Genomic DNA, 133867 nt, shown 5'->3' with positions numbered 1-133867 from the left:
AGGGGGACCCTTGGAGTGGGTGTGCACGTGACCCTGTGCCGGCTGGTCTGCCTGCTGCCTGTTGCGCCCCCGCACAGGGTGGATGGAGAACAGGTTTGGATGGGCCAGAGCTCCCCCCTGCCCCATGTCTGTGTTTTTCATGCATTTGCCAGGGCCCGGCCATGCCCAGGGCTGCCTGCGAAAGGTGGCGGGTTCACAGGCCCCCCCACCCAGGTGGGCTCAGGCCCTCTGGTCCAGAGAAGGGCATCTGGAAACTCTGCTGGGCCCGGGAGCAGAGCCTGGGAGAGAAGTCCCATTGACACCCTCTGCGGGCATCAGGGTGGGCAGACAAAGGGGCCCTGTGAGCTCAGTGTGGGAACTCTCGGCCGCCACTGCGGGCCATGAAATTGGCAGCCTAGGCACCCCCCCCCCCCGGCAGGGACCATGTGGCTGGAATTGCCCGGGGAGTCTAGCCTGAGGTTGCTGGACACCCAACCCAGCGTTCATTGGGAGTTCAGGTCCCATGGGTGTATCTGGGCCTGCCACAGCTCTGTGGCCATGGTCCCAGCCCCCCCTTGCCCGGCTGCTCCTCTGTGGGCTCAGGTGACAGCCACACTGTCCAAGGGGAGCCGAGGGACCACTGAAGCTCGTGCCCCTTCATGGTGGCCCGGAGGAAAAATTCACTCCAAGTTTCACTGGTCCACACCCCACGTCCCCGAGCTGACCTTGTGCAGCCTGGACGTCCTAAATGTTTGCTGAAGGACACATCCAAAAAGAGGTCATTTGTCTAAATGCCTTGGTGGGAGGGGGAGCTGGCTCCCTGGAGCTCTGAGAAGCCTCTTCGTGTGTGTGTGTGTGTGTGGGGGGGGGGTTCATGCTCTGAAGGAGAAGCCAGTACCTGGGGTCCAGGTTGGACCTTGTCCTCCTGGGGGATGGCCCAAGGAGGAGGCCAGAGTTGAAGAGAGACCCCTTCTCCCTCTGGGGACCTGTTTTCTTTGGAGGCTCAGAGCAGAGGGGGTGGGGGGCAGGTTGGGGAACGTGCTGGCCCCCGGCTGGGAAGGCCTGGGCAGGGAGGACAGTGCTGATGGGGCGGCTGGCCAGAGCTGGGCCCAGGCTTGTGGCCACCTTAAAGGCACTGGGCAGGGGAAGGAGGGCGAGGAGGCCCTGGGGCAGGCGGGCAGTGGGGGCGGGGCTTGCAGCTAATTCATTAAAATGTGTCGGGGAGCGTGGGAAAGAGGAGAGGATTTCTTCCCAGCAGCCCAGACACCTGGTAGAAGGGCCGCGCGGAGGACACAGATCAAATAACAAACACTCGGCCGGGCCAGCGCGGCCGGCGCAGGAAGGACGCCCGGGGCAGGAACTGCCGCAGACAATCGCGGCTCCTGCCCGCCGACTGGCCGCTTAGGCACCGCCTGGCACGGGGGCCACAGCCCGCCCTGTGGGCCTGGTGTCTAACCCCAGCTCCGGAAGGGGCCTGAGGTCGTCCCCAGGCGGAGGCCGGCTCAGGACCCCAGCGGGGGTGCTTCAGAGCCAGGGCCGGCTGGCAGCGCGAGTGAGCCCAGGGGTCCCGCACGGACACAGCCAGCCTGGGCGGCAGAGGGCTGGGGAGGCGGGAGGCGGGCTGGACGGGCAGGTGTGCCCCCGTCAGTTGCCCTCTCCTCTTTCTGGAGGTTGCACAGAGTGGAAGGGCAGAGCGAGGCTAGGGCCAGACTTGCTGGGGGACAGGAAGGACACACAGCCTCCTGTCCCCGAGACTGTGGTCATGGCCTCTCCCCGGTTCCTCCGGTTTCTGTCTGTCCGGGGCTGGCTGCAGCGCCAGGGCCTCAGGTCAGAGCAGAGTCTCCAGGAAGCAGCTGTGCTGGGAAGCGGGCCGGGCACCCCTGCGGCTTCCTCTTAACCCTCCCGGGAAGGGGCGCGCTCGGTCTGCCTCCCCAGGACAGGACGCGGGGCCGAAGGTCCTGCTCCTGGAAGCTGCACCTCAGCTGTGGAGGGTCCCCGTTCCTGGTGGGGTCCAGCTTGCCTGCTCACCTTGGCACCCCTGCCTGACCCTTGGGCTCAGTAGTGACCACGGGGAGCAGGAAGGCCAGGGGTGCCCGCTCGGCTTGGGTCTCCTGTCGCCAGCTGTGGAGTGGCACCCTGGCCCAGCTGGCCCCAGGGTTGCTGGGGGGCTAAGTGGGCCAGTGCCTGGCACAGGGTGGGTGCTGCAAAGGAAAGGACAGGAAGGGTCGTGGAGTGTGGCAGGAGACCTGTGTGCCCTGTGCACAAGCCCCCACCGTCCACATTCCTCAGTCCGACCCCCACTTGGGCTGCACCCCTGGGGGCTCAGGGGGCAATGGCCAGCCCTGGGGCAGGGTCTGGCCTGGCACTGCTGGTGCCCACCCTGCACTTGAAGCCATCACACCTGGATCTGCAGGTGCACCCTGCCCAGGGTGAAGGCAGTGGCCCTGCACAGGCCCTGGGACTCTGACACCCGGAGGCTTCCGCCTGGGGCTCCTGGGCCAAATCTGAGCTGGTTTCCGCTTCAGGCAGGAAGACAGGAAAGGGATGTGATCGAGGGAGGGGTGCATTCCTGGGGGGGGTGAGCAGGAGGAGGTGGGCGGGGGTGAAATGCAGCCTGGGACCAGGCCAGCCACTGGCAGGAGCCTCTACCTGTGAGCCCCATCCCCGGGCACACCCCTCCACACCACACCTGGCACTGGTGCCCTCAGGCCTTCTGTGGGGTCAGCCATGAGCCTGAGCCTCAGTTTCCCCCAGAGTGGGCTTAGCAGATGTGAGGACGAAGGCATGAACACACTTGGGTGCAGGGCCCTGTCATGCAACGTGATTGCTGGTTTTCCTCCCAAGAGGAGGCCACCCAGGCCTGACTAGGGGTGAGGGAAGGAGAGCGAGGGCCCAGGGCAGCAGGGCATGGGTGCCTCCTCGAGGGCGGCTGCCCTGCCTCGTTCACCGGGCTGGGCTGGGGCCCCTTCCCTAGAAAGTCCTCCTACCTGGCCTAAGGGTTCCTGCTCCCCAGGATCCCACCATCCATGCTCCTTGGAGTTGGAGGCCTCCTGGCTGGGGCCCCAGGATCTGCTGGGAGGAAGGCAAAGAAGGCCCTGTCCTGCCTGGCCAGAGGGCTGGCTCTTGGCCTGAGAAGGCAGCCAGGGCGGGGTGGAGAGGGTGGCATTTACTGCCACAGCAAAGTGGGTGGGCCACCCAGCGCACCCCTCTAGCCTCACTGAGCTCCAGCTGACTTGGGGAGCCACCTTGGTCCAGCCCTTGGGCCTCTGCCGAGACCATTTCCTCCACCAGGCATGCCTTTCCCGCCTCCTGGCTGCCTCATTCCTGAGCACAGGGCAGGTTTCGGCTCAGGGGCCGAGCATCCTGACCACGTGGGAGCCTTCACTTTCGCCCCCCAGGCGCGCAATGAGCGATACACACGAATGATACACAGCCCCAGCCCATGCAGGTGGGGCCTTTCCCACTTTTATTGTCACAGTGCAGGCCAGTAGGGCCTAGGGCACCCTCAGGAGGGGGTGGGGGCTGGGCTGGGCTCGTGGGAGCCGGGGGCACCGTCCAGGACCTCGTGGAATTGCGAGGTGACGCGGCCCAGATGGGAGCCCTCCCAGAAGACCTTGCCACAGCCCTCGCAGCAGAAGAAGTGTTTCAGCCCTGGCCGTCGTAGCACGCCCGCCGGGACCCCCGCCAGCTGCAGCCGGGTGCCATTGCCCAGCGTGGCCGGGACACTGGCCTGCAGGTCTGCCATCTCCAGCCAGCGGCAAGGGGGGTCATAGGTGTAGCCCCCAGGCATCACCTCTGGGGCTGAGCCTGGATGGGTGCAAACAGCCATCCTGAGGCCCCAGGCTCCTCCCTAGTTCCCTATCCACCCAACCCTCTGCCTCATCCCACCCAGGGACCCCTTGCTCCCTGCCACTGACCCCACCCTCAACCTAGGGTACAGGGACTGTCCCCTCAGCAGTCTCTCTACTGGGCCAGCACCCAAACCCCTCCTTAGGGTGGGTCCAGGTGCTGGGGCCCCGTGTGTCCTCCGTGGGCAGTCCCAGTGCTCACCTGGCTCCTGTGGATCCTCGCTCTGGGTCTCGTCACCTGTCAATCAAGGACGTTAGGAGTTCCTGAGAACAGAGCCTGGCAGCCCCAGCCTCTCCCCCACCCCCAGTGGAGGGCAAAGAGCAGGGGGCTGAGCAGCTTTGGTGCCGGCCTGGTCTCCTCCCATGGGAACTCACACCTTGGAACGTTCTTGAGGCTCAAAGGTCCTTGGAAAACATGTTCTGGACGCAAGATCAACCGATTAGGGCACTTGGGGGCCTGAGAACGGGCGGGTGGGGGAGGGGGCAGCCCATCTGTGGTGATGAGCTGATAAGCCCACTGCCAAGCAGCCGGTTGCACAACCAGCCAGCACCGGGGCAGGCGGGTGGGGATCCAGGGGACCTGCTGGAGCTCAGGGCGCTGGGAGAGATTCTGGGGGAAAGACCCCGAGGGGGCCCCCCACCCCCACTGAGGGCACAGGGAGCCAGCCAGGCTGCCTGTGGCTGAGGGGCCAGTGCCCCAGTGCCGGGCGGTGGCAGACGGCTGAGGAGCCCTGTCCGGCAGGTGGGAGAGGCAGCCTCCCCCGTCCTGTTGACCCTCGTAATTTGCTTGGCAAACATTTCTCTATAGATGGCTCCAGATGAACTGCAGCCAGTGTCTGAATGGTGGACACCCCCCCCGCCCCACTGCCTCCTTGAAGCCCAGTAAGGCCACGACCTCCGTCTGGCCTCCCTGCCTGGACCCAGCCTGTCTGACCCCAGCTCTTCCCCGGTGGCTCCCGAGACACTAGACAGCCCACAGGGGTGCTGGCCCCCCAGAACCAGCAAGAGTCTCTGGATGGTGTGACAAGGGCCAGACAGCCACAGCCCCATGGTCACTGCAGAGGGCACTGCCCGGAGCTTCTCTCCTCCCGGGCCACAGCTGAGAGCTGCCCGGGGCTGGACACAGGCCGTCAGGGACGCTCACCACTGTGCAGGTGGTCCCTGCACTGACCTCAAACTTCAGAGGGAGGCGGGAAAGACAGGAGCAGCTGGGTGGGAACATCAGCTTCCTGGAGAGCCACCCTGGCCTCAGGATGACCCCACAAGAGGGCCCTAAGATGCCCTTTGCCCTCCCCTGAGAAGGGGCCAGAGGGTCCCTGCATGGCCCTCAGCTGGGGTCCCCTCTCTCGGGGGGCCGGAGACACAGTGGCTCCAGCGGCAGGGCTCGCTCACCGTCCCAGTCAGCAGCATCACAGTCTCTGGGTGCCCAACACCACCCTTCCTAGTTTTACATAAAGGGAAACTGAGGCTGGGTCCCTCCCTGGGTAGAGCCCCTCCCAGGGCTGCTGGAGAGAGCTGGTGTCCACCACCCCAGAGGGGCCCCGCGTGCCTCCGCCTCCTGGTCCCCTGCAGAGGCGGCCTGGTACCGCAGACAGGAGCCCAGGTGCGCCCGAAGCTGCCATCACCCCCGCCTGCAGGGGAGCCCAGGAGCAGCCAGCAGCTGGGCTGCCGTCCAGACCCCGCCAAGCCCACGCCTGGCCCCGTGGGGTGCACCCACCTGTGCTGCTGGGGTCTTCCTGGCGGCTGCTGAGCCGCACAAGCTGCCTCATCAGGTCCTTGGAAACCTTCAGGTACTGGTCACAGTTGCAGGCCTGGGGGCAGAGAGATTGCTGAGGATGGGGGAGTCTCCGTCCATTCTCTCGCCCTCAGCTCTGTGTTCCTTGCAGCTCTGGGTCTGGCCAGGGTGTTTCATGTAGACAAACAACACATCCCTTCCTCTCCCCACAGTACCACGGGTGCACCACTTCCTGGGAGTCCTCCCTGACTGCAGTGGCTCCTAGTGGACCCAGGGCACCTCTTCCAGCTCCTGAGACCCCGCAGGGCACTGCCATCACCCTGGCATCCTTCCCAACCCCAGAGCTGGTAGGGGAGGCAGAGCCCACACCTATGGCTGCCCCAACCCGATAGCCTGTCTCAGGAAGAGCCAGGGCCCTTTCAGTGTCCGTTTCTCTATGCTGCTTCCGGGGCCTGGCACCAAGTCTGTGAGGGGTCATTTTGCTTCTCTGTGGGGTCTCTGTTTAGGACACACAGTGGGCTCCTGTGATGGGGTGTGTGGGGCACAGGAGAGTGTGAGGGGTCTGCACCCATGGAGACCGGGCTCCCAGGCAGGTGTGTGCAGGTACCAGGGAGCTGGGCACATTGGTCACAGCCCTTCCCGACGTGGGACACCGGACCAGCTTTCAGGAAGAGGGTGAGCCAAGGGCAGGGCCTGGGGGTGGTGTTTCAGCCACAGGAGGGATGGGGCCACCCTCTGTGCTCCTGTGATCACTCCCGGCCCTTCCTGAATGAGCTGGGCAAGTGCCCTGGATGACAGGGCTCTGGGGGCAGGTGGGTAGGCGGTGGCCTCAGGCTCTGGGAGCTGCAGGGTGAGCCCACATCAGGGGCAGCACCCGCCCTGCCCCCACACACCCTTTTCCCACGGACCTTTCGACACCCTGAGCGTTACCTGTGGCCTCACTGCTCCATCTCCAGCACTGCAGGTGACCAGGGTGCCAGGCCTGGGGCTGCTGGGTGGGTGGGGCCGCCTCTGCTGGAACGACTTGGCTGATCCCAAGGTGTAACCCTCCCCCACCCCCCCTCCGAGGGCTTCCTGTCCTCGACACCCCACTCAGCCAGCCCCTGGCACAGGGAGGCCGCTGGGGGCCCTGCTTTGCTGGTCGGTCTAGGGGGCTCCCTGGGCCAGGAGTGCAGGCAAAGCCCTGGCTGAGGTCTGGCCTGTGGTCACACCAGGTCCAGCGGTGCTGCCACCCGGAGGTGCCTGCCTCAGGGGCCCATGCTCTCCCGTCCAGGCCACCTGTGGGGACAGCGCCAGCAGGTGTAGGAGGGACAGACCAGCAGCAGGAGGCTGGGGTGGGGTCCTCTGTAAAAGGTCCATCAGCCTTCCCAGGACCTGGGCCTGGTGTGCACGCCTGGGCGGGGCTGCCAGCTCATGCTGAGTCATGGCACACAGACAAACGCCCAGTGCCATCCACAGGGACCTGGCCACACCCTCGGGAACCACCAGTGCCGGTGTTCCCACGGCCGCTGCCCACTGTCGCCCCGATAGGGCCCTGAGAGGCCCTGCCCCCACCCCCATCCCCACCCTAGGGCTGGAAAAGCCGGTTCCTCGCCTGCTCTCCCGCCCTCTGCTCTGCGTTTCCCATCTGCAGGAGGGCCTGGCACCCAGGGCTTTCCCTCAGTCTCCCTCCTGCTCCAAGGTTCTGCAACCTTTGCCTGACCACCTGCTGTGGGGGGGCAGTGGCCACCCCTCGAGGGAGGCTGTGGCCCTGACCTGTGGGGCTCACAGCTATGTGCATCCCTGCCTATGTGCATCATGGGCTCTGTGCCTGTCCACTGGACGTCTGTCTCAGCGGAGCCTCTGGACTCCCATTTCAAAGAAGGGGAGCTTCCAAGGGGCCGAGTAACCTGCTCAGTCTCAGGGCTCTCGGCTGGCCAGGACCCCACACAGGGTCCTTAATCTTATGCTGCCCTGCCAGCTGAGGGTGTCTGCAGGTGGCATCTGAGCCATGCCCACTTCCTGGGTGGGTTGTGCAGACCCCGGCCTTGGGATGCCCATGGGTCTGGGCAGAGACCAGTGGGAGGCCTGGGGGACCCTGGACAGAGTCTCTGTGCCTGCCACCCCCCAATCCAGTCAGGGAGCCTGAGGGCAGGGCTGGGCTGGCCACCACCCCCAGATCCTGGCTGGGAGGGAGGGGCCAGGTGAGTCGGGGCAGGAGGGGCTGGGAAGGCTCCTGGCTCCCTGGTCCCAGGGGTCCGCCTGTGTGCCTGGTTCCCACGGCTTGGCTCCCGAGGCTGCTTGGAGCCAACGCCCATTGTGCCACCCGACTCAGGCAGACCAGGGACAGCCTTGGGCAGGGGCAGGAGCCCATGGGTGTGAGGCTGCCTCCCCGGGGCTGGGCCACCACAAGGGACTGGTCCTAGGTACTGATGGGGCCTTTGGACCCACAGCCAGGCGGGCCCAACCTGGTGCCCCCAGGCCCAAGGAGGGTGGGAAATGGCTGCTCCGGCCACTTCCCCAGGAGGTGGGTCTTGCTGGGGGCTTCGAGAGGGTTTGAGGAGGGGCCACAACAGGCCCCTGGAACACCTGACCTTCCTCTGAGATTGAGACTTGGGGGGCAGGCAGCTGGAGGGCCGAGAGGGGTCAGTTCCCAGGTGCTGAGGCCTACACCTAAGAGCCAGACTGCTCTCTGCTCCTGGCCCAGGAATCCCAGCCGCACCTGTCAGGGAAGTGACCCAGCCAACGAGCAAGGTCACTGTGTCTGTCCTGAACCGTGTCCCCAGGAATGTCTGCTCCCAGCTGCCCTGGGTGCCCCCTGCCCTGGGTGCGAGGGCCACCTGTGCACTGCCTTGGTTTGTGGGCCTGCAAGTGTCTGCTGTGCACACACCAAACAGTGGGGCTGGTGCACAGGTGGGGATGGGAGGCCCCAGGAGGGGCCAAAGAATGTGGTAGATAGGCCGAGGTGGCCTTGGAGGGGACCGTCCCTCCCACCACTGAGTACAGCCGACTGTGCCAAGGCCTATCGCCACCTCTGAACAACCTGGGGCCCCAATCAGCCCAGAGCCCTAGGCCTCAATGAGGGGGCTGAGGCAGAGGGGGGCTGTGATAACGTGATGCCCTGGGGCCCGCCAGGCAGGAGCATGAGATAACCATGCTCCCAAGGGTGCAGAGCAGCACAAGTGGCCTGTCCAGGCTGGGGGCCCACTCCTGAGGAGGACCTGGGCGAGGCTCTCTGCCCAGCCAGCAGCGAGCCCCACTCTCCCTGCCCCCTAGGCCCCTGGCACAGTTGGGAGGCTCAGGCCCCACCTTCCAGATGGGAGATGGTGCCAGGCCACTGTGGTGTGGTCTGAGGGGTCTCCACTCTGTGCTGTGCCCAAGCGTCAGCTCTCCCCAGTGGCCAGTGCTGCTGGGGCTCCAACAGGGCCCCGCCCCCAGTGGGAGCCAGACCCCATGCGGGGGAGGGGAGTGTTGTCAGTCTGGTGCCCTGGGAGCCCGGGTCTGGGATTTTGACCCCATAGCAGGGAGGAAGGGAGCCTGGGCTGAGGAGCTGTGACATGCTCTGGAGTAAGGGACCAATTCTGGCTCATTTACAGGAAACGGGGAGACGGGGAGACCAGCAAAGCACAAATGCAGATGAAAGTCAACATCACCCCCATCCCAGCGCAGCTTCAGGTGGTTTCCGGCACCCTCATGAGCAGTGTCTCAGGTACTCATGTCAGGGAAGTGGGAGACAAGGGCCGTCTCAGCTTCAGGATAAGTGTTCCTGTCTCCTGGGCGACTGTTGCTCATGTGGTCCCTGCTGAGCTCCCCCCACGCACACCTGCACTGTCCGGGATTGCTATCCTGAGACAGGTGGCTCGAGAGGCCTCTGCCAGCTGGCTTGTCCACCTTGACCCCCCTTCCCCCCCCGAGACATCCCAACAAACGGTGCTGGGTGTGGGGATGAAGGGCTGGGATGGAGACTCCAGCCTGGGGTGTTGGCCTGACACCTCGCTGGACAGGGTAGGACCGGCCGGAAGCAATTAGATGCCCCAGGCCTGGGTCTGCTCTACAGCTCACTCTCCCACGCTGTCCCAGGAGCGACTTGTGGAGCCCTGAGCCATCTGCTCCCAAAGGTGAAGGCCCAGGAGCCTCTTCCAAGAAAGTAGGTCACCCAACTTTGCCCACGGAGACCCTGCAGGCCCCCAGCACTGGGTGCTGCTCCTCCCAGCTCAGCCCTGATTTCCCCTGGAGATGGGCTGGGGTAGAGGCCAGGGGACTGCCGAGGTCTGCGGGGAGGCTCCTGGCTGGGGAGTGGGTGCTGGCCTGTCCCCAGGAAGCAGGCTTGGTGCCCCATCCCTCGCCCTCAGCGCCTGAGACCTGGGACGGTGGCCCTGCAGGGGCCTCGCTTCCTGCGCCCCACCCCCAGGCCCAGGAAGGTCTATTCCCACGAGCCCAGCCCCTCCCCCACCGGGCCACTGCCCATCCCCTTTGTGGGGCCAGGACAATGTCTGCTCAGACAGAGCGGGGGATGGGCTTCAGGCGTTGTCAGCACAGTGCAGGTCCCCTGGGGGGCTGGGCTACGGGTCCTGCGGCTCGCGGAGTCCCCAAGGGGGCCAGGTCTGGGAACACGTGTTTGAAAGTCAGCACTTGGCAGGTGTCTCTCATAAGTGCCCACGGCTGAGGGGTGCGAGAGCGCCCAGCATTGGAGCGGCTGAGCTTGCAACTGTGTGAGCACCAGTCAGGGACGTGCAAGGGCCTGAGACTTCCCATGGCCCCTGACCCCGTGTCTGTGTGAGCAGCCTGGGCAGGCACCTGTGTGCACCCCCCAGGGCAGTGAAGGAGGTATGTTCTGGGCCTCCGTTTTCAGGGTGTTAGTTCTAAATAACTGCTTCTCTCCGAGCAGAGCACGGCATTTGGGACTTTGTTGGCCAGGCTCGGCTCAGAGCTTATGCAGCCTCACAAGGCTGGCACCCCAAGTTTGGACCTTGGCCTCACAGGGAGGTGTGGGCCTGGCACCCCTGAACTGGACCTCCCCCTGCTGGGTCCACCTCCTGCCATGGGGACAGGAGGGCCACCTTGCCTGCCTTTCGGAAGTGCAGCCTTTGGCCTGAACCCAGAACACGGCTGCCAGGTGGCTGAGGGCGCCGACAGCCAGCAGCAGGGGGTTGGCATGGGGGGAAAGCCCTGTCTTAGCTGCCCTGGGTGTCCAGGACACAGCAAGGATGACAACTGCCTGCCCAAGGTCACCCCTGCCAGGGACAGAGGAGGGTCTGAGCCAGCCCTTCCTTCTGGGGCTTGCAGGCCTGAGCCCTGGGAAGTGGCTGCCAACAGGACAAGTAGGCAGGCCTGCTAGTCGGTGCCCATCCCCACCCCTGGGGAGCTTTGACATCTCCCCCCGCAGGCCTCACTCTCTCCAACTGTGCCACCCACACCCCAGGGTCCCCTTAAGACCTGCTGTGTGGGGTCAGCAGGGCTCAGGGCCCAGCCCAGGCTACAGAAGACCCATCAGGATGAGGCTTCACCATCCAGCCTGCTTGGGTGGGCTGGGCAACATCGACCCGGGCAGTCTGAGGGCTGTGAGCCACCCCCACAGGCGGGCAGGTGGCCGGGTCCTCCCACCCCAATTCCTAGACTCTGCCGTGGGACAGTCAAGGCCCCCTCCAGGGAGAACACGCCCGAGTGTGAACTGCAGGTCGAGTGTGGGACGTTCTCTGTGCCAGGCGCTCAGCGTGCCCAGGGCCGCATTCGGCACCGCCTGCACTTGGGTCTGCGGAGCCCACGCGGGCCTGCACCCTCTGTCCCAACAGAGCAGGACAGAGGCCAGTGCCAGCCCCTGAGGGTCCGGCTCACGGTGCCCAGGCACACGGCGGGCAGGTCTGGGATCCCCTAGGTTTCTCCACGACCTGGGGAGGGGGGTGACCACCTGCCCTGGCTGAACTCAAATAGAATCTGGGCCAGAAGAGGCCACCTGCTCCCAGGCCCGGGGGAAGGGGGTGGCCTGGCCCCTCAGTAGGCACCCCGGGCGGCGCATGCCCCTCCCCCTCGGCCCCGTTACCTCCCAGGCGGCACATGCCCGCCCCCAGGCGCGTCCCCCTCCCGCCCCGAGGAGCCGCGAGGCGCCCCCCAGCCGGCCGGGCACCCGGCGCGCGCCGTTCCCAGGCGGGGGAGGGGCGGCGGCCGTGAGAACCCGCCGGCGGCCGGGCCGCGTGGGAAAGCGGGGGGAGGGGCGCGAGGGCGGGGCCGCCGGGAACCGCTCCCGCCCCCGCCGGCCTTTGAAAGGGCCACTCAGGGCGCCGGCCCGATTCAAAAGCCAACGGCCGCCCGCCCGCCCGCGCGCGCCCCGCGGGGAGGGCCCGGGGCGCCGGGGGACCCCCGCATCCGGGGCCGTGGGGGAGGGGCCGGGGGTTCAGCCTGCGGGGCGCTGGGGAAGCTGGGGGGCGGCGGGGCTGTGCCCTCCCGTGGAGAGGGGCTCTGTGCTCAGAGGCAGGCGGCGGGCGCCGAGCCCAAGCCCTGCAGCCCGGGGCTGAACCTGCCTCGTGTCTCGGGGGCCTGCAGCCCACTCGCCCCAGGGCTGCGCTAGGGCGAGGGGACCACCCCTGTCCTCTGTGTTCTGGGTCCGGGGAGAGGGACGCACCAAAGTGGTCTTCCAAAGAGCCGGACCGTCCTGAGATTGGGACGGGGGTGCCTGGAGGACTTCCTGGAGGAAGCAGCGTCTACCCCGGGGCTTGGCAGTGCAGGTGGGGAGGGTGTGAGCGCACATGCTGGGGGAGCTGGGGTGCGGTGGAGGCCAGGGAGGTTGCAGAGGGCTGGTGTGAGTTGGGGGGCTGGCCGTGTGGAGGGGGCAGGGGTCTCCTGGCCCTTCCCCTTTCTACCCCCTCCCAGGGCCACTGAGTCAGGCCAAGCACCTGCGCCTCATCAGATCGGTTTTTGGAGATGGGGAGAAAGAAGCAGTTGCTGCCAGAGCCCAACTCTCCCCACTTCTCTGGGACCCCCACAGTGCACCTCCAGGGAGGTGCAGGGCTTGGCTGAGCAGGCCTCTCCGTCACAGGGCTCCTCCTGAGGCCCCTCCCCCGCCCTGGCTGGCAAGGTCTCACCCAGGCCCTGTCCTGCCCAGGGCATGGCCCCCAGAACCCGCCAGCCAGGCTGCTCCCACAGGGACTCTGACAGCCTCAGAAAGGTGGGTGGGCAGTGAGCAGAGAGGGTAACCCCGTCTTACTCTTTACAGCTGAAGAGGGAAAGGGGCCCAGGTGGCAGTGTGGGGGGGGGGGTGTCACACATCCACAGGTGCCCTGCTGCACTGGCTGTCTCTCCGCAGGTCCCTGCCCTGTCAGGCCGTGGATGGAGTAGTCACTGCCTGGCAGACCCTGCTTTGTCACCTTGAGACCCTCCCCAGACTCAAGCCACAGCTCCCCATGACCTCCTTCACCTGCAGCCCCTTAGACTTCACACCCCAGAGGCCACCAGGCCTGTCCTGCCTCCTACATTCCGGACCTAGTGGACAGCTGGTCTGCAGAGTCAGGCCCCATGGCCACAAGCCTAGCAGTTGACTGCCCCTGGCTCCTGGGCCCCACTTCCACTTTGGGGCTGCAATTGCTTCAAAGTAAGAAGGGTGCCCCCCCATCAGATGCCAGCCAGACCCCTGGGAACAGGTCAGTCCCTGCCACAGGCCTGGGCAGGGTCGGGTGTGGGGCTTTCCCAGAAGGGCTGCTCTGTCCCAGTGAAAGTGGCCATGGGCCTGAGCAAACGACGGCGGGGAATATGTGGTGCTGAGATTTCAATGTCATGTGATTTCACTCGAAGGCTGCGGTGTTCGGACATCAGGGCCAGGTGTGCCACTAACCCCAACCCTGAGCCTTGGGGTCCCACAGACCGATGGGGTGCCCTGCTCAGCAGTCCTGAGCCTCCCCCACCCCCGGAGCCCTGGCCAGTGGGGCAGCCTGTGCCCCCCACATGTGGTAGGCAGGCATGGGCCTCCTTTCCCAGCCCAGTTCTAGGCCATAGCCAGAGCCCTGGAACGGACAGGTTTAGGAGCTGGCCTTTGGCGTGTCTGGCCAGAGGTTCCAGGTGGCTCCATGGCCGGGAACTTCCAGGGACAGGGCTGTGACAGTGGCCAGCAGCAGTGAGGGGCAGAGGAACAGGAGGACCAGGTCCTCTGACATGTGGCGGGGGCTCTCTTAGCTTACCACAGGCCTGGGTGGATGGCATTGAGGTGGCCCGTGTGGCCAGTGCTTGCTCTACAAGCCTCTCTGCCACCCCTCCCCCCAGCTCCCAGCTGGCTGTGCTTGGCTGCACCAGCTGCCCCTCAGGCCCCATCACCCAGGCCTGGCTCAGGGCTGGTGTCATGGCTGTGGGTGGGTCTGTGCCATGGATAGGCTGAATCCCGACAATGGGTGGGCACGTGTGCCCGAGGCCCTGTCTGCCACAGTAGCCTGGGCAGTATGCTCAGCCTATGCTGGGTGTGTTCTCTGAATTTCAATTCTAAGCTTGTCATCCCATTTGGAAGTGGACAGGACCTGTGTTCACACTTTTGTGAACACCCAGGGGTGCAGCTGGAGAAACCTGTCCTGAGGGCCCTGGACAGCTGATGGAAACACCCAGTTGCAGCTCACTCTCAAGGTCCAGGGAGGAGTGGCGCTGACGGCCGGGTCCGGGACACCCTCCCCACAGGCTGGGTGTGAACCAGGCTGGGACTCACACACCTCCCTCCCCGGGCACCGGTGTGGGTCTCAGGGACGACACACGGAGCTGACAGCCAGGCGACCACATCTAGCAGCAGCAGCTGCGGTGTGAAGGGCGTGGGTCTCATGCTGGCTCAGCAGTGCCATGATCCTTTCTGAAGCCGCTAGGGTTGGGTCAGGGCCACCAGGAGCCAGGGGACCCCAGGGTGGTGAGGTCCAGGCCCTCAGTCCCTCAAGGGCCATCTGGTGGGAACCAAGGCTGGGCACTGGCTGAGACCCAGGGCTCCTCTGGAAGGGGGAGGGGCAGACAGGGAGGCCCCACAGGCTGTGGGGAGGGCCTGGGGGGCCGCAGGGGAGGCAGTGACCAGCCTGGGCCCACCCTGCTGTCACTCCTGGGGGTTGTGCTGACCTTGCCCATTCGGCCATCGTCTCAGCCAGCGTCCAGAGTCTGGGGCATGCTGGGCCCCCACCCTGCCGGAATCTGCCTGGTGGCTCCCACTGCCCTTGAGACTCGAGACAGCTCTGGAAGCTCCACACCGGCCGGTCGGCTGCTACTGACCCGTCCTCCTGAGAGCTCCCCGTGGTGGCCCCTCCCGAGCCTCAGGAGCAGGGCGGTGGTCACCCCTCCCACAGCCTTTGTGCCTGTGTGACCCCAGGGGCACTGAGTGTGGGAACTGGGCTGGGGGCCCCCGGAGCACAATGACCGGGGAGGGGTGGGGTCAGCGCCGCTGAGCCTCTTCCTGTCTGTCCTTTCGTCTGGGGTTGGTCATCAGGAGAGAAGCAGGGTCTCTAGGCCCTGGGACGAGGCCGGGCACGGGCATCTGGCTGCCCCTTGGGTCTGGGCTCTGGGTGTGGGCAATGGGGGTCCCCAACACATGCCACGTTCCAGGTGCCCACTTCCGGGACCAACATCACTGATATCCAGGACACTCCCTCTCCCACTCAGGCCATGGCCCGCTCCCACCGCGGCAGAGGGGACCAGAGGGGACCGGAGGGACAGTAAAAATAGATGCTTTGCCTGGCCATGTCAGGGGTTCGTGCGTAGGCTTTTTTTTAAACTCAAATTTCTTTGATAAAATATTTTCCCATGGTGGACGGCACTGGGAACGTCCTCTTGGCAGCTGCTCCTGACGGATACTCCCAGGCCCAGATCGCCAGCTCAGGGGTCACAACCTCACCCCCATGAGGGACCCACTGCCCCTGCCCTTACCCACCCTCCTGTGCCTGTGGCAGGCAGCCTGAAGGGCTCTCTGTCCCCACAGCCCACATCTCAGAAACCAAATGCCAGTGCCCAGGGCACCCACCACGTGCAGCGTCAGCACCCCTGGGGGTCAGGTGCTGGGCGCTGGGGGGTGCTCGGCTGCGGACCCCCGGCCCAGCCCCAAAGGCCTTCGCCCACCTTCACTCACTTCCTGAGTGCCCCCCGATGCACCAGCCCTGAGAGTGGCTGGGTTTGCTCTGGGAACGCTCGTGTGCTGAGTGGGTTTTCCCTCTGGGAACGGCACCAAAATAGCAGAAGGAAGGAAAAGAAATGGAAACTCAGCCTGGCGGCGGGAGCTCTCCAGGGAGGCGGCCAGCTCCGGCCAGGGCGGGGGGCAGCGGAGGCTCTGAGCCAGTGCCCAGGGTGCTCGGGCCGCTGGGGGTGCAGCACAGCTCAGGGGCCTCTCTGGGTCAGTCTCAGGGCACCGCTCTCTGCCACCAGCGCCCTCTGATGTCCAGACGGGCTCATGAGCCAACCCAGCCCCGCTGTGGCCTAAGGGGGCAGAGCCAGCCTGGTTACTGTGCTGAGTCTCAGGCCATCGCCGTGGGGCGTCTGTGTGGCGCGTTTCTGGGATCGTTGATGTCCACCTGTGGGAGGGCCTCTGGCCCACCTTGGCCGGCCCTGGGAACAGCATCTCCCCTGGCGCTGGGCTGGGAGTGGGGGCAGCTGTGTAGGGTGGGCGGTCAGCTGTTCCCAGCTGCTGCTCAGGCTGGCCCTGGGGCTCGCCGGGAGTGCCACACCAAGGGGCTTGGGGAGCGCGGTGGGAAGGAGACCTGGACCCGCCACGCAGATGACAGCCACTGGAAGGGAGCTGCCTCTGCTCCTGACCGGGACCCCGGCCTCTGGCCTAAGCACTAGCGCCACCCTTTGGCTGACATGGCACAAGCTCGGTCTTCCCACCAGGCCCAGGACGCCGCCGCGGTCACTAAGGCTCGGTTCAAATGTAGAAATCCTGGCTTCTCAGAGACCCCTTCTCTGCTCACTTGGCCTGTTCACACTGGCCTTTCAGGGGGGCCTTGTGCACACCTGTGAATCCCCCTGGGCGCACCCGCCTGCTTTCCTCTGGAGCTGAGCCCGGCGGGGGGCTGCTGGACAGCTGTGAGCTTTGGTGGCTCTCCAGGCACTGGGCTCCCCACTTCCTGACAAAGGCCCACTGGGTGCTGATATCTGGCCTCCCATCACACTCCCATCACCTTCTGCCCGAGCAGCGGCCAGCCGCTCACTGGGGCCACACACACAGGTCTCTGCCTGGGATCCCACCCATTCCTGCCAGCTGTGTGTCCTTTAGCACTGGCCAGAGCAGCTGCACGGCCGGGCTGTGCCCCCCCCCCATCTACCCTCCTCTCCAGCAGACTGCGTGCGGAAAGCATATTTACCACAAACAGGACGGGTGGGCAGGGCCCCCAGCTGGGCAGTCAGTTGGGGGCTGAGGCAGCCCAGGCCTCTTCCCCAAGTCCCACCCCGGGCTTGGTGCCCGACCACCTTCCACCAGACTCAGAGCCCAGACCCAGCATCCTCGCTGCCCCACCATGGGCTCGGCCAGGCTTCCCTCTGGCCTGCCTTCCTCACTCTGCTGGGCGCCGGCCCCGAGGAGCTAGTGCAGCCACGAGCCGGGTGGCAGGCGCTGTGGTCCCCTCCGCGTCATGGCCCAGGGAACCTGGCCACACACTTCAATCATACCCTGAATCCTCTGCTCCTCACCTGTCACAGCCGCCACTCAGGTGCAAGCCCCCCACTGCCTCTCGCCTGGGCAGGCGCAGCGCCTGCTCCCAGGCCTCCCACCTCCCCGCCCTGTGGTCAGGACACTCTGAATGTGTCCACTGCTGCCCCACTGAGCGCTGCCCTCTCCCACAGGTCACTTCCAGGTCCCCATCAGGGCGTAGCTCTGCCTCCTAGCCTTTGAATCTGCCCCATGCTGCCCCAGGCACAGCCCGCAGCCCACTTGGCAGGGCAGGGGCGCCCTTGGCCAGGGGCTGAGGGGCGGCAGAGCGTCATCCAGGCCGCCCTCCAGGCTGGCCCTTGTGGGTCTGATGGAAATCAGGCCGCTCCCCAGCACGCGGCTTCCCAGGGTGCCAGAGAGGACTTCCTCCCAGCTCCCCAACTTCCTGTTTTCTCAAGAAAATGCAGCAGCAGAGGCTCTGAAAAGCTCATTAAAATGCCTCCCTGCTTCCCGGACGTCCTGGGGTCTTTACAACATTCACCAGCCTGAGTACAAAGAGGCAGCAGACAGGTTCCTGTCCTTCCCGAGCTCGGCCAAAGGAAAGGCCTGCAGCACACTTCCCGCTGCCCAGGGCCACAGGGGTCCTGGTGGGCAGGGCCGGCCCTGAACACAGGGCTTCCCTCTGGCCTTCCTTCCTCACTCTGCTGGGCGCCGGCCCGGAGGTGCTGGTGCAGCAACGAGCCAGGTGGCAGGCGCTGTGGTCCCCTCCTCGTCACGGCACCAATTCCAGAATGTTCTGCACTGGCTCAGGCTGTGCCACCTCCCCCTCAGTTACACAGCCCGGGGGGTGCGGGGGTTGGGAGCTCGGACAGGCTCTGGCCAGCAGGGGAGGGCAAGTCAGCATATGGCCCCCAGACCCGTCTGGGGTCTTAACCCAGGACCCGGCCCCCACCGGGGATTTCCTCACCCAGACCTTTCTAGGTGTCAGGGTGCACCCAGTAGCCTCCTGTGGCTGTGGATGTCAACCTTGGAAAATGGGACCCTCCTCCCCACGGCCAGACGGGACATCCGAGGTTTCCTTCACTCCACCCAGAAGCCCTGCGGGGGGCCAGCCCTGAGCACAGGACATTCCCCAGATCCTAACCGAGCTGCTCCCTCGACTACAGCACATGCCTTGGCCCCCCCCACACACTCTCACCCCCTGGCGAGGGGTGTGGGGATGGTGTGGGAAGAAGAGGAGAAGACGCCACCAAATGAGGCAGTGGCTACTGCTCAGACGCCCAGAAATGCCCAGGCCTCTGGTGTCCAGCCACCCGCCAGGGGATGCCGGGTTGTCTGTCACCGAGGTGGCTGCCTGGCAGCCCTGGGGCTCACACGCTGGACCGAGGCAGGCCTGGGGCACAGGAGACCCACCTGGCAGCGGCTGAAGATGTCCGCGTGGGTGACACGCACATTGAAATGTCTGAGCACAGCCTTCGCCTGCTGCGGGGCCTTGAGGGAGCAGTCCACCCAGAGGCAGCGCCCAGCCCCGACCTGCGCCCGGAGCTGCGGAGAATGTGGCTGCTGAGCCCCGAACCACCCCGGCTGCCCCACCTCCCCCAGCCCCGGGCCAAGAACTTCCCTTGGGCCACCCAGGATGCCAGCGCTGGTGGGTGAGCCCCACAGCAGAGCCTGGGTCGGGGGTGGTGAGGGGCTGGGCGCAGGTGGGCCCTCACCTTGTGATACGGCAGCCCCGACGTCAGGATGATCCTTCCCTCCTGCCTGGCGACCTGTGCAGGAGGCAAGACTGCCGGTGAGGGGCACATACCTTCCAGGACCGGGGTTGCTTTAGTCCCCAGAGCCACCTCTGCCTGGAACGGGAGCAGCCATCAGCCCTGCAGCCTGAGTTCTGGGTCAGCCTCGTGCTATAGACTTGGTCTTAGAATCACTCAGAGATTTTACATGATTGCACACCCATTACACACAGCCACAGCGATAGTCACACTCATTACACACAGCCACAGCGACAGTCACACCCATTACACAGCCACAGCGACAGTCACACTCATTACACACAGCCACAGCGACAGTCACACCCATTACACGGCCACAGCGACAGTCACACCCATTACACGGCCACAGCGACAGTCACACCCATTACACGGCCACAGCAACAGTCACACCCATTACACGGCCACAGCGACAGTCACACCCATTACACACAGCCACAGCGACAGTCACACCCATTACACAGCCACAGCGACAGTCACACCCATTACACAGCCACAGCGACAGTCACACCCATTACACAGCCACAGTGACACAGTCACACCCATTACACAGCCACAGCGACAGTCACACCCATTACACAGCCACAGCGACAGTCACACCCATTACACAGCCACAGCGACAGTCACACCCATTACACAGCCACAGCGACAGTCACACCCATTACACAGCCACAGCGACAGTCACACCCATTACACAGCCACAGTGACACAGTCACACCCATTACACAGCCACAGTGACACAGTCACACCCATTACACAGCCACAGCGACAGTCACACCCATTACACAGCCACAGCGACAGTCACACCCATTACACGGCCACAGTGACACAGTCACACCCATTACACGGCCACAGTGACACAGTCACACCCATTACACGGCCACAGCGACAGTCACACCCATTACACACGGCCACAGCGACAGTCACACCCATTACACAGCCACAGCGACAGTCACACCCATTACACAGCCACAGCGACAGTCACACCCATTACACAGCCACAGTGACACAGTCACACCCATTACACAGCCACAGTGACACAGTCACACCCATTACACGGCCACAGTGACACAGTCACACCCATTACACGGCCACAGCGACAGTCACACCCATTACACGGCCACAGCGACAGTCACACCCATTACACGGCCACAGCGACAGTCACACCCATTACACAGCCACAGTGATAGTCACACCCATTACACACACACGCACGTGCACACACGGAATTTACGCTGTGTAGACGTAGGGGAATTCTGACACAGGCTACAACATGGGTGGGCTCTGAGGACATTCGCTCCGTGAAAAAAGCTAGACACAGAGGACAAACTCTAGGGGTCCACTCGCGTGAGGTGCTGCGAGGAGTCGAGTTCGCGGAGAGGACGGGAGGAGGGTGGTTCCTGAGACGGGGGATGAAGGAGTTTAATGGGGACACAGTCTGCGTCTGGGACGATGAAGAAATTCTGGAAATAGTGGCGACAGTTACACAACATTGGGAATGTACTTGATGTCTACGAACTGAACATTTAAACAGGGTTAAGATGACCAATTTTGTTACGTGTATTTCATCACGAAAAAGGAAGAGAAAAGCAATGGAGCGAGCGATTATTTCTAGTGATGGCAAATACACACCTATGTGATGAGTAAAAAATTGAAAATACAACCGAGGCAGCCCTGCCCTGGCCGGTGTTGCCCAGTGGTTGCAGCGCTGGCCCGCGCCCGGAAGGGCTGCAGGCACGATGCCCGCCCCGGGCAGGGCGCCTGCGGGAGGCAACCACCCCCCCTCCCCTCCTCCCTCCCTTCCACTCTCTTAAAAAAAAAGAATAAATGGAAAAAATATCCTCGGTGAAGATTAACAAAAATAAGTAAATAAAGTAAAGTCCACGTGGGACATTTATACAAAGGCTCACCCCGTGGCCACAGAGCAAGTCTCCACAGACGCCTAAACTGGCAGCAGACACACGACCAGTATACAGAAGAGGCTCCTTGACCACAACTCAGGTTAGAAATTGCTTTAAAAAGATAACTACAAAGCTCTTAAGTCAAATAAGTAATTATAACAGACGCTCAAAAATTATTTTACTAAAAAAAAATAAATAATGGAAATGCTACATATCAAAACCAAATGGGTGGAATGCAGTGAAAACAGGACTTCTAGAAAAATTTATGGCCTTGGATGTTTACATCATAAAATTTAAAAGGCTGAAAATTAAAGAGCTAAGCGCCCACTTGGAAATCACCCCCAGAGAGCAAAGGAAGGAAACTGTAAAGATAAGAAGAGAGCCCTGGCCGGTGTGGCTCAGTGGTCAGTCAGAGCGTTGGCCTCGGACTGAAGGGTCCAGGCTCGATTCTGGCCACGGGCAGGTACCTGGGTTGCAGGCCCCGGGGGGCAGGTGTGGGAGGCAGCCGATTGACGTGACTCTCACGTCCGAGTTGCTCTCTCTCTGTCTCCCTTCCGCTCTCTGAAAAGCAATGAAAAAAATATCCTCAGGTGGGGATTAAAAACAAACAAAACAAGGTAAGAATAGAAATTAATGAGATAGACATGAAAAATGCATCAGAAAGGATCCGCAAGGCCGGATCCCGGGACTGGAAGATCCCGTTAAGTGGGCAGGTCTGGGAGGCGGAGGCGCGGGCGGCTGAGCTCCACCGAGGCCGGCAGCCGTGCCCTCTGACACCGCCCGGAGAAAGGTGCAGACGCCAGCGTGACCAGGGAGACTAGGCAAGGGGCAAATGCAGGGAGCGGCGCCCGGAGCTCCTCCAGGGAGCGTGGGGCCCGGCCCCGAGGGAGGTCGGCCGGCACCCCGAGGGGAAGGTCCCTGCGCCACTCAAAGCCGCAGGAAACGGAAGAGAGGAGAACCCCCGGCTTGTGTATCAGGCTTGAGAGTAAGGGGATGGGAGAGAAAAGCCCCACTTTGGACGTGCTCCTGAGATGGGTCCGAGCCCCCAAACCCAAAGCAGTGACGCAGCGAAGGCAGCCCAGGGAAGGGGTCACGATCGCAGGTTGGAAGGAGAGACCCCGATTCTCTCGGTCGCTGCAGAGGGCGCGGTCGGGGGATCTGCTCTCTCACAGCGAGAACGAGCGGCCCCCGTGGGCCATGGGGCACCCCCGGCCTGCGGCAGGGACACCGGCCGGGCTTGGGCAGCGCAGACCCATGCTCACCTCGGCCGCTCGGCGGTGGTCCTCGCCGCTGCCCAGGACGATCACGTCGGCGCCCACACAGCGGAGGCTGCGAGCCAGCCCCTGGAGCATGTTGTCACACACCACCCGGAAGGCCCTGGCTGCGACCGCGGGGGCCGCGTCCCCGCCTGTGGCGACAGGCACCTGCAACACGGCCCTGCTCAGCAGCCGCGGCCCCTTGGACCCACCCTGGACTCGCGGGGAGCGGGGGCCCCAAGGCCGTGTGGTCCCTCTTTTTTTAAAAAAAAAAAACTTTATAGAGAATCATGAGCAATATTCGCTCAGTGCAGAAAACAGATAAAAAGATGGGTCCAGTCACCCACGCTGGACCCTGAGAGGAGCCTGCTCGGTTCCTGGGGGTCCCGTGTGCCCTGAAGTGGGGTTCAGGGTTCGGGGGCACAAAGACACAGCCAGGCTGCCCTGGGCCTCCGTGGGGGCCTGGTGTCGGGAGGGGCTGGGACCCCTCCTCCAGGAAGCTGCCCACTCGCCATCCCTCTCTCTGGGGGGAGGGTCTAGGTGGAGGAGCCCAAGCCTCCCCACCCCAGGCCTCGGCCCGTGCAAGGTCCCCATTTTAGGGACAGCAATTCTCCTTCCCAAGAATCCTATGAAGGGACACCCGGGGGACTCCAGTCACCTGCGGGGCCGGGGCCGAGGCCTCCTGTGGGCTGGGTGGCCCTGGAGCCCCCGATCTCTGGCTGTGTCCTGGCCTCGGGCTCCTGGCCAGGTCCTGCGACAGGCGGAAGCGGGCGGGCTCTCTGCACAGCGCCCAGTACACCTCCAGCAGGCAGTAGACATCGGCAGCTGGGTGGGCAGGAGCCGACCTTAGCCTCCTGCCCGGGGCGGGGCAGGCCTGTGGGCGGCACGGGGGCAGGGGGCGGGCAGGGGGCGGGCAGGGGGCGGGCAGGGGCACACACCTGCGTACAGCAGCTGCCCCTCAGCCAGGGGCCGCCGGTCCCAGTTGGAGAGCTGCTGGGTCTTGTCCAGGGGCTTGCCCAGCACCTGCTGCACCAGGAGGCTGAGGCCCCGTGGCTCCCGAGCCCCTTCCACGCCCGGGGCAGGCACGTTGGCCACCCGAATCTGCCACGACAGTGCCCTCAGGGTGAGGCCTGCCCTAGGGGAGGACGGCCACCGCCCACACCTTTGCTACCCCGCCTGTGGTCAGGGCAGGGACAGGAGGGCATGGACGGCCAAGGCTGGCTGTGCCAGGGTCTCAGGGCCATGGTCACCGCCCACGGGTCAGCCCTATGGCTGGCTGATGTCTTAACTCCCAGGGTTCGTGCTGAGAGCTCCCGAGAGGAGCCCAGAGCAGGGCCGGTTCTGGGAAAGTTGTGGGCACCTGCACTGCCATCCTCTGGGGGACTCTGCGGTCTAGCCCCTGGGCACCTGTGGTCAGGGAGCAGGGCTGGGGCCGGGAAGGCACTGAGAGGACAGACACTGAGCCTGTGTGGGCCCCGCCCTGCTGACCTGCCTGTGCACCTGCAGCAGGTCCAGGCCTCCCTGCAGTTGCTTCTGAACGTGGGCCAGGGCGGGGCAGGAGGCCCCCAGGCTCTTCAGGTCCCCTGCCATCCCATAACCTGTGGGCAGGGGCCACTGGGTGATGGGCACCCAGAGAAGGGGCCCCGACTCCCCCAGTACCCTCCCCGGGGCGGGCAGGGATGGGCAGGCGGGGCTGCGCTCACCCAGCTTGGTGATGGATGGGTCGGAGAGCAGCTGGGACGCCAGCCTTGAGAACGCCTGGGCCGCCTGCCCGTCTGCCGGCTGTGAGAGCGCGGGCAGGTCCAGCAGGAACACGCGGCCCTCCACGGCCACCTGCATGAGTGACGCTTGGGGTCGGTCCCCTGCGCTGAAGGAGGGCCTCCACTCCAGGTCCACGCCGACCACCTGGCCGGGCTGCAGAGAGGGGCTGGCCTGAGCGGGCGCGGCCGGGGCTGGAAGCACAGCCAGCCTACCCAGCCCCCGAGAGCTCAGGGCTCAGGGCCAGGCCTCTGCCGGGAGCCTGACCACCCTGTGAGCGCCCACCAAGCGGGGCTGCCCCTCACTCGGCACAGAAGGGGCCAAGCCCATAAACTGGCCCGCGAGCAGGAGTGCCCTGCCGTGTGGAGCGCCAGCGCACGAGGCAGGGTGGACGGCTGAGCACGGTGGATGCTGGCGTGGACAGAGGCCCGCGGCCTTGACCAGCAACCCGCAGCCGGTGACCCACCTGCAGGAGCTCCTCCTGGTGCCTGGCCAGGTCCGCCCACGAGGCCAGGAAGTGGACGTTCTCCCTGGCGATGGGCAGCTGGTAATAACGGTCCTTCGTGTCCTCGAGGGGCACCTCGTCCATCCTGGGAGGAGTGCAGCTGTGGCACCTGGTGTCCCCAGTGTCCCCCAGCACATCCTGGCCTGACCAGCGGGTCGCCCTCCGGCCCTCCTCCCTCACACCTCTGCCCCCCCCCGCCCTCCTGGACCACAGGCCTGGGGTTGTGCAGCGATGCTGCTGGGCCCGGGGAGGGACCCTCCTGACTCCTGTGCTCTGCGTATCTGCACCCTGGGGACTGGGTGCGCCCCGTTCCTGGTTTTCTGTTTCTAATTTCCAAACCACTGGCATATACGACTCATGGGACCACTTCCCAAGGGACAGGGGCCCCGGGGTGTGTTCCTGTCGTCGCCCCCCGAGCCTGGGGAGTGCTCACCTCTCCTGGAGCCTGAGTCGGCTGAGCTCTGCGGCCACCGTGGCCGGCAGCCGCTCCTCGGGCAGCGAGAGGTCCAGGGCACACCGGGCGAACGTGGCCACGTTGCTGTGAGAGGCCAGCAACCGCAGCAGCTGCTCCTGTAGCCACTCGCTAGGCCCCACCAGGCCCTGGGGACAGGGGAGGGTGTGGGCTGTATGGCCTGGGGGACGGGGTAGGGGGTGCAGACAGTCCCGAAGCCCCCAGGCCCAGGCTTCGCCCTTGAGACCCAGCTCAGCCCTCAGGAGGGGGCGGCTGTCTGTTCCCCGAAGGCCAGCGGCGGGCCCAGGACCGCGATGCCCGGCTGAAGGGCCACCGTTCTGAGCCATTGCTGCTGCTGCACCCACAGCTGGGTCCACTGTCCCCTGCCCGCCCTCAGCCGAGGCCCCTCTCCCCGTGTCCAAGCCCCCGCCCCGCACTGCGTGTTTGCTCAGGGGAGGGAGAGGTCATGGGACACCCCTGAACCCGCAGGCCAGAGAGTGGACAGAGGGGCAGCCCTCGGGCAGCAGTGACCATGAGGCCTGTCCGCTGGCTGCCCCACACCCGTCCAGCGTGGGAGCAGAGGGGCTGCCCCCCCCGCGGGTCCCAGCAGAGGGGTGGGTCCTGGCCCAGTCCTTGCGTCCATGAGGTCACAGGTGGGAGCCCCTCGCCCTCCCCGCCTCCAGCCTCTGAGGAGCTGCGGGCCTGTGGGCGGAGCCGCCTCCCCACTGGCTCTGCCCCCCCAGCAAACCTCAGGCCCCCGCTTCCCGCAGGCGCAGGTTCCCACGTGGACGACAATGTGGGGAAACCGCTCCACATTCTCAGGATGTCCGCTGCCCTTCCGGCAGGCGCGGCCTTGGCACCCAGGGGGGACCGCCTTCCGGGCCTTGCCCTGGGGTCCGCGTTCCTCTCCGGTGACTCACCACACTCCCCCACCGGCCACTCCAGGGGCAGCTCAGCACTGCCCCCCACTGGATGCCACTCAGGACAACAGATGGTGTGCGGCCAGTCCAGGAGGGAGGTGACCAACCCCACCGACCAGGCCCCGAGCCCGCTGCGCCCGGTCCCCACACACCCCACCTTTCTCCACAGCCACTTTAGCCCGGTACCCACGATGACCCCCAGGTCAGGGGACAGCCCTGCACCTGTGATGGACCCAGGGTCAGGGGACAGCCCTGCACCTGTGATGGACCCAGGGTCAGGGGACAGCCCTGGCCTAAAGGACAGAGGCTGCTAGAGGCGGCATCTCTGCTGGGAGGGGAGGGCCCTTTCTCTGCACCTTCCTTGCCAACCTGCTGGGGCCTCTGGACCACACGCCTGGTCTGCACACAGGCACATGTTCTTGGGGGCCCCCCGGGCCCCAAGTGAGTGCCCACAGCAGGCCGGCCCCCCCCAGACTCACCCGCACGTGGTCGGCCCAGCTCTCCTGAGACATGCTTCCCTGCAAAGGGACACCAAGGCACCTTTTCCAGCATCGACTCCGCAAGTGCGGACGCGGCCTCGCTGGGGCCCCCCTGCCGCAGCCCCGGGTCTGGGCCTCTCACCGGGGCACACGCACCTCCACCAGCCGCTTGTAGCACAGGTACCTCAGGGCGGCCAGGTGCTGCCGGCCGACCACATTGGGGCAGGATGCTGAAAGGGAGGGTGGGCTCAGCGCCAGGTCTGCCGGCCCGGGCCCACCCTCTCCCCGCGGCGGCCTCGGCCTCTGCCGGCTCCCACCCAACATCAGAGCCACCGTCCAAGCCCTGAGGGGGCCGGGGACACCCACCCACGGACGAAAAAGCCCGACAAGTCCCAAAGGTAAGTCAAAGGAGACCCGTAACCAGTCTCCTTCCCGCGAAGCTGCTGAGCACCAAGGCAGGCGAAGACCGAGCGAGGAGGGAAGGCCTCCGGAGGCGGGCGGGTGCTTAGACGTCTTCGCAGCAGCACGGCTCAGCCCCCCCAAGGACTCAGGTCCCGCAGAGCAGGGTCCCGGCCGCGGCGAGGGGACACACCAAGCCTAACCGGTACCTGAAACCACGGGCACACGGCCTGGAAACTCAGAAACGCATGTCTAGTTCCTCCACGGGCAGAAGGGAAAGTTATAACAGAAATCACCTTGAGTTAAACAATAACAAGAACAACATATGTTGAAACTTGGGGAATGTATTTAAGAAGAAAGAAGGCTTGACGCTCAGCTCCACGGGCTGGGTCGGGCTACGAGAGGCAGGGTCAGAAAAGCCAAAAGCGGGGCGACGCAGGTGGCCGTCCACTCAGGGGCCCCGTCGCAGGGACACCTGCTGCAGGCGGACGGACCAGCAAGAAGGCGGCCGGGCCGCCTGCCGACGGGGAGAGAACGTTCGCCAACCACCCACCGATGAGGGGCTCGCCTCCGACGCAGGTAAGGGGCCCGCAGGACTCAACAGCAAAAAGACAAAACACAAACAACAAAAACTCCCCAATTATCTGATTTAACAACGGGCAGAGGGACGGAAGAGGCACTTCTCCAAAGAAGACGGGCAACCGGGCAACGCGGGCGTGGAAAGGTGCGCCACGTCGCCGACGGAAACCACCGGGGGACACCTGTCACCTCGCGCCTGTTGGAAGGATGGTCACCGGGAGGCGAGCTCGCGGAGAACTGCTGCTGGGCATGTGAACTGGGGCGGCCACGGTGGCCCACAGTTCCGAAAAAAAATTAAAATAGGATGACCCACGGCCCAGCAAGCCCAGTTCCGGGCATTTACTTGATGGAATGAAATCAGGACCTCGGAGAGATTTCCACACCCGTGTTCACGGCAGCGTTAGGAACAGTGGGCAAGACACGGAAACAGCCCAAGCGTCGGCCGGCGCAAGGGGGGCGCAGACGGGGACAGATATGCCACGGGCGTCATTCAGCCGTGAGGGCAAACGGACTGCCCTCGAGGACACGGAGGGACCCCGAGGCCTGCACCTCGCAGAGGAGGGGCTGGAGGCTGCGGGGGGTGGAAACGGCCGCAGGTGGTCACAGGAGCGCGAACTTCTCCAGGTGAGAGAGAAGCGCCTCCCGGGATGTGACCCGCGGCACGGTAACCGAGTTAACGATCCCTGCACCTCCCAGGAGGGAACCCGGGTGACGGATGTTCGCCGAACTCGTCGCGATGACCACGTCACGACGTGTAGAAACATCGAATCGAATCGCCATGCTCCACGCCTGAAACCGGCGCGAGGCACCAACCGGCCCCCATCGCTCAGAAAACCTCGCGCCCGGAGCCCGGAGCCGGTTCTCGGGGGAAGTGAAAACGCCAAGAGACAGGGGAGGGACGCAGAGAAACAAAGGCCCGGCAGCCACTCCCCAGAGCGCGGCTGGACGACAGCGAGGGGGCCTGCGGCCGACGTGGTGACAGTCGGCGTGGAACTGGTCCCAAAGCGGACGAACCCCTCGGGAGACACCGCGGCCGAGACGGGCCAGCGGTCACGTTTCCGCGGGGAGAGGGGTCGGCTCGCAGCTGTTTCTACCCAGCCTCGGGGAAGAACCGACTCCAACCCCAGGCAGACGGCTCCGAGGAAAGGGGGCCGCCGCCCACCTCGTTTCAGAGGCCGCAACTCCGGACCCGGACGTGTCAGGAGAGCCCGTTGTGGACACAGGTGTGACCGCCCCTCAGGGAAGGAAACGCTGGCCGGCGGCCTGGCGATGGCGCGGCCCCACGGACAGGCTGCCAAGGGGCAGAAGGCGATGCCGGGCCAGCGGTCCCGGGTGTCTGCACCACAGGCGACACCAGCCCTGGCATCCCCGAGGGCGGGGTGGGCGCGGGGCTGGCTCACCTGGGTCCAGGCGGTAGCGCTCCCGCAGGCGCAGGACCTGCCGCGCCAGCACTCGGGGGCTCAGCTTCTCCAGCCTCAGGGAGGTCACCTGCGGGTACTGTCTGCGGGAGAGAGACACGGCTCCTGCCAGCCCTTTTTTTTTTCTTTTTTGGTTAATTCTCGCCTGAGTTACTTTTTTCCATTGAATTTTAGAGAGAATGGAAGGGAGGGGGAGAGAGAGAGAAACATCGATGAGAGAGGCATTGACGGGCGCCTCCTACACGCCCCCTGCTGGGGGTCGAGCCCACAGCCCAGGCCTGTGCCCGACCGGGTACTGAACCAGCAGCCTCCTGGTTCACGGGTCGACGCTCAACCAATGGAGCCACACTGGCCGGGCTCTCTCTTTCTTTCTTAACACATGGTAAGAGTGATGGCAACGAACACCACCCGCCCCGGCCTGGTGCCAGGTGTGCTCCATCAGCTTGTGATGTCACAACCACCCTCAGGGACGCGACAGGCAGAGGGAACCCCGCGTCAGGGAAGGGGAAACAAGCCCGGGAGTGGAAGTGGCCTGGCCACTGCTCCTGGGGATGGCGGGTCCAGGGTTCCTGCCGCCAGAGCCCAGGTCTGCTTCTCCAGGGAGATGCCTGGGGCTGTGTGGAGAGGCGGCCCAGGAGCCTTCCCAGACCTCTGCGGCACCCTTGGGCCTCCCCCAGGCCCATCCCTGTGCCCCACACTCTGGTGACACCCTCGTATCTCACACACACGCACACAGATGCACATGGCCCCGTCCGTGCGTCACCCTGTCTGTTCTGCTGGGACGAACACACACAGCAGGTGCCCCACAAAGACTGACTAGAGGAGAGCAGGGACGGAGACAAATGGACAGGCAAGTGCAGACCTCAGGGGCTGTATCGCCTCAGGGCAGTTAACTCTCCCATCGTTCCTGCCAGTCCCATGCTCTCGGCCCTGACGCAGGCCCCTCAGTGACCTGGCTGCCGATGGCACCTGGGCGAGAGCACGTGGGCCACGCGTGTGGCCCTCCCACGTGTCTGCTGCACATGCCCCCTCCCTGGGCCCCGTGGGACTCACCTGGCGACAACTCTGATGTCGAAGCCGGGCTGGCACCAGGAGTCCATGAGGGCCAGCAGCCGCCTCTGCAGGCCTGGGAAGCCATCCACGTAACGCTCCACGAGGTTCACCTTGTCCTGGAGGAGCAGCGGGGTGCTCATCTGCAGGGGGTGGCACACCCTCAGGCTGCGGCCCACAAGCACAGCCTCAGAGACACCCGACTCACCTCCATTCGGGTGTAGGAAGTGGCCAGAGCGTCCAGACCCAGAGGGCCAGAGGCCGGTCCATGTGGCCTGCCGCCCCCAGGGAGCATGGAGGCCCAGTGTGTCTGAGCCACTGTGAAACTTGCACACCCCAGCCCCCGAGGGGTGTACTCACCCAGCCCGCACAGTGCCCAAGCCCCTGCACACACGCTAACGCTCACAGTGCACACACGCACAGGCCCCCGCCGCTCCCTGGGCCCCATCCCTGCGGCCATTCCTTTCATGACGAAGGCCTGGAGGCCCCACGAGGTGTGGGGGTCCTGGGAGGCCAAGTTGTCTCCTTGTCTTTACTGGGCTGTGGGCACAGCATGGAGACCCACACCAGCAGTGGTCCTGGGAGCCCAGAATTGCCTCACCGTGGGCAGGATGGTGTGCCAGCACCTGGACCTGGTGCATGCCCACAGACCCCCCGCGACCCAGGTCCTGCAGGAGGCCCTGAGGGAGCCCCTGGCTGTGATGGGGCCTGGAAAACGTCAATCATCCCCCTGTGGGAACCAGGCCTCAACAAAGCCCCTCACTTCCTCCAGCTCCCCCACTTCCCCATGCAACCTCATAGGTCGAGGTGTCTGGAGCCCAGGCTGGACGGGGGCCCCTCCACCAGGGTGGTCCTCCCGGGGAGCCCCCATCCCCGGGAGCCCCTCTGGCCACCGAAGGGCACAGGAAGACTGGCTTGGTGGACTCCTGGGGACTGGCCCCACTCTGAGCACGTTACACCGAAGCCAGCTGACGGCTCAGAGACACTTGCTGGCCCCTCCCTGCTCCCTCTCTGTCCCCTTCACATGACCAGTTGGTCACAAGTGACCCCTGTCCTCCAGCACCCGGCCCACCCTGTGGGAGCGCAGCCCAGGGCTCAGTGGGGGAGCCGCCTCCCAGACAGACCTGGGCCGCATCCAAGTTGGAACCTGACATTTGCATGAGAAAGACACTCACCTTTTCAACGTCCAGCTCTGGCTGGAGCCGCAGCTTCGTACCCAGTGTGACAGCCTGGCAAGCACAAAGGAGCGGGTCGCACTGGGCCTGGGGGACCGGCAGCCACAGTGGGGGCACCCGCCCTCCCGCAGGGACACCGGTCACCATCCAGGCACTGCGGGCTCAGTGACGGGGCCTGTTTAAGTCCAGCCACGTGGCGCCCAGGCCAAGGGGCCTGGAATCCAGAAGCATCCTGGTGGACAAGCCCCTGCCCTGAGCCAGACTCCCCACAGGGTGGGGCAGGTGGGAATGACCCCCACGCCTCCCAGGCTGGGGCGCGGCCTGGATGGGGTCTCGAGGTGGGTACTGGACCCAGGTGGCCCCAACCAGGGCTTGCTCATGAGTAGGTAGAGGATGGGGGCTGGGGGAGCAGCAGACAAGAGGCAGAAGCCCACATCATGTGCCCACAGAGCTCAGAACTGCCCCAGGACCTACAGAGAAAGAGGCTCTGAACCCCACGGCTGCCACAGGAGCAATTGTCCCTCAGATCGGAGGAGCGGGTGGGGCTGGAACCAGACCCTGACCCCAGGCCATTCAGAGAGAACACGCCAGGCCCCGAGCGCCTGCACACCGGGCAGGCCATGCTGTTAATAATTTCCACACATCGCTCCCCCATTATGAGCAAAAATAACCGGCAGGGCAGCCGCCCGCCCCGCACAGCTCACAGAAAGGACCAAAATAGCGGCCTGGGAAAGGCTCACCCAGGCCTCCAGCCCAGATCTGAGGGGCCTTTCCCCGTGTAGCCCTGACCTGGCCTCCACAGCCTGGCCGGGGCCCAGGAGCCGGGCCTCTACCAGCCCCCAGGGGACCCAGGGCCAGGAAAGGGGGCATAAGGTGGGGGGTGGGGGCACAGGGCCAGGGCGGGGTTATTAGCCTCAGGTCAGGCGGGTCCAGCTCTTTCAAGGACAGGACTTCGTTGTCCTTCAGGCCCAGCCCTCTGTGGGTCCCCATCCATCCAAGAACCCCTCTGAATCCCGGAGCAAGGCCTCAGGCCTAGTGGGGGTAGCCCGGGATGGTGGCCTGGGCCACAGGTGGTCGGGGTAGGGCCACAGGCAGGCTGGGCACTACCCCTCCCTGTTCTCCATCCCCCCAGGATCCCCTCTCTCTGTCTTCCAGGACTCCCTTCCCCCCAAAGAGCCAGCAGCATCCAGGGGGCCTGCTGCCCTGTGGCCAGGGCTCCCTGAGCAGTGGGCACTGTGCCCAGTGGCTGGGGAGAGGGTGGGGCCAGCTCAGGCCTCACCTGGGAGGTGGGTGCAGCCCCTCTCTGCTGGCCACACGCGACACTATCAGAGGGGAATTCCCTTCTCCTCTCCCTGGTCTCACCAGAGCAGCTGGCTTTCTGTCCAAGCCCGGCCAGGGCTCTCTGCACACCCAGGGTGCCCTCTTCCGGCCAGGCAGCCTGTGTGGATGCTGCAGGGGTGTGGCCAACATGTCTGGGGCTGGAAGGCCACGGACACCCTCAGGGACAGTTTGGGAGGTGCCCTCACTGTGCACAACAGCCCAGGGGCTCTGTGGCCTGGAGGTTGGGCTGGGGGAGGCCACAGGTCCAGAGGGGAGGCTGCTTAGTCGCACCCAGCCAGGGGAGGGCGCCCTGACTCCATCTGGGGTGGCCATAGTGACCTGGGAGGACAGCTGGCTTCCTCCAGGAAGCCCCGCTGGCCTGGTCCCCATCTTGGGGCTGGGGTGGGGGCAGTCCCCGTGATTCTGCCGTCTGGCCTGGCTTAGAGTCAATCTCTGGTCACTTCTCAGTCTCGGCTTCTGCTGAGGTGACTTCTGGCCAGGCTGCCCAGTGCCTGGTCATGTGGGAGTCCCAGCAGGTGCGGGAAGAGCACCTGCCAGCCCAGGGGCCTGTGACTGGCCCCAGACCCAGGTCCAGAGCAGGAACGGTAGGTGGGGAGGGGCCTGGATCCCACAGAAGGAAATTGCCCAGGGCTGGGCCCACCTGGGGCCTCGCAGGCCTTCCTGACCTCCGCACGGGCGGATGAGAGTGGCCACTAAGAGGGGATGCCCCGGGCTGCCTGGTGGCTGGTCAGGGCAGGACTGGGGGAACCTTACCAGACAGGCCCCAGAGCTGCTGCTTTCGGGGAAAATAACTAAGAAAACAGGGGGCAGGGTGGGAAGAGGGTCCACAGAGCGCCTGGGCTGCCCACTCCAGTGGTCTCAGGCCCCGGGACAGGCCTGCCTCCCACCTCCAAGGCTCAGCTGGGCCTGAAGCCAAGCCCCCCCCTTTTTTTTTTAAAGCAAAGCTATCTTTTTACCTTGATAAGCTGTTTAAAAAATGTAAATAAAATAACTCAGTAGACAAAAGAGGGCATTCATCCCGCCCAGAGCCAGCCGCCGCCTGGACATGAAATACCGCGTCGCATTAAGCTGGGGGTGCCCTGATCCGAGCGCCGGGCCTGAATGCTCCGCGCGGCGCGGGCACTGGAGCATACACCGCCTGCCGGGCGGCCCGTCCGGACAATGGCTTTTCTGCGCAGAAGGGGCCTGTGCGGGACAAGAGCCCCCTTTGTGTTGGGATTCCTGCCTCGGAGCTCGAGGGAGGCGCATTCAGCGGCCCAGACACTCTTTGAAAGGCTCGAGTGTAACAGAAGACGTGAAACGCTAGCCGGCCTTCTGCGTCCTGCATTCTCCGCAGGCCCAGCCGCCCATTCAGCCCTGAGAATGGCTCTCGCCCTGTGAGCAGGAGCCGGCCCCACATTGTCCCCGCCCGGCCATCTTAGCGTCTCAGCGCCATTCACCAGCCGCCAGACGAAAGCCGGGCCGGCCGGGGTGGCAGGCAGCAACGTCAGGAGAGGAGCCCAGGGCGGCCTGCGCATGGCACACACCTCCAAGCCCCGGCACCTACGCTCCAACCAGCCTCCTCTCCAGGGCGAGCCTCTTGGGGAGGAGGCCCACACGGGGGCAGGGGTCCTGCCTCTGTGACCCCCTCACCCTCCATCCTGAGCAGCTCCGGGTACGGGGTCAGGGCCCCTGAGCAGCTCTGTCCCTGGACAGGATCGTCTCTGGGCTCAAGGAGGCCACGGGTGTGGTAGCAGGACCGAGCCTCTGATCCCTGGATAGACACCGGACTCCTCCCTCTGTGAGAGCCCTCCCGCCCCCGCCCCTGCCCACGCTCGCACTCAGGATCCACCCTCGCAGCCCCAAGCCCACGCTGTGATTGTCACATGTCACCGCAGGGAGAAGCCAGAGCCACTGCACAGGGCACCTCCCCCTGCTCTCTGAGGCCCACCGCTCCCTATTGCCTCACCTGGACCGGTTCACCCCCGGAGCTCCCGGCCAGGCTCCACCTTCCCTCGGGAGCTTCTGGTCTTGCTCACAAAGGAGACCCAGCGAACCTCGGATGGCAAAGCCTCCATCTTTACCCCGAGGCCCACAGCTGTCGCTTCTGTGACTCACCTTCCCCACGGTAAGGGGGCAACGACCCCTCTCTGGAGCCCCCAAACGCATGGCTCACACTGGGCAGCTCTCACTGACAAGACCGGAGATCTGTGCCCCCAGGTGCCAGCACTGTGCTGCCCACTGAACGTCCACAAAAATCATGAGTGTGAGGCCGCGGGGCTGGCCCAGGGCTGCTGGTGCAGGTGGGATGCCCTGTGACAGCCGGGAGCCCACAGGTCCCTTGGGGAGTCAGTCCCTCCTAGTCACCACCGCTGGTCTGACCCAGTCCAAGGGAACCAGCAAACATGCAGGAGGGGATGCCGCCCAGAGCTCGGCCCCTCGACTCCCAGGGAGGGCCCCTGACAGGTCCGAGAGGCAGCAGGCATAACACCCAGGGCTCTCGCAGGGGGGGTGCTGCTCCTACTTCTAGGGGACACCAACATGGGGGCCAGTGGCCTCGTGGGGCAGGAGGGGAGAGAAAAGGCACAGCAACCCGACCTCACCCTAAGGGGTGGCATGGATGGGCAGAGGGACCATCACTAGCTTCTCCCACAGCCCTGCTCCTCTGGGCCCCTGAGATGTCTCCAGGATTTAACGGAGCCGGTGGCAGCATCCGGGTAAGTGGCTTTGGTGTCCCCATGCTGCTGACAGAGTGTGAGGGCCCAGTGACACCTCAGGAGGAAGGACCATGGCGGGGGGGGCAAGCCCAGGCACAGCGTGGGGGGCTCCTGGGACCCTGACACCAGGCGTGGCCCTGAGCTGGGTCCCCAGGTGGCCGTCCCCAAGGTTCCCAGCAGTGGAAGGGCAACGAGGATCTTCCGGGTGGACCCTGTGAGCCCAGCTCCCTCCCACTCACCCCGAGGACTCCATAAGCAGATGGGAGCCACAGCCTGAGCCTCGGAAGGACTGTCCCTGAGTCCACCCACCCCCACAGGGAAAAGCCCGGGCCACTCGAGGTCACACTCACTTCCTTGAACTTGCCCTCCTGGTGGAGCCGGTTGACGTGGGCCAGCAGGGGGCTTCGGTCTGTGTCCTGCAGCTGGAAGATGCTGACCAGCGGCTCCACAAGACTGGGGGGGCTCTCGGTCAGGACCCTGACCGCACGGGCCTGCAGCTGCTTCAGCTCCAGGCTGCCCTGTAAGGCCCAAGACCCGGCCTCAGCCAGTGGAGGCATCCTGTGGCCAAGGGCTTGGTGGTGGGCAGGTGAGGCCCGGAGGATGGGGGATAACGGTGGGGGAGACATGTGGCTGTCAGGGGGCTGAGGGTCAGGCTACCAGGCCTGGGTGCAATGGCCGAGTACTAAGGCCGAGTGCCCAGCCCCACCATCGTGGGCAACCCCAGCTGGCTGCAGAGGCCCCGTCAGCTGGATGTGGAGCCCGCAGTGCCTGAGAAGGGTGGACGGGGTGGGAGGAAGTGGTCTCTGGAGCACGGCCTGTAGGGCTAAGGGTGGGGCTCACCTGCGAGGGCCCCGGGGGAGGCTGTGTCTGCAGCCAGCGCTGCAGCTCACAGGTGACCCAGGCCTCCAGGGAGGGGCCCTTCCACCGCCAGCCCCGGCCACTGTCCAGCAGATCCAGGAGTCTAGCTCGCGGGTCGTCCAGGGCAGCAAATCCCCTCCAGGCTTCCTCTTTGAGCTGCAGAGACACGAAACCTCACTGTCAGCGAATCCTCTCATCAGCCCTGTCCGGGCACAGAGACGTTAAAGCAAGTCTGTGGGGAGATAGAACGGGGTCACCGGGCAGCACCCTGGCCTCCACCGTCTCCTGTGCCAAGGTTCTGCCCTGTTCCTGCACCCCGGGCCAGGAGGCAGTCACTGTCCACACTGATGTCCCATAAAGACCAAGGGCTTGCTCCCCAGGCCAGAGGGCGATGCTCTGTCCAAGAGGCTCGAGTTACTTGTCTGTGCCTTTGCCACCGTGGGGCCCACAAAGGAAGCTGCCCTCCCTGCACAGGCCAAGATGGGAGGTGGCTGGGTATGTGGCCTAGGGGTCCCTGCCAGGGCCATCTCCTCCCGCTGGACCAATATGTCCCTCGATGGCTAGGCCAGTTATCATCTGGCCGCCCTCCCTGGGAGAGGCTGCTGTGGACAAGGCCTTCGGTGGGCCAGTGGGAGCCCTGGCTCCACACAGGGCACAAGTGGCCATGGCCCACCAGGACCACTGTTCTGTGCAGAAGCTGGGTGGAGGCTCTTCCCTCCCACTCTAGGCCACCAGAACATTCCGATGGGCTGGCCCACTGAGGCCAGCGGCCAGGCACCCGAAGCCCATGTGCTCACCTGCTGCAGCTCCCGATTGGACCACAGCATCTGCAGGGTCTGCAGGAGCACAAACATGTCTTGGCCTGGGGGGACGAGACAGGGCCTGGAGGGCTGTGTGGTGGGCTGGGGGCTCACCACAGACACCATGCACTGCCCACGGCCTCCCATGCCCTCTCTGGCCAGAGCTCCCACTGTCCCTTCCCTGGGCCTGTCTGCTCACCAGTGGGCTTCCACCCACAGTCCAGGGAGCCCGGGCTCACATTTCAGCCAAGTTGGGCTGTGGGTCCCAGAACAACCATGCCAACCAGCCGTGTGAGCAGACAGCGGGCAGCAGACAGCAGGGCTAGGCCCACAGCACTGACCAGACCCCACAGGGGCCAGCTGGGCCACAGGGCATGTCCAGTGGGGTCTGGCACCCCCACGCCTCCGAGTTGGTCACAGCCTACCCCCCCCCCCCCCCCACTGCCCAGCATGGCCAGCCTCCAGTCCCTCCAGAGACCCCAATGTGGTCCTGGCTGCATCCTTGCCCCTCCTATACCCTGGCTCCTGCTGCACCCCCAGAAGGCTAGCTGCTCCCCAAAGCTTCCCCCTCCATGGCCAAGTGCTCCCAGGGCCCCCACCCACAGTCCTGTTGCTTGCCCAAGCTCCGGTCCCTGCACATGGCCTAGAGACCACGGAGTGGACACTCACTCAGCCCAGTGCTGGCTGGGGAAGAACCTGCAGGACATGGGGCCCAGGGGAGGTCAGGGTCACCCTCACAGTGGAAAAGGGCAGGGCCCTCAGACCAGGTCCAAGGTCAGCACCAAGAAGAGTCAGCTGGTCTGGAAAGGTCGCTGCCACCTGTGAGGCTGGGGGCCCAACACCCAGCTCTGAGCTGCCCACAGCCACCAGCGCCCCCTGGTTGCCTCAGAGGGCGACCCCCATTGCCACCCCAACCCCAGGCCTCCCACCATCTGTGCCTCAGTGAAGCCCACCAGCCTCATCAACCCGTCTGTCCCCCCCACCTCTGCCCCGTCCCTACCCCAGGCCCCAGGGTGGCACAGACCCTGCCCCAGCTGCCAGGCAGCCAGGCCCTTCTTTCTGGCTCTGTGAGTTCAGCCCTCAGCCTCCAGCCGTGCTGAAGAATCATTGAACCAGGACCCAGAGGGAATGTCCAGAAGGAACCCATTCTTTTGTCAAGAACTATTGGGGCCACTGGGCTCAGAGCTGGGAGGACAGGGGAGGACAGGAGGGATGGCAGCCAAAGGAGGCAGGGCTCCTGGCATGCCCCTGGCCGTCCCAGGGAGGTAGAGAAGCCCCTGGCACGTACCCAGGCCCAGCCAGGCCCCCACACAGGGGGTGGGGTCAGGGGTCAGAGTCAGGGCCTGCATGAGAGCCCATACTGGGAGAGAGGAGAGATTACTAATGGACTGTCCAGCTCAAACCTGGGGGCTGGGAGCCCTGGTGGCCTCACCCGAGAATGGAGGGGCTGACAACCCACCAGGCCCCTGCAGCAGATGGCACCCAGAGGGAGAGGCCCCCAGTGGCGGACGGCCCTCCACACCCTGGAGAGCAGCCAACACAGGACCCAGACTCAGGGACCCAGACGAGACACCAGGGGTTCGACCTGCGCTGTGCGGGAGAAGGGGGTGTGTGCCAGGCAGTCCGGACACTGAGTGAACAGCCGGATGTCCATCACTGTGACTCATTTGTGGACCAGGGGACCAGGCAGCCCTCCCAGTGGGTGCAGGACACTTAGCTCACAGGGGAACCCCAGTCACCGTTGAAGAAGCCACACAGAAAACTGAGAATTGAGGAAACATCCTCAATGGTACAAAAGGCGGCTACAGTGTAACCAACCTCAGAAACAGAGCTTAACTCTGAGCATCCTTGGAGGCAGGCGCCGTGCAGGATGCAGGACCGAGCGATGGAAACATTGTTACTCTGATAAGAAACTGTGTCCATCCAGACAGTGGGAGACCATTCAGGCACAAACCCTGAGCTGTGGGCCACGAAAAGACACGGAGGAACCTTACACGCATGTGGCCAAGTGAGAGGAGCCAGTCGGACAAGGCTGCACATGGTGTGACTCCAACCCTGTGCCATCCGGAAAAGGCCAAACTGTGGGACAGTGAAATGACCAGGGGGCAGGGTCAGGGGGCAGGGTCAGGGGCCAGGGGGTGGGGGATGAACAGGTGGAGCACAGGGGACTTTAGGGCAGTGAAACTGCCCTGCGTGACGCTGTAATAGTGGACACATGTCATTACACATCTGTCCAAACCCACAGACACACAGCACCAAGAGTGACGCTGATGTCAACCGTGGACTCAGGGTGATGAGAGTAGCTGGGACTTCAAGCCAGGAGGGTCTGTGGGGCAGGGAGAGCCCTGCAGGAGGCCTGCGTAGGACAAAGCTCTCGCTATAACTCCCCCTCCCTCGCCTCCTACAAACGCCCCTCCGTCTTCTCACCACATCTGCGCCCACCGGGTTGCAGCCCTTTGTTTTTCCTGAATAAGTCCTCTGTGGTGACAAACACGGAGTTGATGCTACGTCTCAGTCGACAATAGTTCGTGGATCGTGACAGACCACCCTGGAGGGGTGTTGATGATGGGGAGGCTGTCTGGGCGGGGAGAAGGGGTCTATGGGAAATCTCTGTACTTGCTTAATTTTGCTGTGAGTCTAAAACTGCGCCCCCAAAATGTCTTTGCAAATAAAAACAAAAGCACTGTTACTCACTGAAGTGATGACTAATTATGCAGAAAGCCATAAAGAACCTGAGGACCGTTATCAGAATTAATCAGTGAGCTGGACCCAGAGGCTCAACACAGGGCAACATTTCACAATCCACCGTTTCCCGGCAAAGTAGCAACACGCAGACACAAACATCCTGGCAATGGGGTGACAGGGTACCGTCTGCGTCCCGATGTCCTGCTTCTCCCCAAGAATGTGAGCCTCAAAGACAGACCGTACTCAGCACAGATGGGTCCAGGCCAGCACGCAGGGAAGGCCTCACGCCTGGCGGGCCCCCAGGGGTGTGCGCATGAACAGCACATAGAAACCTGAAGGTTTCACTTGCCGTTAGAGAAGCTGCTGGGAGGGAAACCTCTGCTCACAGCAGGAATGCGGAGGCGACACCTGTTAGAAAGCCCGGCTGAGGAGCGTCCCGTGTATAAGGCCGGGGGGAAAGTTTCCCGAGCAGACTTGCTGCTCGCGGCTCCAGGTCTGCGGGTCAAGTGTAGGTGGCTCGTCCCTCCCCCAGGGCCCAGGGCAAGGCCACTCCTTTTGTTAGGAGCAGACACTGAGGCAGAGGGCCGGGAGCAGACCCCTCCACGGGCGGCTGTCCAGGAGCCACAGGGCTTCCCCACGGCAGGTGCCCCTCGCCCAACCGCAGGAGTCCTGAAGTCCGGTAAAAACACCAAACAAGCTCATCTGATGTCTACATGGAAAAAGAAACTAGGAAAAGAGCCAGAGAGCCCTTCATTCCTGCGAGACTGGAGGGTCGGAAAAGCACAGTCACTGAAACTGTGTGTGCTGTGGGCAGAGCCGGAGATTCCAAAGCATGGCCCGAACCTCAGCCTCAACAAAATAGATTCCGTCTGACCAAGGACTGGAAAGACCACAAAATGCCCTCTCGGCACCTTGTCCGGCAGTTTTGTGTTCACTGCTCACAAATGGAGCTAAGTATTGGCTCACAACCATTTTTTTCTGATGAGGGAACAGAGAGGTTAAGTGGCTTTCCAGTGGTCACACAGCAAGGAGAGTGAGCTCTCCTAGCAGGGTATGGAGTGGTCTGTTTTCACGGCCTCTCTCGTATCACAGCCCATGGCGGGTCCCACAGCCCCAGGGGCAGGAGAAGCCCTCACCCAGCACCTGATTCTGGGCACCAGTGTGGCAGACACACTGTGGTCCCAGCTGGCACAGGCCTGTGAGGGGGGCACGGGGACAGGCTTCCCGGGACTGCTGCAGTTGGACCCTAACATCCATGGGAGCTCCAGCATCCGAAACCTGGCACAGCTGGACACCGGGGACGCGGCTTCTCTGATTCAGCCCATGAGAAGGCCGTGTTTTCGGGAGAAAAACAACATTTGAGCCCAGTTGACGTCTCAATTAAGAATGTTTTCTTGGCCCTGGGCGGGAAGGGTGGGAGGAAAAGGCCGAGTGTTCTTGTCCCTCATTACTCTTGGCCACCAGCGGCAGGACTGGCTGGAGGAGCCAAGCAGACACTCCTCGTGGCCTGGGGCTGACCCGACACTGGTGCTCTGCCTTCCTGCCAGACGGTCCAGGGCAAATGGAGGCCCTAAGGTCTCAGGGGTGGCAGAGCTCCAGGAGACACAGGCAAGGAGGGTCCTGCTCAGCAGCAAACCCAGCAGAGCGGCCACAGGCATCCTGGGTGCAGCCCAGACCCTGAGGGGCACATGCGTACTGATGAGGGCTGTCCCAGCCTGAGGTCCCCCGAGGTACCCCGGGCACCTGTCAGCAGAGCTGGACACTCGCAGGCCAGCAGGCAGGTGTACTAGGCGGGCTGGGGGCTGTGTGTGATGGGGGGAGCTGTGTCTGGTGGGGGGGTTGATATGAAGTCACAGCAGGGTGGGTGTCAGAGAACCCATCGGGGCCTGGAGAACCCATCCTGGGGGCAGGTGGGAAAAGCGCTGGCCAAGAGGCAGGTAGGTGCCTGGGCCCTCACCCTGCACAGTGTACACTAAGAGCAGGACATGTGCCCCTTGAGCCTACAGAGACCACCTGCAAAAGGTCTGGGGTTCCAGGAGGACCAGGGGTGTTGGGAGAAACAGAGAGAGAGAGCCTCAGCTGGAAAGGGCTTCGGTGCCTTCTGGGTAGGTCCGGACCCCACAGGCAGCCCCACCAGAGGGGGCCTGGGAGCAGGGTGGGGGCACCCCATGGGGTCCCTGGGCTCCCACGCTCAGCGCCTGGCCAGGCCCCTTGTTGATCAGATGCGGCCAGTTCCCTCCCCCTTCTCCTTCTTGGCAAGAAGATGAAATGCCTCTGCGTCCAGCTGGGAACTCAGAATGGCGGATTTCGTGTGGGTGCAGCGCCAGCACTTGGGGAAAAGCTGCGGTTCCCACCAGCCCCTGCACCCTGCCTCCCCCACACTGTGGTTCCTGTGCTGCTTCCTGGAGTCACAGACAGTTTTCTGTGTCAGTCATCCAGCGAGTGGGGCTACGTGTCCTACACCCTGAGGGCTGGTGGCACCTGCACACTCACTTCCACACGGAGGCCACCCCATGTGCCCCAGCCCCACACAGAGCCACAGCGTCCGGATGCCTCCACTGGGTTCCCTGCCTTTGCACACACATGTACCCCGTGTGCAGAACCCCCACTCTCTGCACATGTACATGCATCCCAGACACATCCCACACGTGGACCCTACACATGACACCAAGCACACACTCCGTGTAACACCCCCCCACACCCCCCCTCCACACACCCAGCCCTGCCAAGTGCAGCCCAACTGGACTTAGGGCCATGTTGGGGGGGGGGCATAGGCTCACCCACAGAATAGCACTCATCACCAGCAGAGTCACCAGCAGCAGGGTCACCAGCAGTGGGGTCACCACCAGCAGGGTCTCCAACAGTGGGGTCACCACCAGCAGGGTCACTAGTGGGTTCACCATCAGCAGGGTCTCCAGCAGCAGGGTCAACAGCAGCAGGGTGTCTGGGGTCCATCCTCGGGGTGGGCCAGGCCAGGCCAGGGGAGGCAGCAGGCAGCTCAAGGAGTAGGGAGCTAGAGAAGAGGGACAATTAGGCTCTGGGTTCCACACAGAAGGGAGAAGGGATCCCGATGGGCAGGCCATGTGCAGGGCCCACCTCTGTGGTCTCAGAGGTGTGGGGGACCCAGGTGGCCTTGGCCTCAGAGGTGGATCTACTATATGTGAGAACCCATGAGCTCCCCGCCCCACACACAGGCACACCCAAGAGGGCAACAACTGTCATAGTCCCAAGTGGCCACCAATTTCTGTGGACAAGTATTTGTGGAGAGCATCCTGTCTCCCTCCTTTGACCTGTTTACGTGAGGCCTTATAAAGACTTCCTGCTTACATGCAGATTTGTGGGTATCACAGTAACACATACACAGCCGCCGTGTGTGTCCAGGACCTTGACACAGGTGTGGGGGACAGGGCCCCTCCCAGAGGCGCCGCTCCCAGGGGCTCCTTCGGCCATTTCTTTGGGTGTTTACATCCATATTTTAAGGAATACACAGTACGGCTATTTCCTGAGTTTCCTGTCTTACATGTGACTGACCAGCTCAAAGGTAAGAGTTCACTGCTGTACCCCAGTGCCCCCCAGGGTGAGGCTGCAAGGAGACATGAGCTCAGGGACCAGCAGCAGCCAGCTCAGGTCTGTGAGAGCAGAGGGAGGAACTGTGTGCCTCCAGGTGGCCCCAGACCCAAGGACACCTGGTCTCTTGGAGCTGATCTTGGATGCTAAGCATCTCAATTACATCCAAGCCTTTTTATTTCCTGAGAGAAAAATCTTATGTGCATTTTATTTTTTTCTTGGAAAGTACCATTGTTTAAAAAGAAAACAACAACAATTCAACCTTGTATTGGGCTGCAAGCAATTCCCAAATATCCAATTCCTGCTCATTTGATTGACATCTGTGCTCCAGAATTAACCCCAGAGAGGGGCAGGCCCTCAAGGGAGCAGGAATATTCTCAAGGGAGGCAGATATGTGGGGGCAGGTGCTCGGGGTCCCCTCTAGCTGCCTTCATCTCTGGGAAGCAGGGAGCAAGGACCTGAGCTGGAAGGGCCCGGCTGGACATGGCTCAGCGGTTGAGCGCTGACCTAGGATCCAGGCGATCAGGGTTTGATTCCAGGTCAGGGCACATGCCCGGGTTGTGGGCTCGATCCCCAGTTGGGGGCCTGCAGGAGGCAGCCGATCAATGACTCTCTGATCATTGATGTTTCTATCTCTCTTCCTCTGCTTTCCTCTCTCTGAAATCAATAAAGATATATTTAAAAAAAAAATGAACTGGGAGGTGGACAGGTGGAGGCGGGGCCCAGGAGAGAGGAAGAGGAAGGAACCGGTCATGGGAGGAGCCAGTGAGTGGACTGGACCTCTGTGTGCCCTCTGAGCATTTCTGGGGTTGGGTAGTGTGGTGAATAATTTTATGTGTCAACTTGGTGAGGCCATGGTGCCCAGAGAGTTGGTCAAACAGTCACATGTTGCGGTGAAAGTATTTTTAGATGAGGTTAACATTTAAAACAACAGACTTGTAGTAATGCAGATCCTCCTTCATAGTGTGGGTGGGCTTCACCCAATCAGTTGAAGGCCCTAAGAGGAAAAGACTGAGGTTCCCAGGGAAGAGGGAATTTGGCCTGCAGGCGGCCTCAGCCCTGGGCTGCAGCATCAGCTCTGCCCTGGCTCTCCAGCCTGCAAGCCCTCCCTGCAGGTTTTGGACTTGCCAGCCCCCACCACTGCTTGAGCTAATTCCTTAAAATCACCGGTCTCTCCCTCTCTGCACCGGAGTTGGTTCTGTTTTCCGGAGAACTTCCTTGACTACGTGAACCAGAAAAAAAGAAACCTCGCTTCAGGTGCAGTCCGGCCAGCAGGGGGCGCTGTGGCGCAGCCCCTCGCGTGCGCCGCCAGCCCCACCGGACGGAACCACCAGCTGCGGGACCGAGGGGCCCGCGCGGGGCACCGGCGGCCCCGCAGCCCGGCCGGAGGGGAGTGGCCTCCGGGCCCCTCGCTCCCTCCAGTGCACTTTCGCTCAAACAGCCCCTCCCAGCTTCCTCCTGTCCGCGGGTTTGCTTCGGCTCGCTCGTCCCGAATAGCAATTCTTTGCTGTTCCCAAATGAACCCATTTTTGCTGCTAAAATAACTTTCACTTTTTTAAGGTCAACAGGCCCATCTGCCCATCGCCGCGCGGGGCCCACCCAGCTGCAGGGGTGGGATGATGCTGGGTCCTGCCTGCTCGCTGAGCCCCCCTCTCTGGGGGAAAGAAGGGGAGCCCTGGGGAGGGCGGAGGGGCCGGGAGACGTGGGCTCCTGAGAGAGTCCCCAGAAGTGTGGCTGGGGCGCCGCCGTCCACCTGCGCCCCCCGGGGAGCCCTGGGGCCGCCCCTCCGGCTCCGAGGCGCGGCCGGGCTCCCGGAAGGGCTCCCGTGTCCCCACCTGGGGTCTGCAGGGCCTGCCTCTCGAGCCCCCGCCGTGGTGTCCCCCTGCGGCACTGGCCGCGCGCGGGGGAGACCCTTCGTGGCCTGTTGCCGGTGCCCAGCCCGCAGGGCCCCGAGGACCGGACTTCGCGCCCGTCAGACTCGGCCCGCGGGCAGGCGGGCGGGGGCGACAGGCAGCTCGGCCGCTACGGGGCGCTGGGCTGAGCCCCTGCCCACCTGCAGCCCCGAGGCCCAGCCCTGTCTCCCGCCCCGCAGCCGCCCCCGAGGCCGCCCACTCGGCCCACACCCGGGGGTCGCTCACCTGAGCCCGCGGGGTCCGCCCGGAACCTTGAGCGGGCCGCGGCAGCAGCGGACCCGGACGGCTTTCTCGGCAGCACCCAGACCGAGGTTGCCGGGCGGGCTCCGGGCCCCGCGGGGAAGCCGAGCGCTCCCAGCCTCTCGGCCCACGTCCGGGGGCGGGGCCAGACGGAGGGGCGGGGCTGGGTCGCTGCTGGGGGCGTGGTCGGGGCTGGCGGGGCGGGGCGGGGCTGGCGCGGGAACGGGCGGGGCCGAAGCTGGGCGTGGGCGGGGCTGGCTCTGTGAGGGGCGTGGCCGCGCGTGGGGGCGTGGTCGGGGCGGGAGCGGGGCCGCTGCTGGGGGCGTGGTCGGGGCTGGCGGGTCGGGGCGGGGGCGGGGCCGCTGCTGGGGGCGTGGTCGGGGCTGGTGCGGGAAGGGGCGGGGCCGCCCTGCCGCCAGGGGGCGCCCAGGCCCGCGGGAGGCGTGGCGCACCTGGCGCTCTCGGATTCCTGCCCTCGCCCAGGTGCCCCGCGGCCCTCCGCCCCTGGCCCCCGCCCCTGGCTCCTCGGAGGGGCCCACAGCCCGAGCCCCTCTCCGGGCGCCGACTTCCCTGCTCCGCGCCCTCGGCGCCCCGCCCTCCCCCCGACCCCTCCGGGGACCCCAAGCCGCCCCCGGGGCGCTCCTGCCGGAAGCTGCGCCTTCTGCGGGTGGGACGGGTGCGGACGCCGCCATGCCCTCGCTCGGGGACCGGGTGCGCGACTGGCAGCGGGGCGTGCAGGCCGTGGAGCGCGGGGACTGGGGCTGCGCCCTGCGCCTCTTCTCGGGCGTCCCGGAGCCGCCCGCCAAAATGTGCTTCAACGTGGGCTGCGTGCACCTGCTGGCCGGGGACCCCGAGGCCGCGCTGCGGGTGAGCGGGCGCCGGGGGGCCGCTGAGCCTCTGCCAATGGGGGAGGCTGTTGCCTGGCACTGGGGGCCCTCCTGACCCTGCGCGGGGCGTGAAGAGGACCCGGCTGCGGGGATAAGCCCCCCGCCCCCCCTTCCTCCGGAGGCCACCTGGGGATGTCCGCTCAGCGTTCTGCCCCGGTGAACCCCTAAGGCAGGTGGGAGCTGTGTGGTCAGGGGACCCTCGCCTGAGCTGAGGCGGCCAGCAGGGGTGCAGGCTTCTCACTGCCTCCTCTCGGCGACGACCAAATGCCAGGCTCTGCGGTCATGGGGCAGGGCCGCGGCCGACACCCGCGCAGGTGCTCACCCAGGTGCTAACAAACCTGGAAACAAGCTCCAGGCTGGATCCGGCTGGGAAGGGGCCTACCTGTCCCCCAAGGGGTGAAGTTTGGGGCAAGGGGTTTCACCAGATGCCTGTGATGATGGTGAGGCGACAACTCTTTGCCCAAACCCCAGACGTGAGTGCTCATGTGTCTTCCAACCCGCTCCCCTAAACAGAACCAAGAGCTCAGGGGTGCACAGGGACCCACACACCTGGTTCCGCCGAGGGGGCAGCAGAGAGCCACGCTGCCCTTTAGAGGCTTTATGTTCACCCAGCGCTGCTGGTCCCCGACTTCTGTCGGAGAAAATGAAAGGGAAAGACGGTGCCACACGGAAGAGCAGCCCTGTCAGTGTCTCCCAGACTCCTCCACTGGAGGGGCCTGGGCAACGTGCACAGGGGACCCCGTCATTTCTGACCTTGCGTACGAAGCCACAGTTCTCAGGAGCCTTTTCAGTTCAAATGTTGCCCAAGGAAGGGAGCCCAGCCACTGGACGCTGGTCCTCACTTCGGTAAACTGATTTAACGAGAGGGGACGCAGGTTGTGGCGAGGCGTCCAGTCTCCCCTGCCCCAAAGGAGGGGCCGCAGTGCTGTCTAAAGTCAAAGCAGACGGGACAGCTACCATTAGTAATCGTCCTGGGGGTGGCCCAGGTGAGGAGGGGGTGCTGGGACTGCTCTGCTGTGTGAGCTTCAGCCGAGCCCTGATCAGGATGCTCCGGGTGGCGGGACAGCGAACGAGGGCTTCCATCGGCCCTGAGTGGCCACCACTCAGGACCTCCGAGCGCACCTTTGACCTTGGGTTGGATTCAGTTTGACAAGCCCCTCCCCCCCCAGACTAGGGAGAGTAAGACCATGACACGGCTCCTGCGGCCTCTGTCCCCGTTAGGGACAGATGACGTCACTTCTGGGTGCGGTTTAAGGGAGAGCCGCGTTGTGCTTTCTGACTCACTGGATGAGAAGTGTGTCATTGTGCGTGAGCTACCAAAAATAGGACCTACAAAGACAGAAACCTTGCATAACCACATCCCCCAGAGGTAACCATCATCGCTGTGCGGGGCTGCCTCCCTCTGTCCGCTCTCTGTCCTCGTGGTAAACAAAGTGGTTTGTGACACTGCCTCCCCGCACTCTGAGCCCCCACCAGGCGCCTCAGGGGCTCAGGTGTGTGGGGGGTTAGGTTGTAGCAGCGAGGGGAGCTGAATGGCCCTGCGCACGCCTACGCGTGAGCTCTGAGCGCCCCTGGCCTGGTAGGGGGCTTTCACCCGCAGGTGGCTGTCGCAAGGCCCATGGATGGAATTCCTTGGCCCTGTCCCTGGTTGTCCTTCTGCACTGCGTCTGTGACAGGGGGTGGCGGGTTACAGATCTTGGCGCTCCAAGGGCATTTTTATCCCCAGGCATTCGACCAGGCAGTGAGCAAGGACGCCTGCCTGGCTGTTGGCTTCCTCCAGCGAGGAGTGGCCCACTTCCAGCTGGAGAGGTGAGCACAGGCCTCCTTGTTACTCCTCTGACAGCCCCTTGTGTTCCTGCCTCCGCCCCCCTCCCAGGGGTCACCTCCTCCTGGACGGGAGTGGGACGTGGGGCAGAGCCACAGTCTCTGGTCTCTGTGAGGCTCACACAGCACCATTGAGGGCATCCCCTCCTTTGTCCCTCACCATGGCTGCTGTAGCAGGACTGGTGTGGAAACCGAGGGCAGGGCTGGCGTGGTGGGTCCCAGCACCCAGAGGTGCTTGGAGTTCTCACTGCTCACCAGGGTGTCTGCACTGTAGCCCTTCCCAGAGACAAGCCTGGCCCCAGGACAAGCCGCACAGAAGGCCCCACACTGGGCACACAGGCTCAGCCCAGGAGCCTCCCTGGGGGAGGGGGACCGGTGGAGTCAGGGAGCTGGCAGCAGGGCTCTGCAGGGGAAGGCCTTCAGGGAGTGGGGGGCCTGAGAAGCAGGAGGGAAATGCGCAGGGCACATTTGGGGTTCCAAAGAGGGTCTGGGGTGCAGACAGGGGCCCCAGGCAGGGGAGCAAGATGCCCAGAATTCAGAGTTGGGCACCACCCCACACTCGAGATGCAGCCACATCTGAGCATTGACCCCTTGTACCCTTCGTCAGGACCTGAGTGACCACTACTGCCCCCAGCAGATGTCCCTGGAGCTGGGGCAGGGCTAGGCCCTTTTCCCTGCTGAAGCCCCACCCTGTTCCCGGCTGCCCGCAGGTTCCAGGAGGCCTTGTCCGACTTCCAGCTGGCCCTGGCGCAGCTGAGGGGGAACACCGTCATCGACTACACACAGCTGGGTCTGCGGTTCAAGCTGCAGGCCTGGGAGGTGAGCGTGTGAGAGGTGGGGCCCGCGGGGCCTCCAGATGCTGTCCATGGGGAGGTGGCCCAGTGGTCCTTCCAGGGCTCTTGATTCCTGCAGGCCCCGTCCTCTGGGCCCCGTTGTCTGTTACTGTCACAGGTGGGGCTCTGTGGACAGAGGCTTCCTCTCACCAGGGTGCTCCCTAGTCCCCACTGGTCACTCTTCTACCCCAAGGAGGCCAGGGCCCCGGTGGAGAGGGGCATTGGGAGGACCCCTCATACTCCCAGCATGCCCAGAAACACACTGCCTTGGAGCCCCCTGGGAATCACGGAGAAAGGCCCGTCAGGTGTGGGTCCACAGCCCACCTGTGTCCCCTGGCCCAGGGCACTGAACAGAGCAGGTGGCTCCCACCAGGCCCTGGTGCAGGGTCCCCAGTGGGTGGCCAGCCGGCTCCAGGAGCATGGTCACCCGGCAGGCCTCAGGGACAGCAGTTTCTCTTGTTGGAAGAGCACCTGCTGTCCCCCTCAGGTCCCTGCTGGTGACAGCCTTAACCCAATCCAACATTTCCATCAAAAGCCCTTTCCATGGCAGAGGGGACAGGGCAGAAAAAGGCAGCCCCCCAGACCCATGGAGTGCAGTGCAGGGAGGAAAGGGCCATGAGGGGGTCCTGCCAGATGCAGAATGGGGTGAGACAGGCTAGAGGATGCCCCAGAGATGGAGATGGGCCAGAGCGATGGGCCACTGGGAGGGGGTGTCCCAGAGAGTGACCACCACTGAGCCAGGTAAGCTTCACGTGGCTGGGCACCCAGAAGAGACCTGGCAACTGTGGCTGGGGAACATGCCAGCTGGACCAGGCGTGGGACCTGGTAATGGGATTGGGGGAGGGGCCATGAGCAGGCCAAGGGCTTGGCTTGGGCCAGAGGATTGCCCTAGGAGTGGGACAGGGCCGGGCCCGGCTGCTGCCTCACCTTTCGCTTGGCTTCCAGGTGCTGTTCAATGTGGCAGCGACACAGTGTGGGCTGGGGCTTTGGGCCGAGGCCGCCCGCAGCCTGGAGGAAGCCATCTCCAAGGGGCCGGGAGGGGCCCGCGGCGACCTGAACGTTGCCCTGGCTCAAGTGCAGGTGAGGCGCAGGTGAGGACAACCAGGCCAGCCCTGCCCCGGGCTCCTGAGCTGACCCAGACTGGCTGACGGGGCCCAGAGCCTGCAGTTTGGGGCTCACATAAGTACAGACCCCTCAGGACCAACTGTCTGAGATGGAGAAACTTCCGGAGGGAGGTGGCCATGTGCCCAGGTGTGGAGGCTGGGCGAGGGCTTTGTATGGCCTGTGGGAGGAGGTGGTGGCCCCAAGTGGCCCCTTTTGCTCCAGAGCTCAGGGGCTCCCGCAGGTGCGGCCCGATCAGACACAGGTCTGCACAGGCCAACTCCCTCCAGAAACAGGTTCCCCTGCAGCCTCGGAGGGTCCCCAGGGGCGAGGTCTTCCGGCCTCACAGGCGGCACCTGGAGCACCTGGAGCCCGTGGATTTCCTGGGCAAGGCCAAGGTAAAAGGGGGGCTGCTTCTCGCTTCTCAGACCCCACATACTCAGGAGCCATCACCTCCTGACCTGGCCACCGCCTGCTGTCCCTCACCAGGTGGTGGTAGCCTCTGCCATGCTCACTGACCAGCCCCAGGGCGTTCGGCCGCGGCAGCCCCAGGTGGGTGGGTGCCTTCCCCCTCAGCCTCCTCCTCTGGGTTTTGTGGGTCAGAGCGCTGCAGGCCTCCCCTGCCGAGGAAGGGAGATGCTGAACCTGCTCTGAGCCCTCCTGGGCTCCCCAACTTCCCTCTGATCTGAAATTGGGGGTGGCCATCCTATCCCATGCATGGGACAGCCTGAAAATCACAGTCTCCCCTGGGAGAGCCCTGCCAGCCAGCCTGCCCTGGCACCACCCCCCTATGGGAGTCTATGCACCAAGCAGGATGCCGCTCTGCCCACAGGTTCAGGATGACCATGGTGGAGCCAGGCCCCGGGCTGGCCCAAGGTAGGAAGGGGTGTCTCCCCTGTGTGCTTGCTTCCGGCCAGGGGCCAGGACTGTCATGTCCTTTCTCAGGTTGATACTGGCCAGAGCTCCCAGGACTGGGGGCACCCAGCCTTTCTCAGCCCTTCTGTGTTCATATTTGTCCAGAGGCTCAGGGTTCCCCCTGTCCTGCTCCCATCGGACCTCCGCTCAGGCCTCGATGGGCTCCAGGCAGCGTGGAGGGACAGAGTGAGGTGCCGGGGAGGGGCGCAGGCTGGGCTGCGTTGTGAGGTAGGCACCCCCTCCCCCACTGCCAAACCTGGGCCTTGGAGAGGGGGTGGCTCTGACTGGTGCAGTTCAAGGTAGCACAGGGCATGGAGGCAGAGCAAGCCCCACGCCTGGGCCAGGCTCCCCATAGCTCCTCTGCTCTGCACTCAGGGCTCCCTCAGGCCCACCTTTGGCAGAGCTCTTGACCAAGGGGGCAGCCGGGTCAAGAGAATGAGCCCTGAGAATGGGGCCCCCTCCCCCCAGGGTGCACGACACAGGCTCCTGTGGATCTGGCACCCCCCTCCGCCCCAGGACGCCCTCCGGCGCAGACATGGAGGTCGCGTCTGGCCAGGCGGGGCAGGCCGACCACTGCGCACCCGTCACCTCTGATGAGCAGGTGTGTGAGCCAGGGTGGGGATGGGCAGGGAGGACTCCCCACCCCTGGCTGAGCGTGGGGGCCAGTGGCCACCGCTGGACATCACAAGGGTCTCAGAGCAGGGCAGGCAGCCTCCTTGCCCGCTGGGAGACAGAGCTTTGACTCCCTCCGTCAGGCCGGGGATATGGGGGAAGGCAGGCTGCTGCTCTCTCCAGTGCAGACAGGGCCTGGTGGTCCCTGGGGGGGACTGGCCTGCAGCCCACAAGTCTCTGCTGTCTCCCACCCCTCAGTTGGGGCCCCCATCACCCCTGCCTCCTTTCCTGGACATGGGAAGCCCCCAGGTGCTGGGTGAGGCTGAGGAGGAAGGGACTTGGGCTTCACTGGCAGGTGTGGCCAGAGGGGGTCCAGCCACACACACAGCCATTCAGTTTCACAGTTTATCAAGGACTTTGTTCACCCGATGTTCCCACCACGCCCTGGCCCCCATCCCTGCCCCACCACTGCCTGGCCCCCACCCTGAAGGCCCCACCCTCGAGGCCCCACTCCCGGCCCCCACCGTGGCCCAGCAGAGCCTGTGGCTTTTTTTGCAGAGTCCCCACACGGACCAAGCTGGCAAACAGGTTCCTCTAGGTAAGGGTGTCCTGAGTGGTAGGTGAGGGGCACTCGGAGGAAGTAGGCATCTGGGGGGCTAAGAGAAACCTCTCTGACCCCTGAGGAAGAAACTGGTGGCCTCGGGCCTCCCTGTGGGCAGTGATCTGGCAGGTCCTCCAAAATGTTCCCCTTTGTGGGGGTGCCCACCTGAGTCCCCACTCCATCCCCCTCTGCAGGGCCGCTGGCAGCTGGGGGGCCACACCCTGAACCCTCTGAGGATCCTGTGGATGCTGGGGTAAGAAGTCCCTACTCCCAGGGTCGTGGGGGCCCCAAGACCAGGCCCTGTCCCTCTTTATAGCCCCAGGGACCCTGGCTGATGAAGCCTTCAGTCCCTTACCCAGCCCCTCCCACCCTCTCCGTCCCTGCCCTCACCTCAGGCCCAAATCCTACCACCGTCTTTCTGCCTGACCCCAGGGAGTGGCTGCAGGGGACTCCAAGTCCTTGGTGACCATCATGGTGCAGTGTGCCTTCACCCTGGCCCTGAAGGCCCCACAAGGAGCTGACCTGTCCAGCCTGAGGACCCTGCTGAGCCAGGCCCTCCCTCACCAGGCCCAGTGTGGGCAGCTCAGGTGGGCAGGACAGTGGGCTCAGCCGGGCACCTCTCAGCCCCAAGCCCAGGGAGGGCACCCCAGGGAGGGTAGCCCAGAGAGGGAGCCCCAGGGAGGGAACCCCAGGCCTCAGCTGGAAGAGGAGCTGGACCCATCAGGAGCTGCAGGTGTCCCAGGTCAGCACCCTCCCCACAGCCCTTGCCCTGGGCAGGCTGACAGCCCCTGGCTGCCCACTCTGATGAGTCTCTTTGCAGTTACCGGGAGCCAGGTGACAAGGGGCGCTGGGTCCCCCTCCCAGAGGAGGAGGGGCTGCAGAGGGCCTGGCGGGACGCGGCTTCTGAGTCCACGGGCCTGCAGCTCCGGTGCCAGGTGAGCCTCGGAGAGCACGGGCCTGGGCTGGGTCAGGCGGCTCTGGGGGAGGCCCAGGACCCTCTGGTGCCCTGCTGGCCCTGCAGTGCCGCTCTGTCACAGGCAGTAGGTGGCCGGCCTGTCCTCTACCAGGTGGTGGCCCAGCACAGCTACTCGGCCCAGGGACCCGAGGACCTGGACTTGCAGCCGGGAGATACTGTGGATGTCCTGTGTGCAGGTCGGGCAGGCAGTGCCCTCTCCCCGTCACCCTGCGGGCCCACGGGAGCACACGGGTCCGTAAGGGGACGTGGCTCATTGCCCTGGTTCCTTGCAGTGGACCACGCGTGGCTGGAGGGCCACCGTGATGGCCGCACGGGCATCTTCCCCAAGTGCTTTGTGGTCCTGGCCGACCAGCACGCGAGGAGCCCCGACGACCGCCCACCTGGGCCGCGAGACCAGCCCTGAGAAGTCACGAGGCAGGAGAGAGGGTTTTAATAAAAGTGGTCAGCCCCCAGCAAGGCGTGGACATATTCTGGGCTCAGCCATTCCGGGTGGGGGCGGGCTGCTCCGGAGAAGTCACGCCTCCCTCCGGCCAGGAAACACGTGGGCTTCAGGCTGGGCCTCCCCCAGCCTCCTCCTGAGGCTCTGCGGACTCTGGGGACCCTGGGCCCCCCACTTGCCCCTCCCAGGGACTCAGGCCCCTTCCTGCTCCAGCCGTCACTCCCCACTCCTGGGCTTGACTAGCTCCAAGTCCCTCTGACACTGCAGTCACAGCCCAGCGGTCCCGGCAGCCGGGCATCTGTGCAGACAGATGCTCCCTGCCCTGGAGAGAACCGTGGAGAAGGGGACCCAGGGTGCCAGGATAGGGGCTCGGATGGGGCCACAGCACAGCCTCCGTGGCCAGAGCAGCTCTGATGTCAGAGCCGCAGGACGAGCCCCTCCGAGGCCCCGCGGGGCAGGAGCTCGGCCGGCTCCAGCCAGCTCAGGCGTCCGGGCTGGGGTGGCCCCTGGGCTGCGGAAGCCGGGCCTCCCCTGCGCCAGAAGGCTGCCCACTCAGTCCCGGGGCCAGAGGAGCTGGGCTGCAGCTGCCGTGAGAATGGCCACAAGGGTCAGCACCACAAAGACGACACTGGCCACCCAGACTCCATAGCTCTCTGCCCACCACTGGGCGGGCGCCTCGGCCGGGATCATGTTGGTCAGGTTCAGCATGTAGCCCAGCGTCCAGCCAATGTCGGCGCCTCCAGCCTGCAGGGCACACACGCGGTCAGGGCTGCGGCCGCCACCCCCGGGCTCCTGCCCGCCCTCCCCGGGTCTGGGGCCAGCCACCTGCTTGCGGAACTTGATGCTGGGCCAGGTCTCCTCGCTGAAGCCATAGCCCTCGAGCAGGAGCGTGAGGATGTACAGGCCGGAGGCACAATAGTCACGTAGCCAACGCTTCTGCCCCGGCCACGTCGCCTCCACCTGGGCAGGGGAAGGGGAGGGACCAGGTGAGGCCACACACATCCTATGCTGCTGGGGGCTGGTCCCACGTGCGGCCAGGGGGCTGTCCTCCCTTCCACGGCGCCCCCACACCCACTGCCACACTGGCCCAGTGGGGTCCCCGAGTCCCTGCTCAGGGAAGCTGTGGCCCTGGGACCCACCCACCAGCTTCCAGGGCTTTTGGCAGAATTCCCAGACAGTGGCGTTGACCGTGGCCAGTGGCTGCCCGGAGGTGAGGTTCAGGAAGTGGAAGGTGTAGTAGAAGTTGGAGAAGGCCTGAAGGGGAGGCGGGGAGACGGGTATGTCTGTGAAGGAGCGGTGCCCAGGCAGGCCAGGTCCCCGTCCTGTCCCACCCCGGGGTGCCGAGTCTCCAGGAGGCCACCTGTCCCACCCGCCCAGGGCTCGGTCTGGGCCCACCTGGTGCCAGGCCCCTGGGGCTCAGGAGGGGACTGGGGCCCTAGTGCTCACATAGAATGGGCCCTGCAGGGGGGGCTGGTAGACCCCGTTGAAGGCACAGTCTTTTTGGCCCTTGCAGCTGGAGAAGTTGAAGAGGCCCCGGATGGCCGAGACGCAGGCCCCAGGGTTCCCCGTCCCTTCCACAGTCAGGTTCTGGGGGAAGCCGGGGGGATATGCAGCTTGGACACACGGCGACTCGTACACGGGGGCCAGGGACAGTGTGTCCTGGTAGCCACTGTGGTAGCAGGGGTGGCGGATGCGCTGGCCCGGGCTGCTCTGCAGGGAGGGTGGGAGGCAGCCGTGAGCACCTGCCTGGGGCAGGGCACCCAGCAAGCCTCCTCCCCCGGGGAGCCCACCTGCACCAGCCCAGCCAGCAGCCTGTTCAGAATCTGGTCGCGCCCGAAGCAGAGGTAGCTGTGGGTGTAGACGCTGTGCTTGAAGCCGTAGAGGAGGAAGGTGGCCTGGGTGCTCTCGTCCAGAATGGGGCCTCCGGGCACGAAGGTGATCTGGGTGGAGGCCCCACCCATGTCCAGGGCGCCCACCAGTGTCCCCTCGGAAGGCCGGATCCACTCTCCAGAGAAGGAGTACTGAGCACAGAGGGGCACCAGGTTCCGGGACTGACCAGGAGGACTCAGCCCGGCTCCTCCAGCCCTCACCCCCACCCTGGGGCTGCTCATTCACCTTGACCAGCAAGCCCAGGACGTAGTTAATGGTGATCCAACCTAAGGCACCTTCATCCTGACCAGCCAGGAGCTCGGCGCCCCGGAAGTCCACGGGGGCCCGGCCCAGGACCTGGGTGATGGCTGCAAAGATCTCCTCGGCCTGGGAGCTGTTCTTTTGGCTGCGCAGAGAGGCGGAGGGAGGGTTGGGGGCGAAGCTGGCCGGCAGCCCACGCCCACCCATCCACACCCACCCCGGGGCGTTGAGACCACAGCGCTCACAGCCGCTCCACACTGCCCACCTCACCTGAGCAGCCTCATGCCAGCCGTGGCCCCCAGGAACAAGGGCGTGTGCTGATGCTGGGCCTCTGGGATCGTGGCCAGCGCCTCCTCCAGGCAGCCCCGCAGGCTCTCGCCAGCCTGTGACGGGTTGGAGGTGTAGGAGGAGATTCCCGGGCCTGAAACACAGCACCCCAGGAGGACTGGGCTCCAGGCCCCGAAGGCTGGCTGGACTGAAAGGGCCTGTGGGGGGTTGGACAGTGGTCCCTGAAAGGTGTGTCCACACCCTCGCCCCTGCCAGAACCTCCAAGTGTGACCTTATTTGGAAAAGGGGACTTTGCAGATGTAATTAAGTTAAGGTGAGGTCATCCTGGATTCCCTTGGGGGCCCCACATTCAATGACAGGGACCCTTATTCGAGAAAGGAGAGGGCATTTGAGACACAGGAAGGAAGCCCCAGAGGCAGCTGCAGAGGCTGGGGGGGGGGGGGGGGCCACAAGCACAGGAACCCCGGGAGCCCCAGAGGCTGGAGAGGCAGGAAGGGCTGAGCAGGGTCTCTGCAGCTCAGGTGGGGACCTGTCTGGACCCTGGGAGGCAACTGCAGGCTCTGTCCCTGTACCCCACCGACCAGCTGTGCCACCTGGGGCAACTCACTCAACCTCTCTGAGTCCCCTTTCCTTGAGGTTAATGCGCTGACTTGCTGAGGGATGGAGACCAGCCTGTGCCACCTCCCAGCCCTCTGCCCGGCTGGGAAGCCCATCCAGGCAGTGGGCAGGGGCTCCCAACACCGCCCACCTTTGAGGGAACTGACCTTTCACCTGGCAGGCCAGGGCCTGGCTGACCACGCCTGTATCATTCTCCTTGTCCGCTGGCCACCGGTACACAAAGAGGGACGTGTGGGAGGACCCCGCGTCAAACACGATCCCAAACTGGTAGCGACACTGGGGTCAGGAGGGCCGGGGGCCGCACCCCCCTCCGCCCAGCCCGCCCCCTGCTCAGGGCCCGGCGCACCTTGGTGTCTGCGGGCAGGAGGATGCTGGTGGCCTCCACCAGGATCAGAATGAGAGTGGTGATGGCCAGGGCCACCATGGCACCCAGCATGGCCGTGAGGACCCGCTCCTTGCAGGTCAGCTTCATGGTGGGGGCAGGGCTGGACCTGGGGGCGGTGGCAGCAGTGGGCAGGCCCCCCCACTCCGCCCTCCCGGGGTCCAGCCCACCTTGCTGGGTCAACGGGCAGAGCCAAAGACCAGCCTCAGGAGCCCAGGGGCTCACAGGTGGGGGCCGGTGTGTGTGGAGAGCCAAGCGTCTGGGGACGTAGAGCCCTGAGAGTCCGGGGCCACACCTCTGTATGGCCACATCCAGGACGAGCAGGGCTGCCCACCTGCCCCCTCCCTGTTATCTGGGCAGCCGGCCCTCCCAGGACCCCTGCTCTCCCACCTCACCCCCAGGGGAAGGAGCCCCAGCTCTGCACTGAGTGGGGAGACCCAGGACCCCACCTCCCGCCCGCCTGCCTCCCCTCTGGGCCTCACCCCAGGCCTCTCCCAGGTGGGGTTTTCTCTCTGGGAGCCCTGAGGTCAGGCCTGAGGAAGGGCACAGGTGACCTCCTGCAACCAATGAATGAAGCCAGCGGGTCCTGTGAGCAGGCCGCCTCCACTAAAGGACCTCGAGGCGGAGCTAACAGAGACACCTGCTTTCCATTCAAAATCAGCCTCCAGCTTCGCCAGTCTGAGCCGAAATATCTCCCTTGGCCCCGGACGGAGGGCCCCTTGGCAGCCAGCCTGGCTGACCCCAAAGTGCAGGGCCCTCTGGATTTCCCGGGCAGGCAGGGTCACCAGGAGCCGCGGGGCAGCTGGCACCACTGCCCAAAGGAACCTGATCTCTGAGTGGGCAGCACCTTGGGGTTCACGTGGTTTTGTATATCGACTGTTCCCGCAGGAAGGCAAACAAAGGTTGGGCGCTTCATTCAAACGGGGTGTGTGAGGGGAGGCAGGAGCCTCTGTCCAGGCCCTGGGCTACGCCGGGCTGCCATGGGCTGTGGCTCTGACCCCGTTTTAAGGAGGGAAGACGGAGGCTCAGGGAAGACAGGTGGCCTGCTGCAGGGGGCCAGGCCTAGATGGGACCCACCTGATGCCAACCAGCACCCAGGCCCCAGGCCACCTCAGAGACAAACAGGTGACAGGCAGGGCCAGGGACCCCAGGACCCCATGCCACACCCCACCTCCAGGGGATGTAGCATCTGAGCCCCCAGTGGGCAGGCGAAGGGAACGGCAGGCTCCCCAGAGTCAGGAAAGCCCCTCAGACCAGGACAGCTCCTCAGGACTGGTCAGCACCCCCTTAGCAGTGGTCAGCACCCTTAGACCAGGATAGCTCCCCGTAAGACTGGTCAGCCCCCTCACCTGGACTGGCAGACAACCGGCTGCAGCAAGGAGGTCGCTGGAGTGTTGTCCCTCAGGCACCGGCCAAGTGCCGTCCTGCCCCTCCCCGCCTCCCCACCCCATTAGTCACCACCCTCCAGGACCTGGATCTGCAGCCGGCAGGTGACGGAGTCTGGAAGCAGGTGCACTGCCGGCCAGAGCTGCCCACGCCCAGCTCGTGGACCCCCAGCCCCGGGTCGCAGACAGTGACTGGCTCAGGGGGGCTGAGCTCTGCCCACTGCCCAGGGTCATCCGCCCACCACCGAGGGCCTCCCCAACCCCCTGCTGCCCAGAGATGTCACCCCGCTCTGCCTGCCCTTCCCCTCCTTGGAGGCTGCTGGACTTTGCCCTCCGACTCCACCCTCCCCCAGCTGCAAGAAGAGCGCCAGGGTTCAGGCCACAGCAGGTCAGAGTCAGGTGACCCGACAAGGGGGGGCCTGAGGGCTGAGCCGGGGCAAAGGCCAGGGGGCGGAGCTGCAGCCTCAGCCCCCGAGGGTGGGGTGTTCCGTGCACAGCAAAACCGCCCCTCGGTGCACGGCCAGGTGGCCCCGGCCCTCCCTCCAGTGAGCCACTGTGGCCTCGCCCGCCCGGCTGCCCCACCCCAAAATCAGCTCCCTCTCAACAGTCTGTCTTTGGGGACAAGTTCCCAGGGATGGACTGAGCCTGGCTTCTCCCACGGGCACAAGGCCGAGGCTATTGGGGTGCCAGCGATCCCCCCTCCGTGCCCACGTGGAGTCCAGGTGCACAGCTGGGCCTCCCCCGTCCAAGGCGTTTCGGGGGTTTCCCCTTTCTGACCGTGAGGAGGTGTAGGGACACTTAGGCACAGGTCTCTGCTGGACGGGCCCAGGAGACAGGTCAGGGTGGCTGGGTCAGGCCACTTTTAACTTGATTGGAAACCACCCCTCGGTTCGGGCAGGAGGGCCCCGTCTCCCGCCCTCCTCAGTACTGGGTGTCTCAGGTTTTACCTCTAGCCCGTCGGGCGGGTGGGGTGACACGCACTGTGGCGTAATTCAAACCAGGGCCTGACGTGCCTTCCCGCGGCCTAATTTGCATACATGTGCCCGATGGCCCTCCCGACGGGTGTGCGGGGGTATCTCTGCGTTTCCCGGGGTGATCGGGGGCCTTGAGCGTCTTTTCGGGGACCTGTCGGCCATCTCTGTGTCTTTGGAAAAACGCCCGCCCGGGTTGTCATGAACAGAAGTCCGCCAGGTAGCCCGTCACCAAAAAGGACTTCTTTGAGAACGAGAAAGGACCGCAGCCGTGTGTGGGCAGCCGCGGCCACGGGAGGGACCCACGGAGCAAGGGCCTCACGCAGAGCGAGGAAGTGGAAGTCGGGGGGCAGGCTGTCACAGCCCAGAGCTCCGCGGCGCCCCCAGCCGCTCCTCTGCCCGCTTTCTAATTGGATTGCCTCTCACTGTTGTCTTCTGCCTCTGACTTCTTTACTTCGGGCATCCGCCCCTTAGCAGGTGCATGGTTTGCGTTTTCTCCCCGACCGCAGGCTGCCTTTCGTTTGGTTGACGGCCTCCTTTGCCGGGCAGAAGCCTTGTAGTTTGCTGTGGTCCCACTTGCTTTTCGCTGCTTTTGTTACTTTTGATTTGGTGTCAGGTTTTAAAAGAAAATCATCGCCGCGTCCGACGTCAAGGAGGTTACTGCCTGTATTTTCTTCTAGTTTTAGGCTCGAGTTCAAGTCGTTAATTCATTTTGTGTTACTTGGGGGGTGCGGTGTAAGACGGGTCCGATTTCATTCTCCGGCATGTGGCTGCTGTTTTCCCAGCATCGCTTATTGAAGAGATTATCCTTTCCCCATTGCGTAGTTTTGGTTTCTTTGTCATAAATTGATCGACCACATACCCATGCCGGGGTTTATTTCAGGGTCCTCTGTTCTGTTCCACTGATATGGTTTTTTATGCCAATACCACACTGTTTCGATCGCTATAGTTTTGTAATATAGTTTGAAGTCGGGGCGTGACATGCCTCCAGCTTTGTTTTTCTTTTTTCAGATTTCTTTGGCTATTTGGGGTCTTTTGTGGCTTCACACAAATTTTAGGTTGGTTTGTTCTATTTTTGTAAAAAGTGCCGTTGGAACTTTGAGAGGGATTGCATTGACTCTGTCCATCGTTTTGGGTAGTGTGGACATTTTAACATTAATTCTTCCAATTCATGAGCACAGAATATCTTTCCATGTATTTGTGTCTTCAATCATTTTTCCATTAATGTCTTATAGTTTTCAATCTACAGGTCTTTCACTTCCTTGGCTAAATTTATCCCTAGGTGTTTTGGGTTTCTTAATGCAACTCTAAATGAGATTGTTTTCTTAATTTCTGATAGTTCATTATTAATGTAGAAAAATGCAGCAGACTTTTGTGCATTGGTTTTGTATCCTGTATCCTTGCTGAACGTATTGGTTCTAACAGTTTCTGGTGGAGTCTTTAGGGTTTTTCTATATAAAATATGTCATCTGCAAGCAGTAACCGTTTTACTTCTGGGTTTTCAATGTGGAAGCCTTTTATTTCTTTTTCTTGCCTAGTTGCTCTGGCTAGAACCCCCAACTCTGTGTTCAATAAACGCGACAAGAGTGAAATCCTTGTTTTGTTCCTGATCTTGGAGGAAAGGCGTCCAGCTTGTCACCGTTGACTATGACGTTAGCCGCGGGCCTGTCATACACGGCCTTCATTATGTGGAGGTACGCTCCCTGGATACCTGCTTTGTTGAGATTTTTATCATAAATAGATGTTGAATTTTGTCAAGGGCGCCCTCACCCATTGGGACAATGGTATGGTTTTTATCCCTGGTGGTGCGTCGCACTGGCTCATGTGATGGAGTCGCCCTGCATCCCTGGGAGGAATCCCACATGATCGTGGGGTACGGTCCTTCTAACGTATTGTCGAATTCAGCGTGCTAGTGTTTTATTGTGGATTTTGGCGTCTAGGTTCACCAGGGATACTGGCCTGTAATTTTCTTTTTTGGGGCAGCCTTGCCTGGTTTTGGTATCAGGGTAATGCTGGTCTTATAAACTGTTGGTCTCACACTACTTTTTTTTTTTTAGAATAGTTTGAGGATTAATTATTAATTTTTCTTTGAATGTTTAGTAGGATTCACCGGTGAAGCCATCTGGTCCTGGACTTGTTTTGGGAGGTTTTTGATGACCGACTCGTATCCATACCACCTTTCTCGCGCGCGGGCTGTACATATTTTCTCCCCAGCCACCTGTCTGCTGCCAGTGTTTGTGTATCTCAATCGGGGCAGGCGGGCAGGCCGCCTGCAGTGACCTGGGGTGGCTCCGGCCCCCATGCTGCCCCACCCAGCCGCCGCTACGTCTCCCATCACCTTTCTGGTTTTGCGCTTTTCCCAAAACGCTCTCCCATGTGTGTGCTGTCTGTTCTGGGCACCCTCGGGGCTTGCCATCTTTCCCTCCCTCACGCTTCTCCCGGTGGCGCCGGGTATGGGAAGTGGCACCTTGGGAAGCAGGTGTTAAACCTCGAGCCTCCTGCGGGCGGGCCCTCCCAGCCCTTACCCACCGCAGCCGACACCAAGGACCGTGGGCGGACGCGCTTGCTGAAGCAGCCCAACCCGAGACTGCAGGGTCCCACGAGAGGCCGGGAGAGGGGCAGGGGCACACTGCAGAGCTGCTGGCTGTCCTGGGGTGGGGACCGCAGGTGACACGGTAAGGGTGCCTTCTGCGCACACGCTGTGCGGGCAGCTGGGCCCCTGGAGAGCTCCTGTCTGCAGCCTTGCTCGGGTGACTGACAAACAGCAGGGCTGGCAGCACCACGCGGACGCCAGGCCTGAGGGCTGGGGCAGTCACATGAGGGCCCAGGGCCCCGCCCATCTGGGATGCCCTGGGAACAACGGGGGATGCAGGGCTGTGCCCCCGGAGCTGGGACGCCCACCTAGGAAGGGCTGCTTGCCCCCAGCTCCCAGGTACCCCTCTGGCCTGCGCCCATGCCACCCACTGGTGGCCTCTCCCTGAACCCAGACCTTGATGGCTTTGGGTGCGCCCAGCTGGCACCAGTTGCTCTGTCCCCAGGCCACTGGGGTAGCCAGGCCCGGCTCTGCCCAGTTCACTGGGGGATGGGTGGCAGTGGGCATATCTGGAAATAATTGAGGCTAAGGGAGGCCAGCTGATCCTGTGGTACTTCGTGGCCTCCTGCTGTGGCCACACTGCTGACCGCACACAGAATAACCTGGGGGGGTGCTCTGCCCAGGCCCGGGGGCAGAAGTTGCCAGTGGGATACCTCTCCTCTCACCTCTCGCCTGGCCCATTTCAGGGCCACACCCCTGCCCCCTGCAGCCGCCTCCAGGGCCTGCTCCTCTGCAGGCCCCCTGCAGCCCTCTGGGAGCCCGGGGCGCCCCCGACCGTCTCAGGGACTGTGCCCTGGGGGAGGCCGGTAAGCCCCGCGCCCTCGGTCCGGCGGGTGCGCAGGCGGCCCCGCAGCGGGCTCAGAGCAGCTGCCCCGGAAGCCGGGGGGGGGGGCCCGACGCCGAGAGAGGAGACCCGCGGCCGCGCAGCGAGGGTCAGGTTTAATGGTCACTCTACGGATATCGTACACTGTTGGGGCCAGCACCCCGCCCCTCCCTCAGCCAAGGGCGCGGCCAGGCGCCCCGCGGCCCAGGCTCTGCAAAGGGGGGCCTGCCCCCTGCCCGGCGGTGCCAGGGCGCCAGGCTGCCCGCGGCCCTCCAGCGCCCGGGCGCGGGTCCGGGGCCCGAGCGGCCGGGGCTCACCCGCAGGGCCCAGCCCGGCTGGCCCCGCACGGCCCGTCCTCCGCCGCGGGCCCGGGGAGGCGGAGGGACGCGCTGGGCTCGGCCGCGGCTCCGGGCACCTCCGGCGCGGCGCGGGGCGGTGCCCCCCGCCTGCCAGCCCGGTGCACGCTAGGGACCCGGGCGGAGGGCGCAGGGAGCCCGCGGGCGCCCGGGCGGAGGGCGCAGCGCAGCCGCCGGCGCCCGGTGCTGGTGATGGTCCGGCCGGGCCGCGCCCCGGCGCTCGCAGGGCGGGGGATGGCACTTGTTCGTGGCCGGGGCGCCCGAGCCGAGGGCCGCGTGACCCTGAGCGAGAGGCTGCGCGGTCGGCGGCGCTCACAGCGCGTCCTCGAAGTCCAGCAGCTTCGAGTGCTGGCGGCTCTTCCACAGGCGGTACAGGCGGAAGTCGAAGTAGGTCTCGATCATCTGCTTCCCTGCGGGGCGGGCTCCGGTGGGGGCGGGGCTCCGGCGGGGCGGGGCCAGGGCAGGGGCGGGGCTCCGGCGGGGCGGGGCCAGGGGGCCCCAGCGGGGCGGGGCCAGAGCAGAGGGGCGGGGCCGGACAGAAGGGCGGGGCCCAGGTGGGGACAGGGCTCAGGTAGGGGTGGAGCCGGGGCAGAGTGCCAACGGGGGCGGGGCCAGAAAGAGGGGCGGGGTCGGACAGAGGGGCGGGGCCAGGAAGAGGGATGGGCGGGGCTCAGGAAGGGGTGGGGGCGGGCAGAGGGGCGGGGCTCAGGGAGGGGCGGGGCCTGGGGAAATGGGGAGCTCCCTCCTGCACCCCACCCAGCGCGCCGGGCCCCAGCCTGACGAACTCACCTTGGGCAGACAGCTCCAGGGGGGACTCAAAGATGACCCTATAAGGGGTCATGAGGGTCCTGAGATTCTGGAACAGCTGAAAGGAGGGGCGGGGCCGTGAGTTCAGGGCAGGGGAGGGAGGGAGTCCAAGGGCATGACTGGGGAGGGGCAGGAACCCCCACAACTGGCTGGGCTGAGGCCCCAGGGGTTTCTCTGGGCGGGTTAAAGAGAGTGGAAAGGGTAATCTGAGAAGAAACGAGGGGGCCGCCTTCTGCCAACTGCTTTCATGGGTCTGGGGTCTCCGAGAGCCTGGGTGGGGCTTGGGGTCGCTGTACCTTCTCTCCGTTGGGGTTCCCCAGAATGTAGCAGCCCATAATGTGGACGACGTTTGGCTCTGGGTTCACTTTGCTCATCAAGCGGCTCAACCGCTTCCAGAAGCTGGTGGGGGGAGGGCAGGTCACAGGTGGGCTCCAACCCAGGCCCCAGGTGAGGGGGCGGGAGCATCGCGGGGAGGGGCCTGGCTGAGCGCAGAGGGCGCGGCCTCCGCCCGCTTGGCCCCGCCCCTCCCTGGCCCCGCCCCGCCGCCCCTGCCACGCCCCCTGCTCACTGGATCATGTCCTCCTCCTTCAGCACCTTGGCAAAGGTGGCCACCTTGTTCTTCAGCAGGTACAGGTGCCCCGGGCCGCCCTGTGGAGACCGGTCAGCATGGTGTCCGCCCAGCGCTCCCCCATACGCACCGGGGCCGGCCCCCCACCCCGCAGGGAGGCGCCGAGCCCACCTGGCAGAAGATGAGCATCTTCCAGATCTTGGCTCCCTTGTGGTAGATGCTCAGCTTCTTCTCGATCTCCTCTGGGGGGGGAGGGCAGTGAGCGCGGCCCCCGACTCCCCAGGCCGGCGCGCACCCCAGCCCCCCCCGGAAGGCAGTGGGCACGGAGGGCGCATACCCAGGATGTCCTCGAAGGTCGCGTGCTCGTGGTCCTGGGACAGACAGGCCACACCTGAGTCAGAGCCCTCGGGCAGCACCCACCCGGCACCGGGGGCGGGCGCGGGGGGCACTCACGTAGAGGATGGGGATGATGGAGGGGTCGTCCCTGCGGATGATGGTGGGGATGTACTCGGCTTTGGGCACCTTGGAGGAGATGAGCTGGGGGCGACACAGGAGCTGCTCAGGCCGCAGTGGCCGCGGGGAGCCCCTGTGAGGTCACCCCCCAGCCGTGCAGACGGGGGAGACACCCCCAGGTAGCCCACACTGGAGCCCCGTGAGAAACCCCAACCCCTGCTGGGAGCCCACAGGGGCGGCATCGTCCCCAGGCAGAGACAGCCGAGCTCCCGCGGGAAAAGGACCCCCCTCCCCAGACGGACGGAGGGGCACCTGAGCGGCCAGTCCTCACCATGACCTTGGGCGGCAAGAAGCCCTCGGTGTCACAGGCCACAGCCTCCAGGCCCTTCTCGGTCTCCCAGTCCAGGTCCTCAAAAGCCTCGCCCAAGGTGCAGTGCGAGCTCTGCAGGTCGCCGCCTGGGGGGCGGGGCGGGTCACCGGGACTGGCGCCTTCAGCCCACCTCCCTCCCGTCCCGGGGCGGTTCCCGGAGATGGGCGGAGGGCGGAGCTGGCGCGCCCCCTCCGGGAGGGGTCTCCAGGCCAGAAAGCACACGGATGGGCCAGGGAGTGGAGCCAAGACCACCACCAGCCAGAAGCTGCCTGACCGGCCAGCAGGCCCGGGGCAAAGCTGGTGGGAGCCAGGAAGCAAGTGTCCGCTCCAGCCGGGCGCGCCCGGTGCCCCGGGCCGAGGGGAGCTGAGCGCGCAGCCCCGCCCCGGGGGCCGGCAGGGAGCCGCGGCCCATGCGCCTGCCCAGCACCCCATGCGCCTGCCCAGCACCCCGGGGCGCAGGTGCCAGGCGCCCATTTACCCGACGGGTAACCCGAGGCTCAGAGCAGAAGCGCAGCTGCCCCAGCGCGGACCCGCCCGGCGGAGCACAGGGCCTGGGGGCCTGGGGGGCCTCTGGGAGAGGGGGGCTGGCCTGCGCCGGGCACCTACTGTCTCGGGAGTCGTGGGAGGTGTCGGCTTTCATGGGGGTGGGGTCGCTCCAGGACCGGCTGAAGCTCCGCTCGCGCCGCTCAGCGAACGCTGCGGGGAGAGCAGACCCGCCTCAGCGGGCGGGCGGGGGGACGGGACCCCGCGCACCCCGGGTGCCCAGAGGGGCGCTGGGCCGCGGCTGGTCGGCTCTGCGGCGGGGTTTGGGAGGGCTGGAGGCATCCTGCGAGTTCCAGGCTGGGGCAACTGGAGGGTGGGTAGCAGCGATGGGGGGGTCGAGGGACTGTAGGCAGAGCCTGGAGGGCCGGGGTGGGATTTAAGTGCGTGGGCGGGGCTGAGGGTGGGGCCGGAGGCCAACGGTAGGGGCAGGGCGGGCTAGGGGCTGAGTTTGGGGGTGCCGCGGCAGGGCCAGGGGTGGAGCCTGGGGTGTCAGGGCAGGGCTGGGGGCGTTAGTCCCCAGAGGGGCTGGGCTGGGCCCGTGTCCTTGGGGGTCCTCCCCGCACAGCGCGCATTCGCAGCCCAGCCGGCCAAGAGCAGCCCCCGCGCCCCGCGCCCCCCGCCCCCTTACTCTGGGCCTTCACCCGCCGGCTGCCGACCATGCGCAGGTGTTTTCGGAAGTTCCTGGGGGAACAGAAGGCCCGGGCAGGGCTGCTGAGGGCTGCGAGAGTGGGTGGTGGCCCTGTCCCCTAGTCCCCCACACTCCCCGACCGCCACAGCCACCGCCCCTGGCTCTGTTCTTCCCTCTCTCAGCGAGGGACGCCCTCCCGGGCCCCTAAACTCTCCCGGTGGCCCAGCGCCCACCCAGAGGCAAATCCCAGTCCCCCTCCTTCTGAGACCCCTCCCGGGCTCCCTTTGGTGCCTGTTCAAAGGCACAATGACCAAGCCTTCTCCTGCCACCCCACCCTCCACCCCTCGGTGACCCAGGGCACTCAGCACCCCACCTCCACTGCTCGCCCGCCCATCTCCTCCTCGGGCCCAGGCCAGCCTCCCTCCCAAGTGGTCAAGGGCTCCTGCTTCCTGCTCTCAGCTGGGCGGCTGTCTGCATCACCCACAGGTAGGCCTGGGGCTTGCAGACGATGCCCCCTCCCCCACCACTACGTCCCTGGGCCATCTCAAAGGCAGGTCTTCTTTGTCCCCAAATGCTGTGCCCTGACAAAGCCTGATGTCCGAAATGGACAGGCGGCTTCCTGGACACATCTCTGAGAGGGGATCAGGAAGGGTAAGCCTCGCCCAGACCCCACAGCTCTGGGCTTCAAGGTGCCCCCAAAACAAAAGCCTGGGGGGCCCAGGCCACATGACCTCTCCTGCCTGCTGCGTCCCCAGAGCAGGGCCAGGCCAGTGGTCGCCACCACCCTTCCCCCATCTGGTCTGCAGGGGCCTGGGGGGCCCAGGCCAGACCAGCACAGACAAGAGACAGACCCTGGTGGCGAGTGGCTGGCAGGCCCTACCTCTGGATTACAGACGCGGAATCATGCTCCCGCTTCCGGCGCTTCCTCTCCGCGTAGCCCCTGAACACCCTGGGAAACCACCGGGAGTCAGCACTGCCTTGGCCACGGACAGAGGAACAGACACGAGGGGACAGAAGAGGGAGCACAGGGACCAGACCGGTGGGGCATCCGGGGTGCTGGACCTGGCAGAGGGGTCCTGGCCCACCTTGTCCTGGCCTGGCCTGGCCCCTGGCAGGACCGCTGCAGCCTCAGTGCCTGAGGGCACGCAGCACTCCCACAGTCAATGCCCAGGTCCCTGGCTTGCCCAGACTTATTTGGAGGGTGGTGGGAGGACTCCCCAGGGACAACCGCATGCCCTTAGGCTGCAGGTCCCACAGGGTACTTACGAGATGCTAGAGGCGAGGCCAGAAGGGGCAGCGTGAGAGAGAAGACACAGTGAGCCTCGACCCCTCGGCCCCCCAAGCTCCCTGCAGTCAGTACCCTCCTGTGCTTGACTCAGAGAGTCCCCCACAGGGACCCCAGGAACCAGAGGGGCGCTGCACACTGCAGTCACCACAGCCCATGCCACCAGGTGCCATGACCTGTCAGGCAGGCACAGAGGCCTGACTGCCCTGCCAGCCGGGGGCCCGAGGGCACAGTGGCACCACTTCCTGGCCCTAGGGTAGGTAGCTTCTTTGGTGTGGAGCCCACTACAACAGAGGATGGCCCCTGGAGGGAGCCCGAGGACAGAAACCCAGCTATGTGTCGTAGGTGCAGGAGGGCAGACCCCCGGGCCCCTGAGTTGTGGTCACTCGCGGTGTACATGGAACACCAGCGGGCTGCTGTCTGGGGGCATGTGTGAGGGCAGAGCCTTGTAGGCAGAGCTGGGTGACACGGGCCCAGGAGAATCGCCCCCACTGGTGACTGTATCAACCGTGGACAGGACAGGATGCACAGAAAGGAGGAACAGTGAGGAACGGGGGAGGTCGGGGGCGGGGGGGTGAGAAAAGCATCTGGCCTTTCTTCCTTCAGAGTGACACCATTTCTGGGCTCGTGGGGCTGCTCAGAAACAGCCACCAGGTGGGCCCAGGGGAAGGAGAGGGTCCAGGAAGAGGCCCCATGCGGGCACATGTCAGGGACATGACTCACGCTTGCATAGTTGTGGTTGCTGTCTGGAAGCTGAAGAGGTTCTCCTTGGGGAACCAGGTGCGGATGGGGGTGGGGGTGTCGTCTGGAAGAGACAAATGCGCAATGACCAGGGAGGCGTGGGGGGTCCTGCTGGGGAAGGGGGTGCTTCCGCCGCAGCCCTAGAGCCAGAGGCTGGCGCAGGGCATGAGGCGAGGTGCACCCACGCAGCTCAGCCGCTTCGTGACGCTTTGACTGTCCTTGCTTAGCTCTCCCTTTGGTTGCCCACAGTTGGGGAGCATTCCTTTGAAAGCACAACCTGTCCCCGGGGTGCCCTGGAAAGGACTCATTCTGTCTCTCTTTGGGAAGGAGGGGCAGGCCAGGGACAATGGCTGCAGCCCCTCCTGGGTCTTCTCTGCAGCCTGGAAGCTCTGGTGTGAGCCAGACCTCCCCTCCCCGGGACCCTACCAGGGGCAGAGGTAGAGACCCTCAGGGAGCATGGACATGCTACAGCTCCTAGACAAGGTAGGGGAAGGCTGAATCAGCTCAGCCCTCTCACCCTGACCCCTGCCCAACCCCTCACCTGTGTCCTTCAGAGAAGCACGAGATCGTGGAGGGGAACTGCCCACACCCAGCCCTGTGCCCTGATGCCAAGAGGACTGTGGACTTGAAGCCCAGGAGGTGGCCTCAGAGAATGTGGCAGCTCAACTAGAGCTCTGCTCTTCAGGACGTGACCTCCGAGCCAGGAGGCACGGGGCTGCTTGAGAGTCCCAGGGAGGCCTTTTCAAGACACAGTGGGCCTATGGGGTCCCCAGCCACCCACACAGCCCGACGACCCCGGGGGAGAGGCCCACCGGCTGGCCAGGCCCCAAACAGCTACGTATGTCCTGAAATATGTGGGAGCCCTGTTTGATGGGCCTGGGGCCGTTCCCCAGGACTCCCCAATCTTCCAGCTAAGTCCATGCTTTCAGCCTGCTCAACCCTCACGATCCTCCCAAGCCCCCTGCCCCGGGAAGCACTGTCTGACTGGCTCGGTGCTGGCAGAGCCAAAGCCAACTATGGGCATGAGGCAGGGCAGCAGGACCCTGCTTGCATGCTGTGGCCTAGGCACCCTCCGCCTGTCCAAGCCCCACAGGGGTCGCCGCTGGCAGACCCCGGCCCCTGATGCCGCCTCACCAGCCACGCGGTCCACACTGTACATCCTTTCCAGCTTCTTGCGGCGGCCAGCGGCCTGGGGCAGAGGGGGCTGGTCCAGCCCAAAGGCCCGAGGGGAGGGGCCAGGGGCCAGCTGGGCGCATCCTGGACACTCCTTGGAGCCCTGGCGGCTGCCCGCCCAGCTCTGGCAGGGTGTGCTGACGTCCTCGCGGCTGCTGCCCGGGCTGGCACGCAGGGGCTGGCCGTGGTGGTGGGGATGCTGCTCCCGGTGCCGCCGCCCCTTCACCACCGCCAGCTCAATGGCCTCGGCCTCCGGGCTGGGCAACAGGGCTGGCTCCCCAGAGATGGTGTACACGCGGGGCTGGGGGCCCTCTCCGGCCGGCTGCCCAATGACTGCCTCCTCCGAGAGGCTGCCCTCATAGCGGCCGTTGGAGACGAGGGAGAGGCGGCGCTTGTTCTGGGGGGCCGGCTGCATCTCGGGGGACCCGTCGTGGCCAGAGTAGGCGTCAGCCAGCAGGTGGTCTGGGGAAGAGGCACCGGGTGAGCCTGCGGCCCGAAGGCCCTGCCCGCCCAGGACCCTGGTGCTCAGAGGGCAGGGGATGCCCAGGAGGTGCTTGGCCCGGATGGGGGACTGGGGCTGCCCCCGCCCACTAGCCAAGCCCTAGTCCCTGCTGTCTTCAGAAGAGGCTTCCCTGTGCTCCTGCCAGAGGCTCCACCTACCTCCTGTCTGGGCCCCAAGCCCCTTGGGTGGGGAGGCGACAGGATGTGCTGCCTGCGGGTGATGGGGCAGCGGGAAGAACGGCCACCTCCTAGCCTGCCACCTCACTCGTGCCCAGCGCCAACTCCTCCCCTCCCCCCCGCCAGCTGGCCCCCAGAGACAGTGGTGCCAACCCTGGGGGTGCCAGGAGGCCTGTTGCCATGCCAACGGCCCAGGCTGGGTGGGTGCCATGGTGATGAGTGCCTGGGAGCTCCTGGGGCGCCAGGCAGGGAGGGCAGGGGCATGAGGAAGCCAGCCCGGCCGGGCAGCTGCGGGCTCACCCCCCGCGGCCCCCAGGGCCGGCCCGCAGCAGGGGACCGCGGGCCCTGGGGGGCGGGCTGCGGACAGGCCCGCCCGGCACCGCCTCCCGTGGCCTACCTGCTCCGTTCCGGTTCTCAGGGTGACTCTGGGACAGGTACTCGCCGAAAGCTCGGGCGGCGCTGAAGGGTGCACAGCGGGGCCGTCAGGGCTCCGGCCCCTCCTGGCCCCCCGCGGCCGGGCACGGGGTCCCCGCTGCCGCCCCGCCCCGGCCCCCGCGAGGGAGGGGTCGGGCCACCCGGGCAGCCCGCCCATCCCACCCACAGAGGCAGGGCTCGCAGGGCGCAGCGCCAGGACCCTTGGGTCCCAGGGCCCGTGGCCGGACCCGCGGACCGCCCCTGGCCAGCCTCCCGGGGGCCCGTCACCCCGAGTGGGGGGCTGAGGTCTCGGGGCGCGCGCGGAGGCGGGGGGGCGGCGCGGGGGCCGCCGCACTCACCGCACTTTGGCCGCCACGGAGGACATGGCCTCGCTCCGCAGCGCCCTCCTCCGGGAGGCGGCGGCGCCCATGGTCGCGGCGCCCGCGCATCCCCGGCCTCAGGGCGCGCCCCGCGCCCGCCGCCTCCGCCGGGACAGCCGCGCCGCGCAGGGGCCGGGGCTCGGGCCGGGGACCCGCATGGCCTCGCCGGGCCTCCGCGCCGCACCGGCAGCCGGCGCCCGAGCCGCGGGCAGGACGCGGGGCGCTCCGCCCACCGCACGTCAGCGCGGGGCGGGCCGGGCGCGGCTCCGCCTACAGCGCGGGGCTGGGGGTCCGGCGGCCTCGGTCACCGCCTGCCGGGCCCTCGGCGCTCGCCGCCCGCGTCCCCAGGCCCCGCGGGGACCTGCGGGGGCAGCGGCGCAGCCCCTCCTACTGTTCGCAGCCCCCCCCCTAACGACCCGGGAACGGGAACGGCGGGGCCTCCCGCGTCCTGTGCGTGCGGCGCCCGAGCAGCGCCTCGGGGACCAGGAGGGGCTCGTCCTTCGTTGGGGGACCTGCTCCCCCCCAGGTCCTGCCCCCGCCCCGGCCTGGAACTGGTGCCCAGGGGTTTCCAGTCCCAGAAGAGGGTGTGTGGGCTCCCCGAGGAGGGCGGCCCCGCCCACGGGCCTGCGACGCGCCCCCGGCGGGCAGAGGCGGCTCCGGCCTGGCTGCGCCCTGCGCAGGTCGGGCGCAGGGACCACGCGGCCCACAGGGTCACATCGACTTTATTGACACTAGGCGGGCGCTTCGGGCGCCCACGCCGCTTGGGGGCCTGCAGGGCTGGCGCAGCTGGAGGGCTGCTGGGTGCAGGGGTGCGGGGTGCGCCCCCGGGAGTGGCCGGTGCAGTGCTGACGCCCGCGGCCCGCGCGCAGCCAGGTCTCCGGCCCCCAGGCCTCGGTCCCCAGGACAGGCCGTGGAGGTGCGGCCTCAGGCGTCGTCGGAGCTGAGACCGCCGCCGTCTCGGTCAGGGAGCCAGGGGCGCGGCGTCCTGGGGCGGTTTGGGGGAGGCCAGACCGGGGAGCTGAGGAAGCGAGGGCTCATCCTCCTGGAAGCAGACGGCAGTCAGGTGGGGGTCCCCCAGCCTGGGAGGGAGGCCCGCCGAGGGGCAGCCAGCCTGTTTGGGGCCCTCGGGGGGGGCACGGGGCGTCCCTGCAGCTCACCGAGTCGGAGCCCCCTTCGGCCGGGGAGCTCTGGAAGTCCGCGTAGGTATCTTGGGGGCCGTCGGGCAGCCCCTCCTCGCACTCGGTCAGGTAGTCAGACTCGTCTAGGCAGAGGGGGGGCACGTTGGTCCCCTCCAGAGGGCGGGGCCCCGCCCACAGCCAGCCAGGTCCAGGCCGCTGGTGGAGCATGTCAGGGGTGTGGAGGGGACGCTGCCACCAGCACCCTCAGCTGTGTGGGCGCAGGTCCTGGGTGTCCCACTCACCATCCACCACGGCCGCCTTGGCGGGCTCAATGCGCGACACAATCTCCGCGAGGTCGGTGAAGGAGGCGTTGGGGCAGGTGAGGACCTGCAGGGCCAACGGGGAGGACACGTCCAGGCAACGGCACTGCTCCCTGGGCCCCCTGACCACAGCCCTGACTGCCCAGCCCGGCCGCAGCCCCAGCCCCTCTGTGGCCTTAGCTCGCTGAGGATGGGCAGGGGCCTGAAAGGCGGGCAGAGTCCTGGGCAGACCCCAACCCAGACCACCATCCTCTCTGGAGGGGACCTGGGGCAGAGGCTAGGAGTCCCCAGGGCCACTGCCTGTCTTCTGGCCCATGGCAGGTGCTGCTGGCTGGGCACCCACCTGGGGTGGTTGGGGGAGGGGAGGACGGGTCACGGGAGGACCGGAGGGGGAGGGGGAAGGGGCCCGGGGCACTCACATCGAAGGCCTTCATCTTGCTTGTGCCCTGCCGGTCCTGCAGCATCTTCTCCAGCACACCACTGCGACTCCAGATGCCAAACACCGTCCGCCCGTGCTGGTAGCCCACCTCCTGCACACAGCGGGGACGGGGGCTGGGTGCTGGGCCCCACCTCCTGTTCTCAGAAGGGCAGGGGGCCGGGGAAGAGGCAGCCAGACACTGGAGCCCACTGGCCACTGCCCCCTGCCCCCCCACACTCACACAGATCTCTGTGAACTTGCCGAAGTCCAGGGTGCCATAGCTGTCGATGGGCGGGCGCAGGTACTCGCAGTAGTCGCTGTTCCTAACCTCCTCCAGCTGGCGCACGCAGCACACGTAGGCCAGGCGTGTCTGGATCTCCGCCATGTTCAGCACCTGCCATCACCAGGGCCTCCTGGGTCTCACACCCTGGTACCTTCCTGTCCTGCCCACCCCCAGGGGAGACGTAGCTCTGCCAGGCTGGTCCCTTTTCCCAGAGCTGGTCCTGGCTGAGCAGGGATAGTGATGGACCCAGGACCAGGAGGTGCAGAGAGGCTGAGAGAAGCTGCAGAGTGGCCAGTCCTGCCCCACCCAGGGCTGTGCCCCACCTTGACTTTCGTGGCCAAGGGGTTCCAGCGCTTCCACAGCAGCCACCACCCAGACAGAGAGTCGCCATAGTTGGTGAGGTCCGTCTCGTCCTGGCTGCCCACGTCAATGGCGATCACCACCTTTGCCCCCATCGATCTGGCCACATCCGCTGGGGGGGAGACCCTGGTCACCACCCGGGACAGGTACAGGGAGCCCCAGGTAGGGCAGAGCCTGTCTGACAAGCCCTGAGGCCAGTTGAGTGCACAGAACCGTCCAACAGGTGACAGGTGTGCCCGAGGGAGGGGCCTACCCTCACAGCACGCCCGACACCTGCGGGCTGTTAGTTCCAACTGCGGGCACAGACGGGAGGTAACTGCTCCCAGCCTCTCCCTGGCCCTTGTGCTGAGCACCGCTGAGCTGACAAATGAAGCCATATGCTGGACTCACGGTGCCCGAGCACCTGCATGTGCGTGTCCCCTGCTCCGAGCCAGCCTCTGATTTCCCTTGGCACACGCTGAAGGGAGCGTGCACCAGACCTCCAGGAGCGGGCGCGGAGCTGCAGTACCTGGGAGGTTGTTGATGTAGCCCCCATCCATCAGCAGGTGTCCGTCCTTGGGGTCGCAGAGGGGGGGCATGTAGCCCGACAGGGACATGCTGGCACGCACGTACCTCCACAGGGAGCCTGGGGGGATCCAGAGGGGTGGGGAGGCCGACTGACATGCACAGGGAAAGGAGAGGAGCCTTTCCTGCCACCGTGTCCGCCCTGCACCCTCGGCTCACAGCCTGGCCTGCGAGGGGTCCTGAGGCCAGCATGTCCACCTCTGGTGAGGGCACTAGGCCTGGACACACTTCCCGGACATCATCCTCCCTGAGGCCTGGCATACTCTGGGGTGTCCCCACTTCCAAACTGCCAAAGCCTCCGGCCAGCCCCGCCCTTCCCCACACCTCCGGACAGGTTCAAGCAGCTCCAAAAGTGCTGCCCTGGAAGGGGCCTCTGTGCCACCCACGATCAGCTTTCTCCTCACGTCCTCACCCAGTTTCACCAAGCGCATCTAACAGACCAACATCCACACCCCACAACCGCTGTGTGCCCTCCGTCTGCACCCCGCGACCTGAGTGTGCCCTTCACTGTCCCTCCCCACTCGGGTCACACGTCGTCTCCACTCCGAGTCTTTCTGGCCTTCAGGGGGTCTCTGGGCTCCTGGCAATTCCCCGGCACGCCATCCTCCATGTGCGTGGCAAAGCCACTATGTCAGACTCCCTCAGGGGACCTTGGGGCTTCCTCGGCTCAGGGAGCAGCCGGGCTCTCCTCTGCCCTGCGTGGGGCCATGCGGCGGGAGCCCCCCGGCAGGAGGCCAGTGCTCACCGTCGGTGTGGACCCGCATAGCGGAGGCAGAGATGTCCGTGGTGATGGTGAAGTAGGGGATCCATAGGTCCTGCATGGGGAACAGGGCTCAGCGGGGCACCCTCCCTGCCACCAAGGGGTAAGGGAGGGGACACGGAAGGTGCTGTGTGTGCAGACAGGCCAGGCCGGGGTTCCCCAGGGTGGCCAGTTGGGGCACCTCGATCTGCCGGTCCTTGAAGACGCTGCAGACGCTGCTGTTGAATCCGGCCCCCGAGAACATGGAGGTGATGGGATAGGTCAGGTCCAGCATGGTCTTCATCATCGACGTCATGTCCTGAGTGGGGGGACAGTGAGGCCCGTGAGGGGGAGACGCCCCCACCTGGGGCACAGGCAGCAAGCAGGTGGCCCTCAGGGACCCAGCAGGAGCCTGCGTCTGGAGGAGGGGCAGGGACAGGGCACCAGCACGTCCTCCCCCCAGAACAAAGGTGTGGAGGAAGCACCCTCGAGGATGGGGGTCCCTGGGGGGGACCGCTGTGGTCGGACAGCCGCCTGGAGGTCCTGAGGGGATACCGCTGACCCTCGATCCACAGCGGGGGAGACGCAGCAGGTGAGCGGTGAGAACCCCCGACTCGGCCCTGAGGCCTCTGAGACTAAGGAGGCCCACGGAGGTCTCCCTGGGAGGGAGCGGCTTCCGGTCATGCCCAGGTTGGCCCTCACGCTCGGCCGTGGCCGGTGACCCTCCCGCGCCGCAGCCTCCCCGCTCCGGCCGGTTAGTCCTGGACTTGCCGGCCGCCTCCATTCACCACAGGCCCGGTGCGGACGCCAGTGCTTCCTGTGTCCCTCATGCTCTGGCATTTGGGTCTCACAGACCCGGGAGAGACTGCACCCCAAGGTGCCCTGGGGTGTCTATTAGCAAACTCACCAATACAGAGCCCCTCCTGCACCCCATTTATCAAAATCTCACACAAGCCAACATTCCCCTGCCCAACTCGCCCCAGGGCCAGGGACCATGCCACTGGGCACAGCCCCCATGTCCCCAGCCCACCGGCATCATTCAGAGGAACTGATCTTAAGCCATGGACCCTGCCTTTCCCGCAGAAACCCCAATACGGGCTCTGGCCTGGGGCTCCCCGGTGGCCCCATGGGGTGGCCATGCCTTTTTCCAGTGGAACTGCCACTAACACTGAACTTTTCCTTTCACTGGCGCTGACCTCTCCGTGTTGTGCTCAGTCACCTTTACACATTGAGACCCGGCACCAACAGAGCCAACCCCTCAACACTGGCGTGGTCACGCCCCAGGTGCTCCCCTCTGCCCCACAGCCACACTCTGCGCCCGGAGCCCTGCAGAACCGCATGCGGGGCCTGTGGTCCCAGTGCCCTCCTGCCCCACAGCTCCACAGGGACTGGCCCTGTGCTCACCTCAGCCCACTGCTTGGCCCGGATCCGAATCTGGCTGTAGCTCCTCTCCTCGGCGTACAGGGCACCCATGAAGGCCCCGATGGACGTCCCCCCTACCATGTCCACGGGGATGCCGCACTCTGTCAGGGCTCGGATGATGCCGACCTGGGCGCAGCCTCTGTGCCAACCAGGAGCAGAAGCAGCAGTCAGTGCCTCCACCGGGACCTGCACTCAGTGCCCGGCTGAGGGCCCTGGGACAACTGTGAGTCCCACTCACTCCTGCTTGATGCCCGTCTCTTGCCCAAGTGGCAGGAAATGGGGCAGAGACCCAACTCAGAGGGACTGCAGACGTCATTTAGTGCCTCTCTGGTGTCCTGAGGGGAAGCCAGCAGTTGGCCTCTTCCACCCACCAGCGTCCAAGAGGCTGTGCCATTAAACAGGCTTTGGATGGACTCAGGATGGGTGGGGACACAATTCCAGGCCCATTTGGAAAGGGGGTCCTGGTAAACACCCCAGGGGTCGGCATGAGTGGGGCACAGACGAGCCCCGCAGGGACGGGAAAGCGGGCATTGGACTGAAGTGGTTACTCTGCGCCTCAAACCACTGTTAGCATTTCTCACATGATGTCCGGCACTAACAAAAGTGACCAGCAGAGGAGACCACGTGACCGCAGCCCGGAGAAGAAATAAACAGTGGAGGTGGGTCCAGAGGAAGCAGGTAACAGAGACGCTGACACAGGCTAGGACACGGCTGCTTAAAAAGCCAAGGAGCTGCCGGGCCAGCGTGGCTCAGCGGTTGAGCATCGACCAATGATCCAGGAGATGGCACTTTGATTCCCGGTCAGGGCACAGGCCCGGGTTGTGGGCTCGATCCCCAGTCAGGGGCGTGCAGGAGGCAGCTGATCAATGACTCTCATTAATGCTTCAACTCTCTCCCTCTCCCTTCCTCTCTCTGAAATCAAGAAAAATGTATTTTTTAAAAAGCCAAGGAGCCAAAAGGTGGCCGCAGCCCAAGTCCTCCTTGACGGAAGAGTGACAAAGTGCGGAGTGTACATGCGAGAGAATGTCTTTCAGCCTCAAACAGGAAACGGGAGGGAGATCCCGACACAGGCTACAAGGGGGTGGGTGGGCCTTGAAGACACGATGCTGAGCGAAAGAAGCCGGTCACCGGACAAACGCTGTGTGACCCACTCCTAGGAGGGCCCTGGAGGCGTCGGGTCCACAGAGACAGGAAGTGGACGGTGGGTGCCAGGGCTGGGGAGGGGTGGGAGTGAGTGTTCCATGGGGACAGAGTGTCAGTCTGGGAAGAGCAAGTCCTGGAGATGGTGGGGGGGGGCAGCATAACAGTGTGAACGTGCCCAATGCCAGTGAGTTGCAGATGCAGACAGATGAGAGGTGATGGGTGACGGCTGACAGGTGATGGGTGGTAGGTGATGGGTGACGGATGATGGGTGACAGGTGATGGATGAGGGGTGACAGATGGTGGGTGATGGGTGACAGGTGATGGATGAGGGATGACAGATGGTGGGTGACAGATGGTGGGTGACGGATGATGGGTGACGGATGGTGGGTGATGGATGGTGGGTGACGGGTGATGGATGGTGGGTGACGGGTGACGGATGGTGGGTGATGGGTGACAGGTGATGGATGAGGGGTGACAGATGGTGGGTGACGGATGGTGGGTGATGGATGATGGGTGACAGGTGATGGATGAGGGGTGACAGATGGTGGGTGATGGGTGACAGGTGATGGATGAGGGGTGACAGATGGTGGGTGACGGATGATGGGTGACAGGTGATGGATGGTGGGTGGCAGATGGTGGGTGAGGGGTGATGGATGGTGGGTGATGGATGACGGGTGACAGGTGATGGATGGTGGGTGACAGATGGTGGGTGATGGGTGATGGATGTTGGGTGATGGATGTTGGGTGATGGATGTTGAGTGACAGATGGTGGGTGACGGGTAATGGATGGTGGGTGAGGGGTGACGGGTGACAGATGCACAGACTGTGGGAGGGAGAGGTGAGGAACTCAGCCTCGAGGACACAACCATTCTAGAATAGGAAAGCGATTTAGAAACAGATGAGCAGATGGCTGGAGAGCAGCTGCAAGGGGGTGTCTCTGGGACACTGCTGGGTGGGTGGGGGCAGGATGGGCAGGAGAGGCTGTTTTGTGCGGCATAAATACCACAGGGCCTCAGAAAATGGCCATATGGCTGTTAAACTAAGTATTGACTAAAACTAAATTTTCATTAAAAACGCTGCTGATGGAGCCATGTGATGGGCCAACCAGGTCCAGGCCCGTGCCAGCTGCTCCGTCCCGGCGCCCGCTGCCCACGACCTGGGCGGCCCGGCCTCGGGGGACACGCGGCCCGGGTGACGCTCCGGCTCATCGCGGGGGGGGGGGCACGGTGCCACAGGCCAGGCCGACTCGGGTCAGCGGGGTCAGCGGGGCCGCCCCCCCCCCCCCCCGGGGCTGGACTCACCGGGCCCCGCCCCCGCCCAGCACCAGGGCGATGGCGTTTCCGGTCAGCACGCGCGCCAGGCGGGAGAAGTCGGCGTGGCGGTCCGGGGGCTTCTGCGACAGGCGCTCGTACAGCTCCACCTGGGGCGGGGGGCGGGCGGCTGTGACGGGGGGAGCCCAGGCCCCCGGCTCGCAGCGCCCCCGCCCGGGCCCCCGGCCCCCGGCCCCCGGGCCCCGCCCCGCGCCGCCCTCACCAGCTTGGGGAGGCTCCTCCGCGAGAAGACGCGGCGCGGGCAGCACAGGTGCAGGTGCCCCGAGCACCAGCCGCGCATGTTGAGCCAGTCGGCGGTGCGCGCGGGCGCCGGGCCGTCCTCGCGGTGCAGCAGGACCAGCTGCTTCTGCGCGCGCGCGGCCGTGCTCTCCAGCATCCGCTCCAGCTGCGGGCGGCCCGCGGTCAGCGCGCCCGACACCGCGCCCCGGCCAGGGGGCGCCCCGGTTCTGTAAGCCAGCGGGGCGGTGGCGCCCCTGCCCTGGGCTGGGAGGCTGTGCCCAGGCTGCCTCCCCAAACGGGGCCCCTCGAGTACGCGGAGACCTCAGACAACGGACCTTGCACAGGCTCCCTCGCCAGGGAGCCTCACTCCCTGCACAAGAGGGACCCGCATCACAGGGCAGGAGCTTCTGGCTGCCCCAGGACCAGGGGCAGAAGCTGGAGGTGACAACAGGGACAGAACCAAGGAAGGAGAGAGGAGAAACCGGCTGCAGGGAGGATGAGCGTGCAGTGCATACTCCAGACTCAGGAAACGAGTGACAGTGCCCGTGGGGGGATGTGGCGCCCAGGCTCGTGCACAGCGTCTGGGGAACCCGAAGATGCACCCTCTGGCCCAGCTGGGCCCGTTTCAGAAAATAATATCCCAGCCCAAGGACTGGGACAGATGGGTGGCAGGGACAGACAGGGAGACTTGGAGGTGAGAAAACATAGGGCACTGTTTCTATAAGGTCATCCCTACGAAGCAGCTGCACACACAGAGCACATTGAGATAGGGTCAGAGGCTCCAGCGTCACACGGGGCCGTGGCCAGGGCGCTCTGCTCTGTTAAAACCACCACCAGACATACACATCTGGGTGTCCTTGAGATGTTTAAATATTTCACTCAAAGGAAAAGAGCAACAGAGGGATCTGAGGAGAGTGGCGGCCCCAGCCAGGACCTGCCTGGCCAGCAGCCCCAGCCCCACTCACTGCTCATTCTACCCCCTAGAGCCCCACCCTGTCCTACCCATAGCCTCATCCTCAGCCCAGCCCTGCCCACTTCCCCACAAAACCCCGAAACCCCAGGGCAGCGCACCTCGCCCACGGTGGGCTCCTGCTCGCCCAGGCCCACAATGAGGATGCAGTCGGCCTGCCGGATGCAGCGCTGGGTCCAGGGCGTGAGCGTGCTGTCTGCCTGGTAGAGCACGATCCGGTGTATGTCCTCCTGCTGCCCCAACCAGCTGGACAGCCGGTACTCGTGGATACTGGAAAGCATTGATGTGGGAAGCACAGACATGGGGGGTGCAGACATGGGGGGCAGACCCCAGGGTGCACATAGACACAGGGCCCGTTTCAAGGCTGTGCCTAGGCCTGTGGAGGGCAGGGGCCGGGCTGTGTCCCAGGTGGAGGCTGTATACCTATCCAGGGCGGCAGAGCCGAGGCGCTGTTTTATATTGTCGCTGGTCAGCAGCAGGACAGGGCCTGAAAAACAGAGCCACGGGTTAAGGGAAACTGCCCCGGCAGCCCACCGCTGAGGACAGGGAGGCCCGTCCACAGGAGCAGCCACAGGGCAGCAGACAGGAGCACTGGCCCCAGGTATGCTCCTCCTGAAAGCCAGGAGAAGCCTTGCACCTTTCAGTAAGGAAGTGCCTGTGGCCGAGGAGGGCCCCTGGGCAGGCAAGTCCGCATGGTGAGAGGTGGGTGCTGAGTCCCTGGAGCTGGGAGGGCTGCACCAGCCCAGGGGCTCACCAGGTACAGGGACAGGGGGCCTCTCTGAACCTCAGTCTCCTCATCTGCACACAAAGGAGTTGAAGCTCTGCAGCACTGAGACTGTGTGTTGGGGGCAGGGGAAGCATAGCTTGTAAAACGCAAGATAATATAATTCCCAAATCGAGACCAGCGAGGCTGGCTGGATCCCAGTGTGGTGCAGCTCACAGGGTTGAGGTGCGTGACTTCACACATCTGTGTCTGAAATCAGCAAGCGCCTTCCATCTGCGGCATCTTAGAGCCACAGACAAAGTTGTCAGGGCCTGATCAACCAGCAAGGTGGGTGACAGAATCCAGGGAAGGGCTGCGGGGGCTCGAGACAGAAGTCAGGACAGAAGCCGAGACAGGGCACCGTCTGAGGGCTGCCCAGGACCAGCCCCAGGCCCCGGGCTGAGGGGACCCCGAGTCTGGTGTCGCAGCAGGAGCGACGGACGCTGGGGGCTTCCTTCTCATCCTGCACTAACGTCAGAGCTCTCCCGAGGGTGTCTGCAAAGGCCTGCCTCCGAGGGGCCCTGGAGACACACAGCGCTGACTCCAATGGCAGAAGCCTGCAGTGGGGGTGGAGGGGGCCTAACATACGGTGACAGAAGGTGATTTAACTTTGGGTGGTGGGCACACAGTGTAATATACAGACCTCGTAATATAGAAACCCCAATAAATTTAATAAAAAGTAAATTATAAAAAAGAAAGAAGCCTGTTGCTGTGGGAAAGCACCTCCTGGTGGGTGGGGCAGGGCGCTGTGCTAACCGCCATGGCGGACACTCACAACTGTACACAGACGCACAACGTGTTAGCAATAAGAACACATCCTGACTTGGGGATTCTCGGGAATTTTGCTTCTTGCTCCTGAACCCTAACGTTTTAATAGCTTTCAGGAATTTGGAAACGCTACCGAAGCTTCCTGGCCCCAGCCAAGGGCGTTTGATGCTGCTAGCTGTACCCCAGCCCCTGCGGTGTGCTCGGCGTGAGGTGGAGGTGGGGGGTTGTCTGCCCCCAGGCTCCTGGAGGAGCTGCCCGCCATGTGACTGATGCCAACCCTATGGAGGGATGGGCTGCTGCCCGCGTGCAGTCCCCTCCGCAGCTCCCCCAGGGCTCGGCCTCAAAGGCGCCACCACCTGCAGGTGCAGAAGAACCTGGGAGGGCCCAGGCAGGAGGAGGGTCTGGCCAGACCCCAGCCAAGAGCCAGGCTTACCGATGGCGCTGAGGGCGTGCCGGAGCTCCAGGGCAAAGGCGGTGAGGGGCACGTCTTCCGACACGGGCATGATGGCCACCGTGGACAGGTTGCTGGCAGGATTCCCCGAGTCCCACTTGCTGCCGGTAGAGTGGAGCCCAAACTGGTGACCTGGAAGCACAGGGTCACGGGTGGGCCTGAGGGGTCAGCACCTCTGTGAGGACACCGTGGCACAAGCAGCCAGGACGAGAGTCGGGAACCAGGGCTCCCCCTCCCCTGCCCTGCATGCTGCCCCTCCTGCCAAAACGCCCTCTGGGTGGGCTGGAGAGCGGGATCACAATGAGGAAACAGCCAATGACCCTGAAGACAGATCGGAAGAAACTGGTCCCCGTGAACAGCGAGGGGAGAGGTGAAGATGGGCGATGCCCGGAGCCTCTGGGACACCAGCAAGGGTCTGACGCTGTCACTGGGATTCCAGGGGAGCAGAGCGCGCAGGGCCAAAGAATATTGGAAGAAAAAAGGCCGAAAACCCCTCAAATTGGGGAAACATACAAACCCACAGATTCAAGATACAAGTCTAGGAAGACGGGTAAACTCCCAACAGGATAAATCCAAAGAAATCAACACCCAGAGGCTCCAAAATCAAACTTCTAAAAAGGCTCTGACCACAGGCAGAGCAGCGATGCCCCGTCCGCCTGCAGGAGGGTCCCCGTCAGCAGCTCTGGAGCTGGGAAGGCAGGGGCACCTGTACAGAACCGCAGGAAATGTCTCCAGGACAAAGGGGAGGCACAGGTGGGGAAGCTGGGCGAAGGCAGGTGACCTTGTGGCCAGCAGGCCTGCTCTTCAACAGCCACTAAGAGCAGAGCTGCGTCAGAGAGGAGGCTGCTGAGGACGAGCCTGGGGCCCAGGTGAGGGGACAGTGGCGGACGTCAGGCACTCGTCCCCGAGCTTTCAACACCCCTGACGGGTAAAAGCAAAAGGCCTAACACTGCGCAAGGGCTTTTCAACGCACGCAGAGGTCACTTCTTTTTTAACCCTCACCTGATATGTTTTTTAAAACTGACTTGAGAGAGAGGGAGAGGGTGAGAGAAACATCAATGTGAGAAACATGGCTCGGCTGCCTCCCATACATACCTGACAGGGGACTGAACACACAACCTAGGTATTTGCCCTAAATGGGAATCAAACCCATGACCTTTCAGTGCACAGGACGACACTCCACCGAGCCCCTAGCCAGGGCCGCAGAGGTGACACGTAACAGCCACACCTAAGGACGTGACCAAGCAGCGACAAGTGTCCACCCTGCACCAAAGTGACACGATGTTGGCGTGAGAGACAGGACAGGTTGGGTATGGGCACTGCGGTCCGGGGAGCAAGTACTGGAAGTGCCCCGTGAAGAGAAATCACCGCAGGTTAGCAAAGACGGAACATCAGAAAGTCTCAAGTAACCGAAAAGAGGAGAGTGGCATTAGACTAAAAAAGAGGGGGAACAGAAAGGAAGTAAAAAAGTGACAGACGTGACTCCTAACATATGAATAATTACATCAAACGTAAGTGGGCTAAACACAAATAAAAAGACACGGACTGTCAGAAGGAAACAGCCCAAGTCTGTGCCTCCTACAAGAAACTCGCTTCAGACACAACCGTACAGGCTGGTTAAGAGTGAAACGAAACAGACACATCGTGAGTTGAACAGCATCTCCCAGAACCTCAGCATCTCCCAGAACCTCAGAATGGGGCCTCACTTGGAGATAGGCTCTTTGCGGGTGTAACTGCCCGGGATGAGTCCCTCTAGCGAGGCTGACACCCGCCACCCCCTGCCGCCTCCAGGGGCACGTCTGCGCAGCCCTCCACTCGTCCCCCCCACATTCGATACTGTGCCAGGGTCTCCACGGTGAGAGTGCAGACAGAGCCCTGCCCTCCTGCAGCTCACATGCTGGTGCAGGACACGCACAACCACCACTAACTAGAGACATGCGACGTTGAGCGGCTGTCGGGTGGTGACAAGTGCAGAGGAGAAACTTGAAGCCAACAAGGGGAACCGAGGAGCTGAGAGCCCTGGGGGGCCCAGGCTCCGGGGGGGGGGGGGGCTGCGCTGAGGTGGCGGCTGGACTGGAGGCGGAGCAGGTCTGCTGCAGGTGAAGGGGACGGTCCTGGGGCAGCCGGGAGGCGGAGCCCGGTGCTGGGGAGCGCGGGTGGGGTGGGGTGGGGGGCTCACCAGCCGCTGCTCCCTGCTGGAGGCTGCCCAGGATCTTCTCTCCCAAGAGGTGAATCAGCCGAGTCACAACCTGGGCAGAGAAGGAACAGCCCCAACGACACTTCAAACCAAGAAGTACCTTGGATCCGTGTCCCAAAGCCAGCAAGCTGGACACGGCTCCAGGCCACGGTGGGTGACGGGCCAGGAGTCTGGTCAGTGTGACGAAACCTCTCGCCATCCCACTATCTGGACCCGGACATGCGTTGTCCCTTTGTCCAGTGCGTCCGTCTTCGCGCCCGCCCGTCAGTCACTTGGGGATGGCGGCTCCTGGTTTCCCGTGGGAAGCCCTGCCGTGGGGTGGAACCGACCTGGCCCCACGGGGCGCAGCCAGGCCTCCATGCTGCACCCTCCCGCCAGGCAGAGCGCACGCCAGCGGCTTCAGTGTTTTAACTATTTGTTTCAGCTGACGTTGTTTTCGGAATAAACAGTCTGTTAGACCTGAGAGGTCTCCTTTCACTCCTGTTTCATTTAGTGTTTATCAGAAACGGCTGGACTCCGTCACGTGTGCCTCGACAGAGCCACAGCATCTCTCTTAATTTTCGCCGTAACTGATCATATTTTAGTAGCCTCCCAACACTGGACTAGCATTCCTTGAACGAGACACACGTTTTATAGCTGGCTTGCTAATGTTTGGAGTATTACGGTACTCGCACAGTGCGGACGCCCTGCCGCCCCACGCGCCCCGCCCAGAGCCCTTACCTGAGGGTACCTGCGCTTGATGGACGTCAGGGCTCCTGCCGGAAGCTTGGCCAGCTCCGAGTCCCGGACTGCGTGCACCGTGGTCGCTCTGGGCTGGTGGGTGAGCGTCTCTACCTGAGGAAGAGAAGCTAGGGTTCTGGGGCCACACCACTCTCCCTCACTGCCCTGCACCCCAAACCAGAGGGCAGAACCCCGCAGCACTTCCTGAAGGTGGAGGGCAGGTGAGAAACAGGCCCCCGGCCAGTGGAGGATGCCTCGGCGGGAGCTCCTGGGGGCACCCCACCTGCCAGAGGCCAAAGGGCCCCAGCACCCCAGACAGCCAGTTACCCGCAGCCAGGGCCTGGCTCTACACGCAGTCTCCTGGGGCAGGGCCCCACCCCTGCCAGTTGCCCCCGGAGACCTCTGACCCTTGGATTCCACCAGTGCTGCAGCCCAGGCTGGAAGCAGGCAAACCCGCCTCAGAAAACTGAAAACCGCGGGAGCCTTGCCCCCTCCCCATGCCATGTTGAGGGCTCCCTCCCTCACCCAGCCAAGGGCAGCACCCAGCGGATGGCACCCAGCCCTACCACTCCGATGAGGTCTCCGCGGCCGTACTCCCCGGCCAGGCGCTTTTTGAGGTCGTCCTTGCGGATCACTGAGCGCAGACGGCCACTGAGGACAATGTAGGTGCAGTCCGACTTGTCCCCCTGCCTGCAGGGACGGGGCGCTGGGAGTGGGCAGGGCACCGGCCAGGAGCCCTCGGCCACCCAATGTAGGAAAAAAAGAAGTAATCCAGTCTTCTCGCTAAATTATTTTAGTTTGGGAAACACAGTTCTTTTCCATGAAAAAATAGGTCTCCAGCGTGTAACAAGTTCAAGGTGATTTTTAGGTAAACGATGAAACGTTTAAAATTTCCTTAATTTTGATTTTTAATAGAGCTAAGGAAAGCTGACAGCTATGACCCAGGTCTGAATCCAGCCGTCACTGGGGAGCCAGGGACACCCCGAGGTCACAGGGAGTAGGGAGCAGAAGCACATCACAAACGCCGCTGTGCCCTCTCCCGCTGGGGCCGTTTCCAAGGCAGGTACGGGTTTGCTGTGTCCACTGCGTGCAGGTGAGCTGAGCCCGAGCCCAGCAGCCGGTCACGTGAAGCCCTTGGGTCTCCATATCTCACCCCCTCCCGCAGCCCTGTGCCCCGCGCCCCGCGCCCACCTGTACACGGCGCGCCCGGCCTCCACCTCCATCCAGTCCAGGGCGAAGTCGATCTGCCGCACGAAGGACGACATGCGCTTCACCACCGTGTGCGCCACGCCCAGGACCACGGTCGGCTGCTTCCGCATGATTCTGCCGAGGGCCCAGAGTCACTACGGCCGAGCCCACCAGCCCGTTCCCCCCTCAGCCACGGCACCTGCGAGTGCACAGGACCTGCACCCCCCCACGCGTCAAACCGCGACTCCCACTCAGCAGGTGACGCAGGCGGGCCAGGGGCCGGGACAGAGCCCAGATGCCACCTGCTCCATCTGCCCCATGTGCCCAGCGGCCGGCGGCTTCGGGAGAGCCTGTGAGGCCCCTCTCAGCCGTCACCACCCCATGGGGCACAGACCACGCGTGAGGCCCATCCCAGCCATGGGTGGCAGGGTCCCTGCCCCATGATGTGCCACAAAGATGGGGTGGGATGTGGAGGGGCAGGGCAGAGGGAGGCCTGTGGGCACCTGGTCGACCTGCCTCCCTGGCTGCCCTGTGTCAACAGGCTGCTGAGGGTGAGAGCAGAGCCCGGGGCCCCGCTGTCCTGTGGAGGCAGCCGTGCGGGTGGGGAACAGCTCGAGGGCTGCAAGGGGCTGGACTGGGCGACTCGGGGATGCAGCCCGAGCAGTGGGTGGCTGCAGTGACAGTCACTAAGGTGACAAAGGCGGGAGCCGAGCAGACTGGGGACCTGGAGCTCTGCTCTGAGGCCTGTGAGGAAACCCCTGCGACAGCCCAGGGTAAAGTCTGACAGCAGAGACACAGGAGCCAGAACTTGAGGGAGGTGGGGAGACGCGATCCGGGGCATGACACCCCAGGTGCAGGAGGACCCTCGGGAGAGCAGCCCGGCGGGCGCAGGGCAGGAGCTGCCGCGTCAGGGACTCACGCTGGGAGCGCACAGGAGGACTCGGGGACACACACGGACAGACACACAGACAGACATGCTCAAGGACATACGCGGACACACAGACAGACACACAGACAGAAATGCTCAAGGACATACGCAGACATGGACACACAGACTCAGGGCACACATGGACAGACACACAGACAGATATGCTCAAGGACATACGCAGACACATGGACACACAGACTGGGGGACACACACGGACAGACACACAGACAGACATGCTCAAGGACATACGCAGACACACAGACACACAGACTCAGGGCACACATGGACAGACACACAGACAGACATGCTCAAGGACATACGCAGACACACGGACACACAGACTGGGGGACACACATGGACAGACACACAGACAGACATGCTCAAGGACATACGCAGACACACGGACACACAGACTGGGGGACACACATGGACAGACACACAGACAGACATGCTCAAGGACATACGCAGACACACGGACACACAGACTGGGGGACACACATGGACACACACAGACAGACATGCTCAAGGACATACGCAGACACATGGACACACAGACTGGGGAACACACATGGACAGACACACAGACAGACATGCTCAAGGACATACGCAGACACACGGACACACAGACTCGGGGACACAGAGGGACCAGGCCACGCTCCCCAGCAGGCTGCTCACACGTCCGGGCGCGGGGCCTGGAGGGGCTGGGGGGACGGCCAGGATTTCCATGGGGCCCAGGGGACTGACTGGCCTGAGAAGCAGCCCAGTTTGCCTCGGCTTCCGGAGGCTGAAGGTGTGGCGGCCGCCCCGCAGCATGACACCCCTTCCTGCCATTCCCTCTCACCCCGTCCTGCCCTTCTCCCCAAAACACCTCTCCCCTCAAGTAGGAGCAGAGCAGGGGCAGGACCTGGAAAGCGCCCGGCGTGGGCCCCACCACAGCCACGGCCCTTGCAAAACGCAGGTGCCACCAGAGCCAGCGGGCCCCGCGAGGCGGAGCAGGAGGCGGGCGTGATGGGGGGCTCACTCGTAGAAGTGCGCCTTGGAGATGGACAGGAAGCTGCAGTCCCTGTTGGCCCTGATGGTGAAGATGAGGGGCTCGCCGGTGAGCACGGCCAGCTGGCCCACCATCTCCCCGGGGCGCGTGACGAACAGGCAGCTGTCCTCCTCGCTGTCGATCTTCCGCTGGTACACATGCAGCAGCCCCGAGACCACGAAGATGACGTTCACGTCCTGACAAGACAGGCCGCGGCCCAGGTCGGCTCAGGCCCCGGCGTCCGACACCCCCCCGCTGCCCTGCGTGTGGGCCAGTCCTCCACGTCCACACCTCGCCGGGTTCAGCCCCTGCCAACTGCTGTGTCACCTGGGTGTGGGCAATGCCCCTGCAGAGTGTGAGGGGCCCAGGGAGCAGGTCTCAGGCTTGGGCTGCTGTGCCAGCCAGATGCCGCTCTGAAGGCAGAGCGACCAGAGCACCGGCTCTCTCGCCCGGAGCACCCGGCTCTCACCCCAGCACCCGCTCTCACCCACAGCACCCGGCTCTCACCCCAGCACCCGCTCTCACACCGTTTGGTGTGTCTCTCAGAAGCAGGAATGAGGCTCACGTAGGGAAAAAACTATTTTCATCTCATCTGTGTTTGAGGACGGAGAACACGGTTTTCTCCTGACTGCGAGGGAGACCAGCAGGTACGCGCATGCACACATGCGAGTGCAGATACGCACCCTCCCCATGAGGGGGACAAGCCCCAGGGAAGGAGCCCTTCTGGGGACAGTGGCAAGACACCCCGCATCGTGTGTCCGGAGGGTTCCCTACAGCGCTGGGTGCCCCATGACCCCCCCCCCAACCTCGGCCTTCCACTCACCTGGTCTCCCTGCCTGGATACCACTGTGCCCCCTGGGACGTGAAGAAATGTCACCCGGCCGTCTAGCAGCGAAGGGTCCTGAAAACAGAAACGTGGCATCAACACAGGAGCCCAGAGAAACGCGCTGAGTGGAGGCTGCACAGGACCCACGGAGGCGGAGTGGACCCCAGAGCAGACTGCCACTCATGGACACCCAAGTGGCAGTGTTGGCACAGGAAGGATGGGCACCACAGGGGGAGGGCTGTAGAGCTGTGGGCCCGTGAAGGACAAACAGTGAGAACAGAGCCCAGAAGGACCGGCTGGCGTGGCTCAGGGGTTGAGCATCGACCCAGGAACCAAGAGGTGGCCAGATGGATTCCCGGGCGGGGCGCGTGCCTGGGCTGTGGGCTCGACTGCAGTTGGGGGCCTGCAGGAGGCAGCCGATCAATGACTCTCATCATTGACGCTTCCACCTCTGTCTCCCTCTCCCTTCCTCTCTCTAAAATCAATAAAAACGTATTTATAAAAACACGTGAGGGGGAGAGGGTCAGACATGTGCATGGGACGGAGGCCTGGCCGGGAGCGGTCACTTTAACCCTCACCAGTGTCCTGGCGTCCCATCTGCTGGACAGAAGTGACCAGTGGCCCTTCCCTGTCCCCAGCAGGCAGCTGTGCGCGGCGAGGATGAGGCCACCCCGAGCCCCGCACACAGCAGGTCCCGCCTCAGGCAGGGGCTGTGGCCCTGGGCCACGCCGCCCGAAAGGGTGGGTGCCGTGAAGACAGGAGCCCACGGGAGTCAGAGGCCCGCCCACCTCGGCGCAGCCGGGAGACGGGACCGGGGGCCAGGGCACCTACGTCCAGCTTCATCAGGGTCAGCAGGTCCTTCTTGGCAGCTCTGAAGATGGCATCTGTCTTCGTGCTGGTGACGGTCTCCTCCGACTTGCAGTCGGCGTAGTGGAAGACAGCGGAGGGGGTCTCGGCGACAATCACGCTCTTCTTGGACTTGAGACGAGAAGGGACAGGCGGTCAGAGGGACGGGCAAGGAAGGGATGTGGGGCCACCAGTGCAGGGCAGGGAGAGCCGAAGGGGGTGCGAGGAGGGCACCACCCACCTTGCTGGCCCCGGTGCCCTTGGGGCACTCCTCTGCATGCAGGGGGACCCTGGCACGGTCACAGGCCATCCGCAGATCAGAGGTGGCACCTGCAGACAGAAGGGAGACTCAGGACCATGCCGGTGGCGAGGGCCCGCTGGGCACCCCCGATACCCATGGACCATGGATGAGACTCAATTCCTAGAGCGACACTGCCAAGCAGTTGTGCCTTCCAAATGGGCAAAGTTCCAGTGTCAGCCAATCTAGCCCCAGATACTACAAATTCGGCCACTAGGTCTGCCTCCCAGGCTACCAGGCACAAGCTGGGCACTCTCCCCACAGACGCAGGGCCCTCCACCCACATGTCAGGCGTGTCCTGACCTTTCAGCAGCTGGAGGGGAGGGAACTCTGCTCCCGTGTCACCTGCTCCTTACCTGGTGGAGCCGGAGCACCCTGGTCGCCAGCCTGGGCCTGGCTGAGCTCATCCGAGATCTCCTCGTGGACAGAAGGCAGTGGGACAGAGTGACTCCTCTTCAGTAGAGGCCCAGAGGGGGCTACCCGGCTGCCCCCATGGTCTGCGGGGAGGACATGGGCATGAGGCGGGGTCTCTGGCCCCACAGCAGCACAAACCACCTGTCTCAGGCCCCGGGACAGCCTAAGCACACCTGCCCCCCAGGCCACAATCTCATCACCTGCACCTGCCTGCCCATCACCTGTGTCCACCTGCCCAGGCGACTGATGAACAAGGGAAAGCCCCAGACCTAGGCCCTGCTCTGCCCCGTCGCCAGGGTCTCCCTTAACTGGCCAGTTCCTTGCTGCCGGTCGAGCACCTTGAAGGTTGGCTCCTGCCCCAGGTGGAAGCCATGGTGCCCTTCTCAGTGCGACTCCCATTCGAGGGAGCCCCCTGGGCACACCTGGATGAGCCTGGCCAGCCTCAGCAGCCACTGGCCCCTCAGGTGAGTGAACCCACACAACTTTCCAGGAAGGACCCTGAGCAACACGGCTTCACTGAATTTCCATATCATCAGCCACTTGTATTAAACATGTTAGTGTGGCCCGGCCGGCATGGCTCAGTGGTTGAGCATCGACCTAGGATCCAGGAGATCACGGTTAGATTCCTGGTCAGGGCACATGCCCAGGTCGTGGGCTCGATCACCAGTTAGGGGTGTGCCAGAGGCAGCTAATCAATGACTCCCATCATTGATGTTTCTCTCTCCCTTCCTCTCTCTGAAATCAACAAATATATATTAAAAAATAACAAAACAAAAAGAGTTAGTGTGACTGCATGTTCCACATCACCTGGAGGGGGCTCCTGGCCAAGGAACCTTAGTGGTCAGTTTCTTTCCCCAAATCAAGGCCCCTCTTTAGATCTCAGAGCAGCATGGTCAGAGCACAAAACTCAGAACCTACTCCCCAAACACCTTCTCCCTGGGGACAAGTCCCTCAGCAGAGACAGGGTGCGACCAGAGGCCAGCGTGGGGAAAGGAGGCCTGGACTCGGGAGGGAGGTAAGTACCTGGGTCGCAGGACTCCTGGGGCCGCAGGGACCGCTCCAGCCGCTCCTCGGGGCCACTGGACATCTGCCTCTTAACCTTTGCAGCGGCCACGCTGGCTACAGACACAAGGGGGATGGCCTGGCTCTCCTGGGGCGTGAGAAAGGTGCTGCCCTGAGCATCCGAGGCTCCCGGACGAACACGTACCCGTGAGGAACAGACACATTGCGGGGGGGGGGGGGGGGCCAGGGTCGGCGTTTTACCAGTTCGGTAAAAGGAGAACTGGTTTGTTCAAGGTGATGAGACCCGGAAAATTTAAATTACAGTCAAAACTGTGAGAAACCATAATACTCCTCATTAAAATGGGAAATATTGTAGAGAGGAAAGGACTTGCCCTAAGATACCCACAAGGATGGTGAGGAAGCCAGGATGGCACCAAGTCTGGGGAAGGTACTAGGAGAGACAGCACTCGGGGGCTGAGGGACCCCGGGGGGCTCCAACTGGCGCCCCCGACCAGCACCTGGCTTGCAGGACACAGCAGGTCACAACTGTCCCACCTCCTTCTCCCAAGGGCTCTGGGGGGTGGGAGGGAGCTTATCCCACCTCACAGCCACCTCCTTGACCCCACCCAGCCCTGACAGGAAGGAGGGTCAAGGGACCCCAGGGAAAAGAGGTGACCAAAGGAGCTGAGTTCAGACCACACTCGAGACTCTGCTGCAAGGGAACCACAGGGCAGGACAGCCACTGGCAGATGGGCAGCAAGCGTCCAGGAAAGAAGAACTCTGGCATCGAGCAGGAGCCCGCCTCCCAACCTGCTGACCACGGCCCATCCGTCGCCACCCCCAGCAGCACTTACGGGGTTGAAGAGCTCGGTGGTCAGGCCCAGGTAGTTGTGCAGAGCCAGGAAGGTGACCCTCTGCAGCCGCACCATGATGATCTGGGGCAACAGGAGCCGCCAGGCCGTGAGCCACGTGGGCCTCGTGGGCCTGAAACCCCCCAGGTTTGACAATCACCACGATCACTTAAGATGCCAGCTCGGCGCGTTATTTCTGTAAGTTTCCTGTAAATCTAAAATTACTTCAAACAAGAAGTTTAAGACTAAAACAGCTTTTGGGGGTAGCGGCAGACCTGAAGAACACTCTGAGGTTATGAACATTAATCTTTATTACAGAATATAAACGACAAGGTTTCTAAAACGTCCCTTAGTCTTTCCTGCACCCGCCTGGAGCCTGCAGGGCCAGTGGTCCAAGCTGCCCATGTGGTCGGGTGCGCACAGGGATGCCACAACAGGGAAGGCGGCCAGGGAAGCACCCACCTGCACCACCCTGACTAGGGTCTCGGGATACTTCTCAAACACTCCTTGGAAGGCCACAGCTGGAAGCCTGAGGACGGTGGACGGGGAGGCGGCACGGGCAGACACAGTCTTGTAGGGTGCGGTGTGGCCCTGCAATGACAAGCGCTTCATGGGCCCTCAGCTGCCTGAGCGCTCGGAGCCGGCTCTCCAGTCCCCACCCTGCAACACGGTGAATGACACCCCAGCCCGAGCGGGCCTCCCTCGAGGCCACCTGGAGCCAGGTGACCCCCAGGTGGAGCCCCACCCAGTGAGCACCGAGGGAGAGGCTCAGCTCAGGGAGGCTGCCTGCCCCAAGGCCAGGTGTGGTCCCCATGCAGGGACCTCTGCCCTCTCTGGTGCACAGCTGGGTCCTGTCACCACCCTCTCCTCCCACCACTGGTTCCCAGCAACAACCCAGCTCTCTCCTGTCCGGATGGTTTTGCCTCTGTCAAAATGTCACACAGACGGAATCACACAGGGCCTGGCTCCTGTCACTGTGACGACACACCTGAGACACGTCACGCACTCAGGATTCAGCCCAGAGAGTGGCTGATGCAGGCACAGCGGTGTCCTTGTCCACAGGGTGAAGGACACGCGCTCCCAGTGTGGGGAATTATGCATAAAGTTGCTGCAGACACCCCCACACAGGGCGTGTGAGCCCGTGTTGCTCTTGCTGGGCACCTACCAGCCGTCTCCACAGGGGCTGCGCCCCTTGGCATCCCGCCAGTGAGAGGCTCAGGGACCCAAATGCACAACCCACTTGCACAGTTGGGGCGAGTGCGGGAGACAACCAACTGATGTTTCCCCCCTCCCTCCCTCTCTTCCACTCTCTCTAAAAATCAACACCAAGAAATATCTCCTGGTGAGGTTTAACCAAAAGTAAAAAGGTGCAACTTCCAAGGATAAGCTTAAATCAAATGCACCCGCTCAGTCGCACAGGCCTGTGTGCTGATGGAACCTGGCTGGCGTGCACGCAAATCTGGTTTATGGTTGTGGGTTTTACTCGGAAGAAAACCCTCGTGGGGGGTGGGGGTTGGGGGGTGGGGGGAGCGAGGTGCTGAGCTGAGACTGCAGCTGGTGACGGGCACACAGGCTGGCTGTTCTATCTGTTGGCTGGTGAATGTTTAAAATGTCCCATAATAAAAAGTGTAAAATCCACAAGGTAACATGAGATGCTGTATTGTCGACTACACTGGCAAAAGTCACATTTCAGATGGTTCACTGCCTGGTGGGGTGAGGGTGACTGGGGGTCCAGCCTCTGTGAGGGGGTGCACGCTGGGGATCCAGTGAGTTTCTCCTAGGGACTGTCCTACAGACTGGACCTCAAACACTTGAAACGATGTCCACACAAGGTCACTCACTGAGACAGTGAACAGCAAAGACCGGGGACAGCAAAGGTACCATCAGCACAGAAGCCCCCGAGAGGGTCCCTGTGACACTCTGAGCTTTCTGAATCCTGGACCGTGAGCGCGACTCAGTCCAAACCCAATTGTTTAAGAAACAGCCCAGACCTGCGAGCAAGTGCCCAACTTTGCTTAAACACTCAGAGTTGCTCCCTTACACACAACCTGGGGTCCCACTCCTCCTAGACCCCTCCCCCCCCCGTGGACTGCTGGCCTTGGTGTCCCGGTGACTGTGGGGGGATCTGGGTGGGGGCGGGGCACTCACAGTGATGACGTCCAGGATGCTGAGCAGACTGTGCACGCTGTCCCCGGCCAGAACCTCTTTGACTGTCACCTCAGTGCCGTCCTGCATATGGGGAGCAGAGCATAGTGGTCCACTAGCAGGGGCTTGGCCCTGGCCAACTGAGCAAACCAGCCTCCACTGCCCATCTGGAGCGGCAGAGGCCATGCCCTGGCTGGTGTGCAAGGACTGGAGGTGATGGCCTCGAAAGCAGAGGACAGAAAGCATGAGGACAAATGAGAGGAGGACACCCAGCCAGTGGCATGACGTCCAACCAAAGGGCCTGTCCCTGTCCGAGGACAGAGTCTGGACTCCACTAAACCTCAGGGAGCCTGCTGCCCAACCAGAGGCTGTGAGGACCACGTTGACGTACTGTCAGTATAAACAATGACATTTTGATACATTTTTCCACTGGGTTAAAAGAGAAAGAAAACCACACGCTGAACGACGAGGACACGTCCTGAGAAATTCGTCTCTGGGTGATTTTGCGGCTGTGTGACCATCACAGGGGCAGGTACACACACCTTGGTGGTGGAGCCCGCTGCACACCTGGGCTGCACGGTGCAGCCAGTGCTCCTGGGCCACCAGCCTGGACAAAAAGTTAACTGTAGCGAGTCCAGAGGACACTGGAACACAGTAGTAAGTATTTGTGCCTAAACATAGGAAAGATACAGCAATGATACTATGTAACAGAAAACAGCGGGTGAGCTGTCCAGGGCACTGGGAGCTGCTGTGGGGAGTAGGACTGAAGGTGGGTGATATGAAGACATGACCTAGCACAACTGGACACCCTAAACACCCCACTTAGGCTACACTCAGTTCATAAAAAGACGTTTCTTCCTTCAATAATAAAGTAACCTTGGCTCACTGTAACATCTTTACAGTATAAACCTTTTAATGCTGTAAACTCTGCAACTTTATACAGTAAGGAAGTTACGGTAAGTAACCTCCTACGTCTGACATCACCACAGCTATGATGTCACTGGGCAATAGTTTTCTAGATCCTTTACAATCTTACGGGACCACCATCATAGGACCTGGACGTAGGCCATGTCCCTTCTGATTACCCACCAAGTCCAGTGGCAGACAAAGCTACACAAGGAAAAACTCTGGAGGCGCAAGGTGTGGAGGAACCATCCGGGTCGGGGCCCAGCCCCAGGGCTGGCAGGTGGTAACTTCTATAAGGTTGGGGAGTGACCTCGTGCAGTCGAGGTTTGCTAAGGTGGCAGCTTTAAACAGTGACAAGCAGCCCGGCCGGCACGTCTCAATGGTTGAGTGTGGACCTATGAACCAGGAGGTCACTGGTTTGATTCCCAGTCAGGGCACATGCCCATGTTGCGGGGTTGATCCCCAGTAGGGGGCGTGCAGGAGGCAGCAGACCAATGACTTATCATTGATGTTTCTATCTCTCTCTTCTCCTTTTCTCTCTGAAATAAAATATTTAAAAAAGAAAAACAACCAGCAACAAGCAGTGGGAAGCGCGGGTCACACCACAGGGCAAATGAACCCCATGCCCGCCTGGCCTTGAGGTCACCCCTGGCAACTGTGACTAAAGAGTATAACCTGACAGAGGCAGGAAGCAAGTGTTTACCTTCCATGTGAATTAAGACCTTCCTTCCTTCCTTAGAGTTAAAATTATAACCTGAAACCTGAAAATAAAGCCAGGATACAACTGACCGAGGCAGATCAATACCCACCGTGAGCGGTGTTGTGAGGAAGTGGGAGGACATTTCAAAATGTCTAGAACAGATCAGGTGAAACACTGAGATAACCACTAAATGCCACTGAGCCCACTCAAGGAAACACACACGTGTGAGTGAGACACCCGCCAGCATCTGAAGAAGAGCTGCATCCCAGTGTTGGGGTCAAAATGTGCCTTTCTCTTCCGAGAACTGAAACTTAAAACTTTGCACTAACTTCCCAATAAAAAAACTGATAAAAATTTAAGAGGGCAGACCTGTAGTAAAAACACAACAGACACACACCCTCCACCTTGCTCCGTGTCCCCCGGGCCCCGCCCTGGCCGACACAGGCACTCTTACCCCGTCTTGGATGCAGACCTCCAGCCGCCCATCCTGTACCACATAGATGCTGGTGTCCGGCTCCCCCGGGCGGAAGACATGCTCCCCTTCGAGCAACTGCATGAAGACCATGTGTTTGCAGAGTTCCAGGAACAATGGCTTCTCAAAGTGGCCCAGGACCCTGCAAGAACCAAAGTGTGGGACCTTCCAGGAACAAGGGATGGCTGGACAGCCTTGGGAAGAGGCTGGCAGGGGTCCAGAGAGCTGGCTCCCAGGGCTGTGGCCTGGAGTCACCATCAGGACAGAAGCTTAAACTTTGGGAATCGCCATAAGCTGTCTTCAGCTCAAACAACTCTGGAGTTGTGACTATGCACCTGAACTGGATGTGTGGCCAGGTGGAGAAGTACCCCCCCTGGGACAGTGAAATGGGCTCGAAAGAGGGGAAGGGGGTTTCTAGGGAGAGGTGGAGGGGACCCAGGCTTGTGACTTTCGGTCCAGCCACACGCTTCCCACACTGGCTCGGAGTTCCCTCCCGGGGGTGAAAACGCTGATGAGCAAAGAACTGGTGAGGAGGCCCCTCCGACTGCAGGGGCAGAGGCGGCAGGAGAGCAGCTTTGCTGACCGTCAGCCCATCGGGGCCATGGGGCATACTCCCCGGACGCCGGGCTGCGGTGGTCCCCAGCAAGCGTGGCGCTGTGCCCGGCCTCCCTTACCGAACGTTTTTCAGCATGTACAGAACCTCCAACGGCAGCTGAGAGTTCTTCACGTCGAACTCCGTGAGGTCGGCCTCCAGCAGGGAGGGCGGGGGTTCCTTCGGCTGCAGGGTAGGGTATTCCTTCTTGAAACGCAGGATCCTGCAAAGCAGAGATCCGGGCCCTGGAGCAGAGCCCCGTGGCTGGGAGCTCAGCGGTGCCCGCTGGGGGGCTGGGCCAGGGCAGGGTCTGAGGGTGACCCCTGTACCTCTTAGCCAGAGACAGCACCTTGGCTCTCTTCCTCACTCGCTGCCGGGGGGCGGCTGTGCTCCCCACGAGTGTATGGGGGAGCGCGGTCACCTGCAGAGGGAAAGGGAGAGGCTGAGTCACCACCCTCAGACAGGCCAGACCCAGCCTGCCCTCAGCCGGCCCAGGACGTGGGGAACCAGCCTGCGTGCTGCTGACAATGATCCATACATGGCCCATCCCCATACCTCCAGCACCTGCTCCCAGAGCTCCCAGGCCCCTCCACCTGCAAGGATGCTGCTGCTCCACCTCCCGGCAGCCGTGTGACCACCTCTCCCCACAGCCCTCTAAAGCCCGCCTGCCTGGCCCTGCTGCCTCCCTTCCCCTTCCAACCCTGGCTCTGCACAATCGTCTGGGTCTGGAGAGCTCTTCGCCCCTTCCCCGTCGAGGCCAATTCGACTGTCCCAGGCAGGTGGGCAGCAGTGTGGTGGGGGCGGAGTGCCTGGTTCCTACCCTGGACGCTGGTGGGCCCCCTGACAGTCCCCACCCCGTTGCTGTCCCTCTGCTCTCCATGGGAGGTGTGTCCACCCCTGGGTGTCAGCTGCGCTGTGGTCACGACTCCCACTTCCCTCCCAGGTGTCCCCATACCATGGACCACATTCCTGTCCTCAACCTGGGATCAGCTGGCCACTGCGCAATCCTCAGCGGAACCACAGGTGGACGGCCCCCACCCAACATGCACCAGCTCCTTCACCCTGCTGGGGGTCATTCCTGTGGCCCTGCACTGGGCTGTGAGGCAGCCCCACACTGTCCCCACACTCCAGGCCCTGCAGTGTCCAGGCTCTGAGTGGCCACCACTGCCCGTGAGCAGCCCCAGCCTATCCCCCGTCCCCAGCACCTGACACCGGCCAGAGCACAAGACCCAGGCCCCACCCAGGCCTCCCTGAGTTCCACAGCGGCCACAGGCACAGAGCTGTCCCTGGCCAGTGGGAGTCGGGGCGAAGGTGAAGGCCCACAGCCAGGTTACCTTCCTCATGATCTTCCGGCCGTAGAACATCACCTTGTCTCTCTTCCGGAACCTGTACTGAGGGGTGGGCGGCACCTGTCCTGCAGGGAGCAGAGCAGCCACCTGAGCCTGGCCACTCCGTCACTTGGCACAGGGGCAGGAGGGAGGCAGCTTCCTGTCAGGGGCTGTGACACACCCACCGTGGGGACCCAGGAAGCCGAGGAAGCTTGGGCAGACCCAGCATCTCCAACAAAACCCACCAGGGGCCCTAATGGCTGCCCCAGGAGCTCGCAACACCAGGCAAGTCACCCAGACCTCCCAGTCCCCTTCGAGCCCTCATTCCCTCCCCCTAGAGCTAGCATCTGAAGCAATGTACTCACGGAGTCGGTTAATCCTCCTGTACACGAAAAAGACGGTGATACCAACGAGGGCCAGGGCCAGGAGGGCTCCAATTGCCATCCCCGTCAGCTGGGTGAGGTGGCAGACAGAGCACCCGTCAGAAAGGCTGCAAGGAGCCCCGCCCCACCCAACCACAGGCTGGGCACGAAGGGGCCCAGGGGTGGGCTGGTTACCATGGTGGACTGTGAATGCTGCTCCATCACCTGCAGCCACCAGGAGTGCAGGGCGATACTCAGACAGACGCCGGCCTGGAGGAGAGCATCATGGTCAGGAAGGGCAGTGAGAAGAGGCGCAGGGTCAGGGAGGAGACCACGGGAGAGCAGAGGTCTCCTCAGCCCACACGCTCAGGAGCAGAGAGACCTGTATCCACGGCCACCCTTGGGACAGCAGGGCAGGGCCAGCAGCCTGGCTCCACGTGTCATTAATGCACCCGAATCCTAAGCACTCAGGATGTGAGTCAGAAGGAAAAGGCCCAGCTGGCCACAGGGGGTGCAGAGGCCAACTCTCAGTGCCCTCTGGTCACCAACAGGGCCTCGAGTTGCTGACCCCAGGGCACACAGAAGCCTAAGCCCCAGAGGTGCTGAGAAACCCAAGGAAGGCCTGGCTGACATGACTCAGAGGCTGAGCATCCACCTAGGATCCAGGAGATCTCAGTTCCATCCCAGGTCAGGGCACATGCCCGGGATGCACGCTCCTCCGTCCCCAGCAGGGGGCGTGCAGGAGGCAGCCCATCAACGAGACTCTCACATCATTGATGTTTCTCTTTCTCTCTCTCCCTTCCTGTCTCTGAAATCAATAAAAACATTTTTTTTTTTTTTTTAAATGAAAGAAATGCCAAGGACCCACCTGGACTTGGAGACATTACATTCCAGCTCTTGGCAGAGAGCGGCTGTGAGCCTGCTACCCACTGCCCCAGGGAAAGAGCCAACCTAGCTTCAGGGTCCAGGCCGGGGGGAGGGGGAAGGGGAGGGAGGAGAACTGAGCCCCGGTGGTGAGTGAGCAGAGGCTGGGGCCACCTGCGTGGAGGATGCTGCCCAATGCCCAGAGAACAAGAGGGAAAGGAGACCAGCAAACAAGCTGGGCCCCGATCCCCGCCCCCTCCCTGTCCACAGGCCTCTCCCCAGGCAGCCAGGAACAAGATGGGGCCGGGGTGCCTGTTCACTCTTTCAGGTTCTGCACAAGCCCCAGGCCTGAAGCAGCTGGCTGCCTGACCCTCCAGAGAGCCAGAATCAGACGCAGCATCGGTGCCAGAAAACCACAGGAATGGAAGGGAACTGAGCACTCAAGAGCTGAGTGCTGCGTCCGGGCAAGAGGTAAGTGTCCAGAAACTCAATCTCTGCACTCGGTTCAGGAGACAAAGGGAAGCAGGGGGGCTTGCTGCTCCCAGGCAGAGGCCCCAGCCCCTCCTGGCCCAGACTGAGTGCTCGGGCCCACGACCACACCGTGCACTCCCAGCCCGGCAGGACTGTCAAGGCCAGGGTCCCACGGTGAAGCACAGCCTATGTGCACAGTCTCCACCGTTGGGCATTTCAGACTTCCCAGCTTCTCATTGTGGCTCTAAGGCAAGGAATGGACCCCAGGGGAGGGACACACAGGGCTACTCCCTCACTCAGCAGGCTCAAGGGAGCTGGCCAGATGCTGCATGGGCCCTTTCTCCTGCTCCAGAAACACCCCCAACTGGGAACACTGAGGCTCCGTCAATTCATCTGGGTCCCTCGAGCTCCATACCTCGGGGCCGGCGTCTTCCTCCTGCTCCATGGCTAAAAAGGAAACAAGTCCAGGTGAAAAGAATGAAAGACGGGTTTGAACCAGGACTAACAACTCAGTCACGCAGGCGAGCGACGCCTCCAGCCTTCCCCTGGGTTCCTCTCCACGTTAAATTGTTTTCAACCCTGGCCGGAGAGGCTCGGTTGGTTGACCGTTGCCCCATGTACCAAAAGGTCATCACTTCTATTCCTGGTGGTCAGGGCACATGCCTGGGTCCTGGGCTCGATCCCCAGCAGGGGGCATGCAGGGGGCAGCCCATCAATGACCCTCTCTCATCACTGATGTTTCTCTCTCTCTGAAATCAATATAAATATATTTATATTAAAAAAATCAATAAAAACATGTATTTTTAAATTTCTTTTTTTTGTCACCTGAGAATATTTTTTCCATTGATTCTTTTTAGACAGAGTGGAAGGCAGAGAGAGACACAGAGAGAGAAACATCAATTGGTTGTCTCTCATACATGCCCAACGAGGGACTGGGGCAGGGAATCGAACCTGCAACCAAAGTACATGCCCTTGACCAGGAATAGAACCCGCCGCCCTTCTGTCCAAGGGCTGATGCTCTAACCACTGAGCCAAACTGGCCAGGGCAATAAAAAAGTATTTTTTTAAAAACTTAAATTATGTTTACATTGACAGAAAAACCCAAAGGAGAAACACCTCCGTGAAGAGGCGTTACCTTTCAGAGGCACCAGAGCCGCTTCCCTCTCCGTAAACAGCCCTCACGTGGCCACCCCGGTGCCCAGGACCGCAGCCAAGTCCCCGCTCCTGGCCCAGCCAGTCAAGGGCAGCGAGCAGCTGGGCCAAGGCCTAGTGCCGAGGGCAGCTCCGGTGCTGGGCACAGGCCTGAGCGCGGCCGGGCGGCTGGGGCACACCCTCCCCCGTGGCCCGTGCCTGGGGTCTCCCCACCAGTGTGGCTGAGCCCTGAAGTGGGTGTGCTCGGTCCAGGAATGATGGACTTGGGGACCAGCCCTGCTCCCCTGGCCGGGTCTCGGGCCTTCACCCTGCAGCTCCCAGGCCCTTTAGGAAAGTGGCCGCAAGGGAGGGTTTCTCTCTTCCAAAATCCCACCCAGGGAAGGGAGGGAGAAGGCAGGTGTGGAGGCAGGTGCATGTGCTCGCAGGTCAACATCCCGGGTCCTCCGCACCCCACAGTGGGGACGCCTCTTAGCTGAGTGTCCTCGAGGGCCGGGGGCTGGACCCCGGCTCTGTGCCATGCTACTGCCCTAAGCAGGCCAGCTCCCCACGCCCCGCTCGCGTGGGGCACAGGTCCCCACCCAGCACCTGCTATAGCTTCTGTACCCTGGGGGCCTGGGCCAGAGGGAGGGGGACCCAGCACAGAGCCGAGGGCCCTGGCATCAGGGCTGGGCTGGGGGGCATGTCAGGGTTACCGGGTGTCCAGGGTCGGGGTGTCGTATTAGGGGTGTCTGGGGCGGCCATGGAGGTCCGGGAACAGGAGGATCACCTACCAGGTGCCAGATTTAGGGGGCCAGCGGGCTGTGAGGGCATCAGGATTAGGAGGGCTGTCAGTTAGGGGCATCGGGGGTTACGGGGCGTCAGGGTACAGGAGCCTCGGTGTTACCGGGGATTCGGGGTTCAGGGGCCACAGTGGGGGGAAGTCGGCGTTACGGGGACCCTGGTGTTAGAGGGGCGCCGGGAACGGGCGCTGGTGTTGCAGGCGCACAGGGTTAGGGGTGTCGGAGTCACGGGGACCGAGTTTGGGGGCGTCGGGCGGGGCTTCACTGCTAGAGGAACGCGGGTGTTAAGGGCGCTGGTGTCGCAGGCGCACAGGGTTAGGGGGTGTCGGGGTCACGGGGCACCGAGTTTGGGGGCGTCGGGCGGCACGGTTGGCGGGGGCCCGGGAGGAGCGGGCTGCGGCTCCCCAGCGGCCGGCGCGTCGCGCGAGCCGGGAGCCGCCGGCCCCCCCCACCACGGGCCGCGCGCCCTCCGCAGCTCCGCGCGCGCGGCGGCGACTCACCGAGCCCGCGCTCCCGACGCCCGCACCGCGCCGGACCCCCGCGCGCATTGGCCCGGCCGCCTCCGGGCCCGCCCCCCTGCAGGGCCGCGGCGGCCCATTGGGCGCAGCGCAGCCAATCGGAGCGGCCGTTGCTGCGGCGCGGGGGCGGGGCCGGAAGCCGCCGAGGCGCCGGAAGCGGGGCGCCGGAAGCGGGGCCGCAGGGCCGGGGCGCGCGAGGCGGCGGCGGCGGGATGGGGCTCCTGGGCGCGGCCGCTCGCTGCGTGGTGCGCGGCGCCGACCGCATGAGCCGCTGGACCAGCAAGCGCGGCCCGCGCTCCTTCTACAAGAGCCGCGGCGCCAAGGGCACCGGCTTCTGCGCGCGCGGCGGCCGGTTCGTGCAGGTGCGGGAGCAGGTGCCCGAGCTGGTGGTGCCCGCGCTCGCCGGCTTCCGCCTCAGGCCCTACGTGAGCTTCCGCGCGCCCGCGGGTGCCGACGTGCCGCTCACCGCGCGCCGGCTCTTCCGCGAAGCCGTGGCGCCCGCCGTGGAGCAGGACCTCAGGGACGGCGCCTTCGACCCCGAGCGCCTGGACAAGTACGGCTTCGAGCCCACGCAGGAGGGCAAGCTCTTCCAGCTGTACCCCAAAAACTTCCCGCGCTAGCGGCCGGGCCCGCGACCCGGGGCGTCTCTGCCGCCCGCCGGGCTCCTGTTGGAGACCGCAGCGCCCCCACCTGGCTCCTGTTAGAGACCGCGGGTGCCCCCCAGCCGGCTCCTATTGAAGACCGCGGCGCCCCCACCTGGCTCCTGTTGAAGACCGCGGCGTCCCCACTTGGCTCCTGTTAGAGATCGCGGCGCCCCCACTTGGCTCCTGTTGGAGACTGGGGCGCCCCCATCTGGCTCCTATTGAAGACCATGGCGCCCCCACCTGGCTCCTGTTGGAGACTGGGGCGCTCCCACCTGGCTCCTGTTAGAGACCGCGGCGCCCCCACCTGGCTCCTGTTAGAGACCGCGGCGCCCCCACCTGGCTCCTGTTGAAGACTGGGGCCCCCCCCACCTGGCTCCTGTTAGAGACCGCGGCGCCCCCACCTAGCTCCTGTTAAGACCGCGGGTGCCCCCAGCCGGCTCCTATTAAAGACCGTGGCTACCGCAGTGCGTGGTCCGCATCTGGTCCTTGTGAAACGAAGGTTGCGACACAGCAGGTCAGGGTGTGGTGCCCAGGCGGCGTCTCAGCCCCTTCCTGTGGTTTTGGGGAGCAGGGCAGGTTGCGCCCCGTGAGCACCCCATGCCCCAGGTCCTTCATCCAGGGAACCTCATGAGCGTGTCTGCAGGTTCCAGAGAACCTGCTGGCGGGGGTGGAGGAGTGTCAGGTGAAAGACTGCAGGGCTCGGGGCAAAACGAAGGTGAGGCTGCACCGGATGGGGCAGAACTCGGGGGTCTCCAGGAACCTCCAGTGGTTCCTCTGCGTCGGCCAGTTGCAGTGACAGTCCCTCGGATTCTCTCATCTGCTTAGTGCTTAACAGACCCTTAAGTTAAATAAGGTAAACTCTAAAGGAGGGCTCAGCACTTCTGTGTTGAAATGAAGGGCCATTACTTGGGAGCTGATCCTTCAGCGTAGGGTCATCTCTTGTAACACTCTGACCGACCTTGCCCCACACTGCATCATCAGAAAATAAATCAGAAGTGCAGGTTTCTGACTCGGGACACCTGTCCCACGTCAGTGCTGCTGAGGACTTGATAAATTCAACAGTGGCCTATGACAGACAACAGTTAACCTGAAAGTCAGGGGTCACAAGCCCAAGTGCAACATTCAGTTCACTGAAGCCACATAAGGAAGTGTGAGGAACCCACCACACGGAGGACATTCACACTGACCACATTTCAAGTCCCTGGCACTTAGCTAAGGCAACTCGAGGGACACACCCTTTGCTTACTGCAAAGCAAGTGGATATGAATATAAGCACTTCTCGTGCCTGAAGGTGATCTTTTTAAAAGTTCATATATAACAACTGGTGACATGGAGCAGCTTTAAAAAAACTTCATTCAGTTAACAAATATTGCTTAAGTAAGTGTGGAGAACTGAAAGTCAAATCCACATAAAACAGACAAGTTTGAAGGCTGGGCGAGGTCCCCCACCAGCACCTCCCTGCCAGAATCGCCACTTGAAGGGCCCAGCGGATACAGTTTACTTAAGAGGAACCAATAGCTTTCCTGACCATCTACACTGTAGAGTCCATAAGATGCACTGAGCCCTACACTGGAAGCTTCAGAGACTAGTAGGAATCCCAGCGAGCTGGTCTGAGGCAGTTCACTCACAGACGTGGTCTTTATGACTTCACATGGCGGTCAGCTCTCCCCCACTTCCAGAGGTGAAGAGCGTGGTCGTAAAAGGAGCAGGTGGCCAGGAGGCTGATGGCAACGTCTGTGGCTTCCACATTCTGGCCACTGTCACAGACCTTAGTCCCCGGGGAGTATAGCTGGCTGCTGTTCTTCGTGACCTCCGTGGACAGCTGGCAAGTCCTTTCCCTACTTCCACTAAGGACCTTGGTATAACCCTTGCCATTGTCGTCTGCTAAATGGGGTCCTGGCGACTGGGGTGCAACCTCCACACCTGCTCTGGATCCTGGGTCGGTGCAGGAAACAGACCCCACAAAGAGCGACTGCTGGGTCTGTGGGAGATGGCAGGTGAGCCAAGACCAGTCGGCTCCATACACTAGTGAGCTGGGCATCCTGTGGGACACAGAGACTGTGCACATGTCCTGCTTCTCCTCTGGGGTGAGATAGAACATGGGAAACAACATTACTCAGAGCTGGTCCTGTCACTGGGAACAACTGGGACAAGTGGAAACATGCCCCTTTTCTTGAATAATATAACCCCAGATGATAAATAAGTCTGTTGTAGAGTTAGTTTGTATTTAATGCAATCCCCATAAAACACCAATAAGCTTTTTTTACGAGGCAAAGTAAGTTGATACTCAAGTTCAAAATATAAGAACAGCCTGGAGATCCCTGAGAAGATGAACGGAGAGGCAGTGTGCACAAGCACAAACACACCGCCATGCCTGCGTGAGAGCCGTGGGCATGAGAGGGGGACAGGAACCGAGGACAGGACACCTGCAAAGTCAACGCAAGACCAGTGGTGTCCCCCTGCACCAGGGGTGGACGGACTCTTCAGTAAATGGTGTTGGGACAGCCACAGGCACCACATGTAAGAACACAGATCAGAGCTTTCACTTTGCAAAAGTGAAACCATATTAAGCACTAGAAAAAAACCTGGTGATTCCTTTATAACCTGAGTGTGCAAGGAAGAGCCTTCTTAACTAAGGCTCAAAATCCAGACTCAATGGAAAAACATCTATAAATTTAATTCTATTAGAAACAAATAAAACCCCTTTGCAGGAGGAGAAAACACCACCACAGACAAAATCAAGACAGCAAAACTTTCAAACGTTACCAGAGATAAAGGGCTACAGTCACAAGTACCTGATAACTACAAAACCAAGGGGAAAATGACCAGAAACCAGAGAGGAAAACAGGCAAAAGGCAAAGATAATTCACAGAAATAAAAATGTAAAAGCAGGCCTGCAACATGAAGCCACCTTCAGTTTCACTCGTGGTTAGAGATGTGCACAGTTAAAGCACGTGTGACCACTGCTCATCCATGAGCTGAGCTGAGGATGGGGGTGGGGGAGGAATCAAGAAGACAAGAGCTCGGGGAACCATCCTGACCATGAAGAGGTACTGGCCAGAGAAAGAATGCGCTCGCCTGGCGATCCCCGGACCTGCTGCAGCACAAGCCTCAGCGAGACCCTGCGGGGTGACGGCAGTCCTGCGGTCACCTGTGGATCAGGCAAAGCAGAGCTGGTGGACCCAGGGCTGGGTTCCGCCCACAAAGTGTGAGACAGGAAGCAAGAGGGAGGTGAAGTGGGTCTGGGACACCAACCGTGCAGACCACACTGCCTCCTGGCAGGAAGAACAAGGCAGAGGTGGCCCAGGGTGGTTATGGACGTGACAGGTCTCCCAGGGCAGAGGTCGGCCAGGGTCAGAGGTCCCTGCAGTGCAGGAGGTTCCAGAACAACCAGCTGGTGAGGGAAGAACCAGGGCTCGAGGGCAGAGTGCTTGCACCTGAGACACTGGTGGGGACCACAGCACAGCCTGGGGGACCTGGGGATATGCAGGACAGGAAACTGGAGCCCCGCCCTGTCAGCTGCCACGGGCCCCACTCACCCACTGCCTTCTTGCAGTCGAGGATCCAGAAACCGCCCTGCATGCAGGCTGCCAGGAGCAGGTGGCTGTGCAAGGGGTGCCACCTGAGCCTCCACACCCCGCCCTGCATGGGCACGTCCGCAAATGGCTGTTCCATGTTCCGAGTGTCCCACAGCAGAACATGCTCATCATAGCTAAAACAAACAACCACAGGCCCCCCGGTGGAGGGAACGTCTCCCGGAAGACCCGCTCCACTCGCCTCTCCAGGACAAAGCCCCTGTCCCTGTCCCTAAACCCTGGTTTGTGGCCCAACTAAAGGAAGTGAAAGTTTAGGAAGGCCCTGGGAACCGCGTGGGGCCTCACCTCCCGGTGGCCAGGATGCCGTCCTGGTGGGGGCTGCTCTGGATGCTGCACACACCCATGCAGTGTCTGTAAACAGAGGCAGGGCCTCAGCAGTGTGGGGCAGGGCCGCTCTCCGGGAAGCCCACGGGTGGGGGTGGGGCACTGCTGCAGCCGAGTGCTGGCCCCTTGACGACGTACCTCTTGCTAGAGAACACAGGTGTGTCAAGTGTCCTGGTATCCCAGCCCTTCAGCAGGCCGTCGTCCCCACCTGTGTGGAAAGAGAAAGATCACTGACAGTGGCACTGTAACAGCAAGTGGCCATTTCCTAGGGAGGGAACTGTGTCTGTGAGGAAGTTCCTGGGCAACTTTTCCCAGGTGGTTTCAGACCTAAGAGCTCCAGGGGAGGCACCCCCAGAACAGTCACCCCTGCGCTGAGTTGTCTTTAGACTTGAGGAGGGCACCTGCAGGGATGAAAGGGAAGACAAACTCCCAGGTCACACGTGGCTAAGCTCCTAGCGAGGACCCAGCCATCGGTGCTCCTGCAGTGGCTCCTGTTACACATGGAGGAGAGGCCAAGGTCCTCCCTGTGCCTGCACGGCACTGGGACCTCCAATGTCACCTTCTCCTGCTCTAACAGTCCCTCCCATCATTCTGGCCATGACAGGTTCACTCCCACTCCAGGCTCTCCCCTGCCATGATCTTGCTCTGTGACAGGACCGTCTGTCTAGCTCCTCCCACCCAATGTGAGCTCAATGACAGCAGGGATTTTGTCCCTTGTTCACTGATGGGCCCCAATCACCCAGAACAGAGCTTGGCACATACTAGGTGCTCACTGAACGTTTGTGGAATAAACTAACTGGTCCTGAATTATTAACTCACTGCCCCACGACACCCCTGCTTGCAATGAGCTGAGCCTCAAGACAGAACTAATTCGAGAACTAACCCGGCACTGGAGCACCGACCTGAATACACGACTTCTGTCTGCCAGTAATTGAAAGCCGCAATCCAGGCCTCAAAGTGATGGGCCTGCCATGTGGCCACACTCTGCAGCCCAGGCCCTGCGTCCACCTTCAGCAGGTGCAGCTGCCCCTTGGAGTCACTGCTGATGATTTTCAAGGGCTGGTCACTGGCCCTAGACACAGGGGACCAACGTAGAAACCCCAATGACCTTCACTGAGAGACCCATTCATCTCCCTCTTCTGGTTCCCAAGCAGTGACACCCGTATCAAGTCATGTCCTGGGAGAGGCTCTCCATGGGCCTGGTATGTGGACACGTTTCTGGAGGCTCAGGAATTGGACAGAGCAGAGCTACCACTCAGCTTGTTGAAACAGATCAGTGTCAGCCTCTCCTGATGAAGACACCACCCCTTTTACCTAGAAGGCTGATATTTCTGCTCTTTCAGAGGGGGCTGGTACGACACTTCCAGGTTTGGGGAGCCACAGTCAGGCCTAGTTCAGGAGGCTCTAATTCTCTCCAGCACGAAAGTAGGAATGAGTCATCAGAGCAAAGACGGTGGTCCTCACCTTCCAGCTTTCCCAGTGGACCAGTCCAGGGATAAGGCCAGACACTGCTTGTCCAGGGCACAGCTGCCAAATGGCTGCAGGGTGTGTGTGCTCTCCTGGAGGGAGGGGTCAGCCGTCAATGGGAAGCTCAGGACCCTGGGAGGATTAGCTCTCCAGCTCCGGCAGCCCGTCACTCCCTTATTTACTCCCAGGTAAATGACACGTCACCACTCAGAGACCCTGAGGACACTGCAGAACCGGCTGGTGCCCTCTAGGAGCTCACACAAATGTAGGAGGACTTCCCACACTCATGACCTTGGGGGAAGCAAGTATCTCTCCTTCTTAGACCCCTTGCTGTCCATGCCCCCCGACGCTATTGCAAGCCTACTCGGGGCCGGGAAGCACCCTGGTGACTGCTCTCCAGCTCTGCAGGCCTCCAGGAACACAATGAACACTTTCCTCTGGTTTCCCTTTAAGAAGCCACGACTGGCCATTAAAACACTATTTCTCTTTCCTATGATCCATGTGAGTTTTATTACCTAAGCAACCTGGAGCCTGCTTAGCTCCACTCACAGGCTCCTAGCAGGTTGCTTTATCAGCGAGTTCTCTTGGGTTTACAGCTCCTGCCTTGATCCTGGTCTTGGGCCCACAGTCTTCCCCAGAATTTCCTCCCTCATTCCCAGGTCAGGGCTGCTGCTCCCAGCCAGCGTGAAGCAAGGCTCTTTCCAGACAAGCCCTCAGCTGCCACAAATCGGCACCCCTGGGCCTCTGTATCAACCCCCTCACAGCAAGACCTGTGCCCCCCAAGGCAGCACGGCCCTGTGGACTTCCACTTTCCTCCCTGCAGGTCAGGGCTGTCACTGCACAGACACATAGATACATGGCACAGGGCCGCTGTCAGACACCTGGGAGTTCCCGTGGCAACCATGTGTTCTCCTAACTGTCACTGATGAGGGCCATTCCCACGTAGTAAAGTTGCTGCTGTTCACAGCCCCGGCAGCATTTGCCCAGAATGCTGATGTGGGCTCTCCTCAGAGAAGAGCTTTCAGATCCATCAATGGTTAAACCAACAGTCTGTCACTTCAGCCCCTCTGCTGGTGACACGTAAGTGACCTCCTCTCGGAATTAGATGCACAACCCAATCATTTAAAATAGACTGGCCTGGCCAGTGTGGCTCAGCGGTTGAGCATAGACCTATGATCCAGGAGATCGAGGTTCAATTCCTAGTCGGGACACATGCCTGGTTTCGGGCTCAATCCGCAGTAGGGGGCGTGCAGGAGGCATCTGATCAGTGACTCTCTCATCACTGATGTTTCTATATCTCTCTCCCTCTCTCTTCCTCTCTCTGAAATCAATAGACATATTTAAAAATAATAAAATAAAATAAATAGACTACACGCACCCTAGCCGGTTTGGCTCAGTGGTTAGAGTGTAGGCCTGCGAACTAAAGGGTCCCAGGTTCGATTCGGGCCAAGGATATGTTCCCCAGTTGCAAGCTTGATCCTGGGCCCTGGTTGGGGCGTGTGTGGGAGGCAACCAATCGATGTGTCTCTCTCACTTCCTGAAAAGCAATAGAAAAAATAACCTCAGGTGAGGATTAAAAAAAAAAAAATTATAAGATAGACTGCGTGCTACCTTAGGACGTTGCAGGATAAAGTCCACCACTGCACAGAAACTACCCTAGGAAAACCTTGGCATCAGCCTCCCTCCCAAACCCTCTCCATGTGGGTCCCTACAATCCTGACAAAGCTCCGCTGGTCACTGACCTTGCATCCCGCGAGCTGAAACAGCTCTATGAACCCGCCAGCATTTGCCACACCCAGGAGGGCATGGCCGGCCACCGGGATATGGCACCTGAAGGAGAAATCCACATGCCAGTCAGGACATGGGGCACACCCAGACACAGGACATTATGCACCCCAGCAACTTACCACTTAAATTTCAACCCCTACACTGTTTTGGGCCCTACAACCCTGTTCCAACAAGATTCCCTGGCTTACAGATCCAAATACTAGCACCACTTCTCAGAACGACACTAACTCTGGGGCGGAAACTGACAAAGGAAATGAACCCCAAGTCTACATCATCCTGCCAGTGCCCACAGGTGGGCAGGATGGTGAAAGAAGGAACCCACAGCTCAGAGGTGGCCCTATCTTGTTGAATGCTGCCCGGCATTGGGCTCCCTGCCGAAGTGACAGATTCCAGACAAGTGGAGTTATCAGAGTTTGTACCATTTCATGTCCAGGATGGCATAAGTGTCTCTTCTTTGGATCTCGGCCAGGGAGCAAGCAGAGAGGTCCTCACTGCAGCTGTACAGGTAGAGGCGGCCTAGACGGGTCTGAGGCTCAGCAGCTGCCGGGTCACTCTATAAAAAATGCTGATGTGTCCAGATTACACTGACACTGACAGATGCAGAAGGTGGGACAGGGAGCGAGGGAAATAGGTCTGTGGAGACTGGATCCTGCCTGGGAGCAGCCCCCGACTTTCTGAGCTGAAGTAGTGTCTCCCCTAGGTGTGCTGGCCCAGCACAGAGCACTCCTTCTAAACCGGCCAGCAGGGGCCAGCTGTGCTTAGGGCCCCTCAGGGACAGTCGTGGCCGAGGCCTGTGCTCTAGTGAGTTCTAAGGGCCTGGGTTTGGACCCACACGCCTGCTCCCAGGATTAGGAGCAGCTCCAGCACAACCCCTTGACTGTGTACTAGAGACTTCATTCATAGGCTGGAGCCACGCTGCATACAGACGGCATTCTGCTTTCAAGATGCCCGTTTCTGATCTACACCCCGGTCCCCGGGCCAGCGTCGCTTCTCCACCTCCTGTGACTCCACAGGAGCCTTTTCTTTCGGCCCCGGGCGGCAGACCGGGGAGGGCTGGACCTCGGGCCCGCTCTGCCTCTCCGGAGCCGCCTCTCGCCCTCCCCGCCTCCCCGGGACCGGGGCGCCGCGCACCTGGCTCTCGGGCTCCCGCAGCTGGTAGGTGCCGCAGGCCAGCACGCGCCGGCAGCCCTCCAGCGGGCACCACTCCACCGAGTCCGCCGTGTACTCCGTGTCCACCGTCTGCAGCAGCTGCACGCGACTGCGCGTCGCCAAGCCTTCGGTGGACGCGGGGGCCACCGGGGCGCGGAGGTGCAGTGCGGAGGCCAGTGTGCGAGCGGGAGTCGGGGCCGGGGCCGGGGCCGGGGCGAGAGCGGGGCGGGGGCCGGGGCGAGAGCGAGGCCGGGAACCGGGGCGCGGGAAGGACCGCACTGGCCCGCGTAGGCACCTCTTCCCCTTCCGGCCGCCGCCCTCCGGCCCCTTCCGGCCGCAGGGGTGGGACTTCCGGCCGCGTGGCCGCCCCTCGTCAGGCCGGGCTCCTGCGCCCCCTGCCGGCCGGCGGACCTCCGCGGGCCCACGTGCCGGGGCCCGCCCCCGGCCCCGCAGCGAGACGCAGGGTTTGGCGAGAGCGGCGTGTCCCGCGTGGAAGCGCCGGGCAGCTGGGCCCTAAGGCGGAGCGAGGAGGAGGAAAGCGGACAGGGACGCGGCGGCTTGCGGAGGGCCTGGCCGTGCAGGGAGCAGGGCCCAGGGCCGGGGGCTGGGCCCCGCGCCCCTCCTTCCCCGACGCCCCCCATGAGGCGCGGGGCGCCGCGGTGCCCGCAGAGCCGCCTGCTGGGGCAGCAGGGGAGGACGCGGGGAAGAGCCGGCGGCCGTGGGGGCAGGGGTCCCCTGGCCACTTAGGTTTGGGACGCAGGGAAGGGACCCAGCGCGGCCACCATCCGACTTGGGAGACAAGGCGCCGCCCTGAGGAGGGACATTCGCGCCCCCGCCCAGCAGGAGCGGGGCAGACAAGCTGCGGACCTGCTATGGGCTGCGTTGTGTCCCCAAAGGGAGACTAGTCCCACCGCACAACAGACCGCGACCTTTGGAGACAGGGTCTTGGCAGAGGTCATCCAGGTAAAATGAGGTCTTGGGGTGGGCCCGCGACTGCTGTCCTCATGAGTGGGATTTGGACTGTCGGGGACACTGACCCACAGAGGGAGGACAATGTGAAGACGGCCGGTAGGATTCAGCTACTGAGGGGAGAAGCCCGAGGCGGCCGGAGGCCGGAGGCCTGGGACACACCTTCCCGTAGGCCCCAGGGAGCTTGGCTGCCCAACACCTGCACTCGAGCCTTCCGGCCTCCAGAACCGAGACCACCACTGTTGTTTTGAGCCACCCAGTTGAGAATACTTGTTACAGCAGCTCCAGGAACCCGGGTGTGTGGAGACTGAAGCCCACGTGGACACCTGGGTATCCAGCCTGCAGTTCCAAAGCTGGGATATCGCTATGAATACAGACGTGAGCAGGCAGCTCAGATAGACAAGCAGAAAGGGCTGGTCATTCTGAAACGGCCGAACCACTCAGTCTGTACCTGGTACAGAGGAGGGTCAGGTCAGTAGCCTACACGCCACGCTCCCAAATGGTTAGAAGCAAGCCCCATAGAACCTTCTGAATGTTGAACCTCATAGACGCTCTCAGATGTATGGCTACAGAGATCAAGTGGTACCAGGGAGAGGACCAGGGACACAAGCGGATAGAAAGCCTATGGACCCAGCAGCAGCTTCACAACAGCGTCCGCTCCAGGGGTCGTGGCGGTAACGTGAGCAAAGGGGTCAACTCAAGACCCAAGGCCACATTCCCAGCTCCAGCCCAGACTGGACATGTGGGCATAGCTCAATGAGATATGAGACGGCCACCTACTGTGGCTCCAGCTCCCGTCAGCCACAGTAGGCAGCGATCCCCAGGTCAAGGCTATCCCAGAAGAGCCACGGGACACCGCAGAAAGCAACCAAATGTCAGGACCCAGCATGGCACGGAGGTCAGCTGAGACCCTGGACGTTTCCCTTCCAATGTAATTTTCTGATGAATGGCCAACTGCAGAACGACGTGTGCTGGTCAGGGGACATAGGCTGGAGCGCCAACGTGGCCACTCCCCAAAGGACAGAAGCCACAGCCTGCAGCCTGGTGCCTCCTTGTCACAGGCGCCTGTTTGAAAGCAGATTGCCAAGCACTCGGGGCCCATGCCTGGAAGACCACCTGTAATAAGCTCCTGCCTCAACTGTCCCAGCCAGAGCTGGCCTCTGGAAGCAGGAGTTACCCCAGCCCTGGGCATGTCCTGAGAGTTCAAGCCAGATGTCTATAGGGACAACTGTCTCTCAGGATCACACATATCTCCTTCCCTAATAGCTCTGAGCTTGTTACCACTTAGCCCAGGGTCTGGAGGGACCTGGAGACCTCCTGTACGCAGCAAAACTGTCTCTGACCTAGAAAATATGCCACGCCCAACCTGCAGCGGCAAAGGGGAGCTTCTCGGCAAAAACAAGTGTGGGGGGGCATATGGACTCCTCTCCCCCTCAGAAAACCCCTCCTTCGGGGTCAAGACTGAGCCATCCTATTCCCTATGCCGTCACCTGTTTCCAAGTTGTTCTCCAGGACACTAAGCAGGCAAAAGATGCTACTGGAAACTGGGCTCACTGACTAAAAGCCACCAGGGGGCTGTCCCAGTCAGGGAGAGCAGTGAGCATGCACAGCCATCCTGGAAGATGGCAGAAGAGCTGCAAGAAGGCAAGTGTAGCAGGACCCACACTTGCTAGTGTAGCTGGGGCCAGCCTGACAGCCAGGGTGGCTGTGCAGTGCACTGCCGGATGCACGGAGGCTACCCAGCGCCCAGACACCCGTGGCTCCAGGGAGGGAGGAGGCCCAGTCAGTGGTGGAGAGCAGAGCTCAGGAATCCTGGCTGCAATCCATGGGCAAGGCCTCGGCAGACCTGCGGGGCAGAGGCCCCATGGAGCTCCCAGCCCTCAGCAGTGTCCAGTGAGAACATCCCAGAGCTGGGCTGAGGTCAGTGGCCAGCCGACTCGGCCACAGGACAGGAACGGTCTGGGCTTCACTCATGCCGTTAGCCACACTCTGGAGCAGCCCAGGACTGAGGCAGCAACCCCACAGCCCAGGAGCCTGGTGGACTCGGAAACACACGCAGCAGTGAGAGAGGGGCACAGAGCGGCGGATGCGGGGTGACGCCCTTTACTTTCCCTGTAGATGCCACGCCCAGCGGCCACGCTCCCAGGCAGCGGCTCCTGCTCCATGACAGTCTGAGACATGTGGCCTGACCATCTGCTGTCTGAGGATTACAGCAAATGACTCTATTTGTGATTTCTAACCCTCCCACTGCCTCCCCCCAAAAAAACTGTACATGAGTTTACAAACATATTAACATATAAATAACGAGAAGCATCCTGGCGGAGCCTCCCCAGCTGTCTCTACGTGAGGGAGCACATCCAGGGCAGCGCTGTGCCACAGTACAAAGCGCCTGTGAGAGGGGCCTCCGCCGCCCGCTCGGCGCTGGCTTCTGCACCGCCAGGCTCAACCGCCAGCGAGTCCGCGGTGTCCAAGGAAGGCCTGGAGCTGCGCCCCGTCATCGCTCCGGCTCGAGCTCGTGCTGGAAGGGGCGCCGCTTCTCCCGACAGTGCTTCTTGTGGGCGGGCCAGTCCTTCTGCTGGCACTGGGAGCCGCAGTACCGGGCCACCTGGCAGCGCCCACAGATGTTGAACTCCCGGAGCTGAAAGGACAGAGGATGGGAGGTTTCTCGGTCACTCAGAGACACTGCATGTCCAGACCAGGAAGGACCCATGACCCCAGCCCCGTGGCCAGACAGGCGCCAAGGGGTGCGCAGGGATGCGGGGAGTGGAGCGGGTGGTGCCTGCCACAGCTGTACCTGCTTCTCGATCATGGTGCAGGGGGGGTAGTGGCACTCGTAGTAGGTGCAGGAGTTCTCCTCCTCCTCCACCACGTCCCCGTTGGCATTGTAGTACCGCGTCACGTTCAGCACGGGGAACTGCTCCTCGATGGGGTCCGTGGGGAGCTGCTGGATCGCCAGCCAGTATAAGCTTTGCTCCCTGGAGGAGAGGAGGGACCAGCTCAGGGCACAGCTGACAATGGTCAGACTCCAGGATGGACAAGCTGTTTCCTCTTGCTCAGGAGGCCCCCACCCCCATTTGTTATGGCAGCTGGACTTTTCTTTGCCCCACGTGCACTGTGTGGCTTATCTCTATGGGACATCAGGGATTTAGCACACCCTGTCTTCCCACTGAAAGGTGCAGAGCAGGGCTGTCTCTCCCACACCTGGGACCGACTGCAGGCACAGGGACCATGCAGTCTCAGTCTGAGTCCCAGCACCCAGCCAAGCCCAGGCCACCTGAGCAAGACCAGGCAGCCCCTCATCCCTGCTTATGGCCTCAGCAGCGCCTGCTTCTGCCGCTGGTTGGTCCTCCCGCCTTCGATGCTGTGAGCTGCTCCACATCTTTCTAAAATACCTGTCTGTGTGAGTACACAGTGGGGCCGAATTAAAGAATTCCACCTGACACTAGAGCTGAGCCAGGTACGCTACCAGGTGTCACCGTGAGCTCAGGTGGGTGGGGCGTAGGTGGGGCAGCCAGCAGCCCACCCTGGAGCTAAGAGCAGGTTAACCATGCCCTCAACCTGCCCACCCTCCAGGGGCCAGGCCCGCAGGGACTTGGGTAAAAGAGGGAAGGGTCACCCTCACCTAACACCATATACAAAATTTACCTCAAAATGAACCAAGGACCCAAACTTAAGACCTTAAACAAAAAGTCTCTCAGAAGAACCAAAGCTGCACTACCCTGGACTTGGCAATGAATTCTTGGAAATGACACCAAAGGCACAGGTGACAGACGAACAAACAGACATGCTGGACTTTACAAAACAAAAAATTTTGTGCATCAAACGACACTATCTAGAGTAAAAAGGCAACAACACTCTAACCAACCCAGCTACCCGGCCAGGGCTTTGTCGCTTTCAACCAAAGATCTAGGAGGGTAACCATCATAAAAGGGTCAGTTTCTCTCAAGAATAGCAAATTTTAGGGCCATAGTCTAACATTATGGAGAACCCAGAGGCTTGGCCCCCAGCGCTGTCCCTCTCATCCTGAAAAGCCTGGTGGGAAGTCACAGTGTGCAGGACCTCTAAAGAGCCACAGCGTCAGCTGAGTGTAGCCTCCTGAGAGCCTGGGGCCCACCCCCTCCCCACCAACCAGGCTTGGCCTCTGAATCCTGCCGTCCACCTCCGCTGCTCAGGGCTCTGACAAGTCCCTGAGGATGACAACGCAATAGTCCACCCAGTGTGCACCCAAGATCCCGGGAAACACTGACCAACCTCACTGACATCTGCCTGCTGGGAGTCACCACCAAGAACATTAGGATAGGCGGCCCAGAGGCCTCATGACACGCACAGTACCCCAGGAAGCCCCTCTGAGCCCATAATGCACGTGCGGCCAGGTGTCCAGCCCAGACAACCCTTTTCCCAACAGAGCCACTCAGCAGAAAACCCACCTGATCAAAAGATAATCATCAGGATCTTAACCCGCCTCCAGGAAAAAGAGGACCCCACACTTCAGGGGAAAGTAACCAAGGTCCCCAAACCACAAAAGCATCAGGGCAGAGCAGAGGTGTGGGCCCTTCCTGGTAAGGAGAGCCCAGAGGAGGCCATGACCAGGCTCAAGAAGACCCACCTTTGTTTGCTGGAGGTCTCCTCAGCTTTGGGCCGCCAGCCCCAGGGCACCAGCTGCAGGTTGTCTAGGCGATTGTCCACAGTCACAGCATTGAGATGCACTACCTGAAACCCGGGGGCGATGCCTCCCCTATGCCGCTCCCTAGGAAACAGACAACTCTCTCGACCCACCTCCCAGACCATCCCAACATTTCAGCTACATGATCTGAACTGGCCCCTCGTCACAATGAAGGGGACCCACCAGGAGCAAAGATGCCCAGAGGATCCAAGGGTGTCCATCCACAGCCCAAACAGGACCAACCACACTGATGGTTCAGCCCAGGGACTGAAGAGCTAGGCTGCAGGGAGCCAAACCCTGCAACACAACCTAGAAAATGCTCTATCTGAGAGGTCCCACTGTGCACCCCAAGGACAGCAGTCCCTTCCCCACATCCCACTTACAGGCTCAGCAAGAGCCTGGCTGGGACCAGACCCCACTCTCCCCAGGGAGGCTGTGTCCCCCTCAGTGAGCAGCAGAACAGAAAGAGCACTTGGCCTGGAGACCTAGGCTGCCCTGCTGGTGCCACAACCCACAGCCACCACTCTTAGTGGCAATGGCACAAAAGTACGAGGATGGGAGGCTGCCCTGGCTCCAGGTATCCCATGTATACCAGGCTCAGGCAGGGCCCAGTGGGAGAGCAAGCAGCACATAAATACCCACCAGAGCAGCTCGTGAAGAAGCCTTCCGGAGCCCCTTCCTCGATTTTTGTCGAAAGCATATGCAAATATCTTAGCACCATTTCCATCTGCGTCTACTTCCATCCGGGCCTGAGAAGGAACGACATACAGGTCTATTAAAAAGCCTCCAATTCTCAGCAACAGTTCAAATACCTCTTAGGAAAATCGAGTGAAATGAATGAGCTAGAGGGACAGAGACAGGGCCAGGCCTGTTCCTGGGACCCTGGGGGTCTGTAAAGGCTCCCGGACACATGGCACGAGAAGCCAGTCATGTCCCAAGGTTCTGCATTTGAGCAAGAGACACTCACGAGCCACTCTGCACAGTACTGTGGGCATAGAGAAATAAACTTCCCTCCCCTAAAAGAAGCCCACAATCCAGTGAGAAAGAGAAACCCTGTACAAGAAACCACTGTAGGAACGTGAAGGGCTGAGATGAGTGTGCTGGGCCTTCTCCTAGAGGGTTTTCAAAAGGGAGGAGCGGTGGTGAGGCCGGGGGCATGAACAGAAAGCTGGCCAAGTAGAGGCAGTGGAAGGCAGGGGCGCTCAGGAAGATGGGAGGAGAGAGAGCACTGGGCACCAGGAGGGACAGGGCCCAGGCCAGCAAAAAGGTGGGGTGGACAGTCTCCTAAGGAACCAGGGCTTGTCCAGTTGAATTCAGTCACAAACATGACATGACTGGCCTCTTTTCCAGGATCGCAGCAACCAGGGCGGCCGTCGGGAAGGACCAGCGTCACAGAGGCAGCACTGGGACCTGAGTTCTGAATGGAGCTGCACAGGCCCTCACATCCCGGGGAAGGAAACCACCCCTCACGACCCTCCCCAGCACTGGACCTGGAAAGCAGGTGAGCAAAGGGAGGCCACCCTTACCTCGAAGGAGTATCCCTCCACCAGCGGGATGTCCTGCTCGTCTATCAGGGTGTACTTGGTCTACAAATCAACCACATTCCAAAAGTTACATTTGGGATCCGGCACGGTACTGGGAATGGGCAGGAACGGCCCCTTCCGAGTAAGAGATCAGCAGGCGAGGGGCCCGGGCAGTCTACCACAAAGACGCAGGTAGCTAGCCGTGCCAAAGCTGGCCACTGCCCACCCCAGACGGTACCAGAGGAGCAGGTATGCGGCTGCACTTCCCATCCGCAGGCGGCTAAGCGCAAGAGCTGCCACCAGCTGCCCGGCCTCTGCTCCCTGCGTTTCAACTCCAGTAAACCTCCTCCAACTGGTGGTTCACTGGAGCAGAGGGAGGGGCGGGACTGAGGCAGGATGTCCAGAAGGTTTCAATTAGTGTCTATTTCTTAAGCAGGGTAGTCGGTACCCAGCTGCCCCACTGAATTGTCCTTTTCAGCTTTTTGTTCCAAGTGAGATGTTTGAAGGATGGCACTACAGCAACCAGTCACTAAGTTAGAGGGGGGTCTCGGAGCTGACGGGAGCCCACCCTTCCCTAGTCCGCTAGTTAGGAAGCCGCATCGCGTCGCTCTTGCAGGATGGGCAGGAAACGGCCCCCAAGGGGCCGGTCTCACTCTCGCCTGGAAAGCTGTTTTCTAGGATCTGAATCCGCTTTACCTTCATCTGACTGCCTCTGCTCCTCTCTCCCACCCGAAGCTTCCGCCGCTGGCGATGGGAACAGGGTTCCCATCCCGGGTAAGGTCTGTGGCTGGTGCCGCTGCGCGCCGGCCGGCTCCTGGAAACAGCCAAGCCTCAATGCCCACAGGTGCTGGGCGCCCCAGCCTCGAACACGCGGAGGGCGGGGCGGGTCAGGGAGAGAAGCAGAGGGAGGCCGGCTCGGGCGAGGCCGCCGCTGGCAGCGTGAAACCTGGCGAAGCTCCCCCGGGGCCCGCGGGCGCGGGGCGGCGCGCACACCCCGGCCCCGACGAGGAGCGAGCGCGCCGCGTCGGGGGGCGCTGCGGCCCCCGCGCCAGGTGCAGCCGGCCGCCCCCCCTCCCGGCCGCGGCGCACCGCGGGAGCCCCAGGCCGCGGCCCCGGAGGGCTGCCCGCGGGGACACGCCGCCGGCCCGCCACCCGCACAACCGCCGGGCCTGCGCCCCGGGCCGGGCCCCGCGCCCCGCGCCCCGGCGCCGCGCCCACCGGCCCAGCCCCAGCCCCGCGCCGCTCACCTTCCCGGCCACCCGGCCGAGCCGCACGATGCCCAATTTGAAGTCGGTCATGGCCAGGCCTGCGCTCGGCCAGCGGCGCCGCCGCTCCCTCGGGAGGCGCGGGGCCGGGGCGGGGCCGCGGCGCGCCGGGCGAGCCGGGCGGGCGGGCGGGCGGGGGTCGGGGCCGGGCAGCCGGGCGGGACGAGGCTGGGCCGGGACCAGGCCGCCTCCGCCGCCGCCTCGCGCCCGCCGGACCTGCCACGCGCCGCCGCCGCCGCCGCGCGCACCACCGCGAGCCGAGCCGGGGGCGGGGCGCGGCGCGGACACACCCCCGCCCGCCGCCGCCCGGCCAATGGCGCGGCGCGCCCCGCACCAGCCGGCGCGCGCCGCCCCGCCGCGGCCAACGGGGAGCCGGCGGGTGCGCCTGCGCGCGGAGGAGCGGCGAGCGCGGGGGCGGGGCGCGGCGGGGGCGGGGCCTGCGCGGCCGGCCCGCGTGCGTCAGTTTCGCGGGAAGCTTTGTGCGGGCATTGGCTCTCGGGGCTCCCGGCCGCCGACCCCGCGCCCCGCGCCCCGCGCCCCGGGCCCGGGGCCCGGGCCCGGCTCTGCGCCCGGGGGCTGCCCGGGGGGCTCCGCGGGTTGGGGTCTGGTCGGGACTCGCTGCGGCCCCCGCGCAAAGGGTGGTGCGTCCGCAGGGCAGCGGGCAGGCTGCGGGCCGAGGACGGGCCCCGAGCTCCCGGAGCCGCGAAGCGAGGCTGGGGCCGCGCCTACAGCGCGAGGGGAGAAGCGAGCGGAGCGCCCCCTGCGCGCCGGCCCCAGCGGCCGACCCCTCCCCGGGCTGCACCAGCCTCCCGGGGCTCAGGCTCCTTCCCCGAGGCGGGGCGAGGTCCGGGGCGCAGGGCAGCCTGGCCAGGGGCTCGGGGCCTGCTGTCCTCAGGGCGCCTGCCTACCACCTTCGCCTCCTGGCGGCCGCTCCAGCCTGGTTTCCACTCCCAGGACCCACTGCAACGGCTCGGCACCAGCGCACATAAATTTAAAGCCCCCACTCATATCCCAGGGAGGGAGGGAGGCGGAAAAAGCCCACGACAGGTGAGTTATGTGCAGGGTTAGAAAGCGATGAACGCCGTGGGGGGAACACGCAGATCAGCGCCAGAGGTTGGGGCCCTGGTGAAGGTGGTGAGCAGAGGGGCCTCTGACAAGTCAGCCTGAGCAGTGGAAGGAGAGGGCGCGAGTCACCGAGGCTCAGGGAAGGGCCGGCGCGAGGTCCTGAACTGGGAACTTCTCTGACATGTTTCAGATGGAGGCGGCCGCCCGGCTGGTGTGGCTCAGTTGGTTGAGCACCATCCCATGCACTAAGGGGTCCCCTGTTCGATTCCGGTCAGGGCACAGGCCCAGGTTGCTGCTTGCCCCAGTGGGCCGCATGCAGGAGGCGGCTGGTCAATGTGTCTGTCCCATGGATGTTTCTCTCTCCCTTCCTCTCTAAAATCAATGAAAACATTTAAAAAAGAAAACGGAAGTGGCCATTGTGACAAGTGCAGGAGGAGCAATGGGCTCTTGCAAGGACTTTGACTTTTAGGCTCAGAACGAAGTCAGCGCACAGAGACACCACCTCACACCCCTCAGCAGGGTTATCATCAAGTCAAACTAGTGCTGGCGAGGATGTGGAGAAACGGGGCCCTCGGGCATTGTTGCTGGGATTGCAACGGCGTGCAACCGCTTCGGAAAACAGCGTCTTTTCCAGTTATCTGTTGGTGCATAACCACCCCAGAGCATCCTGGCTTAAAACAACTATTTCCTCATGGCTCTGAAACCCAGATTGGGCTCAGCTGGTTGGTTCTGCTGTTGGCTGGTGTGGTCAGTTGTCTCAAATTGTCACCAATCAATTCCTTCTCTCCTTGTAAGTGTGTGATGCTCCACCAATCGCTCTTGTGACTGTTTTTGGATGTATTTCACGTGGTAGAAAGTTCTGGGACTTCGGAGCCCAGGACTGAGGACTGGCAGCTTCACCTTCCTCCATCTTGGTGACCCGCCGCCAGGTAATCAGTCTCAGTATCTGGAGACCATCATGCCGTGCAAAACCCCACACTAGCCATGTAGAGAGGCCTCGTGGGAGATACCTGACCAGTATGTCACCTTACCATACTTGGGCTATCCCGGCCACTCCAGTGGAGGCATCAGACATGGATGTGAAAAAGACGTCTTCCGTGTTCCGTTCTCAGCAGATACCACCCAGAGCAGAACCTCCAGCTGAGTGCGCCTAGTTGTCACAATAAGTAATAAACTGGGGTGGATTGTTCCGCAGCAGTAGCCAGCTGACCCAGGCAGGGCCACTTAGCCACAGACCCTGGGTGTGATCGAGGCAGGAAGCCTGAGCCACCGTCACGTGTCCAGGCAATCTCTCTTTCAGAGATTTCTCCAATCAGGTAACCAGAAATTTTTACATGGCAGCTAGGAAACCCAAGAACGAAATCAGCAGCTAATGGGCCTCCTGAGACCCTGCAACTGATATGGCATCTCTCGTCATAGCACTGCCAGTCAAAGCAAGTCACAGGGCCAGCCCAGATTCCATGCGAGGGGATGGTACCCACTTTTTTTTTTTTTTTTTAAGTATGTCTTTATTGATTTCAGAGAGAGGAAAGGAAAGAGAGAAACATCAATGATGAGTCATTGATTGGATGCCTCCTGCATGCCCCCTACTGGGGATGGAGCCTGCAACCCCTGACCGGGAATCAAACCAGGATTTCCTGGATCATAGGTCGATGCTCAATCGCTGAGCCATGCCAGCCGGCGGAACCCACCTTCTGATGGGAGAAACAGTGCAAATGTAAAGGATGGGAGAAAGGGTTGGCAGACATCTCTGCAGACAAACTAACAAAGCCACTGGAGGGAGCTGTTGAAGTCGGCTGGAGTTCCTGGAGGAGAGGAGTCATGGGAAGGAGAGATGTACTGACAGTGTTATTTTATTTTCTTATTTATGATGCTTTGACATCTGGGGAGCCTTGTTGGCTTGGGAGAGACTGCCCCTCCCAGGGCTAATTCCTAGAGACAGCAAACAATTTCTGAGACCACACCTTTCACATGCAAACCAACCAATCCAGAGCCCACACTCCCAAACACCTCCTTTATCTAACTCACGCACGGAGCTAGTATTTCTCTGCCTCAATCACCCCAGGGCCAGGTACTGGACAGCTAGAGACCACCCCTGTAGCCCAGAGCCCACTGAGATTATTCACACTATCCAATCCTAAGCACACTCACACTTGACTCTGCTGACTCACTCATTCCTTCCCACAAAAAACACCAGGGCTCCGGGCCGACCAGCCCTGGCACTTCCCCATGTGGTGATGTGGTGTGGCTGCCCCTGCTCCTGGGTAAGTACTAAACTCTTCCTTCAAGCAGTTGTCTCTTTGTCTGTCACCTCACCCGATTAAAACAAATCCTGAGTACCTTTTAAGATAGAGGCCAGAAGGTTGGAAGGATCACCTACGTGAATGTTGAAGTCACTAAGAATTCCTGCAGACGGGTACTAGAGGGATGAAAATCACTAGCAGCTGAAACCACCAAGAATTAAGGGGGACTGGCCTGGCCTTGAAGATGAGAGCAGCCTGGAGGGTGGCGGGTTCCTATTCTGAGAACATGAGTGAAAGCTGGGAGCTTTTAAGGTGACGGGGAAGTGGTCTGGAAGTGGGCATAGGGATCCAGAGGGCACCCACCCTACCTCCAGGCCCAGGGCTACAGGAGCCGTGTGAAAATGAACATCTGTACTGGAGAGGCCCCCGGAAAACCCGGGGCCGGGATGCAAGAGGAGAGGAACGCTGAGAGAAAGGAGGTCAGGGCATGTGAGGCACCAGTCTGGTGGCAGGTGTGAGGGCAGGGCAGCCGTTTCCAGAACAGGGGACGGGTGGGTGATGGGGTCGGAATAAAGGCCGTGCAGGGCCAAATGGAGTCCCATTGTGGGAGACAGAGGCTGACCCGGGATAAAGACCACCCACTTCCCGCCCTGATTTGTTCCATGTCAGCAGCAGCCAACACACCTCTCGCCCTCCTTCCTGAAACACTACATTTGGCACTTTGGGATGCCCACAATCCTCCCCCTCCCCTGGGCACCCTGAACTCCTTGTTCAGGGATCCCCTCATCTGCACAGTCCTGACAGCGTGGTCAGCCAGACGCTCCCTCTGGGGTACCTGCAGGGCCCCCAGCCGCTCCCTCTCCTGACCTGGCCCAGCGGGACCCTGCCGGCCTGAAAGTCCCCTCTCCTTTCGCTGGAAGGCGACGTTAGGTTTCTGCGGTTTTCACCCCAAACTCCAGTGTCACCCGTGCCCTGACTTGCGTTACCATCTTTACACACAAGCTTGTAACAAATCTTTAGTTCTTCGTCTCCCCCAAACTCATGCACGGCAGTCCCAATGGGCATCTCAGACTGAGGGTCATGAATTTCTCCCACACCCCAAACACTTCTATCTAGACCGGTTTTCTGCATCAGAAACTGTCACCCCATTAACCCAGCTGTTCTGGAGAAGGTCCCCGCGCCCCCTCGACGCCCTCCTCCAGGCACCCCCTACTGAACCAGCAGCGGGCGCCCAGCCGCGCCTCGGAGCTGGCACGGCCCCCGCGTGCCCCGCCCCCGCCACGATTCACCCTCCGCGAAGCCGCCTTTCAAAGACGGTCCACCCGGCACGTCCCTCGGCGCCCGGGGGCACGCGGCCCCCGCCCCCCGCAGCCTCCGCCCCGCCCCCGCGCACTCGGGGCTCGGGGACCCCACCCGAGCCCCAGGAGCGCCGCGCACGCCGCCGGCGCCCGCGCCCTGACGTCCTTCCGCCGAGTGACGCGGGGCGCAGCGGCCGCCCCTCCCGGAGCCCGCCGCGCCCCCAGCGCCGCCCCGGCCCGGGCCACGGCCCCGCCCCTCGGCAGGTGAGCCGGCCGCTCTCCGGGGCAGTGGCGGTGCCCGTGCGCCAGGCCCCACCCTGCGGGCCGGGGCGGGGCTTGGGGCAGACCGGGCGGGGTTGGGGACGCGGCCGAGAGAACCGCCCGGGGTCAAGGGGCGTGGCCGACCTGGAGGCGGGCCAGCGGGGCGTGGCCGACGGAAAGGGGCGTGGCCGACGGAAGGGGGCGTGGCGGGGCTGGAGGCGTGGCCGGGGGCCAGCTGGGCAGGCGGGGGGCGCGGTCGAGGGCGTGTCGGGGGGCTGGGGCGTGGCCGGCTGGGGGCCGGGCCTGCGGGGGCGTGGCGGGGCAGGGGCGTGGCCGGGTTGGGGGCCGGGCCGGCGGGGGCGTGGCGGGCAGTGGGGGCGGGGCGGGGCGGGGCCGGGGGCGGGCCGGTCGGTGCGGCGCCCGGGCGCAGCGGGCCGGCGGGCGGGCGGGGGCAGCAGTGAGCGCGGTCCGGCCGGCGGGCGGGCGGCATGGGGCGGGTGCAGCTCTTCGAGATCCGCCTGAGCCACGGCCGCATCGTCTACAGCCCGGGGGAGCCGCTGGCGGGCGCCGTGCACGTGTGCCTGGGGGCGCCTCTGCCCTTCCGAGGTGGGCGCGGGGTCGCCGCGGGCGGGCGGGCGGGGCGCAGGTGGCCGCGCTCGCACCTGCGGCGGGGCCCGGGCTCCCGGAAGCGGCTGCCGGGGGCGCCGAGCCTGGGACGGCCCCCTCGCCCCTCCTGCCGGCCCGGGGCTCGCGGGGGCTCCGCTCGGGGCCCCGGGTGCGGGCAGTGCTGGGGGGGCCGGCGGGGCGGTGCAGACCCTCCCGGGGGGGAGGCCGGGCGGGCGTCCCGCTGGTGGCCGTCCCGTGCTCTCCGCCTCGGGGTCGGGGGTTGAAGCCTGTCCGCCCCGGCGAAGCCCACTGACCGGGGCACGTGCGCGGCTCCGACCTGCGGGTCGGGCCTCCGGGGCGCTGCGCTCCGCACCTGCTGGGCCTTTGCCTGGGGTCTGGCTTTCTCTCCCGCACCCGGGCCTGGCGCAGGCCCTCCCTCCTCGCCGACGGCCGGGGCGCGGCTGCGGTGCCCGGCAGAGCCCACCGGGCGCTGCCTGCCTCCAGCCCGGCTGGGGGCTGGGGGCTGGGGGCTGGGGGCTGGGGGTTTCTTGCGTGCCCAGGCCCCCGGCCCAGCTGGCGTCCGGGAACTGAACCTGAGCCCTCCCGGCCTGTCCCTCTGCCGGCGCCCACATCTGGGGCCCCGGGACGGGATCAGGTTGCCGCGGCGCCCTTGCTCGGGCTCTCCACGGGGCTGGTCTGGGCTCCTGTCGCCGAGGTGTAGACAGGGACCTGGGCGGGTCCTCAGGGCCCGACCCTCAGGGCTGGGGGGTTGGGTGGTAAAGGCACAGCACAGGGATCCCTGGCTCTGAGTGCAAGGTTGGGTGGTGTGTCCCTGCCGGGGTGCTCCTCCACCTTGGGGTGCTTGGTTGGCCAAAACCACAGCTGCGGGGGCTTCCCTGTGGACTTTGACCCTTGTGGTTGACAGCTCAGCACTTCTGGTCCCCACTGAGGACTGAGAGCCACTGTCCCCTAACTGCCCCGCCATGCCACAGTGCGAGGCTACAGGGACCTAAGGAGCGGCTGGGTGGAGGTGCCTCTCGTTAGGTGTTTGGCCGTGTGGAGCCTCCTCCCCACGACAAGGTCACCTCCTTTCTTGTCTCCCCAGTTGGAGTTTGGGGTTTGGGTGGGAGTAGGTGTGGTAGGGGGCACAGCAGGGACAGTGCAGTTATTCCCTGGGGCACAAGCGAGAGGTGACAAGTGCGATGGGGCTAGGAGGTTCCTGGCTGACGGGAGGGTGCCCTGCGGGGCCACAGGAAGGAGGGGCAGCCTCGAGGCAGGGGGGACAGACAGACATCACAGAGGCCCTGCGCCGAGCTCATTCTCTGGCTTGTCCACCCTGTCACCCTCCTGTAGCTGGGGCCCAGGGCAAGCAGGCCATTGGTGACCACAGTGAAGGCTGTGGGTGAATGGTCCGGCCTGGACAGAGCCCCCAGCCTTCATGCGGCAGGTGGGCTGTGGGTGAATGGACAGCTGGGCCACAGAATGCCGAGGGAGCAGCCGCTGATGGTCCCAGCTGTAAAAGCGCTGGCCCCTGAGTAGGAGAGGACAAGGTGGGGGAATGGGCAGGGGGCCGATGGGCCACCAACTGCAGGCCAGAGAGGGTTCGGTTCAGGTTGCCCCTGGGAGCAGAGGGAACGTGGGTGCCCTCGACGCTCTGGGGCTTCCTCCAAGGCCTGCCTGGGTGTGGGAAGGGAAAGGTCGTGGCTCTTTTTCTTTCTTTCATTCAAAAGATACTTGTTGAACTCCTGCTACCAGCCAGTGATGCAATGGGGAGGTCCTCTGTCCCTGAGAAGGACACAGGAAGGGACAGCAGCCAACCCCCAGCTCCACCAGCCCCCTGAGCTCTCGTCACAGGCCGGACACCATCGTCCCCACTCCCAGTGGCTCAACTCTGAGTCCTCCTAGCAGCCCTGGGAGGTGGGCGCTGTCATTCTCGTGTGAGAGCTTTGGAGCCGGGGCAGAGAGAAGGAGCTCGTGGGCTAGAGTGTTAGTGAAAGACGGTGACAAAGGCCAGGCTGGCCGCTCCAGGTGCGTGGGAGCCGGCGGGGGGTGGGAGACCCGTGGGACCAGGTGAGGAATGGGCAGAAGGCTTCGCGGTCGGACTGCAGGTGTGCACGCGAGGCGGCTGCTGGGCAGGTGGGAGTGCTGGCTCGAGAGGAAGGTTCCAGAAGCCACTCTGGAGCACGAGCCACGTGATGGTTTTCTGTAGGGAACCAGAGCAGCCCCAAACGTCCAAACACGAATACCCGTCAGTTCAGTGCCTTACATCCTGGCACTGGTGCAACGGAACAGTTTCAAACCTCCGTGGTACAGCAGAGGCTCTGAGGCCGCACTTGGTGCTGAACGGTGGGGGCCGCACCTTGCCAGACACACCTGCCCCATCCTGCGCCATGGGCACGGGCGCTGGGGCGACGGCCATGCTCTCCTGCAGGAGCAGATGTACCCCCACCCCCACACGGGGCAGGACAGCCTGCTGTGTGCCCGGCCCCTACACAGAGGAGGGGGCGGACAGGAACAGGACGGTTTGACTAAGACAGTGACTAGAGGGGGCTCATCCAGTCAGGGCCCCCGAAGGGGCCTCCGTATGTGCGCAAAACAGGACTCTTTGCCTGGCCGGAGTGATTCAGTGGTTGAGCATCGACCCATGCACCGTGAGGTTGCCGGTTCGATTCCCGGTCAGGGTCCTTGCCCGGGTTTTGGCTCGATCCCTGGTGTTGTGTGTGCAGGAGGCAGCTGATCAATGTTTCTCTCACATCAATGTTTTTCTCTCTCTCCCTCTCCCTCTCCCCCCACTCCCAAGATCAAAAAACAAACAAAAAAGGGACTCTTTGCACAGGCCTTGGGAAGGTCACAGAGCTTGGGCCCCTCTGGGGTCACCCCAGGGTCCAGGGGTTTGATACTGTTCATTTTCTCGGGGTCAGGTGCCCCCACAGCTCATTCACCTGAACCCCGGGGGCCAGGTCTGGGCTGGGTGGGTGAGTCTTAGCCACCACGCTCTTCTTGGACACGTGGGCTGTGCCTTGTTGTTATGAGCAGTGGTGCCCAGTGCTCCTGGGTGAGTAGTGCGAGGCTCTGAGAACTGCTGGGTCCCCTGGTATGTGCCCATCCTGCCCAGTGCTTCTCCACCGTGTCAGCTTGCATTTGGTTACTCTAAGGGAGTGTCCGTTTCCCACCTCCTCTCAACACATCAAAATGTTTAATATTTGCCCGTCTGATGGGTTCCTATGGTAAGTCCTCTGAGTTTCCCTGACTTCTAGTGAGGCGGACATCTACTCCTGGTATCTAAGGAGCTAGCCCCTGAGGAACAAATCATCCCTGAACTAAGTGGTTTAACACAACCATGTTCTAGTTGTGGGTGGGAATTCGGACAGAGGTGGGCAGGGCAATTCTTCAGCTCTGTGTGCCAGCCACTGGGGTCACTGGGCAGTGCTTGGCTGGAACCGAGCCAGTCTGGGGACCACTGAACCCCTTCTGGCATAGTCTGTTGATCCCAGCACCCCCAGGGCAGCCAGATTCAAGGGGGGCCGCACCCTCTCCACTGGGAGGGTTAAAGCAGGGTGTCTTTTCCTTGGGTCACAGCCGCCTTTCCCCTCCTCTGCCCCTGCCTGGTTGCTCTTGGGCCATGTGGATCTGTAGGAGCCCTGGTGTCCCAGATTTCAGGGTGGGAACGCTTCCAGGTCTAGACCCAGGAGAGACCAGCTGACAGAGGATGGGTTAGAAAGCAGGGCTGAGGTCCTGGAGGTAAGGCTGGGGTGGCACAGAGGCCAAAGGTTGGTCACCGGCAGTGCTGATGGGGTGGGGGGCGAGCCAGTGTGGTGAAGGAAACTGTGTGCCCTGTGGGTGACCAACAGGAAGTCTGTCAGCAAGGTGGGACCAGCCTGGGGAGACTGTGGACACGGCTGGTATGGCTGACTCCTGGTCCTGGGCACTTGGAACACCAGGTCCTTCCTCCTGGGTGGCTCTGTCAGTAAGGTGTCACATTCTGAGTCACCTTTCCCTCACCTGACTGCCTATCAAGTCACGGGAGGAAGCGGGACTGGGCAGAGATGCTGAAGTCTTTGGCCTTGACTCAGCCCTATCACGAGAGGAGAGGTGGAGCGGCAGGGCCACCTGTCACTGAGCTGCTGCCCCTCTACCTCCTTGGGTCTCCCGCTGTGGTGACCAGCATCCCTGGGGCTGGATGTCCAGCCACGGCCTTCTGACCCTATTGGACTCTGAGCATATGTGTTTGACTGAGAAATTCAAGTTCCTGACCACAAAATAGGCGGCAACCTCTGCTGCCAATGGTTCCTGGTCTGGGCGCTTCCACTGGAGACTGGGGGAGAGGGCCCAGCCTTCTCTGGACGCAGACAATCAGCTCTCCTGGGCAGTACTGGCCCAGGAAGTCAGGGTGTCCCCACCCGCCATTGTGTCAGGATTGGGTACCCTCTCTGCTCAGGCGGGTCTGACCACATTCCTGCAGCGTGAGGGCTAGCAGTTAGCTTCCTGGAGCGTGAAGGGGTGCTTCCCAGTCTAACTTAACTTTCCCCGGAGGCAGCATGAAGGTGGGGTCAGAGGTCAACAGCCCCATAGGCCTCTGTTCTTCATGCTGTAGGGAGCTGGGTTTTCACAGGTCTGGTGGGCCCAGGCGTGGCTGGAGCCAAGGTTACCAAGTTGGGGTTGCACGGGGGTCCTCTGGGTGACCCTTAGGGCCCTCCTGGCTGCAGAACAGACGTCACTCCATGCCTCACCACCCTGCCTCCCTGTGAACAGCCCTGGATGGGGGATGGGCAGGAGCCGGCTTCTAAAAGGCAGCAAACCATTTACTGGCCTTCTCAGGCCCCAACTGGGTGGGGCTGCCTGGCACCTGGGTGCTGCCAGCCCTGCTTGAATCCCTGTGCTGGGGGCAGGGTGGGGCCCAGGCTGGCGGCTGCCTGGAGCTCACACTGGTCTTCCCTCTTGCAGCCATTCGGGTGAGCTGCACAGGCTCCTGCAGGGTCTCCAGCAAGGCCAACGATGCAGCGTGTGTGGCGGAGGAGGGCTACTTCAACAGTGCCCTGTCATTGGCAGACAAGGGTGAGTCTGTCTGGGAGCCTGTCTGTCCACTTCACTTTTCCATCTGCCTCTGGGAACGCTGTATTGGCCCACCCTCTTCCAGGGCTAGGCACCTTGATGGATTTCACTCCCTGGCAGGCTTTGGGCATCGCCCGATAGGGGCTGGGTGGCTGAAAGGGCCAGCTCTCCTGGATTTGGGTGGGCTTCAGCCCCTGGAACAGCTCTGAGCACCTGTTGTTCAAGCCAAGCTCTTGTGCCCCATCCTTTGCCCAGGCCATGCCCTGTGCTGCCGTGGTGCTGGGTACAGAGGCTGGGGATCCCAGCAGCCAGATGTAGTGTGGTCTGGGTGGCTGCAGTGCCTACTTCACCCTGGGCCCCGTGGAGTCACTCCGGGATCCTGAGGTGCCCTCTCCCCCACATCCCTTCCTGTCTCTGCAGGGAGCCTGCCGACTGGAGAGCACAACTTCCCCTTCCAGTTTCTGCTTCCTGGTGAGGCCCTGCCTGGCCAGGCCTGGTGGTGACAGTTGGCGGGGATGGGGGAGGTGAAGGGGCAGTTGGGTGCCAGTCTGCTCCTTCTCTCCAGCCACAGCACCCACGTCTTTCGAGGGCCCTTTTGGGAAGATCGTGTACCAGGTGCGGGCCACCATCGACACGCCACGTTTTTCCAAGGATCACCAGTGCAGCTGTCTGTTCTACATCTTGAGCCCCCTGAACCTGAACAGCATCCCAGACATCGAGGTGAGAATGGGCTGGTGGCCCCCTAGGTGGCCCCCACCTTCACCCCATGGCCTGTGTCCAGCCAAGGTAAGAGGGCCAGGGTCTGGAAGAACAGTGACCTCTCTGTCCTGAGCTGACTGCTTGTCCAAGGCTGGGGCATGGCAGGGCTGAATGGGCTTGTCCAGGGATCCAGCCTGCCCACACCACCAACCCCCTTCCCACCCTTTACCCTCCCCCCCCAGCAACCCAATGTGGCCTCCACCACCAAGAAGTTCTCCTACAAGCTGGTGAAGACGGGCAGCGTGGTCCTCACTGCCAGCACAGACCTCCGAGGCTACGTGGTGGGGCAGGTGCTGAGGCTGCAGGCTGACATCGAGAACCAGTCGGGCAAGGACACCAGCCCTGTGGTGGCCAGTCTGCTGCAGGTTAGAGTCCCCGTGGGACGGTGGGGAGGTAGGTAGCTTGCCTGCCTGGGCTTACAGGCTGGCCCTTTTCCAGAAAGTGTCCTATAAGGCCAAGCGCTGGATCTATGACGTGAGGACCATTGCGGATGTGGAGGGTGCCGGAGTCAAGGCCTGGAGGCGGACGCAGTGGCAAGAGCAGATCCTGGTGCCCCCGCTGCCCCAGTCGGTCCTTCCGGGCTGCAGCCTCATCCACGTGGACTACTACCTGCAGGTGCTGGAGTCGAGGGGCGACCGGAGGGAGTGGGCCCGGTGGCCTGGACCCTCACCATCCATCCCTTGCAGGTCTCCCTGAAGGCACCCGAAGCCTCCGTGACCCTCCCGGTCTTCATCGGCAGTATCGCTGTGAACCATGCTCCGCTGAGTCCCCTGCCAGGCCCCGGGCCACCTCCCGGGGCTGTGTCCTCTGTGGTGCCCTCTGCACCGCCCCAGGAGGAGGCTGAGGCTGTGGCTGTGGCCAGCCACCCCCCCTTCTCGGACCCTGTCTCCCTCTTCACCAAGAGCCACTCACCGCCTGTGCCACCTGCTGCCTTTGGTGGGGTGTCGGGCACCCCTGAACCCTGTCTTCAGGATGGCAGCCCCGCCTCCCGCCCTCTGCCCCCTGCCTTGTGCATCTCCACAGGTGCCACTGTGCCCTACTTCGCAGAGGGGTCCAGAGGGCCAGTGCCCACCGCCAGCACCTTGATCGCACCCCCGGAGTACAGCTTGTGGGACCACCCCTATGGTGAGTGGGGGCCTGGGCCTGGGGCCCGGGTGGGCAGGCGCCAGGGGCCCCATGCAGACGTCACTCTCTCCGCAGAGGCCCCGCCGTCCTATGAACAGAGCTGCGGCGGGGTGGACCCGGGCCCGATCCCCGGCAGCTGACCCCGCACCGCCTCCTCGGGCTGGCCGACCTCTGCCGTGGGCCGGGCGCCCAGGGCCTCGTGCCTTTGCTCCCGGCCTGACCCGGCCCACTCAGGACTCGCCGCGCCCGGCCGGCCCCCGCCTCTCCGGGCGGCTCCTGCGGGCCCCGCGGGCGGGCTCTCGGCGCTGGCCGCCCGGAGGGACTCCTGTAAATAAAGCGTTTCGTTTGGACTCCTGGGCGCAGGCCGGCCTCTCGGGCGCCCTCCTGCGGCGACGGCGCGGGCCCGGCCTGGGGGCCCCTCCTAGGCCCCGCCCCCGGGCCAGGCCCCGCCCACTCTGGACGAGCCCCTCACTGGCCCCTCCCCCGGGCCAGGCCCCGCCCCGTCTCCCAGGCCACCTCCCCCTGGCCAGGCCCCGCCCACTCTGGACGAGCCCCTCACTGGCCGCACCCCCGGGCCAGGCCCCGCCCCGTCTCCCAGGCCACCTCCCCCTGGCCAGGCCCCGCCCACTCGACGGGCCCCTCACTGGCCCCGCCCCTTCTCCCAGGCCACCTCCCCCTGGCGCGGCCTCGCCTACGCCCCGCCCTCTCCCGGGCCCCAGCCCTTCGAGACCCGCCCCTCTGGGCACGAGCCCCTCCCGCTGCTCCCCCACCGACGCGCCCCTCTAGGCCCCGTCCTTCCGGACACGCCCACTGACACAACGCTCCTTCCGGCGCTTCTCGAGGCCCCTCCCCCGGGCGCGCTTCCTCCTAAGCCCCGCCTCTTCCCTCCCGGGCTCGGCCCGCCCCTCGGGGCGCGCGCCTCCTGGGCCCCGAGCCCCTCCTTTTTCCGGGTGCCTCGGGCCGGATGCGGAGGGCCACGGAGACGGGGCTGGTCCGGAGCCGTGCGTGTCGGCTGGCTTGAACCCGGGACTGGAGCTGGCGCCCGGGCCCGCGGCGCTGCCCAGGGATGCGTCCTGGGCGGGGTGTGGTGCCCGGAGCCCCGGCGCTCATCTAAAAGGGTTTCTGATGCGGGGAGCACCGCCCGTTCCACTCCGCACACGCCTGGGGCCTGCCCCTCCGGCGCCCATCCTCCCGGCAGCCCAGCTGGGGCCTTGCCCTTGCCCTTGGCCCCAGGCGTCGCGCTCCTGCTGGCTCGCTGCCGTCGGACGGACGCGGCTTCTGGCCTCGCGTCCACGTGGGAGCACACAGGCCGCTCCCGAGGCCCGCCATCAGGACTCAAGGAGCCCAGGAGCAAATAGAAAGCGAGGGTTTTGCAGAAATGTGTTTCCCAGAGGGGCATCCTGCTAACTTTCCAAGCCCTACCTGGCGGGTGATCCTGGAACAAACTGGGAAACACTGGAGGTGGGGTTAAGACTGGGTTCAAAATCCGGCTCTGCCATATGGTGAAGGGTGACCTTGGCTACAGGCCTGTTACCTTAACCTATAACAAGCTCATGGGACTACGAGGGGACAGACAGGTAGAGCCCCTGTCCCCCCAACACGACAGAACTGAATTTCTTGAACACTTTGCAGTCCAGGAGTGGGGGATTTGGGCCTGGCGATGTAGCTGTCATGCTCTAGTCCAGGCTTCCACCCCTGGATACTGGGCAGCTTAGTGTTCACCCTCACCCCGCTTGTTGGGTCTTGCACCTACAACTTTTGGGGGGACAGGCTGGGAAGCAGTATCACTTTTGTACACATCCCACTGGCCACCCTTTGCTGTTGGAAGTGTGCTCGTTAGCAGGCAGCCATGTATCTGGCCAGACTTCACTATTTGTGGGACAAGGAGGGTGTGAATACTGGAGAAGGGCACAAAGCGTGCCACAGACGGGATAATCTAATACACCCGCTAGG

General features: G+C 63.2%; 9 protein-coding genes across 11 annotated transcripts; 3 read left to right on the top strand and 6 right to left on the bottom strand.

The window, feature by feature from the left end:
• Positions 1–3405: 3405 nt before the first annotated feature.
• On the bottom strand, positions 3406–45016 carry EXD3 (exonuclease 3'-5' domain containing 3). The gene is made up of 22 exons (XM_087823085.1): positions 44871–45016; positions 41946–42178; positions 36478–36542; positions 35663–35836; positions 35173–35340; positions 30786–30839; positions 29614–29753; positions 28543–28643; positions 26321–26394; positions 26165–26203; positions 24748–24914; positions 24276–24399; positions 23755–23965; positions 23540–23649; positions 22990–23152; positions 22701–22876; positions 22058–22219; positions 18841–18894; positions 18539–18670; positions 5545–5638; positions 4030–4065; positions 3406–3786 (listed from the first exon to the last, which is right to left on the bottom strand). Exons 2-22 carry the CDS (start codon positions 42118–42120, stop codon positions 3485–3487), a joined length of 2721 nt encoding a protein of 906 aa, XP_087679211.1. The 5' UTR covers positions 42121–42178; positions 44871–45016; the 3' UTR covers positions 3406–3484.
• Positions 45017–45575: 559 nt separating this feature from the next.
• On the top strand, positions 45576–53037 carry NOXA1 (NADPH oxidase activator 1). The gene is made up of 14 exons (XM_016211769.2): positions 45576–45752; positions 47499–47581; positions 48307–48415; positions 49375–49509; positions 49821–49928; positions 50020–50082; positions 50363–50406; positions 50914–51046; positions 51616–51655; positions 51853–51911; positions 52091–52245; positions 52479–52593; positions 52696–52810; positions 52907–53037. Exons 1-14 carry the CDS (start codon positions 45576–45578, stop codon positions 53035–53037), a joined length of 1467 nt encoding a protein of 488 aa, XP_016067255.2.
• A 226-nt stretch (positions 53038–53263) lies between these two features.
• ENTPD8 (ectonucleoside triphosphate diphosphohydrolase 8) lies at positions 53264–56857 on the bottom strand. Its single transcript, XM_087823084.1, has 10 exons — positions 56456–56857; positions 56252–56373; positions 56085–56103; positions 55474–55688; positions 55189–55348; positions 54864–55094; positions 54520–54783; positions 54217–54327; positions 53899–54033; positions 53264–53817 (listed from the first exon to the last, which is right to left on the bottom strand). The coding sequence occupies exons 1-10, from the start codon at positions 56579–56581 to the stop codon at positions 53626–53628; spliced, it is 1575 nt and encodes a 524-aa protein (XP_087679210.1). The 5' UTR covers positions 56582–56857; the 3' UTR covers positions 53264–53625.
• A 5990-nt stretch (positions 56858–62847) lies between these two features.
• On the bottom strand, positions 62848–70733 carry NSMF (NMDA receptor synaptonuclear signaling and neuronal migration factor). Of its 3 annotated transcripts, XM_087823081.1 has the most exons (15): positions 70639–70733; positions 70263–70324; positions 69149–69649; positions 67997–68078; positions 66869–66937; positions 65989–66041; positions 65424–65513; positions 64779–64903; positions 64448–64531; positions 64332–64365; positions 64166–64236; positions 63995–64074; positions 63723–63825; positions 63409–63484; positions 62848–63029 (listed from the first exon to the last, which is right to left on the bottom strand). In XM_087823081.1, the coding sequence occupies exons 1-15, from the start codon at positions 70707–70709 to the stop codon at positions 62932–62934; spliced, it is 1599 nt and encodes a 532-aa protein (XP_087679207.1). In that variant the 5' UTR covers positions 70710–70733; the 3' UTR covers positions 62848–62931. The 3 variants fall into 3 exon arrangements, with proteins under 3 accessions (XP_087679207.1, XP_087679209.1, XP_087679208.1); XM_087823083.1 differs by lacking the exon at positions 65424–65513; XM_087823082.1 differs by lacking the exon at positions 66869–66937.
• Positions 70734–71493: 760 nt separating this feature from the next.
• Positions 71494–101320, bottom strand: PNPLA7 (patatin like domain 7, lysophospholipase). Its single transcript, XM_087823080.1, is given in 37 exon segments — positions 71494–71634; positions 71636–71701; positions 71817–71920; positions 72080–72164; positions 72517–72627; positions 72757–72909; positions 73122–73270; positions 73667–73783; positions 74468–74537; positions 74664–74780; positions 75866–76022; positions 78328–78446; positions 78560–78742; positions 79648–79816; positions 79970–80033; positions 81511–81660; positions 83708–83777; positions 84446–84559; positions 85012–85135; positions 85637–85768; positions 87583–87788; positions 88415–88492; positions 89249–89395; positions 89505–89593; positions 89918–90058; positions 90999–91125; positions 91832–91912; positions 92291–92419; positions 93977–94057; positions 96034–96193; positions 96726–96866; positions 96973–97064; positions 97978–98057; positions 98337–98424; positions 98529–98603; positions 100084–100115; positions 100804–101320. Coding segments are annotated over 36 exon segments (4050 nt in total). The 5' UTR covers positions 100114–100115; positions 100804–101320; the 3' UTR covers positions 71494–71583.
• A 1009-nt stretch (positions 101321–102329) lies between these two features.
• Positions 102330–103092, top strand: MRPL41 (mitochondrial ribosomal protein L41). The gene has a single exon (XM_087823259.1). It carries the CDS (start codon positions 102330–102332, stop codon positions 102735–102737), a length of 408 nt encoding a protein of 135 aa, XP_087679385.1. The 3' UTR covers positions 102738–103092.
• A 911-nt stretch (positions 103093–104003) lies between these two features.
• On the bottom strand, positions 104004–112044 carry DPH7 (diphthamide biosynthesis 7). Its single transcript, XM_087822573.1, has 10 exons — positions 112009–112044; positions 111068–111598; positions 110356–110489; positions 109891–109978; positions 108146–108240; positions 107584–107753; positions 106820–106889; positions 106643–106708; positions 106301–106473; positions 104004–104843 (listed from the first exon to the last, which is right to left on the bottom strand). The coding sequence occupies exons 1-10, from the start codon at positions 112042–112044 to the stop codon at positions 104401–104403; spliced, it is 1806 nt and encodes a 601-aa protein (XP_087678699.1). The 3' UTR covers positions 104004–104400.
• Positions 112045–114253: 2209 nt separating this feature from the next.
• ZMYND19 (zinc finger MYND-type containing 19) lies at positions 114254–119594 on the bottom strand. The gene is made up of 6 exons (XM_087823079.1): positions 119488–119594; positions 118244–118303; positions 117360–117466; positions 116661–116801; positions 114849–115029; positions 114254–114692 (listed from the first exon to the last, which is right to left on the bottom strand). Exons 1-6 carry the CDS (start codon positions 119536–119538, stop codon positions 114549–114551), a joined length of 684 nt encoding a protein of 227 aa, XP_087679205.1. The 5' UTR covers positions 119539–119594; the 3' UTR covers positions 114254–114548.
• Positions 119595–124860: 5266 nt separating this feature from the next.
• ARRDC1 (arrestin domain containing 1) lies at positions 124861–132143 on the top strand. Its single transcript, XM_087823078.1, has 8 exons — positions 124861–124978; positions 129923–130033; positions 130451–130501; positions 130596–130750; positions 130972–131154; positions 131228–131404; positions 131476–131914; positions 131990–132143. The coding sequence occupies exons 1-8, from the start codon at positions 124861–124863 to the stop codon at positions 132052–132054; spliced, it is 1299 nt and encodes a 432-aa protein (XP_087679204.1). The 3' UTR covers positions 132055–132143.
• The last annotated feature ends 1724 nt before the right edge of the window (positions 132144–133867 follow it).

The sequence above is a fragment of the Miniopterus natalensis genome, chromosome 12 (genome assembly GCF_054644295.1).
Source record: "Miniopterus natalensis isolate mMinNat1 chromosome 12, mMinNat1.hap1, whole genome shotgun sequence".
In the NCBI taxonomy this organism is placed as follows: domain Eukaryota; kingdom Metazoa; phylum Chordata; class Mammalia; order Chiroptera; family Miniopteridae; genus Miniopterus; species Miniopterus natalensis.
Note: the sequence above shows the minus strand (reverse complement) of the source record. Positions and strands in the feature narration are given on the sequence as shown.

Coding starts and splice junctions, on each gene's coding strand:
- EXD3 (XM_087823085.1), bottom strand. CDS start 42,120: ATGGACCCCAGACACCCTGCTGCTGTTGACCCTGCTGCTGGAGACCCT. Junction 30,840..35,172: donor AGGAGGGCAAGTTCAAGGAA/GTGAGTGTGACC, acceptor TGTGCTTGCCAG/GCTGTCACACTGGGTACGAA. Junction 26,395..28,542: donor GCGCTACCGCCTGGACCCAG/GTGAGCCAGCCC, acceptor CCTCCCTTTCAG/CATCCTGCCCCAATGTGGTC.
- NOXA1 (XM_016211769.2), top strand. CDS start 45,576: ATGCCCTCGCTCGGGGACCGGGTGCGCGACTGGCAGCGGGGCGTGCAG. Junction 50,083..50,362: donor TTCGGCCGCGGCAGCCCCAG/GTGGGTGGGTGC, acceptor CTCTGCCCACAG/GTTCAGGATGACCATGGTGG. Junction 51,912..52,090: donor AGGATCCTGTGGATGCTGGG/GTAAGAAGTCCC, acceptor GCCTGACCCCAG/GGAGTGGCTGCAGGGGACTC.
- ENTPD8 (XM_087823084.1), bottom strand. CDS start 56,581: ATGAAGCTGACCTGCAAGGAGCGGGTCCTCACGGCCATGCTGGGTGCC. Junction 56,374..56,455: donor TCCTGCCCGCAGACACCAAG/GTGCGCCGGGCC, acceptor TGTCGCTACCAG/TTTGGGATCGTGTTTGACGC. Junction 55,349..55,473: donor GCTGGCATGAGGCTGCTCAG/GTGAGGTGGGCA, acceptor CTCTCTGCGCAG/CCAAAAGAACAGCTCCCAGG.
- NSMF (XM_087823081.1), bottom strand. CDS start 70,709: ATGGGCGCCGCCGCCTCCCGGAGGAGGGCGCTGCGGAGCGAGGCCATG. Junction 68,079..69,148: donor CAGTGTGGACCGCGTGGCTG/GTGAGGCGGCAT, acceptor TGTCTCTTCCAG/ACGACACCCCCACCCCCATC. Junction 64,532..64,778: donor TCTTGCCGCCCAAGGTCATG/GTGAGGACTGGC, acceptor TGTCGCCCCCAG/CTCATCTCCTCCAAGGTGCC.
- MRPL41 (XM_087823259.1), top strand. CDS start 102,330: ATGGGGCTCCTGGGCGCGGCCGCTCGCTGCGTGGTGCGCGGCGCCGAC.
- DPH7 (XM_087822573.1), bottom strand. CDS start 112,044: ATGACCTCTGCCAAGACCCTGTCTCCAAAGGTCGCG. Junction 108,241..109,890: donor TTCAGCTCGCGGGATGCAAG/GTCAGTGACCAG, acceptor CCCTCCCTCCAG/GAGAGCACACACACCCTGCA. Junction 106,474..106,642: donor GGCATCCTGGCCACCGGGAG/GTGAGGCCCCAC, acceptor TGTTTGTTTTAG/CTATGATGAGCATGTTCTGC.
- ZMYND19 (XM_087823079.1), bottom strand. CDS start 119,538: ATGACCGACTTCAAATTGGGCATCGTGCGGCTCGGCCGGGTGGCCGGG. Junction 117,467..118,243: donor TGGAGGGATACTCCTTCGAG/GTAAGGGTGGCC, acceptor GTTCCTTCTCAG/GCCCGGATGGAAGTAGACGC. Junction 115,030..116,660: donor GAGACCTCCAGCAAACAAAG/GTGGGTCTTCTT, acceptor CCTCTCCTCCAG/GGAGCAAAGCTTATACTGGC.
- ARRDC1 (XM_087823078.1), top strand. CDS start 124,861: ATGGGGCGGGTGCAGCTCTTCGAGATCCGCCTGAGCCACGGCCGCATC. Junction 131,155..131,227: donor TGGTGGCCAGTCTGCTGCAG/GTTAGAGTCCCC, acceptor GCCCTTTTCCAG/AAAGTGTCCTATAAGGCCAA. Junction 131,915..131,989: donor CTTGTGGGACCACCCCTATG/GTGAGTGGGGGC, acceptor CTCTCTCCGCAG/AGGCCCCGCCGTCCTATGAA.